The sequence below is a fragment of the Dendronephthya gigantea genome, unplaced genomic scaffold (genome assembly GCF_004324835.1).
Source record: "Dendronephthya gigantea isolate DGI-Jeju-01 unplaced genomic scaffold, DenGig_1.0 000059F, whole genome shotgun sequence".
Taxonomy (NCBI): Eukaryota; Metazoa; Cnidaria; class Anthozoa; order Malacalcyonacea; family Nephtheidae; genus Dendronephthya; species Dendronephthya gigantea.
In genome coordinates, this window is record NW_021163069.1 from 1,110,720 (window position 1) to 1,223,759 (window position 113,040).

The window sequence follows — 113,040 nt, forward strand, 5'->3', positions numbered from 1 at the left end:
AGCGCCATATTATTTAAAAAAATGCGACTCCATAATTTGATATCAGCAAGCATGGCCACCAAAAATAGCTCGGCTTAAACCACAACAAAATCTGACAACTTCTGAGAATGATATACAAAATATTCATTAAAGCCTAAAAATTTGATTTAGTAGCACATTTGGTATAAGAATATTTTTGGAATGAGCTAAGGAAATTGAAGAAAAAACTAATACATTCTAGATGCATTAATGAGATAATACCCACACAGTAATCCATGCACTTGGCCGCTGAAAAACGTGATCTTATTTAAAAGCTATAAGGAATTGAATCGAATTAAAGTCCTAGATTTATATCTGTAAAATATTAACTATTTTTATGCTGTTGTTTCTAACTTTTCTCAGCTAAAAGTTGGTCGACTGCAAGTTGACAAAATTTCAATGGCGTAAACAAGACATTTTCAACGATGAAAAATAGTCTGGATGTAAATTTGTCCTTATTTGAGTTATTTCTGTATGGAAATCTGGGTCAGATTACACATTGATTTTTTGCTTGCATGAAAATTTATTGAGAATATAACAATTTTTCTAATAATTCTAATCAAAGTCAACAATAATTAAAGGAAATCCTACTGTCTCTAGGTCTAGAGTCATAGATAACAAAGAAATTCTTTCATAAGGCCTTTCCCCATTTTGACACCAAATGTGACGATCCTTTCAATTACAATACTGCCATTTGCGACTGCCGTGAATTTAGCTGCACCAACACTCCCAGTCCAAGCATGAACAGTCGTTACCAAATAGACTACAACTGCCGGAGCTGAATCCCATGTACTTGCACACATTCTCGCATCTCGAGAAGTAAGGCGTTACTAACGTCCCACCATTGCATCCGATCAGTGTATCATAGCAACCTTCAGAGAACGCTCGAGCTCGTGGCAAAAAAGCAAGAACGCGAAACAAAGCTACGAATAGAATCAACTGGATTCTTATACAAGAAGCCATTTGAACTGAAAAAAAATCAAAATGAGCTTTCATTATATGCACCGTCTTTTTGTGATTGCAAGAAAACATATGTGCACGCGCCAAATTAAAGAATATGCCGAAAAATGAGAATATCATCTATTGAAAGTTGTAACAAAAGATGCATATTAATGCACTAGATGGCGCCGTGCGAGGGTCCGCCCGGAAAATTTTACAAGTACATCCCAGTTAATTCAAACAAGACGGGAACGCTCACTCTGTCGGAAGTTTGAAGCCAAGATGGTGGACACTGAAGCCTTTCTTGTAGGTATGATCCAGGCCTACACGAGGAAATTTCGTAGGCAAATGACGGCAATATTAATTTTAATTAATTTAATTTTCCTTTAAAATTTCCGCGTCAGAGGCCTGGATCATACCTACAAGAAAGGCTTCACGATCCACCATCTTGGCTTCACTCATTAATCAGGGAAAGTCAGAGAGTGAGCGTTCCAGTCTTATTTGAGTTCACTGGTACACCCGGGTATGCGAATGATATAAATTGAAGTTATATGCCTTACTTATATATAACTGGAATGTCCATCATTCAAAAGTATCCCCGAGCCGGTGCAGAGGGTACTAATTCCGCCCGGAGATTAGGAATTACACCCGGAACCCAGGAGAACATAGTGGAATCCAAAGTTGTCCTAATTCTATGTCATGGACGGTGGACGGTCCACGTTCGACTGTTTTGCCATGTAGGTTTTGATGATGTAGGTTTTGTAAAAAATATCGAAAATCGAAAATATCCAAGCAATAAGATATCACGGCAAAAAAATAATATTGTTTTGATAAAAACCGGGTGGAAGAACGGTGCTGTAGCGGCTCAGAATTGAGCCTGGTCAGTGGTAAATACCATGACCAAAAGGAACCATGTGGCGTAAGCAGACTGCGCACTGCGCAGAAGGTGAAGTTTGCCATGTTTTTGCGGACAAAGAGATCGCGGCAAAGTTACCGAAAAATGAGGAGCAAGTTCCTCCATGAATTTTAATATAGCTCAGTTGAAATAATTTATACTGATCTGCAAGCTCATAAGTGGTAAAAAAGTGAACGTGTTTACTTTGTTTATTTCGTATTTGCTTCGCTGTAAAAATGAAATTTATTTTGTATAATTTTCATCTTGGTATGCCGTTTTGCATAGGCATAACACACTGTGAAAGGCAAAAAGTATTTTTGAAAATGTAATTTAAATTTTCATATAACAAATATCACTACACTTCATTAAACTTTAAGCCCTCGACTGTTTTACAGAATAAAATATCATTTCATGCTTTTTCTTTGTCTGTGAAGATTTTGTACTGTTTCAATCGTTTGAAAGCCATTACTTAATTGCTGCCTTAATCGCAGCTGTTTACACGAGCTTTATAATTATTTTTGTCAGTACCGAATGATGGAAACATTAGACTACAAGAACACTAGACTATGGATGACAACTATACTAGAATTACAAATTTTAAGTGGAATACTGCGAGTGAATACACGTAGTACCTTTATCTTCCCCCATTCATTTGGGATTGAAGACCTGAAGAAAAATTCTACGCCAAGAGTCATTGCTGATTCCATTATAAATTTGACGACTCAGATTAAAGAGGAAACGCAAAATACAACGGTAGGTGTATCAGCGTTGTTAGTAAGAAATGATGCCCCGAATCTAGCCACTAAAGTAAAGCAAGTAAACTTCATCTTGGATAATTATTGTCGTATGAACAAGATTGCTTTCTTACGAAACGCTAATATTAACCATAGTCATCTGAACAAAAGAGGCGTGCATTTAAACAAATTAGGCAGCTTATCTTTACAAAATAATTTGATTGAATTTTCAAATAATTTAGACAGTAATTGACACCACACCGTGTCGTTTAGAGCTGATGCTTCAGTAATTAATACGCAATCTTCGCAAACTACTAGTTCTAAAAGTCTAAACCTGCATTTACCTAAAATGAGTGGCTTTAAACTTGCATCACTTAATATTACTAGCTTAGTTAAGCATATCGATGAGTTGAGAGTCTATCTAACTGATAACATGATTGATGTATTGGCCATTAATGAGACAAGGCTTGATTCTATGATTAGTGATAATGAAGTGCACATAAATGGCTATGAAATTGTTCGTCGGGATAGAAACACAAACGGTAGATATGGGGGAGGTGTTTGTTTCTATATTCGCAGCTGTATTAATTTTTCAGTTCGCCACGACTTGTCATTTGATCAATTGGAAAATTTGTGCATTTTAATCAACAAACCTAAATCCAAGCTTTTTCTCGTAGCAACCTGGTACAGACCACCAAATTCGACTCTGGCTAAGTTTCATTTGTTTGAATCTCTATTAGAGATAATTGACGCCGAAAATATCGAGTATTATCTATTGGGTGACTTGAACTGTGATTTGAGCTCTACTGTCTTGGATCATAGTTCAAGACTGCTCATGGATACTGCTGAATTATACAATCTTTCCCAATTGATGAATGAACCGACTCGGATTACAAGTCATTCTTCTACACTAATTGATCACATTTTTACAAACGCTCCTGATAAAGTTGCTTGCTCTGGTGTCTCTCACGTGAATATAAGCGATCACAGTCTCATCTATGCCTTTCGAAAGTATCATCTATGCCTTTCAAAATGCATGAAAGAGATATTCAAAAGATTAAAGCAGTTCGTTCCAACAATCCTTTCGATTGGTGCTTGTTTAAAAAAATGCGTAATGCTGTAAATCAAGAAATCTTTAAAGCTAAAGAAAGCTACTTCAAAAAGGCATTTTGTGAAAATAAATACAATCCAAAAAAGATCTAGACCTGGAATATCATCAATGAACTTACATCTAGGAATCAAAAACGTTCTCATATTAATGAAATTGATCTGAATGGAGACATAATTAACGATTCTAATGAAATTGCTGATGCTTTTAACGAACATTTTTCCAATATTGGACCTAAACTTGCCGATAAAATATGCTCTAGTGAAAAGAACCGGTCATATACCGATTTTTTATCGTCCCAAAATGATAATGTCTCTTTTCATCTTAAAGAAACTAATCAGTCATTAGTTTTCACGCTTTTATCCAGGTTGAGTAGATCAAAAGCAGCTGGCTTGGATAAAATATCTTCTAGATTACTTCGAGAATGCCCAGATTTAATCGCGGAGTCGCTTACTTTTATCTTTAATCGTTCCATTACTACAGGTATATTTCCGAATGAGTGGAAATGTGCTAAAGTCGTTCCCATACACAAACAAAGAAAACGGAACTGTATCGATAACTATAGAATATACAATATTTGTCGCGTATACAATATTTTATCGCAGTTATGCTGATGAGAATTCTCTCCCGAGTTGAGATCGCACATAAGTTACATAAGTGAGAATGTGAAGTATCACGCATTTGCATAGGATGAAACCACTGTTCTATGGTACGTGTGCTCAAAAAATGATCTTGACAAACCAAAATCGCTGAAATCGAGATGCATGTCAAGAATATTATATATAAAATATAATATAGCCTGATTTGACTTCATAAGCCAGGTTAGCTCGGGAAATTGTGTACTTGATTTGAAATAGCGAGGGGTTGCTGCATGCATTATTTCTAGTAATAAATAAGATATTAAAAGTGGAAGTCAAGTCTGTTCTTCGCATCGGTTCCGCTCAGGCATGCATAAGTATGCGAGGGTCCTCGAATGGAAACATGTCAAAATTTCACATTAAAGATTCAACGCTTTACGAAAATCAAGTCATATTCGTTTCGCGTATTTTGCATAGGAGATGTTCTCCGAATCCAAAAATACCCTTGTTTGCGTTGTTTTAGACCACTTCAAATAAGCCTATCTTATCACAAAAACCATATGCGCTTAATATCTGAAAGCCATTCTCCTTACCTTTGCAATGTATGTCTATACTTCTTCACGAAATGTTAGCTTGGCTGGAATGAACTCAATGAAGCCTTGGCTGATCAAAAGCGCAAAGTGGAGAATGATTTATACAATCTCAGCGGATGTCGAAGTTCACGATTCACGACTTCCTTCAGCCAGATCCGATTATAATGTTCACAATATCGTTCAGGCTTCAGCCTAATGCTTCAGCTCTACCGGATGGCTTTATGTGTTCACAGCATCCTTAACAGCTTTAGGTCATACATCAGTACTTGGACTTAATCTATTTATGTGAGTACTTGGACTTAATCTACTTCTTCAAAGCAATGTTACTGAACGATTATAAAACATTACATTTAAGCCTGTCAAGTAACCGCGCCACCTGGAGCGAGACAACCAATGACATTAACGTAGTGGTACCTAGAGTAAACACCACAGCTTACCAAAATAGCTATTATTGCATGATGCCAAGAGTTATACAACAGTTTACCACAAATATACCTAGATGGGACGTTCATTAGACAATTTATGTCATGCTATCTTTCAATTATTTAACACTTATTTACTGCGAACGAAAGAAACATTATGTTTTGTAGACCCGAGACCTGTCGATATTTAATTTCACGAGACGAAGCCCAGTGAAATATCGATGGTCGAGGGTCTACAAAACATAATGTTTTCTGAGTTCTCGTTAAATATTTGCATTTTCTTTTGAATTGAGAACAGTCAAGTCGAACTAATTTATTTATGCTGTTAAAATTCAAAAGAAAATATGGAAATATTTCGCTAGCGAACGATTTCGCTGTAAATGGAAATCCGCTTTAAAGCCGGTTTTCCACTAGCGATATTTTTCGCGCGAATCGATATTTTACTTTTGTCCCAGAGCTCTCAACTGCAACCATCTGGAACAAATTGATCAAATACAAAGGAATTAAGTCGCTTCGCACGAAAAATATCGCTGGTGGAAAACCGGCTTAACACGTTATCTCGATCACTCCGCATGGGGTCGCGCGGGCGACATCAAAATTTCGTCACTCTCGCGTGTTCGCTCTCGACCAATCAAATGCTACGAACACCGAACTTTGACAACTGGTATATAATATTATCATATGATGACTGAGATATGATGTTGATTTTCGACAACGCAAAGTGGAGAATGTTTGTACAATCTCAGCGGATGTTGAAGTTCACGAGTCGCGACTTCCTTCAGCTTGATCCGATAATAATGTTTACAATATCATTCAGGCTTCAGTCACACCGGATGGCTTTATATGTTCACAGCATCGTTAGGTCATACACTCTCAATTAGGAAATCAGGTTTACATTTTGAGAAACTCCTTACTAATGAGAAACTCTGACTTGCGAAATCTTTTCGAGATAATATTATATGTACTTTTCCTGCAAATATCACTGACAGAATTCCTGAGAATTACACGTGTTCCTAAGCCAAAACACCTCATATAAAAAAATTAATATAATAGATGTATGTTGTTACTTACCCACTTAAGTATTTTCAAAACGATGCTATTCATGTCTTTTTTAAGGAAACTAGACAGTAGACACAAGGTTCATATCTACTCCCAACCGTGTAATATCCTATATACATTGTATATTGTAAGTTGAAATTGGATATATTGATTTGAACTTGCCCATTGTATGTTAGTAATGCCTCTCGCATAATATTTTCTCGTTAATTCTCGTGGTGTTTCAGTTGTACAAGATACGTAACCGAGTTTAATTTCTGAACTGCATTGTATTTATAAAAATGGAGAGGACAATGTATTTCTAATCGTTTGCGTTTACTTATATATAGGCTGAATATTAATGATATGTATATATTATTTGCTGCAAATATATCAAGAATTGCTTGTAACTTGCTTCAAAGGTCAAAAGTAAAAATTCGAACTCCGTCAATCGATGCGGAATATAGCTTAGAATAATTGTGCCAAGTTTCATTCCGATCAAACAAGTAATGCTAGAGCCTTAGGGTTTTTTTAAAGAGCGTCGCCCCCTAACAACAACAACAACAACAACAACAAGATTAGCAGCGGTTAGGGACCAGTTCTTGGCCCAAAAATTGCAGTAAAGTTACATGTGTTGAAGAAAAGTTGGAAAAGTGAATCAGATTCGTACGAAACCAAATCAAGATCTGGAGACAAAGAGCTACCAGTGCAAAGGTGATACGATAATGACATCTCCGCGCAATAGAATAGCAACAGCTGGTAACATCCAATCAACAGTTCAGTACTGAGACGCGAGGAAAATAAGTGAATTAAATGTAGAGACTAAGTTGACCCCCACTGTAGACAGAATTTTCGCGAGGCGCAGGTCCGTTGTGAAAGCAGAGAACTTTGGAGGAACAATGACGCCACTTTCTTTCTTTCCACTTACTTGTGCGAGGAGTTTTTTTCAGCTATCTTAGGCAAGTTTCGTAAATAAGCAAAATTCTGATGATATTTCGACTTTATGCATGTGCGATTTTCTTATTTACAAAGATACGAACGAGTGAGTTAGTTACGGATGTTTAAGTAGGAGCTCGTACACATCCGAGCACTCATAACTTATGACTCTTTCACATCTATCTAAAGAAGAAAATCGCAAATAAAATCGCATATGTAAACGGGATCTCTGCGTAACAATAGCTAATAACAGCATATGTTATTACATTAAGAAAATTTTCCCTTTCATTAAAAAAATAAGCAACCTGAAATAATTTCACAGCGATCTGTTGTTGGAGCGTTTTAATATTATTATTGAGTAATGCCCACACAGTATTTAATCCATGCACTTGGCCCTGAAAAAGATGATCTTATTTAAAAGCTGTAAGGAATTGAATCGAATTATAAAGTCCTAGATTTATATCTGTAAAATATTAACCATTTTTATGCTGTTGTTTCTAACTTTTCTCAGCTAGAAGTTGGTCGACTGCAAGTTGACAAAATTTCAATGGCGTAAACAAGTCATTTTCAACGATGAGAAATAGTCCGGATGTAAATTTGTCCTTATTTGAGTTATTTCTGTATGGAAATCGGGGTCAGATTACACATTGATTTTTTGCTTGTATGAAAATTTATTGAAAATACAACAATTTTTCCAAAGGTGCGGCATAATTCTAATCAAGGTCAACAATAATTAAAGGAATGCATGCGACTGTCTCTAGGTCTAGAGTCATAGATAACAAAGAAATTCTTTCGTGAAGCCTTTCGCCATTTTGACACCAAATGTGACGATCCTTTCATTTACAATACCACCATTTGCTTGGACCGCGACTTCCGTAGCACCGACACTCCCAGGAGTAACAGTTGTTGCTGGTAGAAATACAACTGCCGTAGCTGTATCCAATGCACTTGCATTTATCTTCGCATTTCCAAAAGAAGGATCGAAGTATTCCTGATTTCCCACTATTGCATGCGGACCATGTTGAATAGCAACCTTCCCTGTACGTCCGATCGCGAGCTCGTGCCAAAAAACCAAGAAAGCCAAACAAAGCTACGAATAGAATCAACTGGATTCTTATAGTAGAAGCCATTTAAACTGAAAAAAAATCAAAATGAGCTTTCATTATAAGTGCACCGCCTTTTTGTGATTGCAGGAAAACATCTGCGCACGCGCTAAATTAAAAAATATGCGAAAAAATGAGAACATCATCTATTGAAAGTTGTAACAAAAATGCATATTAATACACTAGATGGCGCCAATGCTTACACTATTTTTATAATTATTTTTGTACCGAATGATGAAAACATTAGACTACAAGAACACTAGACTATAGATGACAACTATACTAGAATTACAAATTTTAAGTGGAATGCTGCGAGTGAATACACGTAGTACCTTTATCTTTTCCCATTCATTTCTTGGGTAGTCTTTAGGATAGTAATGGCAATATTTCGTGTCAAAAACTTAGACATGATTAATTTATATTATGATATACGCGTATACAATATTTTATCGCAGTTATGCTTATGAGAAATTCTCTCCCGAGTTGAGATCGCACATAAATTACATAAGTGAGAATGTGAAGTATCACGCATTTGCATAGGATGAAACCACTGTTCTATGGTACGTGTGCTCAAAAAATCATCCTGACAAACCCAAATCGCTGAAATCGAGATGCACGTCAAGAATATTATAATATAAAATATAATATAGCCTAATTTGACTTTATAAGTCAGGTTAGCACGAGAAATTGTTTACTTGATTCAAAATAGCGAGGGGTTGCTGCATACATTATTTATAGTAATAAATAAGATATTAAAAGTGGAAGTCAAGTCCTTTCTTCGCATCGGTTCCGCTCAGACATGCATAAATATGCGAGGGCCCTCGAATGGAAAAACGTCAAAATTTCACATTAGGATTCAACGCTTTGCAAAAGTAAAGTCATTAATTTTTTTTCTTGCGGTCCGAATTCATATTTTAGCGTTTCCTGCAATCTGATTGGCTATGTCGGACCTCTAATCTGGTAAATAACATATATATATATATATATATATATATAATATTATATATATATATATACATATATATTTGTTTTAGACCGCGTTGTTTTATTGCCCTTGAGACGCGATGGCGGCAATGCAAGTTGGCTCAGGCGAGTTGTTCCATAACTAGCTATGCCTATACCTGCATGTCATTGCTACCAGTGTACCCGCAGCTTTTTCACGATTTGCGTTGTTTTAGACCGCATCAAATAAGCCTATCTTATCACAAAAACTATATGCGCTTAATATCTGAAAGACATTCTCCTTACCTTTGCAATGTATGTAGCTATATACTTCTTCACGAAATGTTAGCTTGGTTGGAATGAGGCCTTGACTGATCAAAAGCGCAAGGTGGAGAATGTTTTATACAATCTCACCGGATGTCGAAGTTCACGAGCCAAGACTTCCTTCAGCTAGATCCGATTGTAATGTTCACGATATCCTTTGAGGCTTCTGCCTAATGCTTCAGCCAGACCGGATGGCTTTATGTGTTCACAGCATCCTTAAACCTTCACAGCTTTAGGTCATACTCTATCAGTACTTGGACTTCATCTATTTATATGAGTACTTAGACTTTATCTACTTCTTCAAAGCAATGTTACTGAACGATTATATAAACATTACATTTAAGCCGCCTTAAACGCGCCACCTGGAGCGAGACAACCAATGACATTAACGTAGTGGTACCTAGAGTAAACACCACAGCTTACCAAAATAGCTATCATTGCAGGATGCCAAGAATATACGACAGTTTACAATCAAATATATCTAGATGGAACGTTCATTAGGTCATGCTAGCTAATTCAAATATCTAACACTTATTTACTGTGAACATTATGTTTTGTAGACCCGATCGCGAGACCTGTCGATATTTCACGAGAAGAAGCCGAGTGAAATATCGATGGTCGAGGGTCCACAAAGCATGCATAATGTTTTCTGGTAAATAATGTTCTCTCTCGCACGTTTGTCTCATTACATTACGCACCCTGTTCCTTAATTACACTAACGCCTAATCACTAATTCAATCACATCTCATGCAAATCAAATAGGATAATGCTGAAATAATTTGAACTACGAAATAATGAATAACAAAAATAATCTAATAATAATATATTTGGGCGAAAACACGCTTATTTTTCCCAACTATGTATTAGAATTTAAATTTTTCGCCCTTTATACTATTAGTTAGAAGAATAAGGACAAATAACACCAGCCGTATGAGAACTCAGTTTTGTCGAGAGGCTTTATAACGTCATGATCTCAGATCAGCTTGTTAAGCTTTTTATAAAATCATTAGTATTGTGAATAGCACAACCAACTCTAAAGCCATACCAGGTCTTGTTGAACTGTTCGTCTCACTAGCCGTACTGCCAGTGGATGTACTCGGCTCTTCCGTCTTGATTGGGATTCGGATAGATATATTCTCAACTCAAATAAGACAATGTCCTTTCGCCATTTTATTTCAACAAGCAACAACAACTCACGGCCACAGGTGGCTGTAAATATATACAATGTGAAATACGATGAGATCTCTTTGAGGTAAAGCTTGAGACGTAATTTTGCGGCAGAGGATGTGAAGGGTGAGTCGATGATCCCGGCCTTGAGATGGAGTTGTAAGACGAAATAAGAAACCACATGTGAGTTTTATACCAAGCTGTCGGGCGGCATTGATGTACGTTGCAATGCCGTTTATAGGAAAAGTCCCAATCTGTGGTAATTGTGCCGCCTATAGAGTCGCCTGCGGAGGAGGCTATTAAAACCACATGGCCACGCAATTTATTATATAGAAACCATCAGCAAAAGTTCACGTTGACGAACGCATTGTTTTTGCCATTACAATCGATCAGGTTTATTTATAATGCGATTTTTATAAATTTTAAAATATAAATTAATAAATACAATAATAGTTCATTATACAACGTTTTACGTCTCTAGCAATTCAATTTGCGTTGCGCTATAAAACTCTAGACAAACAAGCGAATCGGAATATATGCGAATATTTAATAAACCGAATTACTGGTATATGAACTCGAATAAAGCAAAGTTAATAAAGCGGCGTCGTGTGGTCATGTGATATGTTCAAGAGGTCTGGGCGAGAATGGATTTTTCCGGAGGGTTGTCGTGCTATCGCTGTGGTAGCTTATTTGATATTGGCGGAGATTTAACGCTATCGTTCAACTCCGCCAATATTCAACATGTGGTAATTTCTTCCAGGATGTTTTTGAACGTTGAAGCCGCGATGTATGCTAAATGCGCAACATGTTCAATATCCGATTTAACTTCAACGTCGAAAGCACATTAGTCTTGAAATTTCTATTTCAGTCTTCAATTACGAAAATATGTTGAATGCATGTTGAATGTCCTATTTATCTTCAGTGACGAAAATATGTAGGTGCTAAACGTCGTACACCTTGTAGTCGAAAATAAAGCTTATAATTAATCATAACTAGAAATACATGCATGCAGCAACCCCTCGCTATTTCAAACCAAACTTAAGTTATGAAATGACACAAAACCCAAATATATTTTACCGAGTATATTGTAGCTAATGTTTCGATCATTCAATACAAAAATAATCATAAAGCTAGTGTAAACACTGCCCGTTCAATTTTGCTGCATTATACCATAGCAGCAATTAAGTAATGGTTTAACGTTTCAAACAATTAAAACAGTACAAAATCTTCAGAGACCAGGAAAAAACCTCAAATGTTATTTTATTCTGTAATGTCAAAAACACTTTTTGAAGTCAATTAAAGCAAATGGGCAATGGCCTTTCACAGGTTTATGTGTTTGCACAAAAGCTAAAAATTATACAAAGCTGAAAATTAAACAAATAAACGGCATACAAAACTGAAAATTATGCAAATACAGCTCATCCTTACCGCGAAACAAATACGAGATAAACAAAGTGAACACGTACCCTTTGAAAACATTTATATATATAAGCTTTCAGATTTGAATTATTTCTCTTACACCGCTTTGTCTTGACTGCACCCAAGTTTTTTTGCTATCTGTGATGCTTCATATATCTTCTCGTTCTCGTTGAAATCCAAACTTTCTGTCTTAACCAATCAGGACGTTCGTTGATTACCAGTCTTTCTCGCGCATGCGCATGACTTATATAACCACCCAACGTCGACCGTGTAACAGAATTTGGATAGTTCCATGTCATATAATTTGGACAACTTTGGATTCCGCTATGTTCTCCCGGGCTCCAGGTGTAATTCCTAATCTCCGAGCGGAATTAGCACCCTCGCAGGCGCTCCGCGCCCGCTCGGGGATTAGTTGTCCACATTCGTGAAGCTTTGCCGGCTGTGAAGGTATTTATAACAATGGAGAGGAAAATATATTTCTAATCGTTGGCGTTTACTGATATATTGGCTGAATATTAATGATATGTATATATTATTTGCTGCAAATATAGTCAAAAATTGTTTGTAACTTGCTTCAAAGGTCAAAAGTAAAAATTCGAACTCCTTCAAGCGATGCGGAATATTGCTTAGGATAATTGTGCCAAGTTTCACTCCGATCAGACAAGTAATGCTTGAGCCTTAGAGTTTTCTAAAGAGTGTCGTCCTCTAACATTAACAATAACAACAATAACAACAACAACAAAAACAACAACAACAAAACAGTGTACACCACACTTGTTAACGAGAAACTATCGTGACTTTCCCATGATTTTCACGTGGCAACCTACTGTGACGTTTTGGCGGCATGCCTTTCATCCGTATATGGGGTGAGGGGGTAATCTACTGATAACTTAAATTTGCTTCAATTTGTCACTCGCATGCCCGAGTGCACTTGAATAAATCTGCGTGGAATTATAATACGCATCTTTTTGGACTAGGAACTGGTCCCTAACTGCTGCTAAATGTTGTTGTTGTTGTTGTTGTTGTTATTGTTAATGTTAGAGGACGACACTCTTTAGAAAACTCTAAGGCTCAAGCATTACTTGTCTGATCGGAGTGAAACTTGGCACAATTATTTTAAGCAATATTCCGCATCGCTTGAAGGAGTTCGAATTTTTACTTTTGACCTTTGAAGCAAGTTACAAACAATTTTTCACTATATTTGCAGCAAATAATATATACATATCATTAATATTCAGCCAATATATCAGTAAACGCCTACGATTAGAAATATATTGTCCTCTCCATTGTTATAAATACCTTCACAGTTAATGTTGATAAAGCTTCAGCCGCGGAGCGCCTGCGAGGGTGCTAATTCCGCTCGGAGATTAGGAATTACACCCGGAACTGGGGAGAACATAGTGGAATCTAAAGTTGTCCAAATTATTTGACATGGAATTGTCCAAATTCTATGACACGGTCGACGTTGGGTGGTTTTATAAGTCATGCGCATGCGCGAGAAACGACTGGTAATCAAAGAACGTTCTGATTGGGTAAGACAGAAAGTTTGTATTTCAATGGGCAATATGGTTGCTGGGAAACATGGAACAGATGCTCTGGATGGAGTTCAGGAGCGACGTGCGATAAGAGATGCAAGTGCATTAGACGCAGTGGCGGCAATTTTATAATTTGGTTCGCGCTAAGTGTTCCACAAATGAATATGTCAGTGCTACCACTGTGGTGCTACGGAAGTTACATCACAATAAAATCGTGGTATTGTGGATATGGTGAATGAATTGATCGTTTCTCTGATGTTTACCCTATAACATTTGGTGTCGAAATTGCAAACGGATTTACCAAATAATTTTTTTGTTATCTATAGAATTTTAGACCTAGTTTCAGCACCATTTCCTTTAATTATTGTTGACATTGATTAGAATTACAGCCGTACCGTACCTGCGGTAAAAGTTGTTATATTTTGCGATAAATTTTCATGCAAGCAACCATTATACCTAAGCGTACGCGTCATGTTGAGCGAAAAAATCTGCGAATAACCGCGTCCTCTTACAAGCTCACGATCAAGCCAGCTTATGGGCAAATTTTGCAACATAAGCAAAATTCTTATGATATTTCGACTTTATTGCGGTTAAAATCATTGTCAAACCGATTAGAAGGAAAATGAAGTCGATGATAAGATGATATGAAAGGCGAAGCTATTTACACAGCGACAAATGAGGTCAACAAAAAAGCTTCTTTGGGGCCAGGGTGGATCCAGGCCGAAATCTGACCGTGTCCAAGATCCAACCTCAACCTTGGGGGTCCGAAATATTTGAAATTTGAAGCCTGCTAATGGCATTTCTCGCCTTCTCAGCAACGAATATTGCTCTTAATATACCTTTGCAGCACTTTCATTTATAGAAAAATTATACAAAAAAATGCATAAAACCGACAATTACCTTTCAATATTAAATACTTGGTCGCCATTTACCGGATATAGTATTAAAATTTTAGTCAATCTCACCCACATAATTTATGTAACTTGAAAACTACTAATGATGTTGTTCAACCTTTTGAGCTATATTTACATACACGACGAATGAGTTTGCATACGATTAACCGCGTGAAAAGTAAAGTCAGATTGATTCTCACTGACTTTCAGACACCCAAGCATAGATATTTCGAAGATTCCGACTCTTATTAAATTGGGCTACGAGCATTCTTACGAACGCATTGTTATTATGCCCGCGCATACTTAGAACCAAGATACATTCATGAAATCACGTTCGAGATATCTTCTTGCGTAATAAAACGCTCGAAGATTCGAACGGAGCGCCAGTGCATGTTGTGAAAGTTCGCCCAAGACGCTTTGTCGATATTTAAATAGGACCTCGTTCACATAGGACCATGCATAACTTATGACTCGTTCACGTCTATCAAAAGAAGATGAGTATCTTCTTAAATTCGCAGGGGTAAACGGATCTCTACGTAAAAATAGCCGATAATATAGCATGCGTTATTACAATAAAAAAGATTTGCCTTTCGGCAAATATAAGCTGAACGCGGGCAATAAATTCCCAGCAACATGCTGTTGGAGCGCTATATTATTTTAAAAAATGCGTCCTTTCCTAATTTGATATGAGCATGCATGGGCACCAAATCATTTCGGTTTAAACTACAACAAAATCTTACAACTTGATATGATAAATATTCATTAAAGCCTAAAAAAAATTCTCTCTAAATCTGACTTAGTAGCACATTTGGGCCAAGAATATCTTTGGGATAAACTCAAATTCAATAAAAAAACTAATGTCTTTCAAGAAGTATTAATGATAAAACCAACAGTATTTAATCGGTCCTGTACTTGGCCCCCCAAAAAAGTGAGCCTAAAAACTAGGGAATTCAATCGCAAGTCCTAGTTTCACATCTGTGAAATATGAACCCTTTAAATGCTGTTGTTTTTTGAATTTTCTCAGCGTAATTTGATGGTTTGCAATCTTCACAAAATATCAATGCCCTGACCAAGTCATTTTCAACGATGGGAAATTGCCGGATGTAAATCTGTCCTTATTTCGGTATGGAAATCGGTCTTTGTTAACTGATTACACATTGATTTTTTTTCTTGCATGAAAATTTATTACAAATTACCGCAGGTGCGGCATTAATTCTAATCAATGTCAACAATAATTATATTAAAGGAATGCTACCGTCACTAGGTTTAGAATTCTAGATAAGAAAGAAATTTTTTCGTAAATCCGTTCGCCATTTCGACACCAAATGTTTCATAGGGTTCAACATGAGAGAAACGATCTATTCATTTACCAAAACCACACCACCACGATTGTCTTTTGCCCTGCCTTCCGTAGCAATGACACGAATAGGCATAGCCATTTGTGGAACACGTAGCTCGAGTCAATACGCAATTGCCGCCTTCGCGACCCAAGCACTTGCATCTCTTATCGCACCCGTACCAAAGGATGCCAGTTCCACTTGAACTCCATCCAGAGCATCTGCTCCATGTTTTCCAGCAACCTGCAGTTACCTCTCGTGGCAAAAAAGCAAGAACGCCAAACAACGCTACGAACAAAATCAACTGGATTTTTATAGTAGAAGCCATTTGATCTGAAAATAAACATCAAAATGAGTTTTCGATCATTACATACACCGCCTTTTTGTGATTGCGGAAAAACATCTGAGCATGCGCCAAATTAAAAAAAATATGGCGAAAAATTAGAATATCAGCTACTGAAACAACGATGCATATCAACGCTCCAGATGGCGCCGTGCGAGGGTACTAATTCCGCCCGGAGATTTAACTAACTACACGCTTGTATGCGAATGGAAAATTGAAGCAAATTGTAGTTAACCGCCACTAATTTACGTAGTTCATTCCGTAAAACGTCTACGATTTTAAAGCATTTTGTTGTGTTTTTGGAACGGACAATATTTTTGTACTTATATATAGTTGAATTTTCGCTGTAACAAATTTATTGTTGAATTTGATAGTTGAAGGACATTGCCAATAAAAATTAACTTTGTCTATTTTAAAGAGACATTGGCCGTTTTCACACTAGCGTGAAAACGACCATTCAGTATATTGCAAAATTCTTCCACAGATTTGCTTTATCGTTCTTCGTTCTTCATACAATTCCACGACGATTACGATTCAATGCTTTGCGAACATAAAAACATATTCTTCTCGCGTTTATTACATAAGAGATGTTCTCCAAACCAAAAACAATAATACCCTTATTTGCGTTGTTTTAGTATTGAGTATTTTTGCCTATCGTGTCAGAAAAACTATTCGCTTAATGTCTGAGAGACAATTCTTCTTACCTTTGCAAAGTATAGCTATATTCTTCACGAAATGTTAGCTTGGCTGAAATGAAACCTTAACTGATCAACAGCGCAAAGTCGAGAACGCTTTGTAGAATCTCAGCGGATGTTGAAGTTCACGAATCACGACTTCCTTCAGCTAAATCCGATAATAATGTTCACAATATCTTTTAGGCTTCAGCCATACCGAATGGCTTTATATTAACAATCAAACCTAAACCTTCAAAGCTATAAAAGTTCATACTTTATCAGTATTTGGACTTATAATAACCTACTTTTTCGACGAAAGACGACTTAGTCGTCTTATGGAGTAAACACCGTAGCTTACCAAAATAGCTATAATTGCAGGATCGATGCCAAGAATATACAACAGTTTGCCATCAAATATACCTAGATCGGACGTTACCATTAGACAATTAATTTTTTAGGTCGTAATAATTGAAATAAATTACTATCATAAGATGACTGAAGTATGACGTTGATTTTCCACAACGTTTTAAAACTTTGTGTTTTAAATGTCGCTCTTGTCTTTCGTTGACTAGTATTATGAAAAAAATGTGTTGTGGGTAAAATATTAATTCATTTGTTGGCCTCAGAAACTCTCTTACCTTTGGATTCAGTTCAACCAATTTAATTTTTGAAATACTTGTATATGTTAGAGATGATCAGTCAAGAGATAATTTCAATTGACAACACAGTTCGCCAGATTTCATTTGTCTGATTTATGTTTCTTAGCGAAGCAATCGCTTGGGTGTAGTAAGTAGGATTGATATTTAACTGTTATTTACCGCGACCGAAGGCGTAGCCGAATGAAATATCGACGGTCGAGGATCCACAACATAATGCTTTCTGAGGTCTTTGTATTTCAATGAGAGCGTCAGCAATTTTCGTAAACTTTTTTGTAAAAGCGTTTCATAAACTTTGTGCAAAATAAAACGAGAACAAACAAAATATACGAAGCATGGTAGATAGCAAAGAATTAAGTTGAATTTTGATATCCAAAATGCACACTATACGTATAAAACGTTTAGTTGTCGACTGCACCACAAAATAAAATAACATTTGAGGTTTTTTCTTTGTCTCTGAAGATTTTGTACTCTTTTAATCGTTAATCGTTTGAAACTTCAATTTTAAACCATTACTTACAACCATTTGCAAGCTTCCATTAACCGCGCACTCGAAACAAAGTTTTGAAACGTTTGAATTAATAAGATTTTCAACGGAAACACATTTGTTTTGACATTCAAACGTTTTCTGGGAGGGGCCAAAACAATTAGTTTCGCGATCAAAACATCACACTTTTGCCTATAATTGTAACCAAAATTTGTAGCTTTGTTACGGAGTTTAAGATAAACAGACATGGTAGATATACACTGCAAAAAATGAAAGTCTAGGCCAGATTATTTATCTGATTTTAAGATTTTATTTCTCAAATCAAGATTCCACTCCTTATTTTAAGAAAATTATCTTGTAATAAGATCGTATATCTTGATGAGATCTGTAAAAATACCGATTTTTCTTAAATTAAGGTAAAAATTCTTGACTCAAGATACTTAATCTTGTTTTAAGAATATAAATCTCGCTTGAAGAAAAAAAAAAGCATTTATAGTTTTTGAAAGAAAGAATCCAATTCTTAAATCAAGAATTTATTTCTTATTTTCAGAAAGCTATCTTGTTTCAAGAACATTAGTCTTTATGTAAGGTGTTATTTCTTATTTCAAGAAAGCTATCTTGTTTTAAGATAATAAATCTTGGTACAGCGAGCTCAAAATTATTCAATTTCTTAAAACGAGTCATATTTTCTTTTAAAGAGATAATATATCTCTTTTTAAGAACATTAATCATGGTATAAATCCATATTTAAAGAAAGCTATCTTGTTTTAAGATATGTATTCTTATTTAACAGAGTTAAATTTATCTTGTTTAAGAAATTTGTTTTAAGAAAGTTTAACCAAGAAATTTGTCTTGTTTTAAGAAATTAAATCTTGGTCAATCGGAGCTTAACGACTAACTGTTTCTTAGACAAAGATAATTATTATTCATCTCGGTTTGATAACAAATCTAAAAAATGGCCTCTCCCGTGATGAATCAAGATGTTAAAGCTTGGTTCATCAGAGCTGCAAACGATTTATTTTAGGATGAGTTATTGTTTTTAGTCAAAGATGATTTATCTTGTCTTAAGAAAATATTATAGTCGATTCCTGAAGGAAAACAGTGTCAGTCTATGTCTCTTATGCCAAGAAAGCTATCTCAGCTTGTTTCGCAGCAAATACGTCTTCGTCTAACAACTGAGAGTCGACATGTATGCATTTCTTAAAACTAGTCACTGTTTCTTGGTCAATGAAAATTCAACTCGTTGCCATTAATACTTTGTGCCTGTTATAATTATTTGCATGGCTTTCTCAGCGTGTTAAATTTCTTCAAGTTATAAAAACTCTAAACTGTATTCATTTATACAAACATATGCACGTATTGAGCAAGGTTGCAAGCCATGCGTGATGTGTGGCACTGACAAAGGTGCAGTACTGCTCAAACCCCACTATATATGGAACAATTTCGCATTGGTCATTAATTTATGCAATAATATAATAATTTTAATATGTCAGTACTGTAAAACAAAAATAGTATGACAAGAACAAATGCATCAAAGTTAAAGGTGAAGTGTATAGAATCCAACATGAAACTGATACTATAATTCTATTGTACAAACCCAACTAATCTTAGATTACGCTTTGTGATCGAATGATCAATTTTATGCGACCTATACTAGCTGTATATAATAAACGATTTAACTACAGTATAGTTCTGTATCAGTTCAAAGTTAAAGTATATAATTGCATTTAGCGATGCAGGGGGTTCTCCCCAACAACATGAAGTCTTATTAGATCCCTCAGGTCATACTTAGTAGGAATGAAAGTGGAATCAAACTGTTTCAGTGTAGAATATACGTTAAAATCCAACATACTTGCGTATAAGCAGAACTTTGTTGGAACACCATCTCCAGGATCTTCAACCTCATAAGACAGAAGGCCATCGTTAAATTCAACTGTTTTCAAAGGTGTGTATTCAAATATAGTATCTTCATCTGCAAGCCAAATTCTCTGAATTCTTCCAAATTCGGGCAACATGCTGTAAAAAGTAGCATCAACTGCAATGATACAGCCCTTATTGGGAACATATTTTGTTCCGTGCAATTGAATCCACTTACATGTAAAAACGTTGGTCAAACTTTCAGGATTGGCGTAAAGCAAGCAGTCAGTAATTCGTTGAAAAAAGTGGGCTTTCAACATATCTGTCACCATACTGGATGGACCAATAACCTTTTCGGACTTAAATAACGGGTGTTGGCAGGGTGTTTGGGTTTCAAAGTCTGCACATTCATCAACCTGGCATCGCTCTGCTAAAGAGAGGCAAATGTTCTTGAAGTTCTGTAGTGGAGCCAGGTCTTTGAAATAACAGTGCCTGGCTTCAAAACGTAAACAACAGTGCCTTACAAGTGGACCAAGATACACAATTTGCTGCGGTATGTGGAGCATATAATGCATTTTGGGGGTAATATTCACACCTGGGAACACTTCCTTAAAGAGGATGAGGTTTGCTTCGATTAAAGTTTCCAATTCTTTAATAGTTTCAACACTGATGACTGGTGAAAAGCAGATCTGAACAATCAATGAAATCTGCAATATAAGCTGGTATTGCGGACAGTCATTAGCAACGAAGTTCTTCAAACAAATGGGCAAATACTTCAAGAAGATTCTAGCATGTTCAGCCGTTTGTTTCAGTTTATATTTCTCTTGGCCATTAAACACTGTTTCTCTTAAAGGCGGAGGACGGTTAGCTTCATCTTGGTACCCAAGCTTAAGTTGGCAAAACGTACTGTTCAATTGTTGCAATGTTATAGATCCATTATCAATAAAATATTGCAATGCATAGCGGACTTCGTATTGAACAGACCCTTCCAAAAGGACATGCATTATGTCTTGGGGAAGCTGTTTCGTTATGTCAAATTGAGGTAAGCGGCTCAATACACTTCTTTCGTTAATTCCATATGTGGTCACCAGATTTTTCCTGCTTTCTTCTGTTGGAGCTGTTTCAATATCTTCGCAGTGTTGACGATACTGGACTAAGTTTCTTTCAGTAAAACAGCTAGCCCTGAAATTCTCTTGCATGCTTAGAAATGTACATAAACAATTTCGACATTTCTGGTGAGAAAAACCAACCTTTACTTTGAATCCTCCCACAGGTGCTGCCCTTCGGTGTCACCAAGGCAACTGACTACGCCACCAAACAACTCCATAAAATTTCCACCTACCACAAATGTATAGCCATTTGCCAGTGTATGTAGGTCATTAATTATTGGGGTTAAAATCTTATTCTGACCGTACATTGAAACATCTTTAGCCTTCACAATAGCCAGTAGCCGAATGGCACAAGCTTTGACCTATATTTGGGGCCAATGTTTCCAAGTGTATAATAATAAAGATCGATTTTGTGCTTGCCTACATGTGTGCCCAACGGATTGCAGACTTCAATCTCATCATGGTAAAGAATAATTATTAATCCATTTGGGTGCTCTATGAAGATTCTATTGTGCTTTATACATTCACCGTCACAAATGTCAAATAAAAAACCTTCTTTGCATACTTGGCGTGGTGCGGTTATAACATCTGCTATCTTTGAATTTGACAAGAGTTGCTGTAGACTATCAAGAATGGGAATATACACCATTGTGTCATCTTGTTCACAAATAAGACGCTTTGAGCCCTTGTTTTTATATGTGATTCTAGTGGACAGGACATATTGGATTGGTTTGATAAAGTTGACGCTGCTTTCCAAAAATGAAGACTGCAAGTAAGTTGTTTTAAGTTTGCTAAATGGGTCCTCGAAAGAATTGAAAATTTCTTCAACGGATTCCTCAGTCAATTTGTCAGCACCGTTTTCTACACAATTCAATACCTTTTGTTTTAGGTGTTCTTTTACTTGCTCAATTAAGTTGCTAGTACTTTCCACAATCCCATTCAACATTACCTATTTTTAAAGAGAAAATATGATAATAAATAACTATATGTAACACTGTAGAACATGATTTTATATGACAACTTGTGCAAAAAGGGATAAATATTTAGGACTTTTTAATAATGCTGAGATACAAATTAGTCAACCTGGAGAGTTATGTTCAAGTACGTTGAATTTAGCGACTAAACTAAATTTTCAAGGATAGCCCGAACTGTAATGATGAATCTTTTGACATTTGGTAACTCTCTTTTGTAACATTATGAAATATTATTTTCAGGTCCATGTTCAGGTTATTAAATTTTACTAAAAGTTTGTCATTTCTCATGGGTATTGTAGCTTGTCCACAAACTAGTATGTTAACAATAATAACAGCATAATTGAGTTATGCCATATACTGTATAACTCCATCATGTCGTTTAAATTAAAAGGCAACATTGCAGGAATTGCTAAATTAGGTGTAATTAGTTTGAGGAAATTGGGAATTATTTATAGGTACTGTTTGAACTTACACTGTAGCTTGCTGTAATTATAGTGCTGCTGTAAAACTGTAAGGTGCAACAATTGTTTATCCTATTTTTTTCTGTATTTCTGTATTGCCTATTCCAATATTATTTCTTTCTTCCTGTGTCTATCTTTTTTAAGGCATACTCAAGCTGGCAAATATAAGTAAAAAGGGGTAAAAATATATTACTATTTAACTATAAATATATAACAGAAATGTTACATTGATATTAAATGGACTTGCAGTGTTATACCAACAATTAACGTTTTGATTCAAAAGAAGCCTTTCATACCTTTGGTATCTTAGACCGTGCTTGAAGTTTAAGCAAGAACTGAGCAGAACATTGCTTGAGGTCTACAGCTTTATCAGTTTGATTGACATCAACCTAGTAAATGTGCAGTTATTGAGTAAGAATATACAAAAAGTTAAGGTAAGGAAATAAGCATACATGTATGCTGCAGAATTTATCCTACAGTACCCTGTAGATTTTAGAATTGCAAACTCCATAATTCATGGTCTCTCTTAATTCAGTTTTTCATACTCAGGCATATTAATGAAATGGGGATCCAGCTTAATTTCCTATACATATGGTCCCTATTTGCTGAGCTAAAAACAAGGTTTCAAAAAAAGTCGAACAAATTCATTTTAGTATGCAAAAATGACATCAATTACCACAGGGATAAGAATTGGGGAAAGGACTAAATGAGTAAATGTGGTAAAATGGTAAAATGTGCCCTTCTGAAAACATGCCAAAATATGTAAAATATGTTTATAAATTAGCCTGCATTCATGAAATGGAAAACCCCTATTAAAATGCATGAACACCTGTGAACTTACTGTACCTCAACAGTTGGGTTGTCATCCTCGCTATCAGTATCAGTCGACGTTTCCGAAGAGTTGTTGCTACTCATTTCAAGTGTATGGTTGTCTCCCTGACTGTCGTTTGGCAGCAAATTGGATGTCTCCGCAGCAGACATTTCCTCCTCGTGTTTCCGATGAATGTGTCTTCGGAAAGAATTCATTTTATTATACTGCTCTGGCCTCTGGGCATCCATTGATTCCACATTTAATCTTAAAATTTGGATGGGATGCATGTTGCAAAGTAATATGCCTTAACAAGGCCTTCAGCGTCAGTGCTGAGAAAACAAAACAAATACTACATAACCACACGTTCGACATATTTAGTTAATTTTCCAGCCACAGTTCAACGCAAGAAATGAAATGCCATGATTTGTATTTGGCGCGAAGCCGCGAGCAGTGGCTATAACAGCCATCACTCAAAAATACTCGGGAAATGTCGGACATGCTTCGTGACCCGCTTCGTGACGTGTACAAAATCACGCCACTAACAGTGTCGCCATCCCCTTTTTAAACTGAGCGGTTGGTGTGAGAATATCACTGGAAAATATACATTATTCAACGTTTAATCCTTTGTAATCCGACCCTTTAAAGGAAATTTAAGAAGGTAAATATTTGACCTTTTGTTAATATTAAAAGTAGTCTTTTATAGTCAAGTGTATTCAACACCGAATTACGAATGTTTATTGAGATTTGAGAATGAACGCTATAAAAGTCGCACGCTGGAGCCGGATCGGAACATTCAAGTATTGTCAAAAAAACAAAAGAACGGTAACTCCGAAAAGCATTTTGTATAATACTGACGACGACTAAAGTGCAGTCGAAACGTGGATTCATTAAAGCTACAAAATGTATTTTCGGAGTTACTGCTCTTTTGAATTTTATAAACATGCTCAGTGGTTCGTGTACTTATATATTTTCATGTTCCATGTATTTTGCGGTGTTCAACATTTAAATGAGCTGCCAAATTCCAATATCACAGTTAGTTTACTGTTCCAGAATGTAATGATAGTAATGTACATTTGAAGTTCCAAAAACTGCGATATTTGGCATCCTTTTATTCTAGCTTTTGTATTTTTTTAGGGTTGGGGATAAAAACAACTCCCGTAGGAATAGCGCGAATCGATTACAGGTAAAATGGTAGCGACTTCGTATTATTTTCTAGTCCTATTTAGCCAATTTAAACTACCTGGAGCAGAAAATTTTATTAGGAATTTTTGTTTCGAGTTCGTCAGATACTACTTTTCAAATACTGGAATATGGCAAAAATACTGATTTTCTAAACTTTTTTTGTACAGGGCCAAGCATGTCAATGGAAGACATAAGGAAACTGGACATCGAGGCTTATGATATACTTCAAGGTACTGCAGAATAGAAGTTGTTAATTGTCTCCCTATTTAATAACTCCCTATTTTGCTCTTGTCTGGCCGACACTCATTCATAACCCCCAAACCTGTGGCTGCCATCCTGGATCGACTGCTCAGTTTAAAAAGTATTTGCATGAGAGTTAAAAAGTATATTTTGTTCTTGAGCTAGGATCCTATTCCAGCTCAGCAGAAATTGGCTCAGCACAAAATAGAAACATCTTCAAGTAATCCGTTGTAATTTAATCCGGGGAAAAAATCAATAAAATACTCTACACCAGCTCATATTAATTTGAAAATGTTATATAGTTTAGACGTACTTGGGAAAATTTCTGTAGTATTATGGGAGTATTAAACCATACTGTAGGTATGTTTCACTTCTGTGATACAAGCAGCTGCAACTCATGCAATAAAATCCTTGTACTTTTGGTGTGATTTTGCATTTAGTTATACTTATCATGCAGTATGTACTGGGAAATCAATTACCATTTTTATCACTTCATTGAATTAATTAAGGCTAATTTCTAGGGGGTTAATGGGTCTTTTGAGTGGAAATCACACTCATATCAAATTCATAATCATACTTTTATTAATTTGCTAGATGCCAGTGTTAATGAAGATATGTTAATGGATTTCAGTCGGGATGATCTAAAAGACTTGTTTGCCGGTGCAGATAAATTTTTGTTGAGAAAAAAGATTTGGAATATTATTGAGAAAGCTGTAAGCTACATTCAAAGTAAAATTATATATTTTTGTTTCATAAGCATGCACTGCATCAAAGTAAAGTTAATTAATCTATTTTTGTTCCTCGAAGAAAAATTATCAGTTTTTCAATGTAATTCTTGTTATCAGCTTGCAAATTAACCGCTTGAAGTTATTCATAGAATAGCTGTCTAACGTACAAAAATTGCTATCTGAATATAATTTTTAGAGAGGATGTAAAGAAAAAATGTTAGAGTCTCCTAACTCTGCAAAAGTAAAGATTAATCAAACCCCAGTGGTAAATCCTCAAACTCCTCCTGTACAAAAACATTTGGGAATTTCGCAGTCACAACTATTGCGTTCACCTTCTTCCTGGTTGGAGAGTCCCCCTAGCCCTGCAAGTGTTGACCTAACTTCAAGTCAGGTGATTACCCCAGCACCTTCTCCGGCCTTTGTTGTATATACAGATAACGAAATTGTCTGTTCAGCCAAGACTGGTGATATTTCGCAAGATCTGTTTAATAGATTGATACGAAATACTGTGTCAAATATGCGATCAGCCTGTCATAGTTTACCTGTACCAAGGGAGCCAACATCCCTGGAAATGGGAGAAATGGCCAAGGTTCTATGTCAAAAGTATCCCTGTTTAGAAAGAGCTTCAGAGTTGACAGGAAGTGAAAGCGGTCATGTAAGTTAGACAGATTAAAAATTTAAAAGTGCAAAATAAAATTGGAAGAGGGGGGAGTTCCATGCCACAAGCAAATGGTTCATAGTAATATAGTTAGCTTCTGGTAGAAACTTTCTGTCAATTTTTAGATAATTATTTTTATTTTACATAATTAAGTTATTCATGAAGGAGTTGTTTACCCACCTAAACCTATCTATTACTATGAGCGACTCCTGCCTAGCTACTATATAGTTTGCCGATTATACTGAGATAAATGTTGTTTTTAATTTTGTAGCTTTTTGTGTTGTCCAAAATTAAAAAACGTCTTGGAAATGTTGTCCCAGCTAAGAAAAGGCAAGGAAAAGTGCCTGCGAGATCAAATAAACGTATTAAATTAGACATGCCTGAACTTGGTAAGTTAATATATAACCTATTTGTTTGTCAGAGTAACCCATATGCATGTCATCGTCATTTGATAAAGTTGGAAAACTTACTAGTACATGCAATGAAACAGCTCTTGGGGCCTGAAATTACAGTAGCAGTATTCTGCTAAAAGATGAATTTGCAAACTATGGGTTGCCAGGGGGGCATTGATCCCCTAGCCTAGACCAGGAAGGGTGCAGGTTTGGGTATAAATTCAAATTTTGGGGGATTATGTACGAAAATCAGAGCTTAAATGATGTATTTTGGTGTATTTGAGAGTTTCACAGGCTCTGACAATCTGGTAGCACCTTATCCTCCAATTTATATATAAATTTCTAATATCCTAATATCCCTGACAACTGGTGCTTGTACCTCAACCCATGTCCAGCACTTGTCTGCACACCCCCCCCCCCCCTACAAAATCGCTCTGGATCCATCCTGGTTCTACTTTTGCACTCACAGCATAATATAAGAGGATTGATGTGCCATGATTTGCCCTATGTTATTATGACTTTCCCTGTGTTGTACTGGCATCTAATGGGTTAAATTGCCTAACTGCCCTTGTGGCTGGTGAATGCTTTGCAATTAATGTATTGGACCCCATAGTAGAACCTGTTACACTAGTCATTACCGCATGTACAGTATATCCTGAAATTTTTAAATGCTTAAAAGCATTTAATGCAACATTTTTGTGATTTCCTTAAGTTTACACTATATGCGTCAGTCCACCACTGTGAAACTCCTTTCTTATGATAATTAAAAAAAAATGAAAAAAAAACACAAAGCATATAATTTCCGATTATTGTCCACAGTATAAAAGCATGAAAAGTCAAGTTATTCAATTCAGTATAACACTCATTATTTAGGTGATTCGAGTGATCCTTTGAAAAAAGGGTCAGAGAGTGAATCATCATCTACTGAGACAACAGACGGATCTAATGAAGACACCGGTCTTTGCGCAAGGCATTACAGTGCATTAGAGAGAGAACAAAGGAAGTGTAAACCTAACCCAAAGGTGATTAACAAATATTTGAATCTAGAGTTCTCGTCTAGAAGGCAATTGATTCAAGAGACGAAGAAAGATGAGAGGCCAAGCAAAATACTGGAGCTCTACTAATGTTTTAAAGATCCTAATGAGGTAAATGTAGTTGCAGAAATGTATCTTAGCCTGTTGTCCAGGTTTGAATACACATGACATTTGTGTTGCTGAAAATATTTGTTAACCATTTAATTAATTGTGCAAATCCGTATTAAATGTTTTGCATCCATTAATGTTTCGTCTAAAAGATAATATAAAAAAAATATTGCCTGTTTTGAAATATACAGTACATGTTTTTGCTTTGCAGGTTGTTGAAGAAGTAAGACGATGTCTGAAATTGAAGGAGACTGGTAATCCTGAATCGTACATGACTAGCCGTGTCAGTCTTCTGGAGAAGAAAGTCGATCAGATGATATACTACGGGATCTCAAAAAGTGCTATACAACCACCTATGAGCCAGTCAGTTGGTGAGTTGTTTGCATGTACTCTATTTATGTATGTTAATTCTATCCAACTCTACAAACGCTGCTTATTAATCCCTTGCCAGGAGGTCAGCAATTGAAAGGTGTCTGGTGCGTTAGCCACGGTGAAATGCTGAAGGCAATACTGCCAAATAAGGTTGTTAGTAAGGGTGGATTTCCACTTGTAGCGAAATAGTTCGCTTGCGAAATAGTTTAATATTTTGCTTTGAATTGAGAACAGTCAAGTTGAACTAATTGATTTATGCTGTTAAAATTCAAAAGAAAACACGCAAATATTTCGCTGCAAGTGGAAATCCACCCTTACAGCGTTAACACGTGTTAATTCTACTGTCAATTTTTATTATATTTTTCTTTAGACCAAAAGATAGTGCATTTGCTAAAGGGAATCCATGACATTTTTAAAGGAAAGCCTAAATCTAAGAAGCTTATCGTGCATGATTCAATTTTTATCCCGGAGGTAAAAGTTTACTCTATATAATTATAGTTATATTTCAGTGCTGTTTGTTTCGCCGGTAAAAAGCTCGTAATTTCCCCTTTAATATTCCCTATAGTCTTGTCTTAAGTTTTAGAAATGTATGTGTGAAATTTATAATGCCTGGTTTCGATGTAGACTTTTAATCAGGGACGAAACTAGAGCGTTAATTCGGGGTGGGGTTCATTTTCATATAATATTCTGTTCTGCCCGACGGATTTCTTTGAAAACACGTATTCGCACAAACGAATTCCGTTGGACAGAACAGAATGTATATGAGAATTCACCCTCTCCGAAGTAGAGCTCTAATTTCGCCCCTGCATTTAATTCTTGCAAATTAACATTGTTTGATTTCCTTTTTATAGGATAACGAACTTCCAGACGTGTGGCAGCAAACACGCCATGGTAATTCTCCGGGCCTAATAATGACGAAAGAAAACGGCGCAATGATTCTCTTTGGAAAGGATGTTTTCTTGCGCTTCGGGGATACGGAATTAGCGAAAGCGGTCGTAGCCTTCCTAGCTTCCTTCTACCTCCTAGATTTGGACTACCCTTTTAGGTCATTGGTACCATTTTCTGTCTTGCAGAAAATTATCTTCCAGGACAATCAAGTGCATCCCAGTTGTCAAGGCGAAGTTGCTAAAGTTCTAAAAGACTTTGAAATGTATCATGACCGAGCATAACGTTTTGTGGAGACGGCAAGTTCATATATACGCCAGTTTAGAACATTTTTACTACATATTATCTGAACTGTAGTAATTTTTTATTTTGTTTGCAACCCTAAGTTTGCGCTTTGAAATCACGTTTATGTAGAAATAAAAACGCACCTTATGAGCACATGCATGTCCAGCATGTTGTTTAAAATTGGATTTAGCCAAGAAACACGTGCAGTAAATTGCGTTTTTGCTCTATAAGAACATGATGTTAAAGCATTTGTTTTTGGTGTGGAACATAGTTTTTTTATGACCAAAACTTTATATGTTATTGTTTAAGAAGGGAAACCGCTCATTTATATTATTTAAGAAAAATTTCCCTTGTTCTTTCCTTTACAGCGTTTTTTAAAAATATTTTCTTGTGTATGCCACAGCGTAAAACAATAAGAAAAAATAATTTTATCTTGATTAACGATATTTTTCTGTAAATTAATAAGAAAAAAGAAATATTTTCGTGTGTATGAAACAATAAAGTATTATTTTCTTAGCAAGATTATTTATCTTGTTTGACCAGATTTTTCCCTTAAATCAAGAAAGCGTTTCTTAATAAGAATTATTTTCTTGCGTACGGGACAAAAAGTAGAATTTTCTTAGCAAGATTATTTATCTTGTTTGACCAGATTTTTTCCCTTAAAACAAGAAAGCGTTTCTTGGTAAGAATTATTTTCTTGCGTACGGGACAAAAAGTAGAATTTTCTTAGCAAGATTATTTATCTTGTTTGACCAGATTTTTTCCCTTAAAACAAGAAAGCGTTTCTTAGTAAGAATTATTTTCTTGCGTACGGGACAAAAAGTAAAATTTTCTTAACAAGATTATTTATCTTGTAACACAAGATAATTTGTCTTATTTTAAGAAAATATTTCTTCTTGCGAAAATCTAGACGAGAATAATTTTCTTACCCACGGGACAAGAAAATATTTCTTGATTCAAGAAATATTTTCTCAAAACAAGTTTTTTTTTCTTGTTTCAAGCATTTTATTTTTTGCAGTGTAGACATCTTATTGCTCAAGAATGGATTTACAATTAGTAAATTCCCCTAAAATTCTCTAAATAAAGATGAAAATTGCGAACGACGCAAATTTCATATTACAAAGTGTATCCCGATCAAAATTGATAACTTTACATCGTTCATAACCACCCCCATAAAACACTTTCACTTTAACAGTAAACATTTTCAGTTCAGACTTTGCATGTACTATGACATTGACATCTATGTGTGATATATAACACATATATCTGTAATATTCTCTATTCTATATTTTTGGCTACCTTCTTGATTGACTAGTGCTTAATATATATACTAATTGCACCTGTCAAATCACGGATATTTTCGTCACTTACGTAATTTTCATCTTTATTTAGAGAATTTTAGGGGAATTTACTAATTGTAAATCCATTCTTGAGCAATAAGATGTCTATATCTACCATGTCTGTTTATCTTAAACTCCGTAACAAAGCTACAAATTTTGGTTACAATTATAGGCAAAAGTGTGATGTTTTGATCGCGAAACTAATTGTTTTGGCCCCTCCCAGAAAACGTTTGAATGTCAAAACAAATGTGTTTCCGTTGAAAATCTCATTAATTCAAACGTTTCAAAACCTTGTTTCGAGTGCGCGGTTAATGGAAGCTTGCAAATGGTTGTAATCGCTGCCATGGCACAATTCAACAAAATTGAACCCACAATGTAGCTAAAAAACTATATAGCTTTATGATTATTTTTTGCACCGAAAGATGGAAACATTAGCTATAATATACCATGTAAAATATAATATTGGCTGATTCGAGTTTTTTGTCATTTCATAATACAAGTTTAGGTCAGTTTATTTCAGGAAATTGTGTACTATGTATTTCTAGTTTACAGCGCTAGCGCACAATACGAATGAATGTGAATTGTCCGCGTACATTGTTAAGAGAAGCATTGATTAGCAGTTTTTCTCTCATTTCTACATTTTCGATTGCGTGATGTTAGGCTTAAGCTCTCTTGGTTCCTGTGGTTTGTTTTGCACACACATATTTGCAAACAACGTTGTCTTTTAGCTTCTGGCCTTTCAGCGAAATTCCTTTTCCTGCTTTGGATACATTAGACCTTTGGCTGATGTGATGGAATATTTTTACGCGTCTGTACAGTTAACAATGACAGATTTTCGTGCAGAAATAAGGACAAATTTACATCTGGCTATTTCTCATCGTTGAAGATGACGTGCTCACGACATTGATGCTTTGTGAACTTGCATGCAAACGACCAACTTTTCTCTAAGAAAATTTAGACACATGCATGCAACAGCATTTAAATTGTTCATATTTTACAGTTGTGAATCTAGGACATTCCACTGTAGGTTTTATCATTAATACTTCCTGAAAGTATTAGGTTTTTTGTTGAATTTGAGCTTATCCCAAAAAAAATTCTCACCTGCAAATGTTACTATATCAAATTAAAAGACCAATTTTTTTAGCCTTTAAATATTTTAGTATATCATATCATTCTTAGAAGTTCGCAGATTTTGTTGTGATTTAAAGCCGAACTATTTTGGCGGCTATGCTATAGATGCATTTTATTTTAAATAATATAGCACTCTAACACCAAATCGCATCGAATTAATTATTGCCGTTCAGCTTATTTTTTGCAAAATTTGGCAAAAATGTTTTTAATGTAATATTATACATAAATTTTCATATTCATGCACTAGTGAATATATCATTCATATTCAACGGTGAATATCAATTCGCGGAAAAACTCTGTGTATGAAGAAAATGGCGGTAATAGGGTTGTTTGACTTTTTGTTTGTTTGAAATCAAGAAATTAATTAACGATTCTGACGTGAAAATCAACCGTATTCTCGACGAAAGACATACAGAAAAAACAAAAATATAATGTTAAAATACGTTTTACAGTAATTTTTTACGACTTCTTCGAGTACTTTTATTGGTTGATAGAAGTATTCCTATAGATGTGATTCGTACAGACAGCGATATATTTGTAACTTGGAGTGACTGTTTACAGTCGAGGGATAAAGTCCGTCTACGAAAAAAATTATGTAAAATTATGACGATCTTAAAACAATATGTGCTTAGATGAAATTCGAACTGTATATTTTGTGTAGAACCGCACGTCAATTAAAAAAAAGCCTGATTAAGATCTGTAAACCACTAAGTACACCATTTCTCATGAAGTCAACAGAGCAAAGCGGATAATATATTATTTTAATGTTTTATACAATCTCAGCGGATGTTGAAGTTCACGAGTCACGACTTCCTTCAGCTAGATCCGATAAAAATGTTCACAATATCATGCAGGCAGTAATGCATGATTCCATGGCCCAATTTTAAGATGAAGTCTTTCTTAGCTATTATGATGCTGAAAGTCAGGGATTACTTGTAGTTGATATAAATTGCAACATGTTTAAGTCACAGTAATAGCTACACGCAAATAATACACACACCAATAAAGAAATGTTAAGTACGTTATATAGTTAAGAGCAGTGGATTTAGGAGCAAACTAGATATTAATTTGTAAATATTGACAGCAACGTGCTTCCCTGCTGCAATGGTAGAACCAAAGCTTTTCAGAAATCCTTCTTATAGCTATATCTGCTAATCTACAGTTGAAGTATATTCGAAAACTTTCCAGAAATTCTTCTTATCTACAACGGAAATACTTGACATTCATGAATGTTCACTTTGGTCGCCTCCATGGTCGAAGGCAACTGATTGAGTAGCTATATTCATGAATATTTACAGCAGTGTTTTTTTATACAACACCCTGTAGACTGATGTGAACGTGAACCTTGACTAGTTTCAAGAAAGAACTCCACAACTAACAATAAATTGGCGTGACTATAACATCGAATATCTAAGAGCATGGAAGTCAATATTTCTGTCTTGTATCGTGTCTCTCAAACGTGTCTCGCGTCATTACCGCCAAAATGGTTAAACGCGTCATCATCATCATCAAATCATCATCATCATCATCATCATCATCATCATCATCATCATCATCATCATCATCATCATCATCATCATCATCATCATCATCATCATCATCATCATCATCATCATCATCATCATCATCATCATCATCATCATCATCATCATCATCATCATCATCATCATCATCATCATCATCATCATCATCATCATCATCATCATCATCATCATCATCATCATCATCATCATCATCATCATCATCATCATCATCATCATCATCATCATCATCATCATCATCATCATCATCATCATCATCATCATCATCAGTAAATTGAATCCGCGATAATAAAGTTTGATCGTGTGAATAAACCTGAAACCATTTCTTATTTCAATAGTAGTGCTATTGACTTGGAAAGTCAATAGAAACGATTAGAACAGTAAAAATTTTCAGAGACAAAGAAAAAACCCGGCTCAAATGTTATTTTATTCTGTAATTGCAGTTGACGGCTAAAAGTTTTATACTTTAATATAGTGTGTATTTTTAATATCAAAATTAAAATTGCACTTTCAAAAACGCTTTTTGAAGTGAAAGCAAAGGTGTAATAGCCTTTCACAGGTTTATGCGTTTGTATTAAAAGCCGAAAATTATACAAAGCTGAAAATTAAGCAAATAAACGACATACAAAGCTGAAAATCATACAAATACAGCTCATCTTTACCGCGAACTGAGCAAATACGAAATAAACAAAGTAAATATAAGTACCCTTTGAAGACACTTATATAAGCTTGCAGATTATGAGTTATTCGTTTTATATACATGCCTTTGACTTGACTATATCCATGTTCATCTTTGCTATCTGTCATGCTTCATAAAAATTCTATCTTGTTTCTTCTCGTTTTATTTTGCACAGTGTTATTTTGCATTATACAAATAATGAATGTTTTCCTTCGTGCAATGGTAAAAATATTTTCACGAGGTGAAAGATGGAATGTTCCATTCAACGAGGCGATAGCCGAGTTGAATGGAACATTCCATCTTTCACCAAGTGAAAATATTTTTACCATTGCACGAAGGAAAACATTCATTATTTGTGTTATATAATACCAAAATAGACTGTCTCGTTTCAAAAATATAATTTATTAAAAAACATACTGTATGGATCAACAACCATATGTGCGAGAAGCATTTTGGTGGATGGTATTTACTGAAAGCATTAAGAGTGCAATGTAACAAAATGTATAGTACAATTGCACTCTGGAGAGTGCAATGGAACGCTTTCCATTGCACTCTAGGGAAATGGGACTTTCTATTCAATATCACGTGATTGTCATCAACCAATTAAACGCTCTAAATTTAATGGGGTATTATATAAAAGTTTATGAAACGCTTTTACAAAAATATTTACGAAATGACAGTTAAATTGCTGACATTCTCATTGAAATCACTGTCTCAGCCAATCAAAACGTTTGTTGATTACCAGTCGTTACTCGCGCATGCGCATAAGTTACAAATCCACCCAACGTCCACCCAAATTCTAGCAGGCATTCTTCGATTGTCTTTGAACGGGACGAAAAAAGTGTATACATGGCATGCTAACTCGCGTATGTCAAGAAAGTGCTTTATCGAGGGCGCACTAGAGTATATTAGGTATATACTTTTTGACAACGAGCCTATGATTATTATCCCCACTAATTCCGGTGGGGGATTTATCACGCCTGAGTATTTTGACAGAACATAACCGAATCCCAAAATCTTCGTCCAAATTCTATGACATACACGGTCGACGTTGAATGGGTTTCTTAGATATGCGCATGCGCAAAATTTGAACCAGTGAAGATTGGTAATCAGCATTTAAATTATGTCATAATATAAGCTGGATTTGGCTAGCTCAGTTGTTTGGTTTCAATTAGCGAACTGTCACTGTGTGTCAGTTTCATATAGTGGGTGTATCAACTGTTTTCATATAGGGTGAGAAATGAAAACAGCCAGTGATGCGAATTTAATAAGACGTTGCGCAATTTCATATTATTATAAAGTTTTATTCTTTTTAGCTATACAGGGTTTATCAAAAAACTGCAACACTTAATATTCATATATGTTCGCTGCCATTCAATAACAAAAGATTGCAGGCCTCGATCTGGGTATTATGAGTGTTGCTTTCTTTATATACTCCGTAATTTATCAAACAATTATACCATTCGCTCTAGATCTCGTTCCCCACTTATCCGTCACCCCCGTTCCGGCTGATCTAGGTACTAAAATCAACCAATCAGAAGCCAGACACTCGACAAAACTTTTTCATTTCACATGACTTCTGCACTGGAAATTTTAAGTAATTTTATTATTTTCATGCCAAAAACGTTTGCTTTTCCCAACTGTAAATAAAGAATTAATTTTTTTACCTTTTATGGCATTAGATGGAAGAACAGGGACAAATAAGCTCACGCGCATGATAACTCAGTTTTGTCGAAGCGCCTCATGACGTCATAATCTCAGATCAGCTGGTTATTTAGCGTAATCAGGGCCGCCTTAACCTGTACTAATACTATTGAGGGTGGGAGGAAGCCTCTCCTTCTCCCACCTCCAGTGATAGCTTTTTGCCCCTGAAGGTCCCTTTCGAGTTTATGTATTAGCAAAGATAACAATGTTTAGAAGAAATAATAATAACTCAACAAACCTTACTCTGCAGAGATGGATTCGCCAGTAAGTATCCCCCAAAATGTAGGAAATCAAGTCATATAAAGACCAATAAACCAGAAAATGTTCTGGGAGAGATCTCTCAGACATACGAGCTCCACATGTTTAAATTGACAATTTCTAGTTAGGAAAATATGTTCATGCCCCCCGCTAACAATTGCTAAAAAAAGGCCCTGGTGTAATCACTGCCGTTTTTAACTCATACTAGCCGTAAAGCCAATATTGCAACTTATTATGTATTGGATTAGGAAACAAAAATCGATGAAATGATTTCTCGAAAAACCAAGCAAAATATATTTTCACAATGGCATTAATTAAAAACCTATACAACCAAATACAAAATTATTCTCACTGACTTACACACAACCTTCTAAGATCATGTTCAACAATAGATAACAACTTAAATAATTCTAAACCTAAATTTCCACCACTACTTTCATTGAGTGGTCTCTCCTCCACAACTTTGAAATGTCTCTTCATTCAGTTGAAGTCTCAGTATTTCAGAGCAGCTCGTTTCATTACGAGTGATCTGGGCAGAATACGCGATTGCCCGCGCTGTAAAAGCCAGTATTTTCAAGAACTATTCCACAAGTCTGAAAAAGATGAGAAGGAAATGAGATGCTATGGTTAACGTGGGTCTGCAGACGATGGAGAAGGATTTTTTTAGACTCTGCTAAAATATTTTGCGAATTTCTGGGCTGCCTATGGAGCTACAGTTCTTATAACTGCTAAGTTCTTATATATAACTACTCCCAGTTTGATTTATATGGCCCCAAAATTTGCGCACATCAGCCCCTTTTTAAAGGAACTTGATTGGCTTCCTGTTAAATTTCGGATTGAATTTAAGATTCTCTTATTAACCTTTCAAGTAATCCATGGACTAGCTCTCAGTATTTGCGTGATCTAATTCGAATCAAAAAACCGCCAAATTATTACCTACCGCCTCAGAAATCATTTTACTCAATCGGAGATAGAGCCTTCAAATTTGCAGCACCAAAGTTATGGAAATATGTTAACGGATTAAGTGGTTTAACATTTTGATCGAGTGATTTGAGTCAACCCGGGTTCAAAACAGGTTGGTTGCGTTACTTGCGTAGTGTAAACGGGGGTTAAGAATTCGAATTCGGTTCCGTTTTTACACTTAATGGGAATCTGTCAAAAGTCGACTGTGTCAAAACAAACTGATATTTAAGTAGACTTACCATACACCTAAAGCAGTCAGCATGCCATTTCTGATTGATAGCCTCCATCCAGCGATCACCGGCCCTGATGATCTGTTTACAAGAATAGCATTTCACGCAGAATAATTCTTTATAATCTTGACTGCAATATGGGTCACCATTTTCCACGTGAAAACCTTCACCTGCTAACTGCTTCCCACAGTGAGTGCACGTGAAGTGCTCTTGATGGTAGACCTTTCCTAATGCTTTTACACTTACCTAAATGAAAACAAATATTGAATATAAGAAGGTTTTGTCGGAAAATAAAACGTAACAACTTAATTCAAAAATTGAAGATACTTTTTAAACGATTGGGAAAAGATTTAAAGCATATATGCATGCATATGAAAAAGCTTAGCACAGTTTATAGTCATCTTTGTTTACGACATGAATTAACTGTCGTTCGTGTAATAGTTGATTCATTTAGACAGGGCGAAATATACACGAATATACATCCATGAGGAAGATTTTGGTTTCTGATTGGCAAAAATCTAATTGTATAAATGTAGCATGTTAAAGTCTGGTTCTCATCCATATTTATCAACGACAATAGATATCGCAATAAACACTTGCAAGCAAGATGGCTGCCTTTGGACATTATAAAATGGACATCTGTCCATTTTTTATCAATGTTCATATCGATGTTTTAATCCAAGATTACTTGAACTTACCCCAATAATTGGCTGATTACACGAAGCACACTTTGGAGCAAACCTTTGATTATAGCAGCTTTCGCAGTACATAAGCCCGCCCTCTTCGACAAATCCAACGTTCTGTAAGGACCGTTGACATCCACCACAGCAGAAGTGTTCGGGATGCCAGTTGCGACCAAGAGCACTTACAAATGGTCCCCTTTAAAAATAAACATACATTCAGAGGAAATGCAACATTATCCATTGTTCTCAGTGCATTCAACCAATTAGCCCCAATGGGCTACACGCGTAAAAACGCTCAGGTTGATGCAAGTTGATACAAACAGGATGGAGCAATGTTGTGCTGCCCACATTGTTCAGAGTTGTTATCAACATTGAACAATATTGTTGAAACTGAGTCGGGTGTAACAATATTGTTCAATGTTGATAACAACTCTGAACAATGTGGGTAGCACAGCATTGCTCCATCCTGTTTATATCAACTTCCATCAACCTGAGCGTTTTTACGCGTGTACCCTTAGCGTGTGTCGAACGCTTTTAACAAGCGATAATGAAGTACTTCATATGATTATCTTTTGTTTCAAATTCATTTATTAGGACCTTAATAGCATGCCGGACGGCAACACGACGGCAACGCGGTGTGTTATGGTAAAGCTAAATAAATGCTATGGTAAAGAGTTGTTGTTCAAGGCGGATCAAGGCGTTTTAACATTATATATATTTTTCCTTGCAACGTGCAATCCAGTTATAATTTTGTGGGATGTTAATTTGTAAAGAGTGTTCCAAATGCTAAGAAAACGTAGAAAACGTTAGCAGATCGTAATAAATGTTCGTATTTGACAACTATAGATGCCTTAGGAGTAGAATTGCATTGCAAGTTGCAAGGAAAGTAGTATAGTGTAACACAGATTTTATGAAAAATCGTATCAATTGAGATAGTTGGGTTTATGTATAGGAACAATTCTATAGAGCCTAATTCAAGGTAGCGCTTGTTACATCCTAAAATGCAGGTGTTCTCCAAAAAACGCGAAAATCGGAGATTTTCAGTTGCAAACAGAACGTGGAAGACGTCTAAAACTCTCATATAGGACTTTAATTATTCATTCATTTAAACGAACTATTGCACTCATAGCTGCTATTGTCGTGTTCCCGTTCTACATGTTTAAGGTTTGTAATAGATCGAACCTTAAAAGGCCCTGGCGGTTCGGCCAGACTGGTTAAATGATTTTTCCTAATTCATGTGTAATTAGCGGAATATTTTCCGCCCTCCGCGCTCAGCCCCAACTCCCATATAAAGTCCCAAAAGGCCCTGGTATTTTGCTTCCACTGTGAGATAGCGGCAAAAATGGCCGCAAATGGCAACTGGTTAAGCATGAAAAAACGCTGGTCGAAACAATAATTTTCTTCGGCTTTGGGGGTTTGTAATTAAGCACTGGTTCAAACTTCTCGCATAACTTGCTCCGATTCTAAGGGGGCGTAAACGAGACTAAACACATTTTAATAAACAATTCTAGAGATTATATTAATTGGCTTAAGTTTCATTAAATAAACTACAACCGCGCTTTTTACTATGTCTTCTATTCTAAGTTTCACCAATCCCTGAGCAATCGAATGCAACTGAATAATTATATGGTCTGTCGGGTTGAAAAATTCGACGTGGGCAGTAATAGCCAATCAGGTGAAATGAATTTTTCTACTTACTGGATAACTTCTCCACATTGTTCGCAACTTGGAGTACCAGGTTTTTTCTGAGCCGGCGCGCTGGGGCGTGGTGCTGCAGGCGCAGGCTGAGGAGGTGGACGAGATGCTGCGGGGGCCGGAGCTCCGCCATAGGAACTGGCCGGCTTGTTGTACGCGGGCGCACGTGGTGGTGATCCAGTGTGAACTGTGATTGTCTGGGGAGGTCTGCTGTGACTCGGAGGATTGTAGGGTTTAGGCGCGGTAATACGGGTTGAACTAGGAGGGTTAGGAGGTGGTTGACTTAGGGCACTGGGATGCTCCTCTATAAAAGAAGTCAAAAGTTATTTTTGCTGTGAATGTACTGACAATAGGGAGTTTCAGATGGCAGCACAAAAGAGAGTATAAAATATGATTAAATTTTTGTATTTGAAGTGCTTTGTATTTGTCTACACAAGCGACCTAGACTATGAAATAATAATTGTATTATTCTGTTGCAAAAGCAGAATGAGAACTCGATGAAATTGGCTACTTGAGACGTTACTTGTACGAGAATGGTTTTGCTACCGAGGTATGAAACAACAAAGGTTTCAAACTTGATAAACACGAGGCTGAGAAAATCATCCAGGATCAATTTGAAATGACAAGCATCGCAAGCAGTGGACAAAAAACAATTTAACCATACTTGGTAGCCCGTTGTCAACATCTTGAATTCCGTTTAGACTCAGAAATATCATTACAACACTGAACAGAAAACTTACAGCCATCCGCATTCCTCAACAAGTCTACACAATTTTTATTCTTAGCTATTTACTTGGCTCAAGCATATGCCAAATTTTTAAATAGGTAATGGTCATTTGTATCTGCTAGGTGTGATTTTGTATGAAAACTAAAATCTTTAGAACTTTTCGATGTATCCAAAAAGGTATTAAGTTTATTTAATTTTTATCCAATTGCATTTAATTTTGAAATACTTTTTTATGTTTCTTGACAAATAGAGTAATAAATATACTTATTACGGGCATCATTGAAAACTATAAACAAAATATTATTCTTGCTGGTGTTGCTTTTTTATATACCCGACATCACACCCGTGGCAAGGGCGAAAAGCTGAAAACTTTAATCACCGAGTTATATTTCCCTCGTTTTCTTTATTCTTATGCAATTCAATCAAATCAACTTACCACCAGAATTTATACTTTTCTCAAGCATCCGGAATGTCCGTGATTGAGGACCAGCTTCTTCTTCTTCTTCAAACGCCTCGGGGGGTGGGGGTGGCATGTCTGGCAAAAAGAAAACAACATTGGCTGGATTCGTGCCTAAATGCACAACTTATATGCACTACTTCTTCAGTTCTTGTCGCAAATGGGTTTTTAATTAATTAAAAGTTTTCGAATGAAAATCATACACATCTCAAATTTAAGCCCGATGCGATTGAGAGAAATTCATTAATTAACGTTACAAATGCATTAATCAAAGTTTCAAGATAAGAATACAATATAAATTGAAACCACGGCTTGCCAGTATATGGATAATAGGGGATGATTATGATAATATGGAATGAGTATTTTGTAGATAATTATGGATTATATACCGTCATCGTTGAAGTCAGAACCCATGCTGATCTTACGTCCCTGACCAGTACGACGCAGTCCAGTTGATTCTTCGGAAAGGTTGGAATTACGTAACATTTTTAAAACTTCGGAATCTTCTAAATTATCCTCTTTCTTTTCAACGGGAGGCGGCGCCGGCTTTCTAAAAAACAAACAAAAGAAATGACATTGGAGCCTCGATTACACAGCACTCAATTTATTGCCTGGCTTTATTTCTGAAAAGATGTGTTAATACCAAAGCCGCGTTGTCCAACGGCGTATACTGTTTCTTTTATAAGGAAAAGGTGTGATTTGCAAAGGTGTGTTTATGAAAGAAAGGCGTGGTTAGAAAAGGCGTGATTAGAAAAAGCGTGGTTAGAAAAGGTATGCTGATGGTCCATATTATTCAAAAGGCGTGTTATTGGAAAAGGTGTGCATATTATTACAAAATATTTGTTTCATGATGCATGCCGGTGTGATGCTCAAAGGTGTGCTAAATTTTAAAAGTGTTTTGTCAGACTTCGAACAGAAGGGGTTGTATGAAAAGGTGCGTTGCACATTACAACATATTTTTTATAACAACACACCTTCTGCGCGTGTTTGAAAGCTACGTTTACGTCTACACGGGATCGGGCAAATTGGAATCCAGCCGGAATTCGTCCTGCCCAGGTGTCACAAGGTAGAAATGCATGAAAACTTGACTAGTTCTTACACAACTACGTATGCTAGGCCTTTGGGGGCACAACGATTTCTTATTGTCTCGACTCTGGTCTGCACACTCCTAACATCCAATATAAGTCGAAAATTAAACTTACGGTGTGGGAGATTTCACGGGAGCTGGAGCAGATTTCGGAGCACCGAATGGTTTGGGCTTCGAGTTGTACTTGTAATCAACTTTGGCAGAATGCGTTGTATCAACTTTGACAACCGCGTCTTTCTTACCCATCGAAACGGCAATGTTGCCTGGCTTCCTGAGAAGAAAATAACGAGGACATTTTAAACAAGATGTAACTAGGGTACATGCAATCGTGCAGGCATTTATAGAATTTCGATAAATTGCCATAGAAGTAGCTTGCACGCGTGCCATTTTTGAGTGGTAATCATTTTTCACTTTCGTACCAACGTTGATATATAGGTCACATATGATCTTTCTATTTTTATTATAATTTTTCTTGCACGGCTCCATTGACGAGCAGAATACAAAAGTTATTTGAAGTAAAACACTGATTTAGGTTTTAAAACGCAACATTTTAAATAAAACTTTTGCACCAGCGCATGCAGTAATGTCAACTATCTCAATGAATTAGAAACTTTCGAAAGTAGACGTTGCTACAGCCAAGTGGTGTCTCCCCTTATTCTAGCCATAGAGCACCGCGCACTCTCTTATATAAGTACTATGAGTACGTAGGTTTTCTCCGACACCGTGGAGCACAAGAGACCTAGGCATACAGGTCAATTTATTTGTGTAGGTAATCTCGTGATAGCGAGTACAATTCAGGATTAGTAGTAGGATTGAAAATTTTGTTAAAATTGGACGAGCTACAGGGGTAATATTATGCTTATTGGCATAATAAAATCGTACAACTTTCGCAGTGTTTCATCCCGAACCTTTCCATGCAATTTTAACAGTAATTTTCAACGGAAACACGTTTGTACACAGTCCGACCAGACTTTTACCCATTATTTGGTACTTTTATTTTCGTTTACCTTTCTGACTGTTTTTTGTCCCCCCAGGGCTGTTTAGTTTTAAAAAACTCGCCGCTATTTCTTTTATTTTGGCAAAATAATTAATTGTACTGCAGTAAAATTGATTAAATATTTGTACTCCTCTCGACCAATCAGCATGCAATAATTTTAGTACGCTAATAGTGAGGGAGTAAACAGTATGTATTCCTACTAGCTGTGTACCATGTACTAATTTCATGCAAGCAAACAAGAAACAACATCATAAAGTCACGAGTGATACGAATGAAACATTCGATAAATGCCGGGTGCATTTACTTGCATAAGTTGTGGCCCCGGATAATTCCAAGACAGTGTTTAAATTTACTGTGCATCAACTAAACATAAATGGTACGTGTATAACCCTACTCCTAACCGTCAGCCCACGATAATTTTCCTGAGTGAGATATGGGCATAACCCATAGAGAACTGTAAAAATGACCGAAATGTGCGTAATGAAACTACAACGCCACAGAACAATAGTACCCGCTTTCATACGTGTCATTGAAAGAACTCCTATTCTCTTTTTAAACAATTTCCTGCTCTAATGAATTCGAAAAAAATACCGACATATTTTTGATAATGAAACTCCAATCGTAAACGTTCGAAAAGCTTCACCATGGAAACAATCTCATCAAAATATTTGAGAGGTTAAAGCTTTAACCGTCATCATTTCTAATTTTTCTGGAATCACCGTAAAGGCGTGACCCACGTATGATTATAACGACTGAGTATTTCGAGGGTTTTCCCAAAAATTTAAGGAGAAATTAATCTTTTATAATATTCATTTATAATTATATAATATTGATATATATTATATTTCGAAACATTGCCACTCGGAGGAATAAAATTTTCATTGTTTCGGCATATCAGTGTGCCAAAAACATTGCAACGGAAACGTTCGTCATATTCTATTTCTAAATAGTTGTGGGAGTTTAAAGTAAATTGCACAAAATTTTAATCTCATTATAATTCTAATATAATAGAAGTCTTAAATTACAGGAGATTGACATCACTAAGTTATGGGGGGTGGCATGTGTGTAAAAATACATCCATGCACGTTGTATGTTTACCATGAAAATTTTAAATTGAAATTTTTTTAGGATTTAAACTGAATTAGGCCTAAAATTATCTCGAGATAAAACACTATACGTTGTAGCGCACGTTTCAACCGTTTATTTTGTGAAAAAAGACGTCGTAAAACCGTAATTGAATCGTCGTAAAACCGTCGAGTTTATATACGTTTGTTTATATACGTTTGTAAAACATGTACGAAATTTTTTTTTTTAAATCACCTTTGTAATTGTACCAAAACAAGACTGAGGCTCGGTAAAAAAAAGATAACTAATTTTAAAACCAAGCTGAAATAGTATTGCGAAAACTGCTTCTCGGTTCGGTATTCGTCATATCACACTCCTTCGAGTTAATCTAACGAACCATGCATAAACAAATTTTCAATTGAAAATTCACATTAGAATAGTCTAAATTATCATTAGGTCAGAGGTTATTTGCTTTCGATAAACTTTGTTCTAGAAAGACGCCACGGCGCAGGATGGTGAATTGCCCGTATCCACCTATTTGATTGTGGCGGAAGTGCTAATAGCTATCAGGCTGCCCAATTACCACAAATTGAAATGATTTTCGGCGTCAATTGTCAATTACTGCGATGATGACCCACACCCCCTCACCTTATGAGACTCAGCTTCAATGTTTGCGATCGTTTTATGGCATTCTGGGCTTCGATATGCGTCATTCCCTCGGTGGACTGTCCGTTGATGGCTGACAAACTGTCTCCGGAGCATATTCCACGACTGTCCGCCTTTCCGCCTGCGGTTATCTGAAAAACAAAAATAAGAAAATTGTCTTGTTTTTATCGTTTATCCAAATCCTTTGTGATATGCAAATCGTTCATCGAATATCTGCATGGCGACTATTTTTGGAGTACTTTAATGTTAATAACGTATGTAAACAAACAAAGTAAAATGCACTTGGATAAACATATATTAAAAGAAAGAATATATATATTTATATTCACCCGCAATCCCGCAAAAATTTAGAATTTCTAAACATGATCTATATCAAACGGTTAGTTTCCAGAGCACAAAAAATTCTAAATAGTTGTCATCAGTTGGTCTTTTGTAAATATGCTGTTTCAAATGCTTAGAAAAGAAGTTTCAAGATTACTGTATACAACCCGTACGATGATCGCGTTACAAAGACGAAATAAGTTTGAGATTCTAGTTATAATAAATCATTACAAATAAATATAATAAATGGTGTAGCCATTTAAGGTGCGAAAATTAAAGTCAAATAGGTTAGGTAAACAAAACGATAGCCACATTGCTTGCTTGAGGCAAATAACCGAATCAAAAGTAACCATACAGTTACGATATAAACGATAACTCCAGCACGTTTTAAAAGTAACGTTGTAAATTCAGACAAAAACTTTAAAAACTCAATTATTGCCACAACGGAGTATTTAGCGGACAAAAAATACAATTGTATTTACTAGGCATTTTCCATTTGCCTGATCACCATGCAATAAAATAATCTTCAAATTTATGGTAATTATAGTAAACCAAATACTTTTAGACATATTAAAGATCGGTGTTTTGGTGTTCCTGCAGTTCATTTGAGGGGGAGCCCCGGCTCAATTGTCTAGAATCGGACGCCAAATGTATATGGTTATAACTTCGCTTGCTATTATAGTTGTCAAGAAAACTGTCACTAGGATTATGTACACTCGTTTTTACGCGCACAGAACACAAAGTAAAGCGTATTTAGATGCACCAAGCTGGAGCTGGTGAATATAGACCAATATAAGGCCAAAGAAAAAGCGAGTAAATATAAGGCCAAAGATTAAATATTTGGTTTAATTGGGTAAAAATGCCCTAAATTACAACAGATTGAGTAGTCATAGGAACGATATACCCTTTGAGAATGTTGTGAGTAACAGATATCTCAACTAAAGACAACATGCATGTTTTCCCACGCAATGAATACAACACAGTCAAAGTCAAGATCGATATTCTCGAATTTCCATGCATCGTGTAATTCGAGTAGTTTTGTAACGAGGATGCATGATGTATATGTCTGATAGGAACAGTTACGTAAAATTAGGAGTGCATGTGTAGACAGATTATACACTGACAAATGTGCGCTGTCGAATCGTTAACAACAGGACGATATCGAAAACTTAGCATTTCAAATAAACTAAAAAAATGTCGGAAGAACAAATATTTATAGTCGCCATTAGCATACATTAGTTTTATCACCTTTGCTTACTTAAAGTCAGCTAATAAAGAGATCAAACACAAACTTATGTAACATGTAGTGTATTTTTTAACACAACAATATGCAACCCTAGTTAGCATATCTAATCACAACAACTGTGTATAACACTTTCGTTTATATATGTATGCAATCCTTAGATAATTAAACATCTTTAATCGACTTGCTTATGCTTGAAAATGCTTCAAGCAAAACTGGATTTTGAAATTACTATCACAGAAAAAGCAAGATTAAGTTAAGACAGACATATTTAAATTCTGGAGGTCATCGTATTCGAATGGCTCATGCCATACCAAGAGTCTTGCATTGAAGACATGACTGAACAAACAATGTATAATATTGTTTTCTTATCTACATAAATTCTATTAAATTCATCTTCGATTTCGTTTAGGTGTCAGCTCCGAAGAAACGCGAACTTCAAGCGAAAGGTTCCGTTTACTACACAGCATATTATGAACTCTTACATTTCATTCTGCTATTACCGCCTGAATATAGACATTAAAATATTTCAAATAGCTTTACAGGCAGAGTCAAAACATTGCCATAAATCGTCTCAGCGTAGCGTGGAACACAGACAGCCTCACTGATTAACTTGTGTGAACATATGTATGTCTGTCACTTACCACGTACATAAAACCATCAAAATTGCACGCGAAATACAAAAGGATAGGAGTGTTTACGGAGGTTAACGAGATGTAAAGCACTAAATGACTGTATTAATAATGCTACCTACCGATTGTATCGCCAAGCCTCGGCCGAATTCTTTCCCTCCTTGAAGGCGAAATCCAAACGGCCCTCCGCCAGACAGAACCACTTCGTAATTCTCCTCGCTCATCGATTAGCCGTAGTCTACAGCAAGTTTGAACAAAGTTTAGCCCACTTAAAGAGTTTAAACACAGATAGTTCGTGTTATACCGACTCCATACTTATGTCTAAATTATTCAGACAAGCAACTTAGACGCTATTTAGCATACAAAACACGTCACAACACCCACACCTCTAATATTTCCTTACAAAGACCTAGCCTGCTTTGAAATGCAAATTTAGAATTGACCTACGAACCCTGTTCGGGGTATTTAACCAAGCAGCGGAAATCGTCTTCTAGCCACTTCGAGCCAATGTTTACTATAAATGGCCTAAAAAATGCATAAGTGTTTAAATATGAGATAGACACAGCCTTTAATTGTCCTATGGTATTTATACGTTCAGTTTTGAATAACGTGTATAGGTCTGAAGTACATCGTATGCATGTTAGCTGACATATATATAGCTCATTCTTTCAAGTAGCGACATATGTCAAAAGAATTGTAGATTGAGAACATTCTACTGTATCATTAGAACAGATACCACTCCAGAAAGAGAGGAACCGGTAACGATTTCATGGCGAAGGAAGTGTTGACTGATTGCGGTAAGGCACGAAGAGTCAGTAGGACAAAAACGTCGATGATGTGACGAATGAGGTTTATAGCCAAATGGGAATGTACTTTCTACAAAATAGCCAAATGAGACCTATATTTATATGGAAATATTTTAATATAAAATAAATGTTATTTTGACATTTTATAACGATGGATTAACGAATTATAAGGCCAATATTTTAACAAATAAACAAAATTTAAATTCGATTTTTGGTTCGAATCTAAATCATTCACAGGAGATGCAACTTTTACACGATACCGTAGCATGTTTCGATTTAATTCAATCACTCAGTTCGGTTTTTCGTCTTTCGAGTTTTACTATTTCAAAAATTATGCGCCACAGTTTGATTGCATGGATTATAGGAAGAAAATGAAGCAAGGCCTTGCCTTTCTTTTTTTAATACAGAAGCTGACCTTTTCATAATTATGGAAAGCGAAGTTTAAAGCTGTTAAATGCGAGGAATCAAGTACCCCAGGTGTGAATATAAATTCACACGACGGGCTACTTGGAACTGGTGACCCGGCGATTTTAAAAGTAATGAAGACCTACAAGTTCTACAATACACAGAAAGAATAATTGCTGTTGCTATGCATCGTTTTATTTTATTTCTACATAAAAAAGGGTAGTCTTCTCTTCCTGTTGCGCATGATTGTGTTTTTCCTGTTGGCTGTGAGAGGTGTGTTCAATATCTAAACCACCTGTTGAAGTATTTTGATGAGGTGGCTTTGAAAGTTTCAAGGTGTCCGCAGAAAATTGCTACTTCTACTTTACTACTTCTTTCCTTAATCTCTCCAGTCTCAATTATTAGCGTCCAAAAAGGCTCTTATCTGAACATGGAATTACGTAAGCTATGTACACTGCGTAATTTTGTCAGCGCTTTTTCCCGGGATACTGAAAGCGAAATGTTATTGCAAAAAGGTATAAGTTGGGAATTTGTGTTAGTTTTTCAAACCTGAGAGTCGGATTGTTTCATAACCATGCAGTTTTTACTACGCGCCTACTCTTGGCCTGCTGACCAACTTTGAACTTCATTTTCAGTACGAAAGAACCATGCAATGCCGTTGCCTAAAAATCTTGGCCATTTTGGGGACAAGTGATCCAGACTTCATCACCAAGGCCTCAAGGTTAGGCCCAGAAATGTCTCGTAATGTAAACACACACGGTTTATGTGTGTTTACTTTGGTGTTGCAAAACTACCCAGGTGGTCGATGTAATCAATGCCTAATACCTACATGACAAAATTATTTTAATTTTTACATTGACTCCGCAAATATTGTGAAATCTCTAAAAGGGAGTGTAGGTTTAAGGCAAACACCCGCGTGCTTCACTTTAGGGATTGATGCCGGACCGGCTATGTCAATTATTCTATTATTATTCAGTAAGATATTCTTCCCACCAAAACATATATGCTACGGTTTAAACTATGACTCTTGAATTTTATATCTTTTATGTCCAGACATATAACATTTTATGAATCGAAAATGTAAATTTTATACAAAGAATTTTCTTAACTTTCCTAAACATAGATCCCATCCATTTTCAATGTGATTACGTCATGTGACTGCAACTGGTCAAATTTTCATCCATTTCTACCGTGAATAGGACAAATGAAATAGGAAAACTGAAAAGGACAAATTCGAGCACGGTTCCAAATTTGTCCGGTCCGATCACTTCCCAACTTCGTACCCTGGTAGCCTGGACCATCTGAACGTAGCCTAGACCATCTGTATGAGAGGAGGGGTCGGTAATATTAGTAGCATTGTAATATACATCCCAATCAAACGCTTTTTTTCTCTATTTTTTTAATCTCGTCCGCCTAATATGAAAACAATTACAATTACAGATATGATTAAATCGTGGTACCCCGAACAATATAGAGACTGAAATCAGTAATATTTTAGTACACGCACGGCACACAAGCAGCGAGGCAGATCAATCGACATTTGTAAAATGTTGAAAGATAAAGAGATCGGACACCTAAATCATCCCCTAAGATCAATTTTGTTTTTTTTTCGGCACGGTTCGATCACAATTGATCGGGTTCAAAACTGTCACCAATATCTATTAAGACTTCAGTCAACTTTAGGACAAGTCGATAGGTTGAAATCAAGACCTAACTGAACCAATTACTTACCAATACATAGCTTGGTTCTGAACAAACCAATCAGCTATGGTGTCATGTCAAGGTCAATGCACACGACCTGTTCGAAACAGATGAAATTGACACCAAGAATTGTTTATCAAAGCATTCGGCAACTTAACCGCGCATTGACGTTGATTCTCCGGCTACAGAAGTCTGTCCCACGGAAAGGCGTTGTATATGCGTAGATGTTTACGAAAACAAAATCAAAATGTTTGCAATAATTCAGGAAATAAAAACTACATCGGATATTCCTGAGTTTTGTTTTGGTAACTTGTGGAAAAGCGAACAGACATATGTTAGCGACGGAAGGTGGAGAAAACACAAATTGTTTGAATTGATTGTATTACCATATCAGGCTTGCTGTAGTTATTTCTATTTTATAGTTGAGATTCTTATCTCGTTATTGCTTGGGCATTGAACCGCGGGAAATAATTTCTCGTACAGGGTGTCTCAAATAAACAGAATGGTAATTTTATCTGTCACGCATGCATGACAGATTATATTAACGGGGACGAAGTCAATTTTGCATAGTAACAGAGAGCAGTTGTTTCATTTCTTAATTAATATTTTTTATGATACCTTAACTTTTTTACAAACCAGGCAAATAATTTTGGCGCCATTATTAAGGAGCGATTTGGTTACGGCAAGGTCGTTACAAAAATTACTCTGCACATGGCAATATCATAACTAAAAGCGAATCAACTAGTGTCACGTATTTGAAGGTGAAAGATCAATTTTACAATTGTTTTAATTTTCGTTTTTATCCTCAAAAAGATCGTTTAGGACTTTGTGTATTACAAATGCTGCATGCCCCCTATATGTATTATTGTTAAACCAGTTGGTTGGTTCTCTTCTCAAGTTTCACTGTGTTTGGATCTCGAATGAAATTCCGGACGTGGAAGAATATGATTTCGAACGGGAAAAGTTGTTTTCTCCTCAGGTGCAATTTCATCGTTTGTTAAATATTTCTTTTCCGTATTCCGCAGGATACATTTTGAGGGTCGCGATTCTCCACAATATTTACAATCTTCCCTTTTGAGTTCTTAGCTTAGAGTGTACTGAGCATGAAAGACAGGAAAAGGGTGATGCCAAGACCATTTTTCATATGTCTGGTGAATAATCTGTGGTAGCTACCGCTGTTTGCATCCTCTCTCTTCCGCAGAGTCCGCTAAAACAGAGTTTTAACGCGCTGATAATTGTTGAGATACCTCATGCAATAGTAAACCTAAGCTTCTGTGCAGAGAAGAGAGTGCTTGCATCACTGTATTAAGCTCAGTACATGCGAGGGCATTCCCTTGGGTGGGGGAGGGTTGGAGGGGGATGGCGCGATATCTTATAGCATTTTTAATTTGGCGCTCTGGCTCCAAAAATGTTTTCGCCATAATTTATCGCGTGTTTCACGCCTGAAAGTTTTTATTGCTAAAAACAATTAATAATGGGAGCGACTATAATGTGCCTATTAATATTGGGACCAAGTCGTTGATTTTGGGAATATAAACCCATGGTGTTTATCTCTGTTTTTCACGTCAATTTTCAGGGCAGGAAGGAGTAATTACAACGCATTGATCAAACAAGGTATTCTCGATTATTTAATAATCGCAATATAACCTCACTTAGATCAAATACTTCCAGACAATATTGATATAAATTTATTTAATATTATAATTATTTATGTAAAACACCTATATATTATTAAACTCGTGCAGAACAAACTCTTATCGGTTATGTACATATAGAGAAGACCGTTACTTGATGCCAGGGTTACGGCTGTTTAAAACATTTTAAAATTCGAGTCACCTCTATAGTGAACTCTACTATACTCATGGAAGGATACCTGTAGATTATTAACATGATACCTGGGACCGGTTGCATAAGGTGGTTAACTTTTAACTATATTTCGTTAGAAAACTATATTTGTCAATCAGTGTATTTTGAAGTTAACTACGATTGAAGTAAACTCAAAAGTTAGTCAAGAGTTTCACACAACCGGCCCCTGGAGATTGACATGCTTATACTCGCCTAAATTAAAACTATAATTGTCTTCCAGGTTAATCAGAAAGAATTTAACAAACGTACCTAATTCCAGAATATTTACTTGTAGTAGTAAAACTGCTTCGACTAAGTAGCTTCGTTTTCAACGAAGTATCAAATAATTAGACCCCGTGCATCAATAAGAAGGCTGGGATCAAGAGGTAAAAGGAAACCTCTTGTCTTTGCTTTTGACAGTTGTTCTAATGCGGTAAAATCGACGTGTTTTCCTATATGCACGCATTTTTTATCGAAACCTAGGTAATAATTCCATGTTCAATAAATCCTAAATACAGGAATTTAATCCTTGAGACTAGGGTGGAATTTACTCCTTGAGATTACCCTAGAATTAGGGTTAGATTAAGGAATAGGTTTAACCCTAATTAACGATAAACCTAATTTCTCAGATCTAATGCTAACCTATTCTAAAGGATTAAATTTGTGTATTTTGTTTTTAATGAATATGAACCTAGTGTCAAAGGTATCTTTCCCGAGAACGAGGCTTTATATAATATCCATGCTATCCTTTTATCTTATATAGATCAACTTTTATTGAATATCTAATATCAATTCTCATGCATTCGTGGTCAAAATTGCAAGGTTACCATACTAAGCAACGAAGAAATACCTTAAAAGGACGGTTGAGCATACAACAACGGTTCCTATTACTGTCCCCCCCCCGGCCCCCAGCCTCGAATTACAATATATTTATCTGTTTTACCCATAGCGCGTTAAAGTTTGTAGTCTAGCATAAATTTACCAAAAGTCCTTCCATTTTTATAATCTGTTCCCTTCTTATAGTACTTTCAACATCCTTCCTGTTTGACTCTGGTCTTTCCATTTATAATGTCCATCTTCTATGTCAATTTCGCAAAGTGTACTTATCGTTCGCCAAGGGGATATCGTAGTTCCAGGTTTACATCTATTTCAGGGTGCTCCAGTCTTAGGCATGCTCCGGACATACTGCCTGTGTACCCATGCTGTAGAATCCGGTATTTTCTAGATTGCTGCCACACACCTACAGAATTGCAATGTTAATTGAGTATTTCACTTTTAAACTAAATGCTGAAATAGAACGGAGTTTTTTATATACAGGTAGTAAGAGCATCCCAAAATTAGTAAAATTGTAAAGTTTGTTGAATAATGTTGAAATATACAAAAAATATCGCCATATGTAGCCATTGGTCCGTTTTAGTTATGGTCCTAAGTGCGCAAAAATATTGATAAACTTACTGCACATCTGAAGCAGTCAGCATGCCAAGGTTTATCGAGTGCTTCGAGCCAGCGGTCTCCGCCACCAATTACTTGCTTACATGAACAACATTTCACACAGAATAATTCTTTGTAATCTTGTGCGCAATACGGTTTACCGCTGTCCAGGTGGAAACTCTCGTTGGCTATCTGTTTGCCACAATGAGCGCAGATGAAGTGCTCCGGATGAAACATCTTACCGATGGCTTTAACACAAGGCTGAAAAAATCGATCGCGAGTTGACAAAAAAATTTTACCCTGAGACAGGGGCTTTCCATTGAAATACCAGCCTATATAGTTTACAACCATGTGCAAGAATTACGAAGACTCAAAAATTCGATTATTTCCCCCTACCATTGACAATGTTGAGAGTTATATTTTCAGCAATTCAAATAGCTTGGTATCATGGATAAAACATTGTTTCGGAGGGTACTTAATTGTTGCACATGATTGTAGCTCTCTCATACGGCCCCTTAGGACGTGATCTCATTAATATACAGTCGGAATTTCGAAGGGGCCTAGAACAAAATGTTTATTTTGCCTAATGTGAGGAGCCAGGGGGAGGGCGCAGTGGCTCATCAGTAGCAAAATGGCGGAAACTCCAATGAGCGGTATTAACAGATAACTTTTTTTTGAGCGCGACATTCCGAATTATCAAGGGAGAGATTGGTATTAACAACTTTGAAATTACGTAGGTATGACGTAACATTTCCAGAACACTGCGAATTATTTGTATATTTACTTGACGTCATAATTGTACCTGGAATTATTTGTAGGCGGCTAACCGATCACTAAAATCATTATGGCCCCTTTCTCATACTAATATTCATATGACCCTCATAATCTAAACCGAGAAACAATTTCCACACCACCACCTCTTGGTAGACCTTGCCTATATTGGAGGTATGTTTGTTGCGCCCAAACGAGAAAGTTAACTTGAACCAATTGAATAAATTTTAATAGTAAAAATTCGTATGGAGGGGAATGCCAGAAGGAAATAGCCTTGTCCCCCGCAAAAATGAGTGTTTGAAATTGAATAAGTTTATCTCATTCAGGTGTAAACTCAATGACGTCGAATCGGTTACTAAATAACGAACGCATGAATTAAGAACGCAAACACGCAACAAATTACTAAATTAGCGGATTTTAATTTCTCACAGCAAATTCATACTGACTCAACAATAAAATAAATCGACTAAAAAATCCATCGAACGCGTAAATAGTAAGAATTACAATGTACAGAACGGCAGCTAAATTTTTTCATACAGTTTGTTAAATAGCAGGAAACCAACCTGTTTACGAAGGCATAAAAACGATAACTACGCATTATCTAAAACTCAACAGAGAATAACTTGTCAGTAATAACTTCAATAACTACGTCAATAACCTCTTACTTATAAATCTTCACTCATTGGCAGACGCCTATAAATAAAGCCCAAAGCTTTCTGCTGTTGATGGGGCTCCAATCTCACAAAAATCTGTCTAATGTCACTTCTACACTCGTCTAACTGTTCAACCAACAATTCCTTTCTATAATCCATATAACTTATATCAGCTTTCGCCTTTTTCAGTCGATCTTTTTGCTCCGATATTTTTTTCTGGACATCTCCGATTTCCAGTCCCTTGAAAGAGGTTCTCTTATCAGCGCTTTCTTGTAGAGCACGAGCATTTTTTAGACGGATCGAAGATTTGGTCAAAATATCTTCGAACCGTCGCGATTTTTTTCGCGCTTCATCAACTCTCGTCTCCGCCTTTTCGATCGCGACCTTTATCGGGGGAATCCGCTTACTGAGATCACGAATTCGTTGGACGGTGATCCGTTTCTTTTCTCGGGCCGCCTCGATCTTTTCCGTCAACTCCTCAACAATTTTCGACTCGTTCTTCATGTCTTTCTCGTAAAACTTTGCCGCGCGTCGGTTTTGTTCAATCACCACGGTTCGGGCAGTTAATCTTTTAGTTACTTCTTCGACTTTTTTCTCTCTTCGCTGCACGATTTCCTCCAGCGATCGTATCTGGTCTCGCAAAGACCTGGCCTGCGATTTCGACGACATAATCCGATGTTTAGCTTCGACATACCCTCGTTCGGCGATCTCACGTCGATCGATGGCCTCCGCTAACTCCTCTTTAGCTATCGCAATCTTCTCACGAACAATTGACATGTCATTAGGTCTTCGGCTTCTGTCGTTATACTCCGTTGACGTTTCACTGCTTCGCCGTGAACTGGTCGGACTAGGCGTGCTCGCCCAGCTGTGGCGGCCGTTTCCGATGCCGCCATAGCTCGTGTGTCGCGTTCCTCGAGGGAGAAAAGCACGGCTGTTATTATTATTATTAACGTCCGACTCGAACTTTTGCTTGAGCTCGGAAAAAGGCTGAATCCGCTCGGACACAGGGGAACTGGGGGAAGTAGGCGACGTAACTCCGCTGACCGAAGGCGACTTCGAGTTCGTCTGCTCAAACATTTTTCTGGTGTTATGGAATTGGTTTTGAAACCTATCTCTTACGAAGGGGTGCTCGTCAATTTCGTTGACATACGAGAAAGCTTTTGCATCGGTCTTAAACGACTGTAGTGGAGCTGGTCGTACCATATTTGTCTTTTCCGCAACGAATGTTCGACTTTCATTTGACATATTCGCAATAAATAATATCTCTTCGGTACACAGTGGTCAGTAGGAATTTATAATTTCAGCCAAATGTCAACAACTAACAAATGTCCATAAAGATTATATAGCACTTGGTGCTCAAACTGAGAAGTTCTTTGCACTCAAAAGCGAAGGAATGTCAATATATATGGTACCCTATATCAATGTTTGATTCACACGAAGTAACAGAACCCTAATCTTTTCCAAGAGCGTTTAAAATGCCAGTGCAAACAATCAGTTCAATATTGATTCAACTATGAATTCCAATGTACCCTAAACAATCTTATATAATATCAAATGTCAAAGCCATAAGTGAGTTATTTTCCAACTATTAATTTTCGATCAAAGTGCAACGAATCGCTTCGAATTCCAATCAGAAAAGGCAACAACGAAAAATCACACGCCAGATATTCTAGATCTTCGTACTTTTTAATCCTTATGCCGACAATTATCTGTCCCAAACACACAAAATGTTCAGTCAGTTGAAACGAAGCGAACAGCAGCTTTACAACTCGACTTCTCCTGCAAATACGAGCGTTTTTCGAGTAGTTTTGAGCAGCAGATTCGAAGTAAACGCTTTGCAGTTCTAATCTTTCGTCGAGCTTGTCGAAACGAGCACGGATATTCGATATCTGACAAACAGACACGAAGCGACCTCGTCTGTGTGATCGTTTCTCGCAGCGAAGTTTCTCAGCAATGTTTTTGTTGTTTATATCTCAAATCCAGCCACCGATATTACATTTCACCCACTTTTAACCTTGTTTTAATTGCTGGCAAGTCCACAACCAAACGCAGTCGCAAATGACTAACTCCAGGGACACATCAAGCTTAATATTAGCGATTATAAATCATATCTGATGTTCCTGACCTTTGTCGAATTATAATAATGATAAAAGTGATAGTGAAGTAACTATAACTCTATTGGCTCCCTCTCACAGCTCTTTGTAAACCATAGCTTCCCAATGTGTATTAGAAACAAAAGCAGTCAGGCGCCTCTGTTGTTCAGCAAATATATAAGCGTTTCGAGTTACTTATTTGGCGTTTTTATTTCGTGGGTCGTGAAGATACCGGTCGAGAGTCGAGGAAACGCGGGTTTGGAAAACAAGTTTGATTGGAAAGTTTCCCTGAATGATGCTTCATTCCTTCATCTCACTGGATTTATTAAATCAGGATATACAAATCGAAAATTGACGACGTTTGACGAAAATTCTTGCAATTGCATTTAAAATTGCACTGTACTGTAATTATAAATGCGATTACTGCATTATGAGGGTAACTACTGCAGTTATAAAGTAATTGCATTACTCACTCGCACAGTATTAATGAAATATTCACACAGTGCATTAAACAGTTTAATAGTATATTTCGTGGCATCGGACAGATTCGTTAGGGCTCTAGTGACTCGTGTTATCTTTCATTATTTCAAATTCTCACTCATGCATGTTTAACTATAATCGCAATGAAAACTATAGTTTTTCCTTTTTATACAAATGGCATTGTTTCTTCAGAGGGTTCCAATATCATTGTATCAATACATGACATGCAAATGTCAGCTGATACAACTGGCATATGTGAATGATAGCTTTTACAACCACTGTAGCAATCAAAAGCTTTTGCACTTTTACCCACGAAACACGACTGTGCCACAAGCGTCCACGAGAAACACAGTATCGTTTCTGAATGTATATATCAACACAAGACTCCATAGAATTCTCATTGTGCCCACCCCCGCGTGTAATCATGACGCGATATCCGGCTGAAATACCTAACTTCTGATAGACATGTAGAGAATTTTACTTATGACTGCAGATAAATGAGAACAAGGTGCAATATGGTACGATTTGTGCATTTTGAGCCGCTGTGTTAACGATGAATCGATGATAATGTTGTTTGCTGTTGGAAATTGTGTTGCCATAGCAATTTTGAACGCACACAAGTCAATAATGTGGGAGAATATGTATACATGGAATCACAGAGTGAAATTTACATATCTAAGGGCTCATTGATGATACCGACAATCTCTTTAGTCCCGACAATAAACGTTTCGACAACAATATCCTCGGTAACAGAAATATCACGGCAAAAATTTATGTTCACTAATGAAATGATAAATCTTTTGACGTTTCTGACCCGCCAGATCAGGGAAACACATGTAAACACATGGAAACCAAGCCCTTGGCTTGGAATATTGATTTGTATCAATTTCAAGTGGAGGGCCATATAAGCCAGATTTTTAAAATATCTGAGTTAGATGTTTTCCCTTCGTACGTGGACAAAATCCTGGAGTGCACGAAATACTACAAAAGTGAGCCATGTTAATTAATCGCGGTACACCGTGACTTTCATGAGAATGGAAGGATTCGATTTTCCTCATTTTGCAGAAAACAATTTGATTGGCGTTTTGGCCCATCGACAACAGAATTTCTATGCCTTCGGGTGTTTTCCCAGACATTAGCTTGGGGGAATGGAACTCGAAGTCAGTCTGATTTAAAATAAAAGTGTAAAACAACACTTACTAACTAACAGACAAATGAATTGTGACTTGGATGAAGTTTTTATGGCTATACGCAGGCCTTTCAGAAACTCAACTGTCGTCAAGGGTAACCCACCCAGCAATAAATAAGAGTTTGTAAAGGCATAGCAGTTAACCAAAACCGCAAAGCAACTTGTTTTTACGTACGATGTAAATCGCACAGCCTCTGGTATTGAAAAGTATTGTAATCGCACAGCCTCTTGTCTTAAAAAGGATTGTAATCGCAGAGCCTCTTGATTTACATACCATGTAAACCTTAGTCTCTTGTTTTACATTATCTCAGAGCCGCTTGTTTCGCCTATCTACACCCCTCTTCTAAACGAGGAAGCTAAAACAGTGACTACATGTACGTTTACGAATACGGTGAATACGATACGAGTGCAAAATTCTCACACCAAGCTCATTGTTGTTTGCTTACGCCATCTGACGAATCACATAGTCGTTACATGGCTTTTGAATGTAAATCATGCACTCGTAGTATTTGCTAAAGCTCCTCATTTTTCTAGCCCGGGGAAACATGGCAGAAAGAAGACTTACCCCAACAATTGCTTGATTGCAGACATCACAGTGTGGAGCAAACTTCATATCATAACAATTTTCGCAATACAGGTGATCTGATTCTTCAACGAACCCCTTATTCTGCAAAGATTTCCTACAGCCGGCGCAGTTGAAGTGTTCAGGATGCCAGTTGCGACCCAGGGCACTCAGGAATGATCCCCTAAAGAAAAAGAAGAATTTCGGTCCCGATTCCAGATCTCTTAAGCTGAAATTTCAATCATTATTTGCTTCCCCCAAAAAGTAAACATTTTTCAATTTCCTTTACATAAGTTTTATTTCCAAAGTGTACAAGGTGTCTGGCTTCAAGGCTAAGTTGGATGTAAATTCATAAATTGCACATGTTATTGACACATCTTGTAAAAGGCGTAAAGGCTAAATGCTTTTGTGATGATATTGATTAGAGACAATTTAGACTTGCGAGTACGTTTTTGCAATGAGCTCCTTCGCCACGAAAATGAATGTAAAAAACATAGCTTGCATGCTTGCACACTTACTGAATATTTTGCCCGCAGCCATGACAATGAGGAAGCTGTGAGTTACTCGCCGGACTAGTTGGTTTGGGTTTGGCTGCCGGTGCAGCCGCTGGACGGTATGACTGGAACGCTGGCGCAGGTGATGGAACGCCTGTACTTGTTGGCTGCGGACTGGTTTGACGCCGTTCAGCATAGGCCGCCCTAGCTGCATCAGATGGTCGGGTAAAATTGATTTCAGACGGTAAGACTTGCATGGGTTTAACGCCGGGTGGGCAGGGGGGTGGTTCCTTTGTATTCATGGGCGTCTGGACGGGGGGTTTCCCACCACGGACATTAGCGGTTACTGTGTAAGGGCGCGATTGGGGAACAGCACGATTTCGATCGCCGTCTGGCTGCGAGAACACACTTGGATGGGAGTCTGAGTGGAATCAAACGAAAGAACGATGGAGATATTACGTAGCTGTGAAAATTTAAACTTAAATTTATAGAGTTACAAACAAAATCTCTGACGCGATATACCATACGCATATACGCAAAATTATTTAATTATGTATATTTTCAACACTTCTATATCTGGTTATTCACAGCTGTTTCGAAACTGACATGCCAGCGTCTACTGGGTTAATTATATATAATGGTATACATATGTACTCTGCACTAATCAGGGATTATTCTGAGGTACATTGATAACCACTTTTGTAGTGGTAAATAAGATTTGTAAAGTGATAAAAGGTATTTCATGCAGTGATAAACTGCGATATTTATCATTTGTTATTTTATACATACACTGCACTGATATGGAAGAGAACATGAGTATTATTGTAGAAATTTGCTGCAGAGAATTATTCAGTATTATTGTAGAAATTTGCTGCATAGCATTATTCAGTAACACTATGCATGTTAATCTCAAGTTGCAGAATCAGTACACGCACTCTCATGATGCAGGACAAAGTATAGAGCTTTTCAAAAACGATGTAATACTAAAATATATTACATTACAAGCGTTTTTGTGCAGTGATAAGATATCCTTGGAATAACCCCTGGTGATCAGACGCACCGTGCACAGATAAATAATGGCCAGTTAATTTGTAAGTACTAGATCGGTGCATGGATCTCCTTGATCTCAGTTTTTTTTTCACTTGAAGAATGTTTTGCAAAAAATCATAGAATTTTAAGTATGTGTGGCATTAAAATTTTAAAAGTATAACAAAGTCCGAATTAGCTATGTCATCTGGACACACAAGTTTTTCAATTTCCACGAGATTTTACCCTAAACTGTTTAAAAACCTGGTTCGAAAAAGATAGGACCTTATATACATTTCTCAGATTTCCAAAGACGAGCATTTTGTTGAATTGTTTGCATAAAAACAATCGATTTACCTCCACCATCGACATGCCTTTGCAGCAGTTTAAAACTTCTCGATTGTCCAGCAGGTAGTTGTTCATCTTCAGGCGAATATGCTTCAGGGGGTGGTGGGGGAAGATCTAAAATGGTAAAAGTTACTTGAATACTTCTTGAAATCCATGCATAATAAAATCAGTCTTTCCACTATCAATGTTGAAATCTAAGAACAGCACGTATAAAGGTACCCACGAATGAGCGCGGTTAATGACCTTTCATTCCCCAGAAAATTCTGTTCACCATGCAAGCAAATTATGTGGGTGTCTTGGTCAAAAAGGAAACCAAATACGAATACATCAAAACTCAAATACAAAACTGCATTACAAGAAAGTTTAAAATAACCGAAAATCTAGCCTAATGTACGTCAGCAAATTCGTGCACGTACGCTACTGTCTGAACGTGTTTAAAACTGGGCTACTCAGTTCATAACGACATACAGTTTTACAGAAAACCTATTATGCACTCGTAATATCAATGGAAAATGCAACAAGAAAGGGATTTGTGAAATGAAATGAAGTGCAGCGCTCACTTGTATTTGAACTTGGTTGAAATGTTAGTGTAACGTTATATTATGATTAATGATGGCAATTAGTGTGAATGTTTCAATTATTTGTTAGTAACTAAAGTTAATACCATTAGATTCTTGTTCTTTCCTAGTAAGATGTTTTTGTAGCCGATGAAAGGATCGTGACTGAATCCTTGATCGATCGTCACTGTCCCCTGGAAATGATCAGCCAGTGACAAGGTAAGAAATGAAATCTTTTCTTGGGGTTATTGACTCGACCAAAGTCGACAAAAAAACGGTCAAAAACTTAAAAAAGCATACATATATATAACAATAAAAGGATGATTCCGCTTTAAGACCAGAACTTATATACTGCAGCTCAGCTACACTTTAGGTCAATATAAAAGGACATTATGATTACTCGCAACCTTGTGGAGAACTAATTCTGAAAGGTCCTCTACTCCATGCTTTCGATCTCTAAAGTTTTCCACGTACAGATTATACATATGTTCCCGTGTTGACTTTTGATGAGGCTGTACAGTAGCTTGGCGACCCCTTTATCTGGGTAACTGCAGCATGCGGTGGTTATGCAGTGGTATGTATGTAGCGGTACGTGGTACGGTTCTTTGCCTCAGTCCAAGCTGTAGGTGAAATACTTCTAATTCAAACTACAAAATTTTCTAATGCATCTTTTGGATTCTCATACTAATCCTTTTAATCCCGATTCTTATTCCTATAATCTATTGGTCTTAGGGTTAGCTGTTAGCATGAAAAGCGGATTACCACCGGGACATCTACACCTATTGCATACATTTTGGTAATTAATAGCATGTTAACTAAGTTACACATTCCCTGGTAAGTGTTAGGTAAAAAAATATTGGGGGTTAAATATTAGTAGCATGGAAGTTTTGTGCATTTACCTATTTGTCACCAAGAATTTAAGAAATACTTCCAAGGAGAATTTTTAAAGAGAGTAATAAAACAGGTCTCTCAGAGAGGTGTCCATGGGAGAGGGCAATTCACACCCTTTGCTTACAGAGGGGAGGAAATTTTGAGGAAAAAAAGAAAGGGGGAAACACTCGCAATTGGGTAAGGTCCTCAAATTCCTGCACCAAGTTCACAAATTTTATTTCAGTTTTGGATCATGATTTTTCACTGATAACAAACCCAGAGCATGTTACTAAGTAGATAGGGCAGTTTCATTAAAAATGGGTCATGTCATTCATAACTGTAGTGTTACAGATCAATAAACAATTGAAAGTAATAACGAATAAGGGTGCAATAAAAGTTGTAGTTACCATCAATATCGTTATCTGCATGTCTTGATGTCAATCCTGAATCATTTATACTTGAATTCCTCAACATTCTAAGAACTTCAGAATCATCATAATTATCTGGATCCTTTGCAGGTTTCCTAAAGTGCATTTTATAAAAATAATTATTGCATAACAAAATGGGTAATGAGCTGTACTGATTTACATTCTTCTCAACTGTTCCTGGCTTGATTTTGAGATACAGTATGTACATATTTAACTCCAAATTAGAACCCTTCACCACAAAGTGTATAATACATGCAATTCACAGAGTTATACATTTGAACATCAAATCAGGTTCATAATTTTAATATATATGTTGCCAAGTTTTTCTCACCCAAGGTGAACCTCTGGTGCGCATATGCCCTTAGTTTAAATGTTAAGTTCATAAACATCTTTAGATAGGCTTGTACATGGAAATTGTAAACACGTAGGCCAATATATTGACAGCTTTTTGTGTTTGTGGTGACCAAGTCCTGGCTGTAAAATTACAACCAGAAAAATTAAAATTAAGGTTATAATATTCTAGATACAAAAGAGTCCTCTACCCTTCCTCAAAAGTCAGTGTGTTACAAAAATAATGCTTCATGGCATATGTACTGCTTCAATGCTTTTTTACCATGTTATATTATACCTTTGTTACCATATCAATTACATTATACCTACTGACCTACATGTATATACAGTAAGTATATCATGGGCTCTTGAATGTTATTGAATGTTAGTGATGTGATATAGTTATATACCTATAATTATCAACATGAGGAGTTGGAGAAAGTGGTAAATTGGTTTCTTTTCATCTGTGATTTTACACAGCCATTTTCGAGCAATACTATACACAGTTATTATATATCACACAGTTCATACCACTTTTTTTTAGTGAAAACTCAAAATTAAGAACTAAATCAAGTTTATAGTGCACTCTCAGAAAACAATAGGAGAAAACAGATGTTTACAACGAATACTTACGACAACGATTTAACTTGAACAGGGGAACTCTGAACACCAAAAGGTCTAGGTTTTGCATTGAACTTGTGATCCACCCTTGCAGAATGGGTAGTATCTGTTATAACCACTGGTGACTTTGAACCCATTGATCTGGCTGTATTTCCAGCTTTTCTATAACAAAAAATATATAGCTCTGGCCAAACAGGACACAGGATGAAAATTAGTTTTCTGTAACAGATCCTTAAAAACCACAGGGCTATGGAAAGTGTAACCTTTCAAATAATCCTCAAAATACTTTTATCAGACATGACAGAATGTTCTGTTCTCGTCATACATGCATATGAGAAGTATTTGAATCTAAAATTTCAAACTAGGAGTTATATTTTGTAAGATCATAGCTACCAATGAAAAGGGGACTAAAATTTCCATTGTAAACCCTGTCTATGAACTGGCAGGTAAATGTTAATATTAGGTTTCTTATTTCCTGACTGACTGACAAACAGCAAATATCTTGTTACAGATAAATTTATATCCACTCTCTAGAGAATGTTTCAACTTTTTTTTCAACTTGAAAGTTAACCCTAAAATATTAACAATTGTGACTAAATTAGGGGCAGAAGTTACCCCTCTTGCTACCAAGAAACATGGCTAATATTTTCTTGCACACAGGGGATGATAGTCTGTTCTGGACTACCTTGCAAGTTGGTTAAATGCAAACTAAGATATGCAGCAAAACACCATAAAATAAAATGGAATTTTCATATTACACGAGTTGCTATGAAGATCTGGAATTACTCAGTATTATTTTAATTTGATAATACCAGAAGAAATTTAAAATTCATAAATTACCAGCCTGTTACTATGGTCGCATTCTAATTGCAACATGTCAGATTAGAATATACTTCCAAATTTGCAACATAATTTACCAAGCCATTGCACAATTTGCTACAGTTTGTGTTCACAAGATAAGATTAAATTTTAAACTTAAAACGACGTGTGCATTACAGATAAACATGCTAATCAATATACAACTATTACAGATGTTTACTAGCGTTTACTATCAAAATATTGCCCAGGTGTGCACTACACTATTTCAGCAAAGTGGCGATATTAAAAATCGATGATTACATCATTCGGAATTCTCATTAGAATTCTCGAGTAAATACTATCGAGACTTCATGGACACCTCAGGAAATCGGCTTTCTATAGCATCCTCAAAGCAGTTGCGCTCTTTTATGTACGTCAAAATCTGAGCTGATGATAAATCGTCGAAATTTATGCATACGGATAGCGATAAATTTTATTGCACAACAAATGTTGCAAATCTTCATACAAAATATTCCACGAAACGGAATGAAATGCATAAAATAGCCGCTGTTTGGTTTCCATACAAAATAACTACAGTTATGTCTATAAGCATTACCACACAGACTAAAGGTCAAGCCAACTGAAGTACGGAGTGGCTTACCTGATCTTTTACAAAAAAATCGCTTCATAAACGGTGCCATAATGCGCTCGTTTGCAAGTCTGTTTTAAAAGGAAGAAAATTAAGCGACTTCCGCATAAACCTACCTAACAAGTCTAAGTTTTAGTGTATCTTTCGATGACTTTATTAAATTCTGTGCGTCCAAATGCACTAAATGTTCCGTCGACTCTTGGTTTATTTCGTCTATGAAGTCGCCTTCCAAGATCCCTTGTAAGTCGGCTTTCCCGCCCGGCGTTACCTTTTAGAGCAAAATAAAAGCGAAAATGTCAACAGCTGTGTGTAAATATGCTAGACAAATGTTGTTTCGACGATTAAACGCGGCAAACATTGTATATCGCAAAACAGACGTACAGTGCTAACACCATACATGGGATAGTCTGTCTACAAAGCGCTATCGTTGCCTATGTTTTAAAACGTCAAACTCACCCTTGCTATAGACAATGCTGTCCCAAAATCCTTCCCGCCTTGCAAACGAAAGCCCCAAGGACCTCCACCGGTTAAATTTACAACGTATTCGCCTGCCATTTTGAAGAGAAGGACGAAAAAATCAAAATATAAAGCTAGCAAAGATTAAATGTCCTAGGCTCAGAGCACTCGCAAGCGTCGCGCGTGATTGTTTATCATTCTCTTCAGACTTTTCTCGCAATCCGATTGGACGATAAACAATAGAATGATTAACGTCGGCAGCTGATTGGATGAGGCATGAAGGGCGAATAACATATCGCTAGCTTAGATTATATATTTCTATTTTCTTTTAAACGTACCTTGAAATTAATTCGCTCCTCGATACTCTTCCACGTTTGGAACTAACCACACAAAGGAATGGCAACAAAAATCAGTAGAGCTTGAAAATTAATTACCGACCTGTCTGGAGTTTGTAACAAAAATGTGTCTGTAACCCTCGGCCCATGATAGTTTACACGAGACGGAAATTCCGAAAGCTTGTTCAAATTTACCAAATTTGGTAATAAATTGTACTCGGATATAAAGCATTTGTCAACAGTATTAAGTTAATCATATATTCAGGGATATTACCTGCTCGCAAATATTTCCTGTTGAATACTGCACAGAAGAGTCTAGATGGAAAAATAGTTTAAATAAACAGGAACATTTTTTGCGACATTCGTCGCGTAGCAGAAAACCCTGTTATACGAGCCCTAATCAGTGGCCCTAATTTATTCCACATCTGTTTTACATTTGTTGCGACATTAACAGTGTGATTACTGATTTACACGTTGTTTTTGGCGTGGTGTAAAAAAGTCGTTTCTCACGAATAAATAATCATACAAGGACATCTTAAAAACTGGTTGGCCGCTGGCAATTATCTTTTTATTCATAACTGAGTTGCGAAAACTAACTTGAAAATGGCAAATGTCACCTGTACGCAAGAGGAATTATTTTACAATTGGCTAGACCTGAAACAAAGGTTATTTGCGTATGGAAGCGTAATTGACAGGTTGGCAACGAATTTCCGGATTGCGCCTTGAAAAGTAATATGAAATCGACAATAAGGGCAGCAAACGCGGCGTATCGTTACCCCATGAGGTATACCGAGAGATCAGAATAGTTAAAATTTTAAATGCTCACAAACGGTACTTTTAGAACTTATGCTTATTCCCTTGTTTCATTGCTTAACGCAGTAAATAAGCCCGGGCCCCGTGCCTGGGTACGAAGCGAAGGTCTGTGTTGAGGTTAGTGCCTACGTGGGCAATTACCCCACCGTCTCCGTCTCCGTCTCCGTATCGTTGGACAACTGTGGGAGTGACTGAGCGAGTAGCCTGCAACGCAGACTATATATTGGAGTATATATACCCCAATATATAGTCTGCGTTGCAGGCTACTGAGCGAGTGGTGTCGATAATTATTCGTTTTATTATGTAAAAACCTTTAAAATAATTTCAATGACAGATTTGCATTTTGAAATATTTATTCGAAATGAATTAATGACCAATAGAATTTTTATTCAGATTTTAGGTCGGTTTAATACTACAGTTTTATTAACACCACGGAAAAACGTCTGCGCTGACTGCGCATGCATGAACTTTAAACAATGCATTCCAGAAACTGAGAATAAAAACGGCCACAAATTTCAAAAAGTTGCGTGCTACAAAAACGTGAGCTAAAGGTGACTGTTTTAAGCATTTAATATATCGCCGAAAATAAAATTTGTTTGTCAACTATAAGCAAGGGCTCTATATACCGAACTTTGATTTAAAAAAAATGTCGCAGGATACTGGAGAATGAAGTTTTTGTGTTCTCAATAATTGAAATTTAGGACTGTATTTTGCAATTTAAATGGACCGTTAAAGAAGCTTCCTTTTAGAGATTTTTCTTACGGTTTTTCTTACCCGTTTGACCGTTTTTTTCGTGTAAATAACGAATGATGTTAAACTAAAGTGCAATGTGCAAAATGAAACGTATAACGTGGTTTTGCAAACTTAAAAGAATTTATATAATCCTGAATTAATACTAAATTAGTCTAAATACAATTAATTCGATTATCACTGCTGTAGATAGCGCCATAATACTACCTCTGGATGTCTTAAAAAACTGTGGTGAAAGCATTTACCTTTAGGTAATTTCGTAAACATTTTCTAATGATAAGGATGTTCATCGTGAGTTTTCAGTTGCTATTCGGATAACAAATTAAAAAACTTAACAGGGTTTCAATCCTACAGATGCATAAGTTTCTTGTTCGAGTTATGATAAATACATAATTGATTACCATAATAAATTATGGCCATTGCTTTCGAATCTCACGTCACTTTGCGACCACGTGGGCTAAAGTTGAAGCAGAATTTCAGAAAATTGAACGGAAACCACTTGAAAAAAAGTTTTAAGTCCACACACCTTCAATTTCTCAATTATCTTGCAATTTAGAGAATTTTCCTGGTAAATTTTGTTTTATAATTCGTCAAGCGAAGACTAGCCATTAATCGTCCCTTTGTGCAGTTTGAAAAAGAAAAAATGGAATAAAGAGAAGGGTTCAAAATTGATATAATATAAAACATTTCATTCCAAATGACTTTTTAGTCCTTTTACGTACAACGATACAAAATTTGAAAAACTCAACTAGGGCAGAGGCATCACCCCGAATTTTTTTTCTGAGCCCCCTACGGATGCTTCGTGTTCCGTACATTATTATATAGGCAAATAAAAGTGGCCCGATAACACCATGTTCCATTGAAGCGTCATTTGGTGAAAAATTCTTTCCCATACCACTTAAAGTAAGTGGTTTGCCGTAATTTGCCGTAGTTTACCGTAGGTTGCCGAAGTTATGCTTACTGTCAGCATTTCGCCTGAGCAAAAACCCTAGGGAGTGACCTTAAGCTCAGCTATAAGATTTTGCTGTGGCACTTTCTATTTTCGGTTGTCTTGATCAAGACCGTTCATCCAATGTTTCGTACGTCGGTAACGAAAAACCAGATAATTCATGATCCAGTTTGTACAGATTCACAAGTTTATCAAAAAGATTTTTTGGAAGGCTTTTAAAATAACTCGCTGTTGATTTTTTTGTTTTCATTTGCGCATGTTGGATTTTTGGTGAAGAAAATGCTTTTTCCTATCTAGATTGATTTGTTTTCCTAAGTAATTCACGTCTCCTTGAAGATTATGAATTATTCAGGCGAATGTGATGTTACACAGTTTGATCAGAGTATTCAGCGAATTCAAGTTGATCAATTTGGTTCTACATTAATGTTGTAAGCAGGAGAAACACAGAACAGCCCATTTCGAAACCGCTCGACATCTTTTAGTGTAGACTTACTGTGCTCGGCGTGTGCAATTGTATCGGTGTAATGAGCGAAAAGATGAGGATAGCACTTGCTAGCATTTTGATCGCTTTCTTGATTCTTCTATATTGCTTCGAAAGTGAAACGAAATATGCCCAAAGTGAACACATCACGTGATATAATAATAGAGCCAATGTTAGAGTCTTGGTTAACCGCAGGCTAACAACTTACCTGTGCGCAGGCACCGATTAGGGTAATATGGCCTACAGCTAGCGACACTGGGGGTCGACCCGAGAGAAAAATAACAATAAAAATAACCAAGCTGACACTATAGATCGCTGTTGCTACGCGACCAATTACTAATTTGGCTATCTCATTATAAGCTTAAAACCGTGATGCATGTGAAAACAGAAATTTCCCACCATTTTCACCGTTGTTGTTTTGATCTTCGTGGGTGGAATAAAACGAAAGTAATGTTGGAAACTACAAACGAAAACACTTAAAAGCTTTTATAATGGTCTTTCGCGGCTTATTTACTTGTCGTCTTCGCGTGTATTTTTGTCACTCTGAATTTTGTCCATATAATCAAAAGATATAAAACAAGTGGGGCATTTGCCCCTCCCCGCAAATTTTGTTGCCTGCCCCTCCCTGAGATGTTTTTGTATTACGTACATAGCTTATAGTTGCGTGCGACGTTCGCTTCACTTAAATTACGTTCCAGTCCATCTATTCCCCTGAATACTTTTGAACCCAAAATGCCGACATACCCACAACCTCCTCCCCAGGGTTAGAATGTGTTTGGTCTTTCCCATACCCCTTAAAGCAAGAGTCCTCTGGAGTTTTTCTTATCGTTACCATCAACTTGGGGGAAAATTCACAGGGAGTCACCTTACGCTCAACCAAGATTTTGACTGTGAGACTTTCTATTTTCGGTTATCTTGATGAAAACCGTTCATGCAATGTTTCGTACGTCGGTAAAGAAAAACCAAACAATTCATAGTCAGGTTTGTACAGATTCACAAGTTTATCAAAAAGTTTTTTTGGAAGGCTTTTAAAATAACTCGCTGCTAAATTTTTTGTTTTCATTTGCGGCATTTTGGATTTCTGATGAAGAAAATGCTTTCTCCTATCTAGATTGATTTGCTTTCCTAAGTAATTCACGTCTCTTTGAAGATTATCAATCGAACCAATAAAATTGTAGTGAACATCACACGGTCTGCACAGTGTGTTGAATTGAAGAAAATGATCATTTAAATCCAGTGGCAATTCATCAGTGATGTGGCGTATATACTCATGGAAAGTCACATTCTGTACTTTAACGGACTCTTTATTTGTAGGATAATTTCGATATGCTCTCACGTGTGTAGCAACTGTTTCAAACCATTGGCTTGTAACTATCTTTCCTTCAAATTTGTTTTTCCAAGCAGACAACAGCCGTTCCAAAGGATCTCGAACAATCATAAACTTGTAAAAGTTCTTCAACATACTGTGACGCTGCTCTTCGCTATATCTTCTGTTACTTAATGCTACCAGGCTTTTGTGAGAATGAACTAGTTCGTTGTCCAACTGTGTAATACTCGTATTTTCATTGTTCAACACAACGAATATCTTTTTGAATTGAGTACAGGCAATTTTCGGTATGTAGCAATACATAACCCTGCGAGCTTCATCGACGACCATGTGTGTATAAAGAATTCGAAGCATCTTTCTTTTCATCATTACTTCTTCGGGCACTTTAGAGTGATTAGACTTTCCAAAGATTGTGGTAAGGTTTAATTTTCGGCAAACCTTCCTAACTTGTTCTTTCCTTGTCGTGCTGCTCTTCAGTGCCTTTGAAATAGATTTGAAAATAATCGAAAAAGTCCAAAGCATTAAGCGTGGGGCCTAGATTTGTCTAAATTCTGGAAAATCGCGGTATAGCAGCAAATAAAGAGTAAAGCATTGCCCGCATCCAAGAAAGATTTCGTTAAGGTGGCTCGTTTTAAAAAATTGGGGAATTTTTGTTGGAAAAATAATGTTTCTCAGAAGTACACGACTCTGATTGACCAATTCTCTCCTTAATTACAGTTAAAAGTTAACTAGACTTTTATGCAACTGGGCCCTGGTATATAGTTCTTTTTATATTATACTTGTGCCTTTATCAAGGATACAACAGGGTGACATAAAAACGACATGTCACTGATATGGTTTTCTGTCCGGCCACCGCAGAAATTCATGATGCCGGCCGCGCGAATGTGTTGACAACCAAAATTGATGTTTACTGCACAAGTTTCTGGTTGAAATCGTTAATTCGAAATAATACAGCATTGTGCTTTTGTGTTATTGTATAGCCTAATTGCCTTCAGGCTACACTACCTACTTTTTTAGTGTGATAAATAGTCGTATCCCATGTTTGACGTCACACGAATGGCGAAGACATCAACACAATAGCTTCCTCAAGTGAAAGGTTCGGCAACTTTGAGGAAGACTGTTCGTTCTTTTAAATAAATAAAAAAAAACATTTATTGAATTCGGTTTTCACATGATATGAAGGCTTGGGGTGATAATGACAAACTTCGGCTTGATAATTCTTCATATCATGCATGTTCAACCTCCTTCAATAATTGCTAGTTATTGTACGTTCGTTGTTGAGTTCGAACACTAACTTGCAGTCTTGCATCTGAATCTACCCTGTGACCGGGAGATACGGAAATTAGTAATGAAAACCTTAATTAAGTACTTGAACAGCAGAATAACCAAACAAACAACAAAGAAGACAACTTTGAAGACACAAGACTGGCTTTTGGTATCGAAATTGAAGATTTTCGTGTACAATTAAATTAGTATCAACATGCATGCCATACGTCAAAGTAGGAGCCTGGCGGTATTTTACACTGAAAGACAGTCATATATAAAGGTCTATTTTGAGGTTCAAACGACATAAATTATATAAAATCAGGCTAAAGGATTTGAAAGCACAGTCATAAATCAATAAAATTAAAAATCGCTATAAACTTGAACATGTGTCAAATATGAAGCCAGAACTGAATAAAGGCACAAGTATGTAATAAACAGGTTATCACATGATTGGCTCGGTTTTATAAGTTTTATCGCCGCCTCAGGACAATATTACAATTATTCCTCGGGCGATAAAACTGATATCACCTCACTCATCATGTGATAACCCACAGATAGCTATAGCTGCCATTTTTTACATGCAAGTAATGCACACGCTGCAACCGTGAAAAAGCGGGGGAGTTTCACGAAAAAACAACATAATTACAGTTGCTAATGTACAAGGGTATATAAATTATAAACAAAATTATTTACAATTACTAACCATTTCGTCATCTTGCGTTTCGCGTGCAGGTATTGGGTCTTCTGTGATCATGGTACCTAAAAAATACAAAAGTATTAAAATAAATAATATAATACAGCTTTGTAACTACTATTGTGAGTCGAGGATTTCTGACATTTAAGTCTTTTAGAGATGTCTAATTCCCCTCCCTAAAAAATTTTTGAGAATCTTGAACTTGGACATCATTCAGCAGTCCACATCTCTGCTCGAAACCACTCTGGCTTCATCGGCTGAATTAGCACTGGATGGAAGAAGCTCTCCAGTCGAAGGAGCAAGCTATGGCAGGTTCAATTGAAACATCGTAAGCAACGTCATTGATAGCAGCAGCAAGTAGATCGCGGATCTCATTATGTCTTCGATGGATAAAGCCTTCTTTCAGGCAACACAGGGCATGAGCCACCCTGAATGATTTTCCACAGACGCAGAAAGATGGAAGGCGTCTCAAAGGCCATCGATAACGCATGTGGATTGCATCAAAGAAGTCACGCTTGGTCAGGATGTAGCCCTTTTCAGCAAGTGGCAGAGCTGTTATCCTTTCAACTGGGCGCGGTCATTTGCTCGAATCTGTTCTTCACTCATGCTCGAATTCAAGTATTGTAGCAGCAAAGAGTTCCTAGCTTGACGAAGATCGTGCATGGAATCTCCATGTTATGCTGATGGTGTACCATTCTGATGGATGATCTTGCTTGAGAGAACATGACATATAGTTGTGGAGTTCAAATGTTCTTCATCACAGATGTCGTTGAATGTTATGTGATATGACCTTCTGGTTGATGGATTTGAACGCATTGGTGGCGTCTACCAGTAACACAGTATGTGTTTCTTCTTCTTCAAAAATCTTCGACATGGCGTGAACAGCTGTCTCGCAGCCTGATTGTTGTCCTGCACATAGCTGTAAGTCTCCTGCGCTATCCATAATTTGTGGCTTGATGGCAAAGACAATTGATTTTCCAATTATCCGTCGTAGAACCTCTCCAATCCCAATCGGTCTGACGCCAGGGTTCTTATCCAGAGGTATTAAGTGACACGCTAGCGCTAAGAAAGCCTCTAAGCTGGTGGTCTGATCTGCTCCAATAACGACCTTCTGAGTTGCAAGTGTTTTTGCCATTAACGTTATTGCGGATCATAGGTCTTAACATTTCCATAGTGGCGAAAAGCCAAAATATGTCGCCATCCCAGTGCGTCAAGACCTGAAGGACCAACAGCTCCTTGAGTCCTCAATGCTGCTTTTGTTATGGCTGCCTCGTCGATGTTGGCGAATATATAACGATGGATCGACATACGGAATTTCACCATCAATCATGACGGGATAGTCATCAGGTTGTGCAGGTAGATGTTTCTGCAAGAGGTCCTTGTACACAGCGTCATTAAGAAGGAGAACGCCACCAGATGATTGTTCATGCAACAAACGTAGAGCTGCGTTCACTTTGCCAAGAAACATGAGATTAGCGAACGTCTGAAGAGAAGAGAAGAGAAGAGAAGAGAAGAGCAAGCATGATCATGGTAAGTGGTAAAGAAATATCATGCAAGACTTCTGAGTTACTGCTCCAAGCGTTAATCAGTCCCTCCAGTTTCCTAACGTATGACTTTCCGGCAGCTCCACTTTGCAACATAAATAGATTTTTGCGCCAAAAACCCACCTCTTTATAGGCTGCGTTAACAACTTGCTTCAGATTGTCTTTAGTGTGGCTGCCCCAAACACATAGTGATCCGCTATTTTGAAAACTTGAGGGAATAATATAACAGGATCGATCACAATAGAACTAGGCATACTTTATGTTTCTCCATCTTGTTGAGACGCTCCAACAGTTGCGTGTTTTTTCCTGCATGAATTTAACCTGCATGAATTTCCGAACCAAATCGTCTCGATGATTAATTAGCGGCCGACTCTTCGAGAATGTCACAATTATTTACACGAAAACACTCATACAAATAACAAAATTAACTTCCACAATGTTAACGAAATCCTTACTAGTAATAATAAGTGATAATGTTTCAAAATCTGATACAAAAAGAGTAATAATAGTAATAATATATAGTATTAATAAAGAAAGAAATAATAGTGTTTCCGTTTTTAGTAATCTGTTAAGCGTTTGCGTGTCAACTCAATTATATATGTACACTTTAATTTATAATAAAATCGATCAAAAATAAACAAAGAATTATAGCGTGTTCATGAATCTCCTTGACTATATCCATTCATTTTTCTTCAAATGTTATTCATTATTTTAAGCCTGAATTTCCATTTAGTCGTAAATCGTAATCGTTGTGAAGAAGTCATTTTCACCAATGGCAATGAGAGATAGTCCGGTTGTAAATCAGTTCATTTTCTATACTATAGGCCCATTTACACTATGCGATTTGTCGTATACGATTCTCAACCGGTACCTAGCGTATGCGAACGTATGAACGTACAAAAGTGACGCTTGAAATTTCACCCTGAACAATATGATTTGTTTGCAAAATGTGAGATTACATTGTCATTGCCGAGGACAGTCTTAGTAGATAGAGTTTCTCGCCTAGCTGGTCTTACCTTTTACTAAAAGAATCTCGTATTTCCTCACGTCCTGTAATTGATAAAGAAACATCAAAAACACACCAATCAAAGAACACACTAACAGAATAATTCGGCGTATAAATGTAATCGCATATTTAAGAGCAGTCTTTCTTTCACAACTGTCGTCTGTCGTGATACACACAGCTGCGTGTATCCGTGAATTTGAATATGAATAACTGTCAGCAGGCCACTAACAGTGTGTTTATAATGAAAATCATTCCTAAGTAAAATTCGATATTTTAAAGCCCCCTCCCTGGAAAAGATGGCTGCTATATTTTCATACTCCGTATAAATATAACATATAAACAAAGTTAAAACATTTTCCTTGACGTTTGCAAGCATGCAAGTTAAAGTTGTCAATAGATAAAACATGACTCAATGCTGCCGGTGTAACGGAAATGGACGGTGTAGAGGATGTATTTGTACTAAAAACAACCAAGTTTGTACTAATTGTAAACCAAGAGAATACGAACGATGCGAAAATCAAGTTATAAACTATAGCTCTGCCAATTCAAGATGGATCCTCAGCTGCTCAAGTACTTGATCCAAGCCGAAATGAACACCAAGTTAATGCCAGAGAAGAAATGAATTAATTTTTATTCTTACATAATCAAACTCAAACTGGGACGGAAAATTTAATGTTAGAGTTGGAAGAACTGCCAGCTTTTGTTTCACTTCAGGCTGTAACTTTCAAGTCGGGAGAATCCGAAGGAGAAGCATTTGGCCAAGATGGTTCACGCAATTATTTTAAAGTTCCCTTTGGACAAGCAGGTAAATCTTTTGTGCGTGAACTCAGTCGAATGTTTCAATCTTACGCTGATGCATCCGCAATTGAGAGTGTGGCTCTACGGGTTGCAATGATTATGCCAGCGCTTCTACTACAGAAACCACATTCTAAATGTAAGATGCTAAAAGATTCTAAGAGATTCTAAAGCCGGTTTTCCACTAGCGATATTTTTCGCGCGAAGCGACATTTTACTTTTGTTTCAGAGCTCTCAATTGAAACCATCTGGAACAAATTGCTCAAATACCAAGGAATGACACCGCAGAAATTGGTGTTTAAGACGTTTCAACCCGAAAATCTAATCGCTGGTTCACAATTGTGCATTTCTGTATCGCCCTATCAAAGAGAAACCTTTTGAATATCTTAAAAAAGTTCAATTTTTCTTCTGAATACGCATTCTGCAATCTTTTGACAGCTCATCATACACATCTGACCGCTGTGAAATGGCCATTTTGAGGCTTAAAGTATACACAAGGTTATTAATTCAGACGATTCGTTTTTACCGTGAGCAAGCTTCAAATCTTTTGTGCAAGACATATTTTCTTAAATATTTATAAATCTTTTTCCTCACCAAGTTTGAAGTCTAAGTATCGAGAATTGCGGCTAAGCCTATACCAATTTCCGCGGTGTCCCAAGGAATAAAGTCGCTTCGCGCGAAAAATATCGCTAGTGGAAAACCGGCTTAAGAATGATTCTAACTTTTGATAGTCGTGTCATCCCAAAAAACTCTGAGACTGGCAGAGAATCACTTTTGAAAAAACATACCCCTGGTATAGTCCCCTCGTCCGATGAGCTATAGTTGGTGATTCCAACATAAAACCACATTCATTCATATTTGATGGAATTTAAGAATACAGAATACGGCCATTAAAACAGAAGAAAGTGGATGAACATGCTCTACTGCTTTATGTCATTATGCCAGTATTAGTTTCAGTCTCCTAACTCGCGCGGCCAAATATTTCTCATTTTTCAATCATTGTTTTTGACCGGGAGCGACGGTTCTCGAAACCCTCAGATTTTCGTGTTTTCATCATTTTGAGAGCACAAGAATGGAAGAAATTGATTCATTTTACTGATAATTTGTTTCTCTGCATCTACACGATGTGGGTGCCGCATTTTCCGAGTGCACGTGTGAGTAAATATGCATTTTTCGCCATAAATTCAACTACTTATTTCAGATTTGTTTAATTTTGAGTTTTTTTTCATATATTTCCACCTTATGTCTTGTGTTTCTTGTTTCGTTTTTGGTTTCCAAACGCTTTAACACTAGTTAGTTGTCCTTTATTTTTTGGCCAGCTTTCCTAGCATAAGGCTCTTTTTAAGGTTTCTTTTATACGTGCATTATGCGTCTTGTTTATAAATTTTGTAACCATATGTCAGTAACTTAGTATTATTTCAAACTCGTACGTTTTTCATCATTATTTTCTTTCCTATTAATTTCTTACATGAATGAAAGCCTTATATAGATGAATTAAACTGAGAAAAGTTTTATTTATGTTTTTTGGGAAACATATTCTTCTGAGTAAATCGAAAACATCAACAATCCGCCACTCCTTAGCTTTCCTTGTAGGATATCGCTTATTTCTTTGTTAATTTAATTGAAATATAAAAATATCTCAATACAAAGCATTAGTATTATACCTTTCATTCAAATTCCCCTCATTTTTGCTGAAAAATAGGAAAAAATAAAATTAAAAAATACGAATTTAGTTGACCGCGCACATAGGAAAACTTTAACTGGCGTACTATAGCGCCTCAATATCCGCCATCTTTGGCTTCATTTTTTGGCCCCATGGAAGTCTTAAGTTCTTACTCCAGATATATGTGGAGTTCACTGTGCGCAACATATATTTGTAACTTGGTTCGATTAATATGAACCTAAATTAATCACCGGGCTGGGGCCCAGCGCTGGCGAGGGCACTAATTCCGCCCGGAGATTACGAATTAGACAAGGGTATTGTGGCAGAATATAGCGGAATCCAAAGTTGTCCAAATTCTATGTCAGTGAATTTAGACGGTCGGCGCTTGACTGTTTTCGCTTGGCAGTTGCATGGGCATGCGCGGAATATGAATAAAGACTTGAACAAGAACATTTTGATCTGAACGTTTTGAATGCTAAGGCAGAGTTTGTATGATGTCCTCTAGGATGTCTTAATATGCTGATGGATTCTTAGGTTGAAGTGTGGGAAATTTTGACTTTGAGGACTTTCTATTCTGTTATCTTAATGAAAACCGTTTATCCGCAATGTTTACGTCGGTAACGAAAAATCATTTCAATTTGGAAAATGTTTAAAACAACAAAATATATCACGCTAATTTTAGAAAAAGTTTCTTAAAGTTGCTTGATTTCAGGAAAGTTCTATTGTCAGTAGATACATTAGATGATAATCTCAGTTAATATCTTTCCTTGGCCGAGAAGCGATTTCAAGTTTCTCTTTTTGAATGATTTATTTGCAACAAAATATTATAAAACCAAACATGTGTAATCAAACAAGCCCACACACTCACGCACTCGTGAATTATAAGCATAATTGACTACCGCACAGCGGGTAGCCTCAAAGATGATCAAATGAAACTTTTATACCTGGCAGAGCACACATCAAATTTGCTTATTTTGTTCAACAGAAGTTTACAATACCAAGCCCCAAGATCACCGGTATCAAATGTTATCAAATTTAGAAGTTTTTTCCAAACATTGCATGCAAACAACACCTCGTTTCCTCATTTAAAGAAAAATTTCCTAATTTCAGGAATAGCTTTTTAGATAGATCTGTGACCGTAGGAGGCATCTTCGTTCCAAATCATAAATTGTCAAAAAAAAGACGATTTTAAAATTCTGTTTCAGATATAGATATCATTTGAATCTTTACATATTTAATATAAGCAGGTTTATCATTCCACAGTAGACCACTTCTTTTCCAATATCAGTACGTGTTCCTATATTTAGGTTGACATTAAACGTTTGCGTGTCGACTCAACTAGATATTAATTATACATTAGATCCAATTGCAAGAATGCTTTTGACTATGTCCATCATACTTGTTGAGGTATCATCCATTTACGAGATGACAAGATTTTATTACGAATCGTGAGAATACATTGTCATTATTAAAGTCACTCCCAATGGAATTTCCCACCCAGATGGTCTTACCTTTTACGACATGCTTGTCATGAATCTCGTATTTTCTCTTGTCGTGCGAATGATATAGAAACATCAAAAACACACCAACAATAAACGCCAGAGCCGGATGTACAACTCGGAGAAAATTTATTCGCATCTTTTTAAGAAATCTTCCTTCAACTGTCGTCTTTATTGTAAGTCAGTCACTGATGTTACCAACTTCCCTTCATATATGTGCATGGTCACATGACCCGTCTAATTGAATTAGTCACGTGTCTGTGCACATTGGTGTGTGCATAAAGCATGTGTGCTGCACTTTAGGACTAGGGCGAGGGAAGGAAAAATTGGAAAATCCTGAATGTTTTCGATTTGCTTCGATACTCGAAGAGAGACAGATAGCGAAGCGGACCATGATTTAGGGGGAGCACATTTGCAAAAACACAATGCAAATTGTCTGTGGAGTTCATTGTAGTCATTTTATCTATTTATCTAGGTAGATGGCGTGAACAATTCGGGGTTAACAATAATACAAAGATAATAATTATACTACGTAAAGATCTCACACTAAATCGCCAGAACTGACTGTTACTGATAAAGACAAATATATTACAAATTTAATAAACAATTTTAAATCCACAAACAATATATCTATATATCAAGTAAAAAAATTATGAATAGCAATGAGATATGACTAATGACAGAATTCCATATCATTACACCCGGAACTATAAAGTCGAACGTTTTAATTTCTTTATTATTAACTTTTATTTTGGTATATTTTGATATGGTTCATGGCATTCTTTGTTTTTATAAGAAGGGAAATTTCGCCATCGAAAGAAAACATCATTAATACAAAGACCTTAAAAACAAGACACAATATTCTAGGTGATATCTCGACTCTATTTCAAAGTAGTCTTTCTCGTCCAATACATTCACATTAGCACCACTGCATCAGAGTCAGCCAGGATTCTTATTGGGGTGTCATGGATGACTATCTTGAACATGGGCGGTGATTATTTTTTAGCCAGCGCTTTTGATGGAGAACACATAACCGTCATTATCTGAATCGTCAGAGCTGGAGCTGTTATTGGCAGGGGTCTGGGCATTGACACGCTTATGATGTTTGAACTCATCTTTATTCAAACGACTCAGTCATTCCGAGGGTGAATGATATGTGTTCATAGCGTTTTTTGTGCATGGTCAGAAGAATAAGGATTTTTTAATCATTCTTACTTGTATTATTTAACAATTCCGCTGCAAACGATTCCACTGTGTTTCGACCTTAAGTGACGATTCATTGTTTCCCTTGTTGCTTTTTATTCGATTTATTGTTTACCTTGTTGCTTTTTATTAGTCTTTGATGTACTACACTATGCTAGTGTAGGTATACTTCGTATCCCATTCTCGTAGCCGATGTATATAGTATTTTGTATCGGCTTTATTTTACACTCTTTTACTCGTTACGCTCTTTACAAAAGGAAGACAAACCCCCCTGATCATCCGGGTTTCTAGCCCGATCAACCACGTTATTACAATAGTAAATTAATACACTACAGAGGGATGCTGCGAGACAGTCGAGCAACATCCCGAGTGCATAGATTTAACAATTACTTAATGGTTTCCGTGTTTGGATGGCCTGATCCAAACACGCGGGAATGTTGCGAGAGTTAAAAAAAGTGCGCGAAACACGAGCCGAAGTTATCTTCTTTGTTATCTTGGTTTGAAAGGAAGGCTTTTAAAATGCTTCTTTCCATACTCATGGAAAGTTACATTGTGTACAGTATTGTCCAGAAATAACCTAACCAAATCTAGGTGGTCAAACCCCGGTCTGATCGCGGTTGAACCGAGGTAAGACCTGGGTCGAACCGCGGTGAGCCAGAGGTTGAACCTTGGCCTAACTCGGTCTGACAGACATTTCCTAAGATGTTATTTATTTGATTACTGTGCTGTCGTTCTCAGCTGTGCGTAACATCCCGTTCAGCAGCGAACGGCGACCGCGATCGTATATTCTCCCTTGCGGTCCTCTGCGGTTTCTATCGGTCGACCGCACCGGAACAGGGCTACCTAACCGCAACCGCAATGTTAGGTTATTTCTGGACAGTACTGTACTTTGGATTCTTCTTTGCCTGCTAAATTCGAAACTAAGGCGAATAATGCATTGGAATGTAGAAACAAGAATAAAATCCTCTAGTATAACCGGAGTTATGTACATCAGTTTCCTGAAAAGAAGCTCAAAACTGAAAAAACACGCTGCAAAAATTGAAAACAATCTGTTTAAAAATTAGTGTTTTCCACATATACATTGATTGTCTGCTTCATATGTTTATTATAGGGACAACAATTTACATTTGATGGCGTAAATTACTTTGTTTCACACTTCAATTTTAGAAAAAGTTGCACAAAGTCTAAAAAGTTGCCAAAAGGTCGTTCAACACAAAATGTCAGCGTGTCCACATGTAACGAATAATGTTAACAGAACCAATCTTGGCCATGCAATGTATGTGCCACATGTAACTTATAACGAGGTTCGATTAATTAAAATAATGAATATAAACGTAAACTAATACTAGGGTGTTACGTTATGTTCAAGAAAACCGTTCATCCAATGTTTCGTACGTCGGTAGCGAAAAACCAAATAATTCATGATCCAGTTTGTACAGATTCACAAGTTTATCAAAAAGATTTTTTGGAAGGCTTTTAAAATAACTCGCTGTTGATTTTTTTGTTTTCATTTGCGGCTTGTTGGATTTTTGCTGAAGAAAATGCTTTTTCCTATCTAGATTGATTTGTTTTTCTACGTATTTCACGTCTCTTCGAAGATTATCAATCAGACCAATGAAATCGTAGTGAACATCACACGGACTGCACAAAATGTTGAATTGCAGGAAATGTTCGTCTAAATTAAGTGGAAATGTATCAGTGATGTGGCGTATATACTCTTGGAAAGTTACATTCTCGACTTTGGAACCTTTTTCTGCGGAATAATTTCGATATGCTCTCACATGTCTGGCAACAGTATTCAACCATCGGCGTGGACGGGGGAACGTCTTTCCTCGTATTTTGTCTTTCCAGGCAGACAAAAGCCGTTCCAAAGGATCTCGAACAATCATGAACTTGTAAAAACTCTTTAGCATACCCTCACGTTGCTCTTCGCTGTATTTATTGTTTGTAAAAAATACCAGGTTTTGGCGAGAATGGATTTGAAGGGTATGCAACTGCGTCATATTCGCACTTTCATTGTTCAACACAACGAATATTCTTTTCAATTGAGTGCAAGCAACTTTCGGTATGTAGCAATAGATAACCCTGCGAGCTTCATCGACGATCAAGTGCTGATAAAGATGCATCTTTCTTTTCATCAGGTTTTTTTTGGCCACATTAGACTTTCCAAAGATTTTGGTTACTTTTGATTTCTGGCAAGCCTTCCTTACTTGTTCTTTCCTTGTCGTGCTGCTCTTGAGTGCCTTTAGAATAGATTTAAAATAAACGAAATATAGCAGAACATGGAAACGTCAGCATGGCGTTGTTAAATATATTTCATGAGAATTTACCATCAAAGGATAATTTAAAGTATGCATCACCAACATAGTCAATGCCCAGAAAATTGGAACATTAACATTCTACTTCCGCCGAAACCGGTGTCAAACTATAGTCTCGCAAGTTTATAGTGAACTGCGTAATACAAAGTATTAAAACATTGAAATATAACTATTACTCGGTCGGTTATAATTTGCCTCGATTGCTAGTTGCAGAACAAGTACATCTTAAAGAATACAAGAAATACCATCTTAAATTGATTTAGGGTATGTTATGCATAATGATTTTACCGAATACAATAACATGTAAATCATTTAATCTTGTTTAGAAGGTAATCTTTTGAAAAATCACTGCACTTGTTGACATTTGCATGGCATTGAGCTTATATTTACATTTGACAGATTTTTATTGCGTGGCAAACGAGTCAGGTTTGGGGGTGTCAAAAACGTCCACTTTTTCACCCCGCTTGTACCAAGTCCAGTAATATGCTAGACTTAAATACAAGTGTGCAGCCTATTATACTCAATTTCTACTTATTTTAATATAGCTTGATTAATTTGAATCATTAGGCTATGGTAAAATTCTGCTATGTAAATGGTATAGGTGTAGGAATATGGTTAACGACATTGAGTATGCACATGTTTTGCTAAGCATCATTTAGGTCTGATTAAACTTCAGTCAATGTTTCGTTGAATGTTCACATTTGAATTAAATTTATCGGCTCATTTTTACAAACTAAAAGCCGCATTTTTGTCATTTCAACTTACAGCTAAACCTTGTTATCTCATATTTTGTTGAATTGGACGTTCAAAAAGTGTTTTAACTTCTTCTTTACCACACCTGAACAAAACAGTCGGCCATTTTGTTTTTTGCTACTCACCGTATATGAGCTGATATACTGCGGGTATCTCAACGAAATAGCTCATATACTGTAAACAAGTATTTTAAATTTTAGATAATGGCTGCCATTTTTCACATGTCAAGTAATACTCATGCTGCAAGAGTGAAAAAAACGGTGATTTTACGAAAAATTACAACATATATTTATAAGTTGCTGGCCTGGTGTAAGTTTCGGATGTTAAGTTATATAAACCTGAATGGTGTCATTACATAATAGTCATAGATAATAGAATTACTTACCATCTTGTCATCTAGCTTTTCGGATGCAAGTATTTGGTCTGCTGTGTTCATATTACCTAAAAGGTACAAAAGTAAATAAATAATGGCATTCGGGTTGAGAATTTGGGCCATTTAGAGATGTCCTATGCCCATTCAAAAAACTGAGTACCTGCAATGCAGTACATGTGCAATTGTCCATCCGAAATTGACTCCATATTTCTAAATTATTTTACGGTAAATCCTTAAATAACTTGAAATGCTAGATTATTTGGTTTATTTTGAATCATAATATAGTATATTTATTCAACATCATTGTCTTTTGTTCTCGCTAAGCAAACGATATTTAGAAACAATGGCTGACAGCTGACCATAAACGTTAAAACAACGTATGACAAACGTGTACGATGATCTATTTATATAATATTTAGTGTAATGTTTTCTATAATTTATGCTAATAATGGTATAAACTGTGCATAACTTGAAATATGAATGATAACACCCCCACTCAGACTCAACTTATCTATATGAAAATCTATGGTGAGTCTGATGTGTTCTTAATAGCCTAAAAGTACTTTTCGATGCTTTTCGACTTTCACTCTAGGTAATGATTTCGTAAGAATATCTGCTGGCATTTCTTCGGTTGGAACATACTGAATCTTTACTTTCTTGTTTTCCACTCTTTCTCTTATGAAATGTAATTTCGTACCGATATGTTTAGGTCGTTTATGCATCACTGGATTATTATCTTTATGCATGATTGATTGTCTTCGCCAACGTCGGTCGGTTTCTTCATTGGTATACCAAGGTCTTCTAGGAGTGCTCGTAAGTAGATAACTTTTTGGACTGCTGTCGCAATAGCTTGATACTCTGCATCTGCAGATGAAAGTGCGGCGGTTCCTGCTTCAAACTTAAAGTAGTATCCTAGCTGTGGTTGACTTGCGATCGTTAAGATCTCCACTCCAATAGCATCTGAGTCCCCAATCACATTGAGGTTATTTCTGGACAATACAGTATCTTTCTTTGAATTTATCAAATGCTCCATTGGCTCTGTACTTTACAGACCCATTTCCCAGGAAAATCTTCTTTATTCCCTAATTCGTTTACTAGTGTCCATTTCCTATTTCCATTAGTGAATCATCCTCTGCTTTCATAGCTTTTCGCCAGTTTTCAGCTTGCAGCGAATTAACGGCTTGATTATATCACTTGGGCACTTGTATGTTTTCATCTTTAGTCGCATTGAACGTGTGCGGTAATCCATATCTTTCGGGCGGACGTCGGTTTTTGCTTTCTCTGGGGGGTGCAGTCTCATTCTCTTCCCCTTGGTTTTCAATAACTTCTTGATCTTGTAACACAGGTGTGGACCGGGTTCTCGGTGCCCTTGTTATTAGGTGTGTGATCATCGTCGAGATTCATGTTGGGACTCTCCACGATGCATTCCTCCGTGTTTGTCTTTTGTTTGGTTGAGCAGGGTTGGATTTCAGTTTCTTCAAAGATGACATTACCGGTTTTGATGATTTTCTTCGTATCGAATTCTTGTACGATATAAACTGTGCTTTTATCATCATGCACAAGCGATAAATTTTGCCTTTGTTGATCTCGAATCCAACTTTCTTAAGTTGATCTTTCTTTTTATGACGTATGTTGTACAGCCGGTTACGAGCGCGGTCCTATAAGACTAAAATAATATTCGCTTTTGGTTCTGTTTCTACTCGCAACATCTCTGCATGTCTGAGCACAACTCCACAAAGCCTTGTGTTCAAATTAACTCCTTTTGTTTCCTTTTAAGCAATCAATGAACGCCTTAATGAGACGTCGTCATGCCAACATAGTCTTTCGACGCAGTTGCACCCATTTACCAACAGGCCTTGCACAAAAGCGGATATAATTACACCCTCAAGTATGATAGACATCTTGGAAAAGGAATGCTAAAATGTGACGCGAGGAATCGACGTGACTAACTAAGTAAATCCTAACTAAGTTAAATTTACCGAGATAGTATGAGGAGCTACAAGCAGGACAACATATCACTATTGCTTACCATGATCAATTCCACTTTAGCTACATACAATAATATTCCTTCCCCTCGCCAATTTCTCATTCCAGGCTTGGGACTGGACAATGGCTGGTTTAAAAGGAGGAAGGAAACCAACACACAAACATAAAAGAGATTTTATTCATGAAATGAAGATGTGATGCCATTGTATTATATTACTAATGTGGGATTATTACTAACACACATTCACGTGTTATTCACATGAGCGGGACAATCATGAGCGGGACAATTTTGTATGACAGCTCGCGACTGATTGTCCCGCTCATGTGAATAACACGTGAATGCGTGTTAGTAATAATCCCACATTAGTAATATAATACAATGGCATCACATCTTCATTTCATGAATAAAATCTCTTTTATGTTTGTGTGTTGGTTTCCTTCCTTCTTTTAAACCAGCCATTGTCCAGTCCCAAGCCTGGAATGAGAAATTGGCGAGGGGAAGGAATATTATTGTATGTAGCTAAAGTGGAATTGATCATGGTAAGCAATAGTGATATGTTGTCCTGCTTATAGCTCCTCATACTATCTCGGTAAATTTATATATATATATATATATATATATATATATATATATATATATATATATATATATATATATATATATATATATATATATATATTATATATATATATATATATATATATATATATATATATATATATATATATATATATATATGACTTGCGCGTGCGTTTGCGATTTTGAATTTTTGCGCGCTGAATTTATTGCGGTGTCTACACTTCGCAAACAATTCCGATCGTTTATTCAACGCTCTGTCTTTGCTCAATTCAAGGATATGAAGTTTCTCCTCCAAACACAGATTACATCTTTTTCCACCAGCTCTACACGCCGGGACTTGCTTTAAAAGGGACCATTTGATAGAGAATTGTCTCTCGCTTTCTTTCAATATCCAAACATACTTCGAAAGTTCCGTTTCTGTCGAGTAGCGCGCGTTGTTGAATGACTTTTTGTGGTTAGAGAAACGGTTCTTGAAGCTTCCTGCTGTCATTCCAATATATTCTTTCGTATCGCCGTCGTCGGTTGGCGTAATTTCAGCTTTGTAAACCACGCTCTCTGACAAGCATTTTCCTGATAATGGACATTCTTCTTTGACTCGACAGTTGCAGTTTCTTTCGCTGGATGGTTCGTTTCGTCTTTGTAACACACGGTGGTTGTGGTTTGAGATTGAGGTTTTTACGTTGTTCATGCAGGAGTAGCTGACCTTTACCGTATTACGATTAAAGATTTTGTGGAGACGCGACGTCTTAGGAAAGTGCTTGTCAATCAATCGCAGAAAATTGTGGGCCACGTTCGTCTTCACGTTCTTGCTGAAGGGGGGATTGAACCAAATGATCTTTCTCTTACGGTTATTGGTAGATGAACGGTCGGGTTTAACGTTATTGATTGTGTAATGTAGTTTGGTTTTATAATTACTGCAGTTGAGAGCATTCTCGTAGAATTGCACGGCTGAGTTGAAGCTTGACTCATCGGATGATAAACTTGATATTCGTTTGTTTACTGATTTCGGAAGTTGTTTAATGATGGAGGGAGGATGGTTGGAGCGGCTGTCAATGTAAAGAGGGTCGTTGTTTGGCTTTCTGTATGGGTGATAGCTCTCTTCTTGCAAATTGAAGGTGACATCGAGGAAGTTGACGATGTGGTTGTTTACTTCAGCTGTGATTCTTAAATCCAAGTCATTGAAAATGCTGTGTAGCATTTTCCTTGCCAGATCTGCTGATCTTCCTGCGGTGCCTTCTAACAGCAGTAAACCGTCGTCTCGATATAATCCGATGTTATCTTTGCCAAATCTTTTAGAAAGCTTATTCAGCACATACAGTCCGACAAGTTCACATATTTCTGCGCCATCAAAGCTGCCCATTGTTACATCGAATAGTGAGTTGTTGTTTCGTTTTACCCACGTTTTGTCGTCGTAGAAAAGTAGCGATTTCCTCGAGTGCTTGATAATTGAAATGTGGTCATCTGAGATTTCTGTTAAAGATTTTGCCCATGAAATGACCCTATCGAATAGATCTTCAGTGATTGAGGGATAAAACTCGACAATGTCGAAGGAGAGAAATGTATGATTGGGTTTGTTGTTGATGGAATGGAACCAGTCAATGACGGATTGTGTATTCTTCCATTGGTTGACGTTTAGGATAGATCTTATTTTGTCGTTGATGTTGTCGAGTACTATTTTGCTTACTTTTCCGAGCTCGCTCTTGGAGGGATTAATGAGGCGACACTTAATTGTCGATCGGAATTGTTTGCGAAGTGTTGACACCGCAATAAATTCAGCGCGCAAAAATTCAAAATCGCAAACGCACGCGCAAGTCATCTCAACGCGTCAGCAAACCGTTAGTTATAAAATCATAGTATCCATTCGCCTGAAGATCGCTTTTAAGCGTGAAACACAGTGTAGCGATGAAAATATTTTAAGATTAAATATAAATATAAATATATATATATATATATAATTATATATATATATATATATATATATATATATATATTATTTTAATCGCTCTATTAAATTTTGATATCGAGCACTCTTTCTTCTTGGATACTTTACTTAATTGTATATATATATATATATATATATATATATATATATATATATATATATATATATATATATATATATATATCAAATATGTATTTAGAATCATATATGAGTAGAGTGCTCGATATACCAAAGTATAGAGCTAGTATAAAGATAAAATAAAATAAACTTGGTTTACTTCATAAGATTTTATTAACTACAAAAGACAAGCAACGCTTGCCACACTCATCAGGTGAATTTAAATGTCGCGCTATGTTGTTGCCAAGGTTATATATACTATATACATGTTTGACGTAAAACGGAAAGCTATAGTGTTAAATTACATATAAATATATACAGATTATATCAAGTAATATTGCTTAAGAGAAATTTGTTTCTATGCCTGCATTTCGATAACAGTTCATTTCTTGAGTTTAAAGAACAAAGTTCAGGGGGGTAAATTATGATAAATTTTTCATGTGTACAAAGGCTGCAGCGTTTTGTTGTGTTGTTATAGCTCTTGCATTGTTTAATAATACGCCAGTCTATAGAGTACTTAACCTTTGCCTCTTTAAGTTGCCAGATGTATTTGCTCAGTTCTGTCGCATTTCTATACTTGCTTAATCTAAATGAACTAGTGTGACAATTATATCTTGTTTTGAACTTCCCTTCTGTATGTCCGACATAAGATTCCTTTTGATTCGTATCGTTCCTAACAACCGTTGCTTGGTATACTACGCTGGATGTTAGACATTTGCCGGGCAGTGGACATGAGGACTTATTCCTGCAATTACATTGACTTGGTTTCGTGCTGTATGTTGACGCATCTGTAGAGGTGAACTTATTTACTATAGATTTATTGTGCCCAGAAATTATATTTTGGACATTGGGCATGCAACTGTAACTTAGTTTCAAGGTATTTCTGTTGAATATTTTATGGAGAGGATTGTTTTTAGGAAAGCAATCATCAATTGCTTGGAGGAATTTGTGTCCGATATTCGTTTCGACATTGGAGTTGTAAGGTGGATTAAACCATATAACGTTTCTGTCTCTAGTGCGTTTTGTCTTTGTTTGCTGGGGATTGTATTTTAACTTGTAGTTATAACCACTCTTATCTAAGGCATCTTGGTATGGAGGACAAGCTGAATCAAATGCTTGTTCGTCAGACGATATATTGGACAATCGATTGTTAATTGCATCAGGGATTGCCTTTAAAACCGCGGGTGGGTGATTACTCTGACGATGGACATATTGAAGCGTGTTTCCCGGTTTCATGTACGGTTTCATGTATGCCCCTTCATACGACAAATTGCTTAATAAAGCTATAACGAAGTCCTACAAGAAAGCTAACGATAACATAACTTCCAATATAACAAATGAAGAAAAGATTATAGCTGAGAATCTTGGGCTTGCCGACCGAATCGATGCTTTAGCACCCAAAAATAGCTTCGTAACATTGAAAGATCATAAACCTAATTTTCAGAACAATCCAACCTGTAGACTAATTAACCCTTCCAAATCAGAAATTGGTGTCATCAGCAAAAAACTCCTGCAAAGTATCAATTCAAATATTTTGGCCCATACTAACCTAAATCAATGGAAAAACACGAGTTCTGTTATTTCATGGTTTAAGAATTTGCCTAACAAGTCATCTCGTTCGTTCATTTGTTTTGATATCGTAGATTTTTACCCATCTATTACCGAAGAGTTGCTTCTTAATGCCTTAACATATGCTTCCCAGTTCAACACCATCACGCATGAGGAGAAGCACATAATTATGCAGGCGAAGAAATCAGTTCTCTTCAGCAGAAATCAAACTTGGTGCAAGAAAGAGTCAGATAGCCTATTTGATGTAACGATGGGCAGTTTTGATGGTGCGGAAACATGTGAGTTAGTTGGCTTATTCCTACTATCGAAACTCCCCCCAGAATATCGAAATGATATTGGTCTCTACAGAGATGATGGCCTTGCAGCGTTTGACAAACAACCGAGGGAAATTGAAAATATAAAGAAGCAGATTTGCAGAACGTTTAATGAACATAATTTAAAGATTACAATCGAAGCTAACAAAAAATGTGTGAATTACCTAGATGTTACATTTGACCTACGAACTTCTTCATTCAAACCGTACATGAAACCGGGAAACACGCTTCAATATGTCCATCGTCAGAGTAATCACCCACCCGCGGTTTTAAAGGCAATCCCTGATGCAATTAACAATCGATTGTCCAATATATCGTCTGACGAACAAGCATTTGATTCAGCTTGTCCTCCATACCAAGATGCCTTAGATAAGAGTGGTTATAACTACAAGTTAAAATACAATCCCCAGCAAACAAAGACAAAACGCACTAGAGACAGAAACGTTATATGGTTTAATCCACCTTACAACTCCAATGTCGAAACGAATATCGGACACAAATTCCTCCAAGCAATTGATGATTGCTTTCCTAAAAACAATCCTCTCCATAAAATATTCAACAGAAATACCTTGAAACTAAGTTACAGTTGCATGCCCAATGTCCAAAATATAATTTCTGGGCACAATAAATCTATAGTAAATAAGTTCACCTCTACAGATGCGTCAACATACAGCACGAAACCAAGTCAATGTAATTGCAGGAATAAGTCCTCATGTCCACTGCCCGGCAAATGTCTAACATCCAGCGTAGTATACCAAGCAACGGTTGTTAGGAACGATACGAATCAAAAGGAATCTTATGTCGGACATACAGAAGGGAAGTTCAAAACAAGATATAATTGTCACACTAGTTCATTTAGATTAAGCAAGTATAGAAATGCGACAGAACTGAGCAAATACATCTGGCAACTTAAAGAGGCAAAGGTTAAGTACTCTATAGACTGGCGTATTATTAAACAATGCAAGAGCTATAACAACACAACAAAACGCTGCAGCCTTTGTACACATGAAAAATTTATCATAATTTACCCCCCTGAACTTTGTTCTTTAAACTCAAGAAATGAACTGTTATCAAAATGCAGGCATAGAAACAAATTTCTCTTAAGCAATATTACTTGATATAATCTGTATATATTTATATGTAATTTAACACTATAGCTTTCCGTTTTACGTCAAACATGTATATAGTATATATAACCTTGGCAACAACATAGCGCGACATTTAAATTCACCTGATGAGTGTGGCAAGCGTTGCTTGTCATACGAAACAAGTTTGTAGTGAATAAAATCTTATGAAGTAAACCAAGTTTATTTTATTTTATATATATATATATATATTAATATATATTATATAATATATATATTATATATATATATATATATATATATATTGCATATGTTGTGTAATATGATTGAAATCCCATGCGAATGTATTCATATGCATTTCTAATTAGACTTCGAGTATCTATCTATCTATCTATCTGCGGCCAACGTTTTTGCAAATGGGTGTATATATATATATATAATATTATATATATATTATATTACTATTATAATTGCTGTAACACGCTCTGTATTCTATGTATTGAGCACCCTGTGTTCTACAAAAGTCTATTTGGAATAGATTTATATTATATATAGGATAAGGATAAGATAATATAAAAAACTCTGTTATACAACTAGTGAGATTATCCGGTTTTGCTTTACCATCGCATTCGCAAATTATAAGAATAGTTGACTACCGGCCACACAGCAGGTGGGCAAAAAAATGATCAAATGAAACTTTTATACCTGGCAGAACACACATAAATTTGCCTATTTTGTTCAATAGAAGTTTAGAGATCACCGGTATCCCATGTTATATCAATCCTCTTTAAAAGAATGGCTTTTTAGATATCGGTCTGTGACCACAGGGGGCATGATCGCTCCAAATCATAAATTTTGTTTTAAAATTCTGTTTCAGACACAGATATGGTTTGAATCTATACATATTTAATATATACCTGCACAGGTTTATCATTCAACAGTACAGCCTACGTATTTCCCGATTTGTTTAAGTATTTAGGTATTTAGGTTGGCATTAACTATTAAACGTTTACGTGTCACAGGGGCGCCGTGGGTGTGCTAATGTAGGGGTGGCCAAAGGCAACATTATTCCGACCAGCATGTTTTTTTCCCGACATCTTTATAAGAAAAAAGTAATGAATATTGATAAAACTGACAGGGGGTTTTGGGCAAGGACGCGCATGCATTTGCTATGACAAAGATCACGAGCTACGTCTACTAATTTAAATTGACGCTTCATGCACAATGAATATGACCGATAAATATTCACGTTTTACATACGCTTTTCAATTGAGTAGTTGAATAATTTTTGACACAGTTAACTGTTTGTGGGAAAACTGTATTACAGAGATTTCTAATCCACATGCATTAACAAATAACGCGATACGTTATTTCACGATACTCTATTATAGCTTTGTAACCTTAGTGGATGAGCATACAGCGTATTCTATACGCAACATTTGTTTATAACCAAAATATAAACATATTCGCAAATGCTTCAATCCTCTCATCAGTTTACTTCTTCTGCTTATACTATCGTGGTACCTTATCTTTGTATAAACTTCAGGAACCGTACGTTTGACTAAAAGTACTATAAACTTGAAAAGGATTTGCTGTAGCTCCAGCACTCTGATACCAAACATGCTGGTGTTTCTTTAGACAGTCACCATATAATGCAATAAACTGTATAAACTCACTCAACAATAAATGCGGTCGAAGATACATCGCCATTCATCGCGATTTTATCGCGCCAATCTCCGACATTTCGAAAATTACATTCCTTGCGTAATGTTATATTAATAGAAACTATGCATGTTTATCGGAAACCGGAAACGTTCGGAAGAAACAGCTAGTTTAGCCTGCGCGACAACAGTATAATAAAAACTTGGGGTAGTGTCGTACCGTATAATATTAGAAATAACCGCGTCTATTTTCTGATCGTTCAAATACTTTTCGGTTGTTCAGCATAACACAGCCACAAATGCAAAAATAGCTTAGTCTCTGTTATGATTGATATACTCCGACAACATGCAATGTTCGTAAATTTCCGACAGGTTTGAATCCTGGGGGGGGGCATGGCCCCCCCTGGCCCCCCCGGCCACGGCGCCCCTGACGTGTCAACTTAATTATAACGGTATAGTAATTATATATCAGATCGAAAAAGCAAGAAATATTGCGAGAATCACTTTTAATATGTCCATCATACTTGTTGAAATATTTTTTACTTAGGAGATGACATGATTTATATATTATAAAGCGTGAGAAAACATTGTGATAAAGCTATTAGTACGCGGTATTTTGGAATGTTAAAAGATTGTCGTTCCTAAGATTATATTTCGATGTTACCTTAGGAGGCAGTAAATTACGAAGTTTATGATCCTCATCATTCAAAATTGAGTTAAAACGTTTATTGCATAGATCATCCTTTCGAACGTGTAAAGTATGCAGTATCGCTGGAATTTCCCGCCCAACTGGTCTTACCTTTTACGACATGCTTGTCATGAATCCCGTATTTTCTCATGTTCTGCGAATGATACAGAAACATAACAAACACGCCAACAATAAACGCCAGAGCCGGTGGTACAATTCGGAGAAAATGTATTCGCATCTCTTCAAGAAAAATTTAACACAACACCTACCTTCTTTATTATAAGTTAGCCATATATATAAAGTTCACTTTTATCATTTCGCCCCCCTCCCACTACTAAAAATCCTTAAAAAATGCCCTGCCTCATTATCATAGACGATTAGATGAAAATGAGGTTAAATGAGGCTCATGTCCGTATGTAAAAACCAATTTGTTTACTTTGAACTGCTACACTGTTACAAACAGGCCCGCAAAAGAGGAAGTGTTCAGACCATCGCAATAAATAAGATAAAAATCTATAAGGCAAGCATGTTCTTTTTGATATGCATGCAATCAAGCAAGCCCACACACTTTCGCACTTGCGAATTATTAGAATAGTTGACTACCGGCCACACAGCGGGTGGGTACAAAAATGATCAAATGAAAATTTTATACCTGGCAGAACACACATAAATTTGCCTATTTTGTTCAATAGAAGTTTAGAAATCACCAGTATCCCATGTTATATCAAAGTTTTTTCCAAATATTTATGCAAGAGTTTTGAATCAATCCTCATAAAAGAATGGCTTTTTAGATATCGGTCTGTGACCACAGGGGGCATGGTCGCTCCAAATCATCAATTGCGTTTGAAAATTCTGTTTCAAACAAAGATATGGTTTGAATCTATACATATTTAATATATACCTGCACAGGTAATCATTTAACAGTATAGACTACTTCTTTCTCAATGAGTTTCCTGCATTTAGGTATTTATATAGGATGGCATTAACGATTTAACGTTTGCGTGTCAACTTAATTATACCAGTATAGTAATTATATATCAAATCGAACAAGCCAGAAATATTGCAAGAATCACTTTGAATATGTCCATCATAGTGACTTGTTTTTTTGAAATATTTTTTGTTTACGCGATGACATGATTTATTATGAATAGTGAGAAAACATTGTGATTATTAGATAAATAGATAGATAGATAATCCGTTTTTTAAAATTATCTAGCAGTCATATAGGGCTGAATGCATGATTATGTATACAAAAATATTTTAACAACTATTTACAAGATTATTAAACGTTATAGGTTTTACAATAACAATTAGTACATACAACTTTAAATCATCAACTTCTTATAAATTTATTATTCAGACTAGGTATTATAAATGTATTGCTAAATCTAATAGTACGGTATCTTAGAATGTTAAAAGATTGTCGTTCCTAAGATTATATTTCGATGTTACTTTAGGAGGCAGTAAATTACGAAGTTTATGATCCTCATCATTCAAAATTGAGTTAAAAAATTTATTGCATAGATCATCCTTTCGAACGTGTAAAGTGCAGTATCGCTGGAATTTCCCGCCCAACTGGTCTTACCTTTTACGACATGCTTGTCATGAATCCCGTATTTTCTCATGTCCTTCGAATGATACAGAAACATAACAAACACACCAACAATAAACGCCAGAGCCGGTGGTACAATTCGGAGAAAATGTATTCGCATCTCTTCAAGAAAATTACATCCTCATTTAACACAACACCTACCGTCTTTATTATAAGTTAGCCATATATATATATATAGGTCACTTTTATCATTTCGCCCCCCCTAGCTCCCACAACTAAAAAATGCTTAAAAAATGCCCTGCCTTATTATCATAGACGATTAGATGAAAATGAGGCTAAATGAGGCTCATTTGTCCGTATGTAAAAACCAATTTGTTTACTTTGAACTGCTACACTGTTACAAACAGGCCCGCAAAAGAGGAAGGGTTCAGACCATCGCAATAAATAAGATAAAAATCTATAAGGCAAGCATGCGCTTTTTGATTTGCATGCAATCAAGCAAGCCCACACACTTGCGCACTTGCGAATTATTAGAATAGTTGACTACCGGCCACACAGCCGGTGGGTAGCTACAAAAATGATCAAGTGAAACTTTTATACCTGGCAGAACACACATAAATTTGCCTATTTTGTTCAATAGAAGTTTAGAGATCACCGGTATCCCATTTTATATCAAAGTATTTTCCAAATATTTATGCAAGAGTTTTGAATCAATCCTCATAAAAGAATGGCTTTTTAGATATCGGTCTGTGACCACAGGGGGCATGGTCGCTCCCAATCATCAATTGTGTTTGAAAATTCTGTTTCAGACACAGATATGGTTTGAATCTATACATATTTAATATATACCTGAACAGGTAATCATTTAACAGTATAGACTATACTTCTTTCCCAATAAGTTTCCTGCATTTAGGTATTTATATAGGATGGCATTAACGATTTAACGATTGCGTGTCAACTTAATTATATACTGGTATAATAATTATATATCAAATCGAACAAGCCAGAAATTCTGCAAGAATCCCTTTGAATATGTCCATCATACTTGTTGAAATATTTTTTGTTTACGAGATGACATGATTTATTATGAATCGTGAGAAAACATTGTGATTATTAGATAAATAGATAGATAGATAATCCGTTTTTTAAAAACATCTAGCAGTCATATAGGGCTGAATGCATGGTTATGTATACAAAAATATTTTTAAAACTATTTACAAGATTATTAAACGTTATAGGTTTTACAATAACAATTAGTACATACAACTTTAAACTATCAACTTCTTATAAATCTATTATTCAGACTAGGTATTATATAAATGTATCGCTAAATCTATTATTACGGTATTTTAGAATGTTAAAAAGATTGTCGTTCCTAAGATTATATTTCGATGTTACTTTAAAAGGCAGTAAATTACGAAGTTTATGATCCTCATCATTCAAAATTGAGTTAAAAAGTTTATTGCATAGATCATCCTTTCGAACGTGTAAAGTGCAGTATCGCTGGAATTTCCCGCCCAACTGGTCTTACCTTTTACGACATGCTTGTCATGAATCCCGTATTTTCTCATGTTCTGCGAATGATACAGAAACATAACAAACACACCAACAATAAACGCCAGAGCTGGTGGTACAGTTCGGAGAAAATGTATTCGCATCTCTTCAAGAAAAATTTAACACAACACCTACCGTCTTTATTATAAGTTAGCCATATATATAAAGTTCACTTTTATCATTTCGCCCCCCTCCCACTACTAAAAATCCTTAAAAAATGCCCTGCCTCATTATCATAGACGATTAGATGAAAATGAGGCTAAATGAGGCTCATGTCCGTATGTAAAAACCAATTTGTTTACTTTGAACTGCTACACTGTTACAAACAGGCCCGCAAAAGAGGAAGTGTTCAGACCATCGCAATAAATAAGATAAAAATCTATAAGGCAAGCATGTTCTTTTTGATATGCATGCAATCAAGCAAGCCCACACACTTTCGCACTTGCGAATTATTAGAATAGTTGACTACCGGCCACACAGCGGGTGGGTACAAAAATGATCAAATGAAAATTTTATACCTGGCAGAACACACATAAATTTGCCTATTTTGTTCAATAGAAGTTTAGAGATCACCAGTATCCCATGTTATATCAAAGTTTTTTCCAAATATTTATGCAAGAGTTTTGAATCAATCCTGATAAAAGAATGGTTTTTTAGATATCGGTCTGTGACCACAGGGGGCATGGTCGCTCCAAATCATCAATTGCGTTTGAAAATTCTGTTTCAAACAAAGATATGGTTTGAAGCTATACATATTTAATATATACCAGAACAGGTAATCATTTAACAGTATAGACTACTTCTTTCCCAATGAGTTTCCTGCATTTAGGTATTTATATAGGATGGCATTAACGATTTAACGTTTGCGTGTCAACTTAATTATACCAGTATAGTAATTATATATCAAATCGAACAAGCCAGAAATATTGCAAGAATCACTTTGAATATGTCCATCATAGTGACTTGTTTTTTTGAAATATTTTTTTTTTACGAGTTGACATGATTTATTATGAATAGTGAGAAAACATTGTGATTATTAGATAAATAGATAGATAGATAATCCGTTTTTTAAAATTATCTAGCAGTCATATAGGGCTGAATGCATGATTATGTATACAAAAATATTTTAACAACTATTTACAAGATTATTAAACGTTATAGGTTTTACAATAGCAATTAGTACATACAACTTTAAATTATCAACTTCTTATAAATTTATTATTCAGACTAGGTATAATAAATATATTGCTAAATCTATTAGTACGGTATCTTAGAATGTTAAAAAGATTGTCGTTCCTAAGATTATATTTCGATGTTACTTTAGGAGGCAGTAAATTACGAAGTTTATGATCCTCATCATTCAAAATTGAGTTAAAAAGTTTATTGCATAGATCATCCTTTCGAACGTGTAAAGTGCAGTATCGCTGGAATTTCCCGCCCAACTGGTCTTACCTTTTACGACATGCTTGTCATGAATCCCGTATTTTCTCATGTCCTGCGAATGATACAGAAACATAACAAACACACCAACAATAAACGCCAGAGCCGGTGGTACAATTCGGAGAAAATGTATTCGCATCTCTTCAAGAAATCCTCATTTAACACAACACCTACCATCTTTATTATAAGTTAGCCATATATATATATATAGGTCACTTTTATCATTTCGCCCCCCCTAGCTCCCACAACTAAAAAATGCTTAAAAAATGCCCTGCCTTATTATCATAGACGATTAGATGAAAATGAGGCTAAATGAGGCTCATATGTCCGTATGTAAAAACCAATTTGTTTACTTTGAACTGCTACACTGTTACAAAAAGGCCCGCAAAAGAGGAAGGGTTCAGACCATCGCAATAAATAAGATAAAAATCTAAAAGGCAAGCATGCGCTTTTTGATTTGCATGCAATCAAGCAAGCCCACACACTTGCGCACTTGCGAATTATTAGAATAGTTGACTACCGGCCACACAGCCGGTGGGTAGCTACAAAAATGATCAAGTGAAACTTTTATACCTGGCAGAACACACATAAATTTGCCTATTTTGTTCAATAGAAGTTTAGAGATCACCGGTATCCCATGTTATATCAAAGTATTTTCCAAATATTATGCAAGAGTTTTGAATCAATCCTCATAAAAGCATGGCTTTTTAGATATCGGTCTGTGACCACAGGGGGCATGGTCGCTCCCAATCATCAATTGTGTTTGAAAATTCTGTTTCAGACACATATATGGTTTGAATCTATACATATTTAATATATACCTGAACAGGTAATCATTAAACAGTATAGACTACTTCTTTCCCAATGAGTTTCCTGCATTTAGGTATTTATATAGGATGGCATTAACGATTTAACGATTGCGTGTCAACTTAATTATACTGGTATAATAATTATATATCAAATCGAACAAGCCAGAAATTCTGCAAGAATCCCTTTGAATATGTCCATCATACTTGTTGAAATATTTTTTGTTTACGAGATGACATGATTTATTATGAATCGTGAGAAAACATTGTGATTATTAGATAAATAGATAGATAGATAATCCGTTTTTTAAAAACATCTAGCAGTCATATAGGGCTGAATGCATGGTTATGTATACAAAAATATTTTAAAAACTATTTACAAGATTATTAAACGTTATAGGTTTTACAATAACAATTAGTACATACAACTTTAAACTATCAAATTCTTATAAATTTATTATTCAGACTAGGTATTATATAAATGTATCGCTAAATCTATTATTACGGTATTTTAGAATGTTAAAAAGATGGTCGTTCTAAGATTATATTTCGATGTTACTTTAAAAGGCAGTAAATTACGAAGTTTATGATCCTCATCATTCAAAATTGAGTTAAAAAGTTTATTGCATAGATCATCCTTTCGAACGTATAAAGTGCAGTATCGCTGGAATTTCCCGCCCAACTGGTCTTACCTTTTACGACATGCTTGTCATGAATCCCGTATTTTCTTATGTCCTGCGAATGATACAGAAACATAACAAACACACCAACAATAAACGCCAGAGCCGGTGGTACAATTCGGAGAAAATGTATTCGCATCTCTTCAAGAAATCCTCATTTAACACAACACCTACCGTCTTTATTATAAGTAGCCATATATATATAGGTCACTTTTATCATTTCGCCCCCCCTAGCTCCCACAACTAAAAAATGCTTAAAAAATGCCCTGCCTTAATATCATAGACGATTAGATGAAAATGAGGTTAAATGAGGCTCATATGTCTGTATGTAAAAACCAATTTGTTTACTTTGAACTGCTACACTGTTACAAACAGGCCCGCAAAAGAGGAAGGGTTCAGACCATCGCAATAAATAAGATAAAAATCTATAAGGCAAGCATGCGCTTTTTGATATGCATGCAATCAAGCAAGCCCACACACTTACGCACTTGCGAATTATTAGAATAGTTGACTACCGGCCACACAGCGGGTGGGTAGCTACAAAAATGATCAAATGAAACTTTTATACCTGGCAGAACACACATAAATTTGCCTATTTTGTTCAGTAGAAGTTTAGAGATCACCTGTATCCCATGTTATATCAAAGTTTTTTCCAAATATTTATGCAAGAGTTTTTAATCAATCCTCATAAAAGAGTGGCTTTTTAGATATGGGGCGGGTCTTGACCACAGGGGAGATGGTCGCTCCCAATCATCAATTGTGTTTGAAAATTCTGTTTCAGACACAGATATGGTTTGAATCTATACATATTTAATATATACCTGCACAGGTAATCATTTAACAGTATAGACTACTTCTTTCCCAATGAGTTTCCTGCATTTAGGTATTTATATAGGATGGCATTAACGATTTAACGATTGCGTGTCAACTTAATTATACTGGTATAATAATTATATATCAAATCGAACAAGCCAGAAATTCTGCAAGAATCCCTTTGAATATGTCCATCATACTTGTTGAAATATTTTTTGTTTACGAGATGACATGATTTTTATGAATAGTGAGAAAACATTGTGATTATTAGATAAATAGATAGATAGATAATCCGTTTTTTAAAAACATCTAGCAGTCATATAGGGCTGAATGCATGATTATGTATACAAAAATATTTTAAAAACTATTTACAAGATTATTAAACGTTATAGGTTTTACAATAGCAATTAGTACATACAACTTTAAACTATCAACTTCTTATAAATTTATCATGCAGACTTTGTATTATCTAAATAGACTTTGTATCGCTAAATCTATTAATACGGTATTTTGGAATGTTAAAAAGATTGTCGTTCCTAAGATTATATTGCGATGTTACCTTAGGAGGCAGTAAATTACGAAGTTTATGATCTTCATCATTCAAAATTGACTTAAAAAATTTATTGCATAGATCATCCCTTCGAACGTGTAAAGTGCAGTATCGCTGGAATTTCCCGCCCAACTGGTCTTACCTTTTCGACATGCTTGTCATCGTCTTTCCGAATCATAAATTGTGTTTGAAAATTCTGTTTTAGACACAGATATATCTATACATATTTAATATATTTCCCGCCTAGTTGGTTTTACCTTTTACGACATGCTCGTCATTTCCTCATGAATTTTCTCATGTCCTGCGAATCATTGATAAAGAAACATCACAAACACACCAACAATAAACGCCAGAGCCGGAGGTACAATTCGGAGAAAATGTATTCGCATCTTGTTACGAAATGTTCCTTTAACAACTGCAGTCTTTATTTTAAGTCAGGCACTGATGTTATCAAATATCAACTCCCTTCTTAGATGGGCATGGTAACATGACCAATCTAATTGAATTATCTAATAATAAACAATGAACACTGAATAGATTTAAAACATGGCGAAGAAGTCTTGAAAAATTGAAATATGTAAGGCAATTTGTCTGTTGAGATCTTTGTAGTCATTTTATTTATTTGTATAGGAAGATGGCGTGTACAATTCGGGGTCAACAACAGTACAAAGAGGACAATTATATTTTTGAAAGTGACGCACCACTCTCAAGAAATATGTACCTCCAATACCAATTGCATATATCTGTCTATTCGGCCCGGACAGCACATTCGTCAAAACTTGAGAAATTTCCTAGCCTTGCTGTTGTTCACTTAACAGAGTATTTTCCCAACAACTTGAACTCGAATATTGCTTTCCGCTTGTGCTCCACGTGACCACGTCCTCTGCAGCTCTCAAATGGTTGATGGTGATTTCAGTGTCTATCGACATGTCGGTATTTCAATGGAAACATCCGTTTCAGTATCCGTTGTCGTGTACGCGTTCGTCATACTGGCTTCGACATTAAAAGAGGCTGTCCCCGTGAATTCAGGTGTGAATTTGGTTCTCGCTCCTGTGCCAAAAAACCCTGCACTGACTTCCACGCACAAACGCCAACTTTTACCTCCAAAGAGAATCGTAAACAGGTCTTGAAGGTGGATGAAGTTGAGGCCGATGTCGTGGGCCATTTTGTGCATGCACGTGAATGAATTGGAATGAGCCGAGAATGTGACAGACCCGAAACCTACTGTTTCGTTGACTTATAGACTTATATAACATAAAGTAACGAGGGTACACAAGTGCGCCCGAAAACAAAATGCACGAACACGAGGAAACATTGCCAAAGAGACGAAGCGAAGTTAAATATTTTTGAGCTATAAAAGTAGCGAATTTAAGGGTTGTTTTGTTTGTTATGTTAATCTAAACAGTGGTTTGGACAAATGTAAGTACAGGAAACTAAGTAGAGGGGTTTAGTCAAAATAAATACTTATATATTTTCTTCCTTTTCTTTGTATTATATAGCTTCAGATTGTAATTATACTATGTATAATCAATTTTGAAACCCAAATCATTGTTGTTTTATTGTGTTGTGTACGCCATCGGTCCACCTACGACTTGTTCAGGTTTGGCGACGTTCAGTGGATATACGTTGATTCGATAACAAAAATGCTATCGGATTTGTCTTGATTACACAATATAAATCAGACTGATTTAAAAAAGAAACGAAATGGCGGGCAACGAAGGGCAAACAATAAAGTCCAAATTAAGTATTCTCGTGGACAGAATCGGTAACCTTTGCAAGAGTTTGATGTCCATTTATCTTTCACGCCAAACATATTATACCCTGGATTAGAGCGATTACATGAAAACAAAAATAAGCATCATTGGAAACGAAACGGATTGCTATACCTCCTCGTGTAATTGCAACGCCTATATATAAGTCGCCTATATATATATATATATATATATATATATATAATATATATATATTATATATATATTATATATATTATATAATATATATATATATATATTATAATATATATATATATATATATATAAAGAGTTATGCGGGCAAACAGAGCATTTGCTGCAATAAAAATTTGTTAAACATATTTGCATAGTATGTTCTACAAATTTACATTTGTTTATAGGCCTTTTACTGCAGATATTTGCTCTGCCGGCACACGTAGGGGAACATGCTTGCGATAATATTCACGAGTAACTTTTAGCTCAGCAGATAGCTCTCGTAGGCGGCAAGCCAAAACGACGAATTACGGCAACATGTGAAATACGACGAATGATGACATATATGTCATGACCTGACGTCATAAATTATGTGATAATAGAGGCCCCAAAAATTTTGCAGGTATTTTCAATCAATAAACTCTTTGAATATACCCAGTAAGCAATTAAAAGCAATTTAGATAAACACTCACTGTGATCACCTCCACAAATACCAAATAATGGGGAAGCTGACGTCATTTTAAGACATGCGCAGCAGGCGAGATATGTAGAAAAATAACTGATTAAACAGCATACTACCCAATAAACAACAATTTATTAAAGAAAAGAAAAGAAACATACTGATATCCTATTCTAATTACAGCTACAGTTTTTTCCAGAAAACGCTAGTCTTACGCCCGTATATTTTGTTCACTGTTCGATGATACTGTCAGACTAATCCGTTGCAATTATGGATAATCTGTTAATCTAGCATTTTTAGGACACCCTATTTACTCCCAATTCTAGTTCTAATATTTTGAAAAAAAATTCGCGTAAATGAAATAACATGCACAATTAAGATGGTTTTTGTAAATGTTGTAAAGTTCGCAAAAATATTATGTTTGTGGTCCTGGTGACAAACTACAGCTCTCCGCTTTTCCCGGCTCATGCTCACATCCCTCAGACTTCTTCTCCCCATACTTGTCAGTGATCATCACTCTCAAGACATCTGTACCTGGGTAACTCCAACTGCCAAATGCGTACACTTCTCTCTTCGACCCAGACAGGACAGTCGTCACATCTTGGAAAACTTCTTTACCATCGCCCCATTTCAAAGAGTACTTTCCCAACAACTCGAAGATTGCTTTCCACTTGTACTCCAGGTCCTGGACTGTTCTCAGAAGGTTGATGGTAATTTCAGTGTCTTTCGGTACTTGAATGGAAACATCCGTCTTATCTGTTATTGTTTTCGAATTCGTCTTACTGTATTCGATATTAAAAGAGGCTGTGGACGTGACTTCATTTGTGAAGGAGGTTTTCGCTCCTGCACCAAATAGTCCTGGACTGACTTCGGTAGATGCCCCAACTTTCACCGCCAAAGAGAATCCTGAACCAATATTGAAGGTGGATGAAGTTGTGATCGATGCCGTAAGCCATTTTGCGCACTTGTATGTTCCCGTATGAGCGGAGCAGGTGACAGGACGAAAACCTTCGACTGGTTCAGGTTTGGCGACGTTCAGTGGCGATTTATCTTCGATGTTGAATTTTAAAGCATTGAGTGTCAACATGTTAGTGGTATCGGAAATACTTGTGCATTTGTATGTGTTGCTATTAGCAGATTTATCCATCGCGTTCATCGTGCACTGTTTAAGTTGTCCGGAAGTATCTTTAACTTTTATTCCTAAATCTGGTTTCTCCACCCACGGTTCTCCATTGTAATTATCCATCTTGCAGCATTTAAACATTTCCAAGCAGTATAAACTTTGACACGAGCTCCTGTATAACCCCACCATGTAGTATCCAGGTTTACACGTGCTCCATCCTTTGTAATTGAATGAACTCCAGACATCATGATTATAACAATGTGTCCATCTTTTCGTCGGAGACTTCGGTCGACAGCATTTGGCCATTTCGATATTGTACAACCTATTTCCCTACGATCTATAGAGTCCAGCCATATAGTTGCCGTCAATGCAAGTAGACCAACCTTGGCTATCGAAACTACTCCGCCAGTCTTGGTCGTAACATTCCTGTTTCCCAGGTACCAAACTCACGTCGCCAGGCGCGTCGACACACTTTGCCGCCTCTACAAGGTAAAGTGGATCATCATATTCTTTTTTGATCCTATACATTCCCGTCATGTACCTGCCACGTCCACACAGTGACCAGCCTTGACGGTCAAAAGTTCTCAACCAATTTGCGATGTGGCTTCCCACAGTTGATTGAATAAGTGTAATCATATATTCCTTGTAATTGGTGTTTGTCTGCCACTCGTGACTTAGTCTACGAAGTACTTGTTTCGCGACATCAATGTTGCCAACGACGCTAACAGTATAAGCACTGTGTCCACCACAGCAGCTTTGAGGTCCATGACAGGGCGACCACGATCGACATCTGGTAGTGCATTGATCATCGCTCACTTTATTCCCCTTGGGGTAAATATTCCCACACTGGCATTGGTCCCCTTTCGTCGCTGCCAAAATGTAACCCTTATCTCTGCATATATCTTGACACTTTACGTTGGAGTTGTGTCCTCCCATAGGTTTTGTCAGGGCTGCGATAATTGAGGAGTAGCAACCTTCAACGGCGTAGGAATTTACTGATCGTTTTTTCCGAGTTTCAACATCTCTCGTTGATATTACCATTGGTAACAAAACGATGATAAAAACAAACAGTTTTAGAACCATTTTGAATCCCTAAAAGTGATAAAAACATATTCTGTTGAATGAAGTTTGAAGAAGTCATTTTTATACATTTAACCAACGCGCGAAATACGAAACAAGTGATTTTGCGAGCTTTTCGTAAGTCGAGCAACATTCCCGGGAAACCATCAAATAATTATACAAGAAATACGTGCATGCAGCAACCCTTCGCCTCGGTTAAGCGAAATTAGTTAAGCATAGGGATTTTGAGATGATAGTTGGAAAATTTTTTGTGGGTTGGGGTGTTTGGAGGGTACTTGGTATTGTTGGAATGTGAGAAGAGAAGTATGGAAATATATTTCTGGAAGCGAAAACACTGTAGTCGTAGCAACTCGCAACCAACATCGCAACGGCCCAACGGCCGTATATTTTCAAAGAATCAAAGTTTACCCTCATATTTTTGTGAAAAAAAGGCAAAAATACGACAAGATTCTAACCATTTTCTGGAAGTTAAGTTACTCATCTATGGTCACTGTTATGGTAAATTATTTTAATTATTAATTACCATGAAATATAACATCAGACGTCTCATACGACTTCCGAAGTTTTATGTTTACGCCTCGACAGGTTTTTGCACGCGAATATTTTGAAAAAACTGAGTTTATAAATGAAATTATAATGTCGTCTATCACATAACATTTTCAGTTTGTAGTGAAATACGTTTGAGAATACTAAAATTGTGTTTACCACAAAAGAATGACTTTTTATACTTGTGCCGGGTCTTATTTCCCAGTGTAAAATCATCCGACTTCATTATACACGTTGAATTCGGTCGAAAATTTAGTCTTGTTTTTTTTTTGTAAAACCGTAAAAAGTTCTGACCACATTCGAGTTTCCCTCTAATGTAATTAAAAAAAAAAAAATATATATATATATATATATATATATATATATATATATATATATATATATATATATATATATATATATATATATATATTCCATATCTTCAAAATTTTGCGAAATGACAGTTATGCATGCAGGTTTAAAAATACAAATAATTGTCTCGACCAGTCAAGAGCTTAGTAGTTTACACTGGCGCATGCGCATAACGTAGAAGACTGTCCATGGCGTGAGGTCCATTGAGCTATATAATAATCCCTGGAGGACCGGCTCCTAATGTTTTGGGCCGTAGATATTATAGACATAAAATGCGTACTGATACATCTTCCTTTATAAAAATTTGTCTCCAAAAATGGCGGATTTATAAGTGCATTTTGTGCGCGGTCGCGACGAGTGAGATATGAGTGAGTTTGAGAGAAAAGCTTGTTTTTGTTTTTGTCACGCACTGGAGCATTAATTGGTTTGTGTTTTGACTACATTGTTTCATGAATTGACTGATGGTGTCTGATAGCTGTTCCTAGATTTCGATCAATCTTGTTTCAAGCGTACATAAATCATAATACGGAAAAAATGGAATCCTGCTTCGCTGTCGACAGTAACGCAGTATATTTATTGTGCGAAAAATGAAAAATGAAAACTAACTACACAAAGACAAGGCATAACTTTTAGAGTGCGGAGTACATAATTGACGCTTGATCTCCTCTGCCTCTTGAACTGAGGTACGCTAAATGATGTTTTTGATTGTATTACACTCGTTTTATGTGTTCTTATTTATTCACAAAATGCACGAGAAGCGAAATAAAATATAGTCATAGTTATTTCTCTTCCCACGGCTTCAACAATTTATGCAAAAATCGCTCGTTTTTACGTGGAAACCTGTTAAAAATTTATACAGAGTGATATGTTTTTCGTAGCTAGACAAAAAGGTTTTTAACCAATTCTCGTTGCATCAAAGCAAGGTCATGGGACAAATAATCAAGTTCAAGCCAAATAACAATTTATGTAAACAAACTGTTGCGTGTAAAAAACGTGAAAATCCTCAAAAAGCAAAGCACAGTTGAAAAATTCGCTAGACAATAGTGATTGACAACCTATTATAATAAACATTATTCTCTACCAACTATATTTCCTACATAACAGGATGTGAGCATGTCAGACCGTAGTCATGATTATCATTTGTCACAAACTTGATTCAGTGAAGAAAATCTGCTCAATAACTTGCACAATGAAACTATTGTAGCTAAATGCACGACTTCAAAAGCATTTTTCGGCGAACGCCTTTTAGTTCAAAGTTCCTTTCATAAGCAGAACGTCATGGCGGATGGACACAGTGTTCATAGCTCCGAGTCTACAAATAAAAATCTCATTGACGCCTTTGATTTCCTCAATATAAATAAGTATATAACATCGGATAGCATTTCTTACGATGGTAAGCGAATTAAATGGCAGGATAGCTACGAATCCTTGCAAGATTTTGTGGCGAATGCCTTCGGTCAACAAGGCAAGTGGCGGCGGTCAGGAGGCGTGTCAAAGTGTTTTGATGCCCATAGCACAGATCTATCTATGACATGGTATCCCGGAAAGTTAAATACCTTAACTTTCAAAGGAACAGTTGGAGAAACAGCAAAAGCCTGTTTGATCGACCTATTGACGCCACCTAAAGATATGCCGGAAAATGCTTTCAAAAGTATTGACCATCATGATAACAACTGTGAGTATTTAGAAAATATAATGTTGGAGATTGAAATTCTGAATAGCAAGGTCGACTCAATGCAGGCCTTAAACGATTCCCGTGGTGATCCCCCATCAATCATACTATCTAAACTGTCTAAAGAAGTAGCTTGCCTACATATTGATCTTGAGGGAGAAAAGGCAAAGAACAGTGCTTTAGAGCACGAGGTAAACCGTCTCAAAGATGAGATTTTGTTAATTAAATCATATCTAAAGGGAACAGCGAACATAGAGAACAATACAGATTTAAGTCCTGTCGGATTAGCCTCAGTTAATGGCAAAAGTAAACTACCTAATGGTCTGGGTCACGAATCGGTGCTTGAATATTAAAACCATAACCGTATAACGAGAGGCTTAACAGCTGCCAATGATTCAGTCATCATTGTTACTGATGTCGAACAAAATGATCCAACTGCAGGTCATCTCCCTAATGGAAATAAAAGCCACCATTGTCTTAGTCCAAATCTTGATCAACTAAATGCAAATCAACTAGTTGCAAATGATTCACTAAGACAACAGGTTTATCATTACCGCGCCAAACAACACAAAGCATTCCTCCAAAAACACGATTGTGAAAGCGAATTGCGCAAGATGCCTTTCCCTGCAAGACCTAGGCGTTGTGGCTCTATACCTAGAATTCAAGACTCAAATCACCCCTCTATAACTGATCGACATCTAGTCAGAAAGACCCAACTAAAAGATCCAACTGCCGGTCATCTCCCAAATGCAAATAAAAGCCACCGGTGTCTTAGTCCAAATCTAGATAATCTAAATGGAAATCAACAAAATGCAAATGACTCTCTAACGCAACAGGTTCATCATTACCGTGCTAAACAACACAAAGCATTCCATCAAAAGCAAGACTGCGAAAGCGAATTGTGCAAGAAGCCTTTCCCTGCAAGACCCAGGCACTGCAGCTCTATACCTGGAATTCAAGACGCAAATCACCCCCCTATAACCCATCGACACCTAGTCAGAAATCGTGATCAAAATTTTTTATTAAAAGCGTCCAGGAGAAACCACCGTCCAAGGAGAAACTACCGTCCAAGGCCGCCTCGGAATCCAACAAGGGTCCATTTCTGGCAGCCGCCAACGCTTATAAAGCCCCTGATAAAGTTCAACTCGAGTCTTCAAATAGACCCCATAGAACAAATGAAGTCGTGGAAGGAATACCTCCACTATGTTCATCGAGTAACACGGAACAATATCAGCCAGCAGAGATGAGAATACCTACTAGGATTACTTACAGAAAAAACAAACGGCGGGAGCGCATCTGGGTTCCCAATTTTAGATTATTATTCCCATTGAAGACTCCTGTTACGATCCCACGCTTTCCCAAGATTTGGTTTAGTAATGTTAGGTCGATGGTCAACAAGTTAGACGAAGTTTCTGCATCAATTTCTATCGAACTGTGTGACGTTGCCGTAATTACTGAAACATGGTTAAATCCACAAATAACTAACGAGTCTATACGTATTCCTGGTTATGTATCTTGCCGACGTGATGGAATGAATAACCAGCGCGGTGGTGGTCTTTGTTCCTATTTTAACTCAAACCTTAATTTTACCGAATTAACTGACTTAGGCGATCCTGAAATTGAGAGTCAATGGTTTTTAATCAAAATGGATCGATTACCCCGAGGAATAAACTCCATTATCCTGGGAACAGTTTATCACCCCCCCCCAAAGCGATGACCACGCGCTTCGAACGCATATCTTCAAATTTTTAGATTTTCACTGGCCAACTATCCTAATTCCGCTGTCCTGGTTCTCGGAGATTTTAACCAATTTAAGCCAGGAAATCTGTGCAATTCCTTTAGATTGAAAACTCTGGTCACCAAGCCTACCAGAGGAAGTAATATCCTTGATCAAGCATTTTCAACTTTATCGGCTTACTACGATGCTACCATCCTGCCTCCTATTGGCCAATCTGATCATTCTAGCATATTACTTCAACCCACTTCACCACATGCTCCAAGCCTACCCACCACACGGCTCCAAAAGCGTGATTATCGTCTTTCCAACAAACGAAATTTGATATCCTGCCTGGAGTCGGTCAATTGGACACCGCTCATGAGGCGAAATTCATGTGACGATCAACTGGATTTGTTCCAGTCTGTGGTTCATGGTGCTTTGAATTCATGTATTCCAATGCGTACTGTTAAACTCCATCCCAACGATAAACCATGGATTACTCCCGCTATTAAAGAATCCATTAAGAAACGTCAACAAGCTTGGTTGAATAATGACCTTCCCAAATTTAATGTTTATCGCAATAAAGTGATAAAACTCTGTAAAAGTGCACGTCGAAGATTCTATAACGACAAAATCAATCACATGAACCAGAGCAATCCTAAAAAGTGGTGGGACGGTATCAAGCAGTTGTCAGGAATGTCCAACCCCCCTCCGTTTAATAGTCTAGCCAAAACGGCACCGTCTTGAGAGACTTTGAACTTGCCACCGTCATTAATGAATCCTTCTGCAGTGCTGCTGCTGATATACCGCATTTAAATTTCACTCCAGTACCCGTTTCCAATGTTCCTGATAGATACGTCATTACGCGTGATGCTGTTGAACTTGCATTGGCAGGTGTTAACGATCGTAAGTCTGTAGGACCTGATGAGATCCCCAATTGGATCCTGAAAACATGTGCCGCAAATATTAGCTACCCTGTATGCTCCATGTTTAACTCTTCCATTAGAGAAGGTCGTGTACCTGATCTGTGGAAATGCGCGGATGTTCTCCCTTTAAGCAAGATCCCTACACCGAAATCTATTGATACGGACCTTAGACCTATATCCCTCACGGCAGTACTGAGCAAGATCCTTGAGTCTTTCGTGTTCAATTGGCTTGCACCCATTGTTATGCCATTCATTGATCCCCTCCAGTTTGGCTGTGTGAAAAAGTCCTCAACGACTCACGCCCTCGTGCACCTAATCCACCATTGGCTTTCGGCCCTGGAAACACCTAATACCATTATTCGATCCTGCTTTATTGATTTTTCCAAAGCGTTTGATCGAATTGACCATAACATTCTAATGCGCAAATTACAACTCCTCAACGTTCCACCCGTGTTATTAAACTGGTGTTCAAGTTTCCTTCAAGGCAGACAACAGCGCGTTAAATTAAAATCTTGTAAATCTGATTGGAAAGAAATCAATGCTGGAGTTCCGCAAGGCACAAAATTGGGGCCTTTGTTCTTTCTTATAATGGTCAATGATCTAGTGAACTACCACTGTACAAGTACGTTGATGATTGTGCTATTTCTGAAGTTGTTAGAGTATGTGAACCGGATTTTCCAAAATTACAGCAAGAACTCGACAAGGTGTCTCAGTGGTCGAATGTGAACAACATGAAATTAAACGTAAAAAAAACTAAAGATTTCACCGTGTCCTTCTTGATCAATCAACCCCCGGCACAACCCTTGCTTGTCAATAACCTACCTCTGGAGGCTGTGAACTCTATCAAACTCCTGGGAGTAAATTTAACCTCCGATCTCAAGTGGACCACACACATCAGGCACATATCCTCTAAAGCAAGCAAACGCCTGTATGCCTTAAGGCTATTAAGAAGAAATGGTGTCCAACCTAGTGATCTTAAGGCGGTATATTGTAGTTTCATCAGACCTGTCCTGGAATATGCATGTCCAGTTTGGCATACCTCACTACCTAATTTCCTCACCGTTGAATTGGAACATATTCAGCAACGTGCGTTCAAAATTATTTTTCCCCATTTGTCCTACACCGAAAGCCTTAAAGACCTGAATTTACCTACCTTAGAAGCGAGAAGGGAACGGTTATGCAGAACCTTTTATAAAAATAATTATAATGACCCTTCGGGTAAAATTTCTAGTCTATTACCAAAACTTTTAACCCATGAGTACGATCTCAGACATCCTCGATCGATCTCTCTTTTTAAATGTCGAACGAAACGCTATAATGATAGCTTTTTGCCTATTGCATACGTAAATGGAACTCATTTTAATATTTTAATATTCTAGAACCTAATGTTAGCATATCTTTTTGTAGTTATGGTATTAACATGTTAGTAATTGTATTTCTGAGTATTTTATCACTGTAAATATGTAAATAGTCTTATTTTTGATACTTGTAAACTTGTGTTTTTCAGTTCGTTTTTGAACTGCCATTCAAGTATTTTAATAATAATCACAATAATCACAATAATAACAATGAGTATATATGGCGATAGGCCGCGGTGGTTGGTTTTTGTGTCCTCAACGGTGAAAATCGACTCTTTCTCGATTGTCGATTATCACTTGTCGCTTTTTCTGTTTTTCTGTTTTTCTTTTCTTTTCTGCACCTTTATGCCGAACTGGGTTTGGCATTTTTGCCTCTGTGTGCTAATAATTGACTGTAAAATATGCCTTTACCCAAAATATAAGTTTTGAATTAAAAGTTTTTTTGAAAGATTTCTCACTCCTCGCAAGATTCAAAATGGCGCATTTATAAAGGCACAGCATAAAAAAATGTGGGACACGTATTCGTGATAAGTACGCATTCTATGTCTATCATTTCTATGTTTTGGGCTCAAAAAATGAAGCAAGAAACATGGCGGATTTTTCATTTTTCGTGCTGACGCCAGATATGGGCCCAATTGGCCATGGCAATTACCACTGACACGGCTCAATATTGAGCCCGCTCCAACATTCACTCCCTCTTGTTTATAAAATGTTTTTTAAAAACTTTGGCGATATAAAATTGTTTTAGTTACGAATATTTTTCTACCATTTCTTGATTTCATTTCAAATCGTGCACGGCTGAAACGTAATTCTCGTGCTTTAGATATGGTAAACGATCCCTAAAACCCCCAAGATTTCGGGTTTTTAAGGGTGATATTTGAAATTATTGGCAAAACCAAAATCGCAAAAAGCCGAAGGAACTGAACACGAAGCTTAATATCATATATAAAGCTGAAAACGGACATAAATTTAGGATCGGGTATGCTTTGTTGGTTTGAATAGTATTACATGTTTGCTGTTTGATATGAGTATAATCTACAGTTGGATTTTGGTCACACTCATTGACAATGAACTCATTCTTTATTCTTACACATCAAACTGATCAGTGTCAGACTGATCAGCTCATTTTCAATGAGCTCTGTCCATTTTTAATAGTTAAAATCCATGCTGTGTATGTGCAAAAATATCAGCATGAATGTCATTCAGTCAAAAGGCAGCTGATCTTGAATAATCTATTCTTATTTGACTTATCTAGGCCTACTCAAAGTTTGAGCAGACCCAAGATTGCCTGATTAAAAGAAAAAGGAATATGTAGCCCATTGGCCTTTATATTTATTTTGGCCTTTTTCCAGTTCTTAAATGCCAGTCTGTCACTCAGATTTTGTTTCTGGTCTATTAAATTGTCTGCTTCTAGTCTTTTAGATGATTCTTGGGACCAACACTTGTTTTCTTTTGCAAACCTGATTGGTATTAGGAACTTCATCTGTTATTAAAATGATAGAAGTAAGGCAAAGAAATGGATATAAAATAATTTATATGGCTTTGTATTCTTGTGGTTTAGCATTTTCATTTTAAGCTTTGCATCAAATTTA

General features: G+C 36.5%; 5 protein-coding genes across 6 annotated transcripts; 2 read left to right on the plus strand and 3 right to left on the minus strand.

The window, feature by feature from the left end:
* Positions 1-21,471: 21,471 nt before the first annotated feature.
* LOC114530075 lies at positions 21,472-23,852 on the minus strand. Its single transcript, XM_028551662.1, has 3 exons — positions 23,386-23,852; positions 22,836-22,928; positions 21,472-22,694 (listed from the first exon to the last, which is right to left on the minus strand). Exons 1-3 carry the CDS (start codon positions 23,635-23,637, stop codon positions 22,650-22,652), a joined length of 390 nt encoding a protein of 129 aa, XP_028407463.1. The 5' UTR covers positions 23,638-23,852; the 3' UTR covers positions 21,472-22,649.
* Positions 23,853-24,020: 168 nt separating this feature from the next.
* LOC114530051 lies at positions 24,021-27,674 on the plus strand. Its single transcript, XM_028551631.1, has 6 exons — positions 24,021-24,533; positions 24,700-24,762; positions 25,367-25,485; positions 25,697-26,155; positions 26,430-26,547; positions 27,424-27,674. Exons 2-6 carry the CDS (start codon positions 24,708-24,710, stop codon positions 27,672-27,674), a joined length of 1,002 nt encoding a protein of 333 aa, XP_028407432.1. The 5' UTR covers positions 24,021-24,533; positions 24,700-24,707.
* A 5-nt stretch (positions 27,675-27,679) lies between these two features.
* On the plus strand, positions 27,680-29,279 carry LOC114530074. Its single transcript, XM_028551661.1, has 4 exons — positions 27,680-27,695; positions 27,904-28,063; positions 28,435-28,535; positions 28,916-29,279. Exons 2-4 carry the CDS (start codon positions 27,964-27,966, stop codon positions 29,231-29,233), a joined length of 519 nt encoding a protein of 172 aa, XP_028407462.1. The 5' UTR covers positions 27,680-27,695; positions 27,904-27,963; the 3' UTR covers positions 29,234-29,279.
* A 6,884-nt stretch (positions 29,280-36,163) lies between these two features.
* Positions 36,164-46,999, minus strand: LOC114530110 (PDZ and LIM domain protein 5-like). The gene is made up of 9 exons (XM_028551700.1): positions 46,776-46,999; positions 44,440-44,588; positions 41,845-42,000; positions 41,032-41,192; positions 40,622-40,720; positions 39,462-39,762; positions 37,779-37,959; positions 37,090-37,326; positions 36,164-36,480 (listed from the first exon to the last, which is right to left on the minus strand). Exons 1-9 carry the CDS (start codon positions 46,875-46,877, stop codon positions 36,406-36,408), a joined length of 1,461 nt encoding a protein of 486 aa, XP_028407501.1. The 5' UTR covers positions 46,878-46,999; the 3' UTR covers positions 36,164-36,405.
* A 4,224-nt stretch (positions 47,000-51,223) lies between these two features.
* On the minus strand, positions 51,224-65,423 carry LOC114530109 (PDZ and LIM domain protein 7-like). Of its 2 annotated transcripts, XM_028551698.1 has the most exons (10): positions 65,167-65,423; positions 64,827-64,978; positions 63,276-63,425; positions 62,292-62,407; positions 61,122-61,208; positions 60,467-60,571; positions 59,108-59,504; positions 58,593-58,773; positions 52,866-53,102; positions 51,224-52,650 (listed from the first exon to the last, which is right to left on the minus strand). In XM_028551698.1, exons 1-10 carry the CDS (start codon positions 65,263-65,265, stop codon positions 52,576-52,578), a joined length of 1,599 nt encoding a protein of 532 aa, XP_028407499.1. In that variant the 5' UTR covers positions 65,266-65,423; the 3' UTR covers positions 51,224-52,575. The 2 variants fall into 2 exon arrangements, with proteins under 2 accessions (XP_028407499.1, XP_028407500.1); XM_028551699.1 differs by lacking the exon at positions 61,122-61,208 and having other exon boundaries at positions 65,167-65,417.
* Positions 65,424-113,040: the final 47,617 nt, after the last annotated feature.

Excerpts from the sequence above, each read along its gene's own strand:
- LOC114530075 (XM_028551662.1), bottom strand. The coding sequence starts at position 23,637 with ATGCATCCCATCCAAATTTTAAGATTAAATGTGGAATCAATGGATGCC. Across the intron at positions 22,929-23,385 it reads ATGACAACCCAACTGTTGAG|GTTGATGTCAATCAAACTGA; the intron begins GTACAGTAAGTT and ends CACATTTACTAG. Across the intron at positions 22,695-22,835 it reads CACGGTCTAAGATACCAAAG|CTTGAGTATGCCTTAAAAAA; the intron begins GTATGAAAGGCT and ends TATATTTGCCAG.
- LOC114530051 (XM_028551631.1), top strand. The coding sequence starts at position 24,708 with ATGTCAATGGAAGACATAAGGAAACTGGACATCGAGGCTTATGATATA. Across the intron at positions 24,763-25,366 it reads GGCTTATGATATACTTCAAG|ATGCCAGTGTTAATGAAGAT; the intron begins GTACTGCAGAAT and ends TTAATTTGCTAG. Across the intron at positions 26,156-26,429 it reads CAGGAAGTGAAAGCGGTCAT|CTTTTTGTGTTGTCCAAAAT; the intron begins GTAAGTTAGACA and ends TTAATTTTGTAG.
- LOC114530074 (XM_028551661.1), top strand. The coding sequence starts at position 27,964 with ATGACTAGCCGTGTCAGTCTTCTGGAGAAGAAAGTCGATCAGATGATA. Across the intron at positions 28,064-28,434 it reads ACCTATGAGCCAGTCAGTTG|ACCAAAAGATAGTGCATTTG; the intron begins GTGAGTTGTTTG and ends ATTTTTCTTTAG. Across the intron at positions 28,536-28,915 it reads ATTCAATTTTTATCCCGGAG|GATAACGAACTTCCAGACGT; the intron begins GTAAAAGTTTAC and ends TCCTTTTTATAG.
- LOC114530110 (XM_028551700.1), bottom strand. The coding sequence starts at position 46,877 with ATGAGCGAGGAGAATTACGAAGTGGTTCTGTCTGGCGGAGGGCCGTTT. Across the intron at positions 42,001-44,439 it reads TTGAAGCTGAGTCTCATAAG|GAAGCCAGGCAACATTGCCG; the intron begins GTGAGGGGGTGT and ends TTTTCTTCTCAG. Across the intron at positions 40,721-41,031 it reads TTCTGACTTCAACGATGACG|ACATGCCACCCCCACCCCCC; the intron begins GTATATAATCCA and ends TCTTTTTGCCAG.
- LOC114530109 (XM_028551698.1), bottom strand. The coding sequence starts at position 65,265 with ATGGCAGGCGAATACGTTGTAAATTTAACCGGTGGAGGTCCTTGGGGC. Across the intron at positions 64,979-65,166 it reads CAGCATTGTCTATAGCAAGG|GTAACGCCGGGCGGGAAAGC; the intron begins GTGAGTTTGACG and ends TTGCTCTAAAAG. Across the intron at positions 52,651-52,865 it reads CTGACTGCTTCAGATGTGCA|GTGTGTGGCAGCAATCTAGA; the intron begins GTAAGTTTATCA and ends GCAATTCTGTAG.